Below are 144,179 nucleotides of genomic sequence, written 5' to 3'. Positions count from 1 at the left end.
AGTGGATCATCACCATCTTGTTGTTGCTGTGTACCATGTTCAGGTCCTGCTTGCTTCACTCAGCATCAGTTCATATAAGCCTTTCCAAGGTTTTTTGAAATCCTTCTGCTCATCATTTCTTATAGAACAATAATATTCCATTATATTCATATGCCATAACTTATTAATAACCAGGAAATGGTTATTTAAATTTTATCTTCCTATCCCTAGTAACCGACAAATCCCAAGTGCTTAATAAACGCTTATTGATTAATTGATTGACATATTTGAATTCATATCGGTTATTTGGCATCTGTAACAGAGAATCACGTCTTGTAGAGAGGCTACACTAGAATATTTTTTATAGGCTCTTTCTACATGCTTAAACAAGCCCTTACACTCCTATCACCCGGCGTTACATTCCTAAGCTGCTAAAAAGGCCCCATGGCAAATATCTGTAGAGGAGAAGAATGGTTTTATGGCCCTGGTGTACTGGAGATGTTTGATAAAGATTTTCACAGACCCAGGGAGCCAAGACAAGCTGTGCCATCTCTCCTCAGTTGGCCAATCATTGCTTTAGGGCCAGTGAAAAGTAAGTAGAGGGATAGGGGGACGTGCATTGGAGATGGGCTTTTTGTGTAAGGGTTTGGAAATCTGGATACTCATCTCATTCCCTTAGCATCTCACCAGCAGAACCTGTGGACCCTGGTGACCCGAAGAAGTCTTCAAACACTAATGAAAGGTAGAAACCTAGTCCAAGAAACCCCTAAGAGAAGCAAAGCCTCTGGGTTCTCAGTTCCCCTTCTTCACCTATCCAACCAAAGCATTTATTAAGTACCTACTGTTTTCTAGACACTCTTCTAGACCCTGAGGATATAAAGAGAAAACAATCCCTGTCTTTAAGGACTATGTTCTACTGGGGAGAGCGACATGTACACATATAAAGAAGATCCTCAAAAAATTGGTGAGAAGCTGTAAGTTCTACACATGGATTACCTTCTCCTTTGTGGGTTATTTTGGCAGATTTATCATGACTATCACATTAGAGCTCATTTGCTATGAAATGATGGTAAATAGGTGGAGGGAAGTTTCTTCTTTCCAGCCTTTTTAAGCCCCTCCCACCTAAAGCAACATGTCCATGAATACAGAAGTTTGTTCTGAAGAATTCCAGTGGGAAAGAGATGTAGGCAATTGCACCTACCCAAACTGACTACTCAGAAGTCACTCTAAATGATGTACAGAAAGAATTTATTAGAATTTCGAGAAGCGGACCGTCCTGGCCTGTGGGCCCGAAAGGACAGCAAAGATACCCACAGGAGGAGAGTCATTCACTTGAAGATGCTGACAACTTTTATACATTTCAGACAAAGAACCCCCAAATCCCACCCTTTACGGGCTGTGATTGGTTACATAAACCTTTATCTCTCTACTTGGTCAATGGAATGTAGGGAAGAAGGTGATCTGCAGCTTCGGCCACTTAATTCCTTCTTTGGACAATGGAATGCAGTCCAGATCTCATCTAAAATCACGTGACTGGGGCCTATAGGCCTGATCTACTTTAGTTAACAGTCTCTGATCAATATGTGCTTAATCTGTAAGTTCTTCACCTTTCCAAACACAAGGAACCAAAGAAAGTTCTTGGAGAAGAAAGACAGTTTAGGACCAGGTTGGGAAGGGCTTTTATAAGTTATCAAACTGTGTGTCCTCTTTGACCCAGCAGTGTCTCTACTGGGCGCGTATCCTAAAGAGATCGTAAAGAAGGGAAAAGGACCCACATGTGCAAAAATGTTTGTGGCAGCTCTCTTTGTAGTGGCTACAAACTGAAGCTGAGCTTCATGGGATAGGAATGATTTCACCAGCCAGAGATGGGGTATTCCATTAGTAATTATATCTAAAACAGAGAAGGACAGAATAAATATCAGAGGAAGGAGAAGTCCCATTTGACTAAAGGGAGGAGGGGAGAATAAGCATTTATGTAGAGCCAACTATGGACAGCTAGGTGGTTCAGTTAGTTCAAATCCAGGCTCAGGCAGTAGCTATGTGACTCTCGGTAAACCACTTAATCTCTATTTCCCTTAATCTACTGGCAAAGGAAACGACAGTATCTTTGCCAAGAAGATTCCTTGGACAGTATAATCCATGAGGTCATGAAAAGTCAGACATGATTAAACAATAATATGTGCCAGATCATGTACCAAACTGCTATCTCATTGGATCCTCACAATAACCCTGCAAAGCCCCACTTTACAGTTGAGGAAACTGAGGTAAAGTCAACTATTCCAGGATAACTTTCCTAATGTATAAATTGAGTCACATTATAGAATTATTGACAGAGGCAGAGCTGGGAGAGATGTTGGAGATCACGCATAAATGCCATATGTTGTCACACAGCTGGAAGTACCTGAGGCAGGATTTAAATTCAGGTCTATCTTGACTCTAGTCCGGCCATTCTCTCTATTGTACCACCTAGCTGCATCCAAAGGACAAATTATATAAAGCAAAGCAATACTAAATAAGGTTGGAAAATAGATAATGACAGAGGGCTTTGAATGCCATGGCAAGGAGCTGGCAATAGGCCATCTGCAGGTCTTTGCTGATTTTTGTCTGAGGCAGTCGGGGTTAAGTGATTTGCTGAGTAAGTATCTGAGGTCAAATTTGAACTCAGGTTTTCCTGCCGCCAGTGCTGATGCTCTATCCACCGTACCACTGAGCTGCCTCCATCTTTGATGATTTTTAAAAGACAAATGATGGAAAGACGTGGTTCTGAATCCTGATCTGCCACTCAATTGTCATGTGACCTTGGACAAGGCTTTGAAAGTCTCAACCTATTTGTGCACAAAATTCAGGGATTGGCCTGGATGGCCTCCAATGTCCTTGCCAGCTCTCCCTCTGTCCATAATCCTATTACATGATTAGATTTATCCATTGGGGAAGTTAACTCTGGCATCAGTGAGCGGGATAGAATTGTGAGACTTAGACAAGGTGATATACATAAAATGCTTTGCAAACAGGATATTGGCTATTTTTTTAATTACTGGGTCTATGACATCACCGGGATAGGGAACATTTCCTTCTCCATCATTAGAAATGAATATCTTCTTTGAAACTTAGAATCTTATTAGAAGGGAAGCAATAAACTGGGAAAACATTTTTACATCCAAGGGTTCTGATAAAGGCCTCATTTCTAAAATTATATAGAGAATTGACTCAAATTTATAAGAATCCAAACCATTCTCTAATTGATAAATGGTCAAAAGATATGAACAATTTTCAGATGAAGAAATTGAAACTATTTCTAACTATATGAAAAGGTGCTCCAAATCACTGTTGATCAGAGAAATGTGAATTAAGACAACTCTGAAATACCACTACACACCTGTCAGATTGGCTAGAATGACACGAAAAGACAAGAACGAATGTTGGAGGGGATGTGGGAAAACTGGAACACTGATACATTGTTGGTGGAACTGTGAATGGATCCAACTATTCTGGAGAGCAATTTGGAACTATACTCAAAAAGGTATCAAACTGTGCATACCCTTTGATCCAGCAGTGTTTCTACTGGGCTTATACCCCAAAGAAATACTAAAGAAGGGAAAGGAACCTGTATGTGCCAAAATGTTTGTGGCAGCCCTGTTTGTAGTGGCAAAGAACTGGAAACTGAGTGGCTGCCTATCAGGTAGGGAATGGCTGAATAAGTTAGGGTATATGAAGGTTATGGAATATTATTGTTCTGTAAGAAACAACAAGCAGGATGATTTCAGAAAGGCCTGGGGAGATTGACATGAACTGATGCTGAGGGAAGTGAGCAGAATTAGGAAATCGCTGTCCACGGCAACAACAAGACTATACAATGATCAATTCTGATGGACGTGGCTCTTCAACAATGAGAGGATTCAAACCAGTTCCACTTATTCAGTGATGAAGGCAGCCATCTACACCCAGAGAGAGAACTATGGGAACAGAGTGTGGACCATAACACAGCATTCTCACTCTCTCTGTTATTTGCTCGCATTGTGTTCTCTTTCTCAGTTTTTCTTTTCCTTCCTTCTTGATCCGATTTTTCTTGGGCAACAAGATAACTATAAATATGTAAACATATATTGCATTATGTATATGTAACATGTAACATATGTAACATGTATTGGACTATCTGCCATCTAGGGGAGGGAGTCGGGGGAAGGAGGGGAAAAGTTGCAACAAAAGATTATTCAAGGGTCAATGTTGGAAAAATTACCCATGCATATGCTCTGTAAATAAAAAGCTTTAATAAACATTTTTTTAAAAAGAAAGAAACTTACAATCTTAGTGAGTGGCCAAGTGACTTGGCCAGAGGGAGGCCCTGGACCCAGCTCCTCCTGATTTCAAGGCCAGCCCCACCCCCATGTTTCCTTTCAGAATGACTTATGGTGCAATAGTGGATCTAATCTACTATCCAATAATAATGGATCTAACCTCTTCTTGAGAACCACCAGGGAAGGCAGGCTTCACTCCTCCCCCCTCCCATCCTGAGATATCACCAGTTCACTTGGGTACAGCTTTCCTCCTTAGAAAGTTTTTTTTTTTTCCACTTTTTATTTTCCTGAGGCAATTGGGGATAAGTGACTTGCCCAGGGTACAAGCCACTTCACCACCTAGCTGCCTCCAATATTAATCTTTCAATAAAACCTTTTTTAAAAAGTTAAAAGTTGGGGAGGGGCAGCTAGTTGGTGTAGTGGCATAGAGCACCAGCCCTGAAGTCAGAACTGGAGTTCAAATCTGGCCTCAGACACTTAATACTTCCTGGCTGTGTGACCCTGGGCAAGTCACTTAACCCTAACTGCCTCAGCAAAAAAAAAAAAAAAAAAGAAAAAAGATTAATATTGAACAATATAGGTAAAACTACTTACTAATTATTTACATTGAAATTAATCATCTTGTAAGTAAATCATCTTAAAAATCCATCACAATAATGTCAGTCATACCCTTTTGAATCAAGACAATTAATCCCACTTCTTAGAAAGTTAATCCTGGGTTTCTGGTTCTCCCCCCAAGGGTTTGGGATAAGATGCTGAAGCTAGTTATCATGTCATCCCTCCCCCCCTTTCCTGAGTTTCCTTTTCTCTAGGCTAAACTCCCCAGTTCCACGATCCGTGTCTGGGAGCTAGAAGAGCTGGTTCCTTGTGTACACATCTTGCTGCCACCAGGACAGTCTAGGCCTGCTGGCATTCGGACAGGGACTTGGAACACCCATTATCTTTGCTGGGAGACAGAGCCTTTCAATGCTCCAGCTGGGTAGAGAGGCGGCCCTCCATCCCTTATCTCTGGAAGCAGCTTCCCAGCATCCCGCCACTTAATAGCTACTCCCTCCCAGCTCCCAGAACATTTCATAATTCACTGACAGATGCAGAGAAGCTCTCACAATGACCTGCTCACACACCTAATCCTTCTTCCTGGGCCTTTCTCTCACCCCAGGCCCCAGCAATTAACTGAGCTGCCAGCCAAACCAGAGAACTAATTTCCCCCCCACCCCCAAGGCAGCTGTTTAGAGAACTTTATAGTCTGCATCCAATAGCCAGCCACTTCCCCAGGAAGCTGCTTTTTTCTTTTTTTTTAATTTCTGAGAAGAAAACTTCCAGCTTCATGCTTAAATGACTGCATCCTTGGAGTCGTTCCCCCCCTCCCCATCTATCTCTCTGGAGGGAACAGCAGGTGGAGGAGATGGTTGGTGAGTTTTCAGAGCCCCCCCTCCCCCTTCTACAGAGAACAGGAAAGCAGTTATTACCTTGACCTGGACCGGCAGACAGATGGGCAGAGACTCGGAGAGGCCGCTAGGAGCCCAGCTTCTGCTCCAACCTAACTCCAACAGACCACCTGGTTTTGGATTTGTTTTCCCTTTTTCTGAGAACCCTAGATGTACACTTGAACCCACCCTTCAAGTCTGTGAAGAGCTGTCAAGTGGATGAAAATTAGCCTGGTTCTGGTTGGCTTCAGAGAGTAGAACCAGGGGGAATTGGGGATGAGGAGCGTGGGAGGTAGGAAAATGATTAAATTTAAGTGGGGTATCCCAGAACTGCCTCACAATTGGAGCTGTCCCCAAGTGGAATGGACTGTTTCAGGAGGTAGTGAGTTTCCCATCACTAAAAGTCTTCAAGAAGAAGCTAAGTATTCACTTATTAGTATTCTGCAGAGGCAATTCTCAGTCAAACACAAGCTGGAGTGTATTATAATAATTTCTATTTATATAGTACCTTTAGGATTTCAAAAAAGCTTCAGTCAGCCAACAAGCGTTTATCAAGAACCTGCCAGTGCCAGGCCCTGGATTGGGTGGGGCTTTAAGGGCAACGAATGAAATAATCTCTATTCTAGAGTCAAGTTAACTAGCATTTATGAAAGGCCAGCTGTGGACCAGGGACTGTGCTAAACTCTGGGGATATAAAGAAAAGCTCCTGTCCTCCAGGAGCTCCTGGTCCAAGGAGGGAAACCACATGAGAAGGATGGTGGACAAATAAGGACAGGATGGAGAGGAAATAGTTTTAAAAGGGGAGGTTCTAGCAATAATAGAGATTGGAAAGGCTGCCAGTAAAAGGTGAGACTTTTAGTTGAGACTGAAGGAAGCCAGAAGGTGGGCTGGAGGAAGGAGAGAATGGGAGCTGGACAGAGAAAACTTATGAAATTGGGAAATGGAATGTGGTGAATAAGGAACATCAAGAAAGCCCATGTCACCAGATTGTAGAAAAAGAGGGGAGGGAAAAATAGGGAGTAAAAAGACTGGAAAGTAGGGAGGATCTATGTTCTGAAAGATTAGATGAGGCTTTTATACATTTTAATGGGAAGACTAAGTAAGGATATATAGAATAAAGAAAAGGTAGTTTAGGAGGGAGGGGGAGAACTTGCAGCTGAGGAAAGCAGGAAAAGTTCTTAAAGGAAGAGAGGGATTCTAAGAAGCCAAAGTGAGAAGGGAAAGCATTCTGTGTATGGAGGCTGGGTCAATTCAAGACATGGAGATGGGAGATGGTGTCTCAGATGTGAGGAAGACAAAAGGTCAGTTTGACTAAATCTCATAGTCGAGGAAGAGGAAGAGAAGTATACAATGAGATTGGAAAGGCAGCTTAGGACCAGGTTGGGAAGGGCTTTTATAAGCTAAATAGAAGATTTTACTTTGATCCAAGAGACAAAAGGAAGAAACCACTGGAGTTGTTTGAGTAGAAGAGCCACGTGGTCAACTCTACACCTGAGGAAAATGACTTTGACAGCAACATGTACAATAGATTGGAGTAGGAAGAGACTTGAGACAGGGAGACCAGGTGGAAGGTGATGAAAATCTTAGCCAAAGTGGTAGACATGTAAATAGAGAGAAGGAGTTAGTTATAAAAGTTTTCGTGGAGATACAAATGACAAGATGAAAGAGATGAGGTGAGATTTCTCAAGACAGTTGTGAAAATCGAGTAAGGCTTCATCTACTTCAGAGTTGGAGTAGGCCTGAAGGTCCTTGAGCTACCTATGTCCCCTTCCTGCTATCCTCCCATGACATCATTTTCTCCTTATTTCTATCAAACACGGGCAACTATGTACTTATTGGCCAAGTTCCATTTCTTGGGTAGTTCCCGAGTTTAGAATGTAAGAGCCTCAGCCAATGAGGATGATGGTCAGTGGTGGGAGGGGTATTTGCTTTAGGGACTATTTAAAATGTAAAACCTGTCCCGAAAGGTGGCTCCTCCTTTCAATTGCTTGCTCAACTGGAAGGACACCCGCCCCTGCTTCTCGTACAACAAACTTTTGTTTTGCTCCTAGAGATATCTCCAGCTTTTTATTAAATGGTGACCGTTCACCATTCTGAGCCACACAAAGACTTGGAAACTAAATGGGTGTCTGGTGTGAAGGAAAATAAGGAATCAAGGATTATGTTAAGCTTGGGAACGCAATATACTGAAAAGATACTGGTATTCTTGAAAGAAATAGGGAAATTTAGAAGAATGGAGGGTTAGAGAAAAAATACATATATATGTGTACAGCTACAGAATGTGTATATGTATGTGTGTATATGTATGCATATGAGTGTTTGTGTCTATATATGTACATATATGGATGGATGTATAGGGAGGGAAAGTAGCTGTCATTAAAAAATGGGATAGTCTTATCTGGCTCTTTCCAATTCTGGTATCTGACACCATTTTTTGGACTTAGTAAATGCTTTTTTCATTCATTCATTCATTTTTATTCATTGATTGATTTATTCCTGGAAGAGGGGTTAAATTCTTACTTTAGGGAGCATGCACAGGTAAAATATATAGAAGGAAATAGTGTCCTGAAAGTACAGAGGAGAGAGTAGACCAGAAAAGGGAATGGTCAGGGGGAGCGAGGTGGCACAGTGGTTAGAACACCAGCCCTGAAGTTAGGAGGACCTGAGTTCAAATGAAACCTTAGACATTGGACATTAGCTGTGTGGCCCCAGGCAAATTAAAAATCTGATTGCTTTGCAAATTAAAAAAGATAGCCGATGGTCGATAGTGTTCAAAGTAGCAAATGGATCAAGAAGGTTGGGGACTGAAAAAAACTCATTTCAACAATTAAGAGATCATTCATAATTTTGGAATAAGCAGTTTCAAGTGATTGGTGTCAGAAATATGATTGCAAAAGTTTGAGGATTGAATGAAAAGAAAGGTAACAGAAGCAACAAGAATATGCTTCTTTTTCGAGGAGTCTAGCTGAGAAAATGAGAGATATAGAACAATAACTTGAGGTTATTAAAAAGAGCAGAAAGGGAACATTAATGTATAGAAAACTGATAAAAAATTCATTTGCAAATGAATATTAGGAGTCTATTAGGAGGACTGAACAAAGATCTGCCCCCTCAGATGAATGTACTGAGAAGAATTGTTTGAAGGCAGAGAAATGACCAAGAAAATGATGACTACAATTCATTATGGTCCATTAGCTCACATCTGTGTTCCTGTTCTTAAAGGTTATAAATGACAAAATTGCACTTCGAATCACTACAGATTATAGGAAGATTAAATAAAAACTATTGTATTCATATCTGGCAGAAAGATGGATTTTGGGAGTTTTTACCTTATTAAGTAAAGAGGTTATTGGCTGTCAGAAGAGTTAAGTCATTGGTGGTGATGAAAAAATCAGTTATGAAGTGGAGAGGAAAAGTCACTAGGAAAGTGAACTGACTGAAAGAATATTAACAAAGAGAGAAAATTCTTTGCTGATTGGTTGGCTGAAAAAATGCTGGAGCAAAAGATGGGAAACTCACTAGTAAAGAACTGAGTTCTGCTATTTGAGCTTACCGACCTCAAACCCACTTAATACTTGAAAGGGGAGAAAGCTCTCAAAGGTTACTGTTTCTTCTCTGCCTCCCTTTCTGAGAAGGAGAAATAGAGGAGGGAAATAGAAACTTTATTTCCACTTTGCTGTGAAAAGAGGTTCAGCTAGTTGAGAACTGACTGAACAAAGCAGAATCCTGCTGAGGAAAGAGCTGAGGGAGCTTTTCGGCATCGCTCAGAGTCAACCTGAGAAATATCTCAGTTCTCTGGCTTACGACGGGAACTCTTCCTCACTACAAGAACAACACTTTCTTGACACCCTGTGAAGGATGTCTGTGAATTAAAAGCATTTGTCACTGCTTCTTCAGCTCAAGGAGAGCATATTTCCTTAGCAGGATAGAAGAAGAGCAGATTGTAGACAAGTGATTTTGTTTGGTTCAGATTTTTCCTAAAGATATCAAGAAGATCAACAATGGCAGTCTAAAGTTGTAAGTTAGCCCAAGAGCATGAGTTTCAGTCTTCATGTGTCTCCCCTCTAAGTTTCTATATGTTCACTCTTCCCTATTCTGTGTACATTGGTGGAAAAGGATAACCCGAGTTTTTGCGTGATTATTCCTACGTTTACTTTTTATTAAGTAACTAGAATGTTATGATTAGTCTTTCTTTTGCCTTCCTGTTCAGCAAATATTCTATGGTTAAAGATTAACGGCACTTCTGGGACTCATAAGCAACAAAATGGAGGACTAGACATTTTCTCTGATTCCCCATGACCTCTTACAGCTCTTCCGAACAGAAATCTTATATGACAAAGAGAAAGCATCTTCAGCTGCCTCAATAGTCAAGGGCACCCAAAACCCAAAAGATTTTTAAAAAAACAAATTGACATTCACTGATCTTGAGTGTCCTCAGTACCCTTCCTTCACTCTCACACTACATGAGTGAGGTGCACTGGCAGACCCAAGAATCTGACCCATTTTAATACTTATGTCTTTAATATCTTTAATACTTATCTCCATCTCTTCAATGCCATAGATGGCACAGTGCCAGGCTGTAGATGCTTATTTGGCCCAGCTCCCTGTAACTCGTCAGGAACAAAAGCTTGATGGGAGCCAAAATCCCATAGCATCAGCACTGCAAAGCCCTGAATTATAGGCACAGAGACCGATAGCCTAGTAGAACCAATGCAGCAGCTGCCTGAACTGTCAGTACCAGGTCAGAGAACTAAGGAACAGGAATAAATGCAAAATTAAAAACTGATACCTCACTTGAGTTTGTATTATTTATTTAGAATTGTATCTAATCACTGGAATCAATAATTATAAATCTGATTTAGATTTGATTATGTAGGCTTATGTAATAGAATCTGTAAGAGTTTAACTTCCCTATTCCTGTGGGATGCAGTCTGGACTCAGTCTGTCTCACCCCAGAAGTGGGGGGAAGAAAGGAAGGTGAATCAATTTGGTCATGAGTGTAGCACCTGACTGCACTGGTGTCTGACATGGGATTTTCCAGAAGATGTTGTTCAACTCTGAGTTTTTCTTATTGCCCATGGATTCCAGAGGACCCCTTCTGTGAGTTGATCCAATCAATTCAACTTTTTGTTAGACTAATCAGTTTAATTTAAATTTAATTTAAATTAATTAATTAATTAAATTAATAATAGACTAATTAGTTTAATTTATATCACAGAACCGTTTTTGATACCCTATATAACTTGACACCTTTCCAAAAGTATAGAAGAGTTGCATTGTTATTAAATGTATCCCTGCCTGTTGAGGAGCCTTGATCCCTTTTATTGGCAATTGCTAGACTTGCTAATAAATCAATCATGCTTAATGATCTTTGTGCTTCATGTTTAACATATATTGAATCACTTGTCGATTGGGGGAGGGGAAGGAAAGAATGGAAAAAAAAAAGAACACAGGATTTTGTAGGGATGAATGTCAAAATAATCCATGTGTGTATTTTGAAAGTAAAAGGCTATAATTAAAAAAAGAAATAAAATATATAAAAGATTTAAAAAATTTTGTGCCTCAGTTTCTCTTTATAACAGATTTTTATTGTGACAGGACAGGATAATAGGGGGTGGGGGATGGGGATATGCAGCACTCCACTAAACCTGAGGGAAAGAATATAGCATCTAGCTGGGGTCAATTCTTTCTTTTTCTTAGGAGGAGGAATTGGAAACAATTTATTAGCTGCTCTTTTTCAGTGTCTCCTTCCATTTTTCTTTTTGCTTATATTCAGTAGTTTTTCCTTCATCTATTTTATGTTTTTGTATGTTTATATATATACATATATATATATACTATATATTCAGAATGCTTGTAATCAATGTATATAATTTATCATATATAGTTAGCATAAACAAATGTTTTAGAATACATATCTGTGATTTCTATATGTATGTGTATATATTACATACATTATATATAAGTAAATATGTAATCCATAAGTTAATTTAGACATATATATGAACACAAGCATAATTGTGTCTATAGTATTTGATATACACATATGTGTATGTAAACTCTTTCTATGCACGTATCTCCTCAGATCAAATCAATAGAGAACTACTTAGTATATAAAGCAGCAGAGCTATAGAGCTTTTTTTTTCCCCATATAAACCTTGATCAATTGAATAGTACATAAATTTGATGTATACATTGATGTGACAAATAGCTATGACGGGTTATTATAAAATATCGTGCTTTTTTAAAGACATAGAATCAAACTTAGGTCAGTCTCTTAATTTTTTAAATGAGCAAACTGAAAATCATTATAATTCAAATGAAATTCAAAATTACATCATGCAATCAGGTAGTAAAAGTAACTTACTCTTTTTGCCTCTACTTCCTTTCTTTTCCCTTTCTTTTAAAATGTGTTTATTTATTTTTAACATTCATTTTTCAAAATCCTAAGTTGCAAATTCTCTCCCTCTCACCAGCCCCTCCCCTATTTATTGAGAAGGCAAGCAATGTGATATCAATTATACATGTTAAATCATGCAAAACATATACTTTCATATTAGCTATGTTGTTTTAAAAAATCAAGGAAAAATAAAGTGATAAAAGTACACTTCAGTTCTTTCTCTGGAGTTGGATAGTATTTTTTTTTTTTATTAAGAGTTTTTCAGAATTGTCTTGGCTCATTGTATTGATCAGAGTACCTTAGTCTTTTACAGTATTGTTAGGGGCAGCTAGATGGCGCAGTGGATAGAGCAGCACCCCTGATGTCAGGAGAATCTGAGTTCAAATGTGACCTCAGACACTTAACAATTCCTAATTGTGTGACCCTGGACAAGTCACTTAACCCCAAATGCCTCAGCAAAAACAACAAAAAATCCAATAATGCTAGTGTTTGCAACAATTTCCTAGTTCTTCTAATTTCACTTTATATCGTTTTGCTTTGTATCATTCACTTTGTAGTTCTTCCTAGTTTTTTCTGAAGTCATACTGCTTATTTCTTACAACACAATAGTATTCAATATAATCATATACTGTAACTTATTTAGTTCCCAGTGGATGGGCATCTCCTCAGTTTTCAATTCTTTGCCATTATAAAAAGAACTACGATGAATATTTTTATAGAGATTGATCTTTTCTTCTTTTTTGATCCCTTTTTGGGATATATACCCGGTTGTAGTATTGCTGAATCAAAGAGTATGCACAGTCTTTTAATAGCCCTTTGGGCATAGTTCCAAATTGTTCTCCAGAATAGTTGAACTAATGCACAAATCCACCAGCGGTGCATTAGTGTCCCTATTTTTCCTTCAGTATTTGTCATTTATGATAGGTAGTACCTCAGAATTGTTTTAATTTATGTTTCCCTAATCCCTCAATGACTTTGACATCCCCCAATTGATAAGTGATAAAAGGATAAAAAGATGAACAAGCACTTTTCAGATGAAGAAATTAAAGCCATCTTTAATCATATGAAAAAAACTTCTAAATCCTATTGATTAGAGAAATGCTGATTAAAACAGCTCTGAGCGACTACTTCACACCTCTCAGATTGGCTAAGATGACAGAAAAAGAAAATGATACATATTGAAGAGGATGTTGATCCAGCAATACCACTACTAGGTCTGTATCCCAAAGAAATAATAAAAAAAAAACATGTACAAAAATATTTTTAGCAACTCTTTTTGTGATGGCAAAAATCAAGAAACTGAGTGGATGCCCATCAGATGGGGAATGGCTGAACGAGTGGTATATAAATGTAACGGAATATTATTATTATATAAGAAATGATGAGTGGATGGACTAGAAAGTGAACTCATGTAACCCACAGAAGAATCAATGGGATTTTGTGTGTGTGTGTGAAACAACATGGGAGAGTTCATAAAGACTGGGGAGGAATGCAAGAGGATAGAGAAGAATGTGGAATGTCCTGGGGGTCAAATCAAAAGCTAATAATGAGGGAAGGGTGACCCCTGTGGTCTCAGAAGAAAAAAAAGCTTTCTGGGTAGTGATTGAAGAGGAGAGGGGAGAAATTGAAAAAGAAGGAAAAGGAGAGGCTTAACTTTTGTTAGGGAGAGAGGGGTTCCATTGATGAATGCTCCAGCGGATCAAGAGAGATGGTTTGTAAAGGAAGACAAAGACTTTTGCACTAGGGGGAATTTGGTGCTTGAAAAGTCTACTCATCCAACAGAATCAGCTACATCCAGCGAAAGAACCCTGGGAAATGAGTGTGGGGCCACAACATAGCCTTTGCACTCTTTCCATTGTTGTTTGCTTGCATTCTTACTTTTCTTCCCAGGATATTATTACCTTTCTAAATCCGATTTTTCTTGTGCAACAAGAGAACTGTATAAATATGTACACATATATTGTATCTAAGAGATGCTTTAACATGTTTAACATGCATGAGACTGCCTGCCATCTGGGGAGGGGGTGGGGGGAAGGAAGGGAAAAGTTGGAACAGAAGTGTTTGCAAGGGTCAATATTGAGAAATTACCCATGTATATGTTCTGCCAATAAAAAGCTATAATAATGAAAAAAAAAAAAAAAGAAAAGTCTACTCATCCTACCCTAGAGAAGGTGGGACATGGAACTCCTCCTCTTGAGGACTGGGAGAGTTTGGTCCTAGGGAGGAGAAAAAAAAAGTGATCAAAGAAGGTATAGATCAATATTGGGCTGCATAATCAGGGACTTGATGGGATAGAGCTCCTACCAGAGCAGTGTACACCTGCTGTAATCAGCATTGCTATGGGAGTGAGACAAAAGGGAAAGGGGGAATTTATAGGGTAAATTTTCTAGGACAAATGATAGGATAAATTTTTCTAGGAAGTAATAGAAACAGCCTAAAGGGGAGAGACTGGAATGGATACCTGAAGAGTTTTGATTGCATGAAGAATACAGACAAAAGAGAGAAACTAGATAATTAAAGGAGTCATCAATCACGGAATAGTCTAGACTAGACCAGACTAGACAGAAAGAGAAGATGGATGATGAGAGTAAGAGAACTCCTTTTTGGAAAGAGACAAAAAAAAAATGAAATTTGAAAAACTAATTAACAGAACTACATGAAAGGGAGGAAAGGAAGGGAAAATCTATTTGACTGAGATTTTTTTTTTTAAGTGGCAAGAATTATATAACCAGATAAAAGCAGGAGAAAAAAATGATCTAAGAACCTAAACTTCAAAGGATAAGAGGTAACACATGAGAAATTATTTGGGATGAGGAGAAGAGAGCCAGTGACAATAAGACCATCTTTAAAAGATTAAGGTAAAGTAACTGAAGGAACATTGTACTGGGTTTAGAGCAGAAGAGGAAAAAAATATTAGACATGGGATGAAAATATTAGAGACAGATGGAGAAAAACATAAACTTATCTTTCAGAATTTTAAATGTGAATAAATCTATCTGAAAAATAAAAATAAAAAAGAATGAATTAATGGATAAGAAAACAAAATTTTATTATCTGATGCTTACAAGATGCATAATTTAAAAGAAATACCCAAAGTAAAACTGAGGGAATAGAGAGAAAAATTTACTATGCATCAAGTGAATCTAAAAAAGCAGAAGTTACAATCATACTATGAGACAAAGCAAAACAAACATTCGGAAAATAAAAAGGGATAAATAAGGAAATTATATTATACTAAAAAGAAACTATGGACAATAAATCAATATCAGTAATAACCTTATATATTCCAAATGTCTTAGCACCAGAATTCATAAAGGAAATATTCTTTGAGCTACAAGAAGACATATATAGTACACGATAGTGATAGGCAACGTCCACAAAAACTGACCAGGAATAAGGGCACAGAAATCTTTGCAAACAAAAGTCAGAAGCAATTAATATATCCTTTACAGACCATAATACAATAAAAAAAATAATATTTGGCTTGAGGATAAAAAATAAAAGATAGACTTAATAAAATTCCAAATAACGAGTGGGTCAAAGAAGAAATCATAGGAAGAATAATTATGTTAAAGAAAAGGAAAATAATGAAACAGCAGACCAAAATTCTGGGTTGCTAAAACAGTGTTCAAAGTAAAAATAATATCCTTACAAACATAAATTAATAAAAGAGACCAAAGAGGACCAATGGACTATGTGTTTAAAAAATTAGAAAGTCAACGAATTAACTTAAAACATGTACAAAGGAGGAGATATTAAAAATTAGAATAATAAATAAATTAAAGACAAAATTAAATTAAAAGCTGGTTCTTTGAAAAGACTAATAAAATTGATAAACATTTAGCTAATCTGTTTAAAAAGAAGAGGGCAGAAAATGAGTCAATTAAATAGGTAATGAATAACGTAAAATCACAGCAAAACTAGAATAAAAGTAATAATCAGAATATTATACATAGTCAAATGCTAACAAAACTGGGAGCACAAAAGCAATAGAGGAATACATTCAAAGATACAAAATACCCAAACTATTAGAAGATCAGAGAGAGATCTTAAATAACCCAAATTCAGAAAAAGAAATAAATCTACCTATAAAGGAACTGCTAAAGAAAAAAAATCTTCTGGTGCTAATGGATTCACAGGAGAATTTTATCAAACTTTAAAAAAATATTTAGTGGCCATATTTCACAAGTCATTTTCAAAAACCAAGAAAGAAAGCACCTTATGAGAATTTTTTATAAGACAAATATAGTACTAATGCCTAAACCAGGGAAAGATAAAGCACAGATAGAAAACTATATATTAATATCATTAATGCCCATTGACACAAAAAATTTAAGCAAAATCTTGTGAAACAAAATTCAGCAATTTATCCAAGAAATTATTCATTATGATCAAAGAGGAGCTGTATCAGGGATGCAAAGATAGTTTAACCTGAGGAAAATAGTAAACATAATTAATCATATTAAAAGCAAAACATTCAAAGCCACATAATCATCTCAATAGATACAGAAAAAGCCTTTGACAAAGTACAATTTTTTAATTCTTAAAAATCTTTCAAAGTATAAGTATAGAAGGACCCTTTATAATATCACAAAAAGCATCTAAAACTAAAATCAAGCCTTGTATGCAATTGGGATACATGAGAACCTTTTCCAGTAAATATGGAAATGAAACAAAGATACCTATTCTCCCCATTATTATTTGACATAGTTCTGGAAGTAGGAGCAAAAGCATTAAGACAAATGAAAGGTGTTAAAAGCAAATCGGTAAGTAAAAAAAAGATAAAACTTTTCCTGTTTGCTGATGATATGATCATTTATATGGAAAATTCTAAGGAATCAGCAAAGGTCAATTGATCAATTGATACAATTGACAGTTTCAGCAAAGTTGCAGGCTACAAAATAAATTCTCAAAAATCAACAGCATTTCTTTATAATAAAAGCAAAACAGAAGAAACAATAATAGAGATGAGAATCCTATTTCAAATAATTACAAAATGCCTACAATATATGAGGACTGACCTACCAAAGCACACAAAAGTCTTGTATAGATTATGTTACAAAATGCTATTTAAAGAAATAAAGAACAAAATAGACTTGAAATGGAAAGTGCCATGTGCATCCAGAGAGAGAACTATGGAGACTCAATGTGGATCAAAGTATAGTATTTTCACCTTTTTGTGGTTGTTGATTGTTTGCTCCGTTTTATTTTCTTTCTTGTGTTTTTTTTTTCCCTTTTGATCTGATTTTTTTTTTTGGCACAACATGACAAATATGAAAATAAGTTTAGAAGAATTACATGTTTAATCTATACCAGTTTGTTTACTGTCTTGGGGAAGAGGGAAGTAGAGGAGGGAGGGAAAAAAATTGGAACATAATCTTTTGCAAAGGTGAATGTTGACCCACACTTAACACCATATACCAAGATAAGATCAAAATGGGTCCATGACCTAGGCATAAAGAATGAGATTATGAATAAATTAGAGGAACATAGAATGGTTTATCTCTCAGACTTGTGGAGGAGGAAGAAATTTGTGACCAAAGATGAACTAGAGACCATTACTGATCACAAAATAGAAAATTTTGATTACATCAAATTAAAAAGCCTTTGTACAAACAGAACGAATGCAAACAAGATTAGAAGGGAAGCAACAAACTGGGAAAACATCTTTACAGTTAAAGGTTCTGATAAAGGCCTCATTTCCAAAATATATAGAGAACTGATCCTAATTTATAAGAAACCAAGCCATTCTCCAGTTGATAAATGGTCAAAGGATATGAACAGACAATTTTCAGAGGATGAAACTGAAACTATTACCACTCATATGAAAGAGTGTTCCAAATCACTATTGATCAGAGAAATGCAAATTAAGACAACTCTGAGATACCACTACACACCTGTCAGATTGGCTAAGATGACAGGAAAAAATAATGATGAATGTTGGAGGGGATGCGGGAAAACGGGGACACTGATGCATTGTTGGTGGAGTTGTGAATGAACCCAACCATTCTGGAGAGCAATCTGGAATTATGCCCAAAAAGTTATCAAAATGTGCATACCCTTTGATCCAGCAGTGTTTCTATTGGACTTATACCCCAAAGAGATACTAAAAAAGGGAAAGGGACCTGTATGTGCCAAAATGTTTGTGACAGCCCTGTTTGTAGTGGCTAAAAACTGGAAAATGAATGGATGCCCAGCAATTGGAGAATGGCTGGGTAAATTGTGGTATATGAATGTTATGGAATATTATTGCTCTGTAAGGAATGACCAGCAGGAGGAATACAGAGAAGCTTGGAGAGACCTACATGAACTGATGAAGTGAAATGAGCAGAACCAGGAGATCATTATACACTTTGACAACGATATTGTATGAGGATGTATTCTGATGGAAGTGGATTCTTTGACAAAGAGACCTAACTGAGTTTCAATGGATAAATGATGGACAGAAACAGCTACACCCAAAGAAAGAACACTGGGAAACGAATATGAACTATTTGCATTTTTGATTTTCTTCCTGAGTTATTTTTACCTTCTGAATCCAATTCTCCCTGTGCAACAAGAAAACTGTTTGGTTCTGCAAACATATATTGTATCTAGGATATACTGCAACATATCTAACATATATAGGACTGCTTGCCATCTTGGGGAGGGGGTGGAAGGAAGGAGAGGAAAAATTGAAATATAAGTGAGTGCAAGGGATAATGTTGTAAAAAAATTACCCTGGCATGGATTTTGTCAATATAAAGTTATTATTAAATTAAAAAAAAAAAGAGATAAGTTTTCTGGAAATAAAGAGATGATGATTGCACTATAAAAAAAAAGGTGAATGTTGAAAACTATCTTTGCATGTATTTGGAAAAATAAAATACTATTAAAAATAAATAAATATAAAAATGAAAAAACAAACAAAAGAAATAAAGAACAAAGCTAGAATAATATTTGATACTTGTGGCTAGGCCATACCAATATAATAAAAATGATAATCCTCTCAAAATTGATTTATACTTTTAATGCTATATTCATCAAATTACCAAATGGATACTCTATAGAACTTGCTAAAGTAATAAAATTCATGTGGCATAACAAAAGAGCTAGAACAGAAAGAGAAATTGCTGCAGTAATCATCAAAATCATCTGGCATTGGTTAAAAAATAGTTCAGTGGAACACATTGACAAGAAAGAGTCAGAAACAATAGAATTAAATAGCTTAGTGTAAAGTTGAATCATAAATTACTGAGGGGAAAAAACCTCCTTGTTTGGCAAAAACTACTGGAAAGCATTCTGGTAGGAATTAAGCTTCTATCAATATCTTACTTATACCATATTTCACAATAAATGTATCATAACCTCAATATTAAAGATCATACTACAAAAAAATTAGAAGTAAAACAGATCATATACCTTTCACAGAGATGGGTAGAAGGTATATCTTAACCAAACAAGAGATAGAAACAATTATAGAAGATAAAATGGATAACTTTGATTACAAGAAACTGAAAACTTTCTGTATCGATAAAATTAAAGCACCTGAAATAAGAAGGGAAGTGGTCAAATGGATAAAAATATTTGTATCAAATTTCTCTGACAAGGGTTTAGTATTCAAGATAGAGAAATAATAAGTACATATACATGTATGTATGTGTATGCATAAATACATATATACAGAGAGAGAGTAGCCATTCTTCAATAGATAAATGGTGGAAATGATGAGGTCTAGATTTTGGGGTTCCCAGTAAGGGAACTCAATGATGAGATCTAGGTTTGGGGGTTCCCAGTAAGAGAACTAAATGATGAAATTAGAGTTCCTGGTGGTCAGGGAGTTAAATGATGAAGTTAGTGGCAAGTTCGGGGTTCAGGGAACCAAATGAAGAGGTTTGGCTCCCGTAAATTCCCCTAGGATTTGGCAATGACAAGGAGTTGGGGGAAACCACCTTCTGGCGGCACAGAGGTCCTTCATAAAGGAATTTACGAATCTGAAAAGCTAGACTGGTAAAAAGAAGTTTATTATTGGCAGTGGGAAGTCAGCCTTTGCTAAGCATGAATGAAGGCTGAATTCCTTAATAGCAAATTCCTGGCAGAGAGATATAAAGTTTCTAGCAGAGAAATCCTGACAGAGAGATATAAAGTCTTGTTAGGGAAATAGGTGAGAAAGATAAAGAGAGGGTAATGCTGAAAGAGAATGTCATTTCAGTGGGCAGAGGTCTGCTGCTATGCCAGGAAGAGAAAGAGCCTCCTTGCCATGGCATATTAGGTCCTTTGCAAGGACTGAGCTTAAAATTGACTTTTTTTATTATAGAAACCTTGGCTACAAAGTGGGATTTGCTCTTGATGGGGGGTGGTTTCAGCTTGAGCTGGAATTTGAATAGAATTGAATGAGTATCTCTAGGTTTGATCTTTAATTCAATGGGAAGCTTAATCAGTAGTGAGTGTTATCAATGGGGGTGGTGCCCACCTCTCAGAATAAGAGAATGAAGCTGTTTATCTTGTTTTCCTCAGGCGGGATCTTTTACAGAGGCCAGGATTCAAGGAGAATCTGTCCTTCAGAGTTTTAGAGTTTCGGGGTCCCCCTTCATCAAAAAGATATGAACAAACAATTCTTCAAAGAACTGCAATGTATTCACAACCATATGAAATAAAAATGGAAAAAAAAAAAGCTTTACCTCACATCTTACAAATTGGTAAAAAATGACCACTTCCCCCCCAAAAGGCAATAGTGAATGTTGGAGGAATTGCAGAATAATAGGAACCCTAATATATTGTTAGTGGAGCTGTGAAATGGCACAACCTTTTTGGAAAGCAATTTGGAATTATGCAAATAAAGTGACTAAAATAGCCTCTTGTACTAGAGACTTCATTATTGGGCTAATACCTCATGAAAGACACCAATAGGAAGAGTTTCCATATACACCAAAATAGATGCATGTGATAGAGAAGCATGTAAAGATCTCATACAGAGTGAAGCAGAGCCAATAATAGTATGTGTATGTTGGAGTCCAGCTCCAGTGAATAACTGAGAGTGTGAATGAATACCCAAGGCCAGGCGGAAGATATGCTTTGCAGTCTCTGTTTATTAATCTGAGTGTCAGTGTTTATACACCTTTTAGGTTAATGTTACAAATATTACTAGCTACCTTCAGGTGACATCATTCCAGAGTTAATGCACAATCCATACTCTGACATTTCAATATCTAGCTTAACCATCAATACCAAGATATCAACTCAGAATTATAAATAGCTTAGTTGTGATGCTCCTCAACATCAATAGAATTGTAAGTAATTGTGATGTTTTATCAATACCAAAGTACTTGCTATTTAGTAAATAGCAGAGATGATCATACCGAAGTATTTACTTCAAGTATGTCCCCAATTCATTGTTAAGGGGTAAATAGTATAGCTAAAATACCTTGTTCCTGTTGCATGCATTCGACTAAATTTACTCCGAGTATATCTTTCAAAGATTGTCAGAAGAGATGGTGATCCAATATGGACTTGTCCTTACAGAGAACAGGTCTCAAGCAACACCTTAACCAGATTCCTGCTGCTCATGGACTTACTGGCCCTCTACATCTCCCCCCTTTTTAAAACATCAGAAAGCACAAGGGTCTAAGCCAGTGAGCATAAGAATAACACATGCAAGAGAAACAAAATGCAAATCATAGAAGTCAGATTATTTAGAGAATTTACCTTTTTTTAACCATTCAAACATTTAGTTTATGTGATCAGCATCAATTCCAGGGACATTATTTTTTGCTATGTTTTCTGCCAAGGCAGCTAATTCAGATATATCCTAAGTGAGGTGGGAATTACATATAGCTCCATTTATTCTGTTCCTTATTTGAAGCCATGTCACATTGATAATATCATTATCCCATCTATCGAGTTACATATACATAAGTGAATTTATAATCACAAGTTAGTTGGGATAGAGTTTCCAAATTGTTTACATGATCCCCCAACCATATTAATGATTGTTCAATTAACTTTGGTCCTTGTTTTAATTCATTATCTATATTAATTTGTTCTTTAAGAGCTTATGATACATTTTTTTGCTAATTGATTTGTGAATTAGGCAGTCTAATAGATTCTATTAGGAGCTAAAGCTGAAATAGCAAGTGATGAAATAATTGCTATCGTTGCTAGAACTTCAGCAATGAGAAATCCAACAAGTCTCCTTTTCCTACTTTTGTTTTCTGATTTTTTTTTGATGTTATCTCAAACCTGTTCACCTACTGACCTTTAGCAATGGTGATTAATCTTGATAGACACCATCACATAGAATAGGTATTCAGTAATAAGAACCCTAGGTAGTACATTGGAAGACATTTGAATAGAAGTAAGACATTGGGATAAAACACAATTGTAACATTTTATAATCTATTCTCTTAGTATATTCATGATTTGGATTTCAGTGCCATTCCTTAAAACAGTATCTATAGTTAGGAACATCTGTGGATATTTTTAGACGTGCAGTATAATATATTACTGAAGGGCCTGAAACATTGTAGAATCCCAAATCTGAGATGTAAAAATTTGCAACATCCTAAATCCCAAATACATTGTAACAAGACCCATCCAGACAATGGATAATTTAGGGTCCAATACACCAGTCAGTTCCAGTTCCTCCCCAAATTAATGGGGCCCAAAATCCTCTGGGACCACGTGCAACAGTCCCATCTTTTGAGACTACTTCCTGCCGAGAACAGGTGTAGAGTTTAAGTCACCTGCAGGGGCCCATCTTTTATGAAGGGGGATGGTAAGGAAGAACTGATTGAAGCATCCAATGGTTGATTGAGTTCCTTGAAGCTGGCCAATGCCAAAATGTAGAATGAAAAACAAATCTAACAAGTAGGGGTTAAGATAATCTGAGATAGAAAGACAAGTCCACAAGGACTGCTATAAGATGCCAGCTTTAGTTTTAATGAACAACAAAATAACAGTTAGGTCTTATAGACAATCATGTTAATTATTCTTACATTATTTTGGAAACCTATAAAGATTTTATGTGACACAAACATCTATATGTATCTATAACCAATAAATGGCTAGATCAAATACTCATTCACCAAATTATTTGGGATATAATAATTATATTTTTCAGATTGAAAACAAGAAGATATTATATAATTGAATTTGTGTTGACCATTTGCTCTTATTATAGAAATTTATTATAGGAAGAAAATACAGGGATATGAGAATACCTTCAGAACTGGTTCTTCAGGCCTCAGCCTGGGAGCACACACATGACAAAATAAAGCTTCCTTAATTTAGTTTGATATCCAATTATAATACTTCTACCTTATCAGACTCAGGAACAATTGGGTGGGAAATAAACAGAACTGGGAAACTGAGTCAAAAGGATCTCACTTTGAGCAGAAACTGCCAACTCTTGTCCAGATACAGACCCCAACCTGTTCAGGGTCACATTTCTCTGAGTAGCTTATGATAATAATTTCAAGTGATAGGTTATTGACTTAATGATCAGGCAATCAAATTAAAAAAAATTTTTAAATCAGTTACAGTCCCAAGAGATTTTATCTCTAATAGCAAATTCTACTAATCACAGCTTAGAGGTAGATAAATTATTTTTTTTAAGTTTACCAAAACCTATTCACATAGGAGATTAATTTGTTTTGTATGTGAAAACTGGTGCAAAAGATTAATCATTAAATGAGCTTATAGATTTTTAGTAGCTACTTTCCATGTTATATATATTGCTATATCTCCTAAACAGGCTCATCTCTAAGGGCTGATAACTTTGCTTTTCCAATCTTATTAGCAATCCTTCTGATATTAATCCTTAATATCAATGGAGTAAAAGGAGACTCCAGACAAAATAGAAGTCAAAGAAAGGTTAGCAAAAAGTTGCTTTTTACCTCATTTGTTTTTTCCTTTTCTTTTTTTTTTTCTTTCTTTATTTTTGCTGAGGTAATTGGGGTTAAGTGACTTGCCCAAGGTCACACAGCTAGGAAGTGTCAAGTGTCTGAAACCAGATTTGAATTGAGGTCCTCTTGAATTCAGGGCTGCTGCTCTATCCACTGTGCTACCTAACTGCCCCTGATTTTCCTTTTCTTTTAGAATGGGGTAAATTCTTGGAATTATCCCGAGTGTTTCAGGAATTTTTCTTGCAATCTTAAAATGACTAATTGCCAAACTTCTTAATCATTGCTTTCTGAATTGTAAGAATTTGCTAAGATGTTTTGCTCTCAAAACTTTTTGAGAATCTTTAAAGATGTTATTTTCATTTTAATTAGCTAACTCTTTTTTGTGTGTAGCCCCCAGCTTAGCCAGAGCTGAAGTACACAGAAAAAAGTTAGGCTTTTAAAGAAAATTTCCCAGCATTCTAACTACAACAAAGGGTTTTTTTTGTTGTTGTTGTTTTTTTGTTGTTTTTTTTATGGTTGCCTTTTTAATCTTTCCAGGTCACAAAATCTAGCTCACAGAACAAATATGACACAGACATTCTGTGAAGAAATAGACACAGACACAGACAAAAATGACATGGAAGAAGACTGTTCCAGCTTTGCCGAAAGCCATAAACTTGAAAAATAAAAACGACTATTCAATAATTAACATTGTGCAAACATAAACCATTCTCTTAAACAATAGAAATAATAATTATTAAAGGAATCTCATTTTAACCAGCAGGATGTCCAGGGCTGGGGTTGTTTCCATAAACAGCAAATTTGCTATCTGAAAAAATATTGAGAGGTTCTTGAGCAGTATACAGTGCAGTAATAATTGCATATAAACTCGTTCTGCTGTGTATATTCAAACAGGGTGTTAAAAACATACTTAGTAGTAGGTGGAATATATAAAAAGAGGTTGATTGTTTATTAGTAATATCTGTAAATACTATCTACTACTTACAGCTGATCCTCAGACTTCTTTTTGAATTAAAATCTCTTAAATTTTTTAATAATTTTGTCAATTCATGTGTTTCCACTTTCAAACATAGTTTTATCCAATTAATATCCCTCAACAATTTTTGATGTTCATTTAAAATAACTAAATTATCCCTTCTAGTTTCTATTTTAAAATTGGCCAACAATCAGTGATAAGCTGCATCCAGAACACCCCTTTTCCTGTACTTCTAAAATCTTCATCACCCTGAATTTTAATTATTTTTAAAATTTAATTTAATTTTTATCTTTTCCCCATCTTTTTGTAAGATATTAATAACTGTGCTATCCTCTCCCCCTTTAAAAAAAATATTGTGGTGAGGAGCGGGATAGCAAAGAATATATATTTTCTCAAAAAATCAGAATCTGCTACTCCAGGTAGAACCTTAAACCCTAGTAATGACTGTGAACTGCATCCTAAAAGGAGACCTCGCTTACCAGAAGGAAGAGGACCTGAGTGGTCTCCCGTGGAGAGAGAACATATCCTATGTTATCTGTAATTTGGTGGGGGGGAGGGGAGATAAATTAAGGCTGGCACTTCCCAGGGTAGCTGCATTAAATCTTGAATTGTCAATAAGTAGAATTTAAGGTATTTTATTTGCTTGAGGGGGAAATAAGGGAAAGTGTCCATTGTTTGACTAGTCCACAGCTAGTCCTGGGAATGGTTTCCCCATGTCAAATTACCTTCCCTATCATTCTGAGAGTGATATTCAAAAACCCGATGTCTGCCTTTCCTGCATTTTGGACTTAAAGTCAAAGGTTTATCTGCTGAATTGCAATGAAGTGCAACCTTTTGAGTAATACAATTTTTTTCTTATGTGACCCAATTGTTCATAATTAAAGCATCTATGAGAATGTGAAAAAGTTCGATAGTTAAGTTTCCTGATTCTACTTGAAAATTAGAAGTCCCAATATTCTGACCCTTTTGAATCATGTCTACTAAAGTTATTTTTTGATTTCCCCCCAGCTAATGCTTTTTATTACAATCGGCATAAGCATTTTCAAAGGCAAGTTGTTTCAATAAAATGTAATTGTCTCCCCATGCTGATTGAAGGCTGAATCGCCATCATTAAGCAATTGACAAAGTCATCAAAATAAGCAATTGCCAAAGTCATCAAAAATCTCATTAGGTCCTTGCCTGATTTTTGTAAAGCTGTTTTTCCTGGCATTTTTTACCCACACCACTCTAAGCATTCCTCAAAAAACGCTGCCTTCCGAATCAAATCGTCTCCTCCTTCTAAGGTGGTTTTTGTCACTAATCAAAGCAGTTTAGGAGAATACTTTCAGATAATCTTCTGTCCCTGCTACCTGGTTGATTTTGTCCTATTCCGATTCAATGTCTGTACTATATCATTATCAGCTAGACAAGGATCAATCTTACAAATTTTGTCTTATATTTTATATTTTTATATCTTATATTTTCATTTTTTAATTTATAATTTATATGATACCTAATATCTGGTATCTGATATATTCTATGCCTCATATTTTTTATCCGAGATCTAATCTCTTATAACCTATATTTTAACTTATATTTTATTCCTCATGTCAGCCTGGTGATAAGTTACTTCTAGTGATGAATTATTTTTAGTAATCACCTCTTCCTTACTTTATCTTCCTTTCATGTAAATTGTTTTTACCTCTTACCTTAATTGTTGAGCTCACTAAGAAGATAAGAGGGCACTTTCCTGCCAGGACATCTAAAGGTCCCTGTCTGTTGGGGTGCCATCTTTTGGAATCCAGCTCCAGTAAATAAATAACAGAGAGTATGAATGAATACCCTAAGCCAGGCGGAAGATATACTTTGCAATCTCCATTTATTAGTCTGACTGTCGGTGTTTATATACCTTTCAGGCTAGTGTTACAAATGTTACTAGCTACCTTCAGGTAACATCATATACCTTCCGGGGTTAATTCACAATCCATACTTTGACATTGCAGCATCCTCCTTACCCATCAATATCAAGATATTTATCGACACAGAACTGTAAATAGCCTCGTTTTGATGCTCCTCGACATCACTAGAGTTGTAAATACTTGTGATGTTTTATCAATACCAAAGTTCTTGTTGAAACAGAGCAGTAAATAGCAGAAACGGTCATATTTACCTCGAGCGTGTCCCCAGTTCATTGTTAAGGGGTAAATAGTAGAGCTAAAATGCCTTGTTCCTGTTGCAGTCATTCTTCTAAATTTACCCCAGGATGTCTTTCCAAGATTCTTAGAAGATATAGGCTCATCCTAATAGAGAGCAGGTCTTAAGCAAGATTTGGATCATACGTCTGATGTTCATGGACTTACTGGCCCTCGATGTGTGTGTGTGTAGTAACTAATGTATTGATTGTGTTGTGTTTTTCCTATCTAAAAAATACTATTTGTTATATTCTATGGCTTTCTATGAAGGAGTGCCTGGAGGGAACACTTGAGATAATAATAATGATGTAAAACGTAGAAGATATCGACAACAACTTATTTTAATAATTATACTTTTAGGGGCAGCTAGGTTGCACAGTGGAGAGTGCACCAGCCCTGAAGTCAGGAGGACCTGAGTTCATATGTGACCTCAGACACTTAACACTTCCTAGCTGTGTGACCCTGGGCAAGTCACTTAACCCCAATTGTCTCAGGGGAAAAAAACCCTTTTTGAAAAGGTAATTAAATGTAAATGTGTAAAATATTTTTAAAAATGTATAAAGTAAACACATTAAAAATGGCATTATGGGGACAGATTTTATGTTAGTGAGGTTGGAAGAAAAAGATATTGATTAGAGGTATCCTCTTGTGAGCCTCCTAGAGACAGAAAGAGCCAGGACTAACTCTTGCTTTAGAAGGGAGGTGGGCCCTTCTTCATTTAGATTCACAGAATTTCCAAGTTGGAAGTTAGATCTGGGAATGTCTGGGCTGTGAGGGGCCTGAACGGCCAGAATGTAGAGCTGGACCCTTAGAACGGGAACTGCCAGAGATGGGAGGGGTCTCAGTAAAGGGAATGTCTGAGCCTGAGACATTGAGGCCCTGAGAGGTTCCAAGGAGATAAAACCCCAGTAGTTGTTCAGGAAATAAAGACTCCTGGTCTTCTCCTCCTCCACTTCTTCCTCCATCCAGTGGATGAAATCCCATAATATTAAGGAGCAGGTAATAAAGAAAAGGAAGCGTGGAGATCTTAAAGGGAGTACCAATCAGATCTATGAGCTAGCCAAAGTTTAACCTTACCTCAGGGAAAATATTATGCTTATTCTTCCCTGCACCTCTCCAGCTAATGGTTTAATTCATAGTCATGAAAAATATGAAACATATAACCATATAAAAACATAAGTTATGAAAAAGTTACAATATCTCCCTTGAGTCTCCTTACCCGTTGAGAGGTAGCAGGGTTGGGGGGGGGGCAATTACAGAATAGAGGGAAAAGAGGGTAGTGGGTTCCTAAATCCAAGTAAGGTGTCTCCCAAGGAACCTGCCTGCAGGCCAAGAAACAACCATTAGAACCAAAAATGGAATAAGATCAGAACGGGAGTATGACAAGGCTATATATTGTCATTTCATTTATTAAACTTATGTAGAGTACGACATGTGAAATGCCAGACAGATGGAAAAAACCAGAGCTAAGAGCTAAGAGAGCATCTTTTAGTGAGAAGTTCAAGGAAGAAGCTTCTTATGGACAAGGCTGATGTGGCTGATGTACAGACCAGATTGTTGGGGTTCAAAGGAGACTCAAAGGGCTGGGGTTCCAGGCTGGTGTCACAAGGTATCTCAAAAGACTTTGCAGGCTGAGATCCATCTCTAAATCAAGGGGCAAAGTTATTGTAATTGTAATACCAATTGAAGTGGGCCAAGTTCCAAAAGAATTTAGCAAAGAACCTAGGAGCAAGAAGATACATTTATAGGAAAAAGTTAGAGAGATGGGGAGCTTCATGCCACTGGTATGCTAATTTTATGGCTTACGGGTAGATTTGAGGAGTGGTTTGGTGTGCACCTCATTTAAAAAATTATTACAGCTTTTTATTGACAAAACATATGCATGGGTGATTTTCAACATTGACTCTTGCAAAATCTTCTGTTCCAAATTTTCTGCTCTTCTCCCCCACTCCCTCCCCTAGATGGCAGGCAGTCCCATACATGTTACATATGTTAAAGTATATGTTAAATCCAATATATGTATACATATTTATAGGTATCTTGTTGCACAAGAAAGGAAAAAAACCGAGAACAAAAACAAAATTTAAGCAAACAACAACAGAAAGAGTGAAAATGCTATGTTGTGATCCACACTCAGTTCCCACAGTCCTCTCTCTCTGCATGTAGATGACTCTCTTCATCAGAAGATTATTGGAACTGATCTGAATCATCTTATTGTTGGAAAGAGCCACATTCATCAGAATTAATCATCATATAATCTTGTTGTTGCCTTTGCACCTCGTTATTGTCTCAGAAACTTTGTTATCACTGACCAACAGATCTGACAGCCACCAATGTTTGTAAAACTCTAACACTCCCAAGCCCAGGGGACCTTAGGGTTATCTCTACATTTCCCCTAGAAGCTCCACCCTATCACAATGATAGTAAGCACCAAATGTTGGAGTCCAGTCATGAGAAGAATTCACAATATCCATTCTCCTTGGCAAAAGGCAGATTTATTTAGGGAAGAAATTACAGACAAAATGATGGGATACAATAGACATGAAATGGTAAATATGAAATAAAGTGGGAAAACATATAAAAACAAGTGCCTCAGTGGAACTCATAATTACCCAGTAAAGATGCTAAGTAAAGTGAGTAGAACCAGGAGAACATTGTACACAGCAACAGCAAGATTATGTCATGATCATTTCTGACAGACGTGACTCTTTTCAACCATGAGCTGATTCAGGCTAATTCTAATAGATTTGTGACACAGAGAGCCATCTGCACCCAGAGAGAGATTGTGGGAGTGGATCACAACATAGTATTTTCACTTTTTTATTGTTGTTTGCTTGCATTTTGTTTACTTTCTCATTTTTTCCTTTTTGATCTGATTTTTCTTGTGCAATTGTGGAAATATGTATAAAAGAATTGCACATATTTAACATATTGGATTACTTGCTGTCTAGGGGAGGTTATAGGGAGAAGGGAAGGAAAAAAAATTTGGAACACAAAGTTTTGTAAAGGTGAATATTGAAAATTAACTATGCATGTGTTTTTTTATTAAAGCCTTTTCTTTTCGAAACATATGTATGGGTAAATTTTCATCATTGATCCTTACAAAACCCTATGTTCCAAAATTTCCCCTCCTTCCTTCCAACCCTCCCCCACCATGGCAAGTAATACAATATATGTTAAACATGTTAAAATATATGTTAAATCCAATATATGTATACATATTTATACAATTATCTTGCTGCACAAGAAAAATCAGATCAAAAAGGAAAAAATGAGAAAAAAACAAAATAATGCATTTTTTATGTTGAAATACATTAGATCCAATATGTGTATACATATTTATAAAGTTATCTTGTTGCGCAAGAAAAATCAGGTCAAGAAGGAAGAAAAAGAAAAACTGAGAAGAAATATTTTGAAAATAAAAAAGCTTTAGTAAAAAACAACCCAATTACCCAGTAAAAAGGGAACACCCCATGAGGCTGAGCAGGCTGAATCCTGATGGGAACTTAGCACCCTAAAAGAGCTTTAGTTAGCCAGTGGAGCATTTCGTTAGAATACATGGGAGCCACCTGACAGTGGCTCCTGGAGCTCCAACCCAGAATTGATCTCCTCGTGTGAGAGGATGACACAAGGAGACTGAGAGACAGTTGCTGTTCTCTGACCTCTCTGACTGAGAGGCAGTTGCATTGTCCGACCTCTCTCCTCTTCCCTCTGCCTCCAATTTATCTCATTCCCAGTCCGCAACACCTGTGTCAGCAAAGGCTGGCCTGCAGCTCCTTCAGATGCTCTGATCCACAGCTGGGACGGCTCTCAGAGAACTGACTCGTCCCTTCACAGCATTTAGTTAGCCTAGTTAGGAGAGATGTCACGTGGTATAGGGAAGGAGTAAGGGAAAAGACACCATGAGACAGAATGCCAGTGGTGGACTGACCCAAAAGAGGATAGTAGCAAAGTCATGGTCCACAAGCTGTTTGATGGGGAGAATTTAGCCTCAGGGACTTGACATAACTTGGATTTCTGACTGGATTATCTCCAGAGGTTGGTACTAAAATGATCTCCATTAGCAGGATCTTCTTCCTGCCTGTCCCAGGGAATAATTTTCGTCAGTTCTTCAGTTTCTCTCTGCCCACCAGAGCCACCATTCAGGACCTCATCTAGGCTACATCCAGGGACACGGCTTCAGAGATAGGCAGTGTTTGGAGGAATGTAGGGCTGAGAGTTCTGGAAAGTAAACCGGGGCAATGGAGGAAAATTGGCAATGCGACAGACGCATTCCTGCCTGAAGCAGCCATAACCTCACTGAGAAGTTTCCAGCACAAAGTGGAGCCCGGAAGCTTCAATCCTGGACATGTTACCAAGACGATAGCCCATCCAGGAATAAGTGCAGCAGAGGGCCAGGGTAAAGAGGATAAGAGAGAGTTATTGCTTTTGATGCCGGGTCTGACACCTGGATATCCCACCCAGGAGTTGCCCAGAATGGAAATCTGTTGCTCCCTTTTTCCTCCAGATGTCACATATATTCAGAGGCCTCGGAGGAATTATGGGAAATCCTGTTTGTTGGCAGCTGATTAGGCCTTTGCATAAATATTCCATCTATATGGAGCCTATGACACTACCAGCTGCCAGGTAATTTGTCTCCTTGATCACTTACAGCCCATTCTGCATGATCTATTTGTCCAAAGCAATATATGGTGGCAGGTTTGCTCATATTTTACGCTTATGAACCTACCTGTTTCTTTCTTCCCCGTTCTGGCCACATTTATCTTTGTCTTTATGGCTTCTCCCACACACACTTTGCTACTCCCCCACCCACCCACCCCCCATGTCTACACACGGAACAGTAACTGGCCTTGGGAAAGACTGATGAATAAAGATTACATTAAAACAAGCATTAGGGAAAGATGGAAAGGCAGTAGCAGTGACAGTAAAGAGTGACTAAGAGAAGAATCTCTGTGTGAGGTCCCTGTAGACTGGAGTGGGACCAGAAGGAAAATGGCAATGCAAAAGAGAAGCCATTGAGGTTTTAACTCCTTCCCAGCAAAGCAAGTAACAAGGAGGGAAACAGTCAGTGTTGGAGGGCCCACGGAAAGCACACTAATAGTTTTGCTGTAGCTGTGAATGAGCACAGCTGTTCTAGAGAGCAGTCTGGAATAATGTAAAGAAAGAGATGGTCATAGCCCTCATCCCAGAGATTTCACTGCTAGACATGTATCTCAAGGATGTCATTGGCAGAAAGGAAGGGTCCATAGACACCAGAATATTTATAGCAGTACTTTTCAGAGGAGCAAAAAACCTGAAAACAAAGTAGATGCCCATGGATTGGGCGATGGTTCCTAAAACGATGGTCTGTGACTGTAGTAGGACTTCCTGCACAGTAAGAAACAACGAATATGATGAGCACAGAGAAGCATGGGAAGAATTCCATGATCCGATGCAGAACAGAGTCAGTAGAGCCAAGAAAGCCGGATCTGTAGTGACTGCAACAATGGAAACCGAAGGAATAACCACAAAACAGTGCTTTGGAATTATAATGACTAAGCTTAGCCCCAAAGAGAAAATGTCAGAATATAACTTCTCAGGTTTCAAATTCATAGGGATAGAACATTGCATATACTGCTAGAATTGTTTTGATATGTTCATTTTACTGAATTATATTTCTCCATCTTTTTTTTTAAAAAAAAAAACACAACTTTTTTTTTTTTTTAAATAAAGGATGGCTCTCTGGAAGGAAGACGAGGAATGTGAGGAAATCTATTGATGTAAAAATAAAAGATATTGATGAAAAAAACTAGTTAAAAAAACTGAATCCTAGAGCTCACAGTTATTATTATTATTAGAGCTGGATAAAGCCTTCAATGTCATCTGGTCCAAACCCCTCAAAGGATTACAGAGCTAGCATTGAAGGAAATCTCAAATCCAACTTTTTGATTTTACAGATGAGGAAACTGAGGTCCGGAGAGGTGAGTTTACTTCCTCAGATCACAAAACTAGTAAGTACTAGAGGCTACCTAGGCTCTCTGACTCCAAATTCATTTTGCTTTCCTCAACGTACCATACTATAATGTGGAAGCAATGTTAAGAGTTGAAGGGTAAAAGATAGTGAAGGAGAAGGGGGGGATATGAAAGAGAAAGGGAGATAATCTGGATCAAGATGAAGGAAGTTAACCATAAGGTAAGGAAACAAATCTCAGAAATATCATTGAAATCGAACCAGGTCTAGAATATGGCCCTGGAAGGTTTACCATATTCAGAAGAAATAGGAAAAATAATTGGGGGGAGGCGGTTATTAGTAAGACAGTATATTCATGTGATAAGCCAGAAGGAGGAAGAGGTGAATCACTTTTTGCAGGGTGAATCACTCATGAAAGATTTGAATGAAGAGGCAGAAACAGATGATATTTTCATTGTACCACCTGTACAGAAAAAGGAAATAGCTGAAGAATTAGGAGAAATCGTTTACAAGCTTGGCACAGAACATTACACAGTAATGATGGGTGATTTCAATTATCTGTACATTTGCTGAAGTGCTCTCCCCCTCTTTCTCCCTTTCCCTCTCCATGTCTCTGTCTCTGTCTGTCTCTCCCTCCTTCCTTCTCTTCTTTCCTCTTTTTCTCTGTCCTTCTACCCTTCTCTTTTGCCTCCCTCTCTTCATCATCATCTCTCTTTCTCTCTTACCCTTCCCTCTCTTTTTTCCTCCTTTCCCTTCCTGTTCCCTCTCTCTCTTTCCCCCTCTTTTCCTTTCTTTCACTCTATCTTTGTCTCTCACTACAAAATACAGGGAAGTTAATAATTTCATGGTTTATCTTAGGGATATGTTTGTACTTTAAAGGATCATTTTCATAAGATGTCTATTATCACCTTTATTGTTTGATTTAATTCTGGAAATAATAGATCTAGTGAAGAGACAAGAAAAAGAAATTGAGACAATAAGCATAGGCAAAGAAGAAACAAAATGAGTGTTTTGCAGATGATATGATTGTGTAATTAAAGAACCCTAGAGAAACAACTAAAATTTATTGAAACAATTAACAACTTCAGCAAAGTTGCAGGATATAAAATGAACCAACACAAACCATCAGCCATTCTGTATATTACCAACAACATCCAGCAGGAAGAGCTAGAAAGAGAAATTCCATTTAAAATAACTGCAGACAGTTTAAAATACTTGGGAGTTCACCCGCCAAGACACACACAGAAACTATATGAATACAATTAAAATATTATTTATACAAATAAAGACAAAACTAAATAATCAGGGAAATATTAATTGCCTGTAGGTAGGCTAAACCAGTATCATAAAAATAACAATAGTATTAAATTTAATTTACTTATTTAGGGCAATACCAATCAAACTACCAAAGGATTACTTTATGGAGCTTTACTTTATTACTTTATAGAGCTAGAAAAATAATAATAAAATTCATCTGCAGCAACAAAAGAAATCTCAAGGGAAATAATGAAGGAAAAAGTAGCAAGGAAGAGGGCTTTAAAAGTATCAGATTCAAACTCTATTACAAAGCAGAATCATAAATATTATTTGGAACTCGTTAAGAAAGAGAAACATTGTATATTGAATTACTTGCTGTCTAGCAGAGGAGGGTAGGGGAAGAGAGGGAGAAAAATTTGGAACATAAGGTTTAACAAAGGTGAATGTTGAAAACTATCTTTGCAATGTATTTTGAAAAAATAAAAAGCTATTATTTTTTTAAAGAAGTAATAGATGTTGATCAGTGAAACAGATTAAGTACATGCCATATAGGATAAGAAGCACAATAGCCTAGTATTTTATAAAGCCAAAGATCCTGGCTGTTGAGGTAAAAATTCACAATTCAACAAAAACTGGTGGGGAAATTGCAAAGCTATATAGCAGAAAGTAATAAACAGAACAACATCTCACATTGTAAATCAAGATAAGCACCCGTTGCAGTCATCACTTAGATACAGAAGGTAATACCATAAACAAATGAGTGTATAAATTACTTTTCAGAACTATAGATAGAGAAAGAGAAAATAACCAAACAAGAGAAAGAGAGGATCACAAAAGGCAAAATGAACAATTTTGATTACATAAAGTGTAAAAGTTTTTGCACCAACAAAACAATGCAGCTAACATTAGAAAAGAAACAAGTAAATGGGGAAAAATCTTTGTGACAAACTTCTCTGGTAAAGGTTTCATTTCTAAGTTACTTGGGGAATGGATTAAAATTTATAAAAATTAGGAATTCCCAGTTGATAAATGATTAAAAAATGTGAAGAGGAAATTTTCAGAAAAAATCCAAGCTAAAGTTAATTAATTCATTAAAGTTCATTAATACATAAAAAATTAATATATATCTACTCTTTGACTCAGAGATGGCACTAGTAGGTATATATTTCAAAAAGATCAAAGAATGAGGAAGATGATTCATATGAACAAAAATATTTATAGTTGTTCTTTTTTTTTTTTTTTTTTGTCATGGCAAAGAACTGGAATAAAGAGGCTACCCATCAATTGGGGAATAGCTAAACAAGTTATGGTATATGTTTGCAATGGAATAATAAAATTGTGCTATAAAAATGATGAAAGGGATGGTTTCATAGAAATCTGGAAAGACTTGTATCAACTAATGCAGGGTAAAGTGAACAGAACCAGCAAAACACTTTATACAATAACAACAATTCCAGAAAACTCATGATGGAACCTATAAGCCACCTCATAAAAAAAGAGGTGATAGACTCAGTGTTCAGATTGAGATATACTTTTTTTTAAATAGCCAATGTGAACATTTATTTTGCTTGTTTATGCATATTTTGTTTTTTCTTTTTTTAAAAATGGGAATGGAGGGATGAGGGAGAAAGGAAAATGTCATTAATCCAAAAAGAGTTTTTTTTTTTTTTTAAAGGTCATTTTTCTCCTTGACATTGGTAACTATTTAGAAGAACTAATATTCCGGATCTGAATACTAAAGTAGAAACCAGGCCAGGTGGGGAGGAATGTTGGCAGTATCTCCCTTCCAAACAATTGGAAAGACAAATAGAATCTAATGATGAAGATCGCAGTGGAGGCTACAACTCAGTCTCTTCATCTCTTCAAGGGCAGAGGCTACTATGGTTAGGAGACCTCAGTTCTGGTCTGACCCAAGAGTAGAGAGAGAGACATTGGCCCTAGACACGTCCTATAAACTCCTCCCCTAAGTGGTGATGGCAGTTTCAGAGGCCACCTGAAACCCTATCCTAGGGACCTTTTCTTTTCCCTTCTCCTTGCCACCTTCTTAAATATCCTTGGTAAGAGGTATATCATCTTGGGGCCAAGGTGCTCCTAAAGCCCTAAGGGTTTTCCCACTTTGTCCTGTGCCACAAAATTAGGAACCTATCATGGAAGGGCCAAAATTAGATAATTTCCCTAGAGTCAGGAGACCTGAATTCTAATCACTCTAACTCTACTTCTTTTTTCTTTCCCTTTCTGTCAAAGCAGTCTGCAAGGTTGTAATAGTTACATTTACTTCAATAAATGAGCTTACCTCTGTGGTCATAGCAACTTGATACTAAATATTTTTTAATCCTTGGAATATAAATTTAATCTGACAGTAAGCATTTCACTTTCATGGGTACAAGTATCAATGGTTCGAACCAGGAGTGTGCTGATAAATGTTTAACAACCAGATCTCTTAAAAGAAAATACACACCTGATAAACCTTTTAGTTTCATCTGCAAAACTAGCACTTTCTCCATCACTTTCTTAAGTGAATCCACAAAACAATAAATCAGAACTCGATTCTATAGTATTTGCTGATTTCCAGGGCATAATTGCTCACCCTGAAAATTTAACAATCAGTGCTTTTGAGCTAATATGAGGTAGTACCAGCTATAATTCCTGGTTGTAACTAATAAATAATGTTTCTTCACTTTCATTTGCTGCAAAATTCAGCAATTAGTTTACAATCCATCTAGTTTTAACCTGATACTTAGAGGACTTTTTGGGGAGAGTGGAATTGAGGGATCTCTGGGGGTTTATCTTTAAGACGTCTTTTTTCCCCCTACTCAAAGCTTTTCTCTGTTTGCTGTAAATGATTACAGCACTCCTCCCCCTTTCACTGTAATGCCTCAGAATTTTCATATGCTAAAAATACAGAAACAATTAACCTCAATATCTATCTATGAAGGATAGTTAATAATAATGATAGCTAGCAGTTTTTTATGCAGAATTTTAAGGTTGCAAGGCTCTTGATAAATATTATATTTTTGATACTTATAATAACCTTGGCGGTAAGTGCAATTATTACGCTCATTTTACTGATGAGGAAATAGAGAGAGATGTGGTAGTTAGCCCATGGTCACACAGTTAGTAAGTGGAACTGGATTAAGTCTTCCCACTTTGTAAATCTAATCTACTATCTAGCTGCCCTAGTTAAACTAGAAAGGTTCCAGATGGGTTCCTGGGAGGTGGGGGTGGGGGGGAGGAGGAACATAAATAAGAAGAACAGAAATAATCTCTTGAGAAATATGGTAACATGGGGTCTCTGTCTCTCTGCTAAGGGACAATGTCTGCCTGGGACCCCCACCTTGGTACTAAGAATTCATTTCATGCTTGCCTGTCCTGGGCTCAGACACATTGTGATTGTTTGCTCAAGTGCCCAAATTCCCAGTTATGGCTTTAAGTACAAATGATGGTAATCTTAGGAAGAAAGGACTACTCCCTCTTAGATTTTGAGATATAGATGGAAAGAAATTCTAGGGATAGTCTGACAAATCCCTTAGATTGAAGGAGAGTCTTCAAAGGATTCTGGAAGGCAAACAGGTTCCCTTGTCATGAATTCGACAGATCAAGTCAGCCCAGGAGTAATGGGGAGAATTGGAAAAATGTAAAGGAAAACCATTTTGTGAAGATGAAAAGGAAACAATACAAAGCGATTGTCTAGCATGGTCGATGGAAAATGGGGTCTGGAATCAAGAAGCCCTGAATCAAATCCAGCCTCAGATACTTATCACCTAAAAAAGTCACTCATCCTCTGTCAGCCTCAGTTTCCTCACCTGTAAAATAGGAATAATAATAATAGCACCTACCTCTCAAAGTTATTATGAGGATCAAATAACATATTTGCAAAGTATTTTGCATCCTTAACGTACCATATTGTTATTGTTGAGTCATAAAGCACTATATAAACACTAGCTATTATTATTGATGTTGCTGTTTTTAAAAATTCACTAGCCAACTTAGATTTGTAAAAAACATGGACAAAAGATGGAACCATGGCTAACTCCTATCAATCACCTTACAAAAGGCAGTGATGTTATTATTTCAAAACAGTATGGTCGTCAATGGTAATAATTTTTACATCACTCTTTATAGGCATTTGTGTGGGCCAGTTTGTATACTTAACAAATACCTTATTAAAGTATTAAGGTAAGAAGTGAATGGTCAAGGTATATAATAGGGATTGCAGTTGGCTGTACTATACAGTATATTTCATGTTTCCAGTTAAATCTTTTCTAGTTATTCTCAGAAAGACATTCTTTTTTTTTAATTGGCTTTGAATGTTTTCTTTTTAAATTTTGAGTTCCATAATCTCTCCCTTCTTCATAGCTTCTCCTTCAACTACTCAGAAAGCAAATTATAAGGTAGAAATTATGCTTTGAAACCTTGCAAAAAGTTTCAATATTAATTATATCACAAAAAAGTGAGAAAACTATACTTCATTTTGAGATAGTTAGGTAATGCAGTGGTCAGATCATCAGCCTTAGAGTTAGGAGGATGTGAGTGTACCTATTTTTCCTTTTCCCTTCCAGCATTTATCATTTCTGATATCTGAGCTGGTATCTTACAGCCTTTTTCTAATAAATAGTGATTTAAACCATTTTTCACATGACTATTGATAGCTTCAATTTCTTCTTTTAAAAACTTCCTGTTCATATCCTTTGACCATTTGTCATTGGAGAATGGCTCTTTAAAAAAAAAAATTTAGCTCAATTCACTAAATATTTTTAAAAATGAGGCTTTTATTGGAGAAACTTACTGTAGATCCTCCTGTCTCCATTTCCTTCTTTCTTTCTAATTTTGACTGCATTTGTTTTGTTTATGCAAAAGCTTTTCAATCCCATGTAATCCAAATTATCTATTTTACTTTCAATAATCCCCTTTACCTCTTGTTTGGTCATAAACTCTTTCCTTATGTATAGACCTGAGAAATGCATTTTTCCATGTTCTCCTATTAACTTATGATATCACTCTTTACATCTAAATCATTTACCATTTTGATCTTAAGTTGGTATATGGTGTGAGATGTTGGTGTATGCCTAATTTCTGCCAAACTGCTTTGTAGTTTTCCCAGCAATTTTCAATGTTAAATTTTTATCTCCAAATCTTGATCTTTGGGTTTGTCAAATACTAGATTACTATTGAACGAGATAAGGTGAGATCTTTCAAGACAGTTGTGAAAATCGAGTAAGGCTTCATCTATTTCAAAGTTTGAGTGGGCCTGAAGGACTTTAAGCATTGACATTAAGTCAAGGGCATACTTAAAGGGTCTCCTCCCTGCTATTCTTCTAAGGGCATACTTAAAGTCTCCTCCCTGCTATCCCCTCCCTGTTATCCCCCTAAGGGCATATTTAAAAGTCCCTTCTTGTTATCCTCCCTATTTCAGCCAAATATGGGCAACTATGTACTTATTGGTCAAGTTCAATTTCTTGGATAGTTCCCCTGTTTAGAATGTAAGATCCTCAGCCAATAAGGATGAGGGTCAGTGGTGGGAGGGGAATTTGTGTTAGGGATTAAAAGCATCGACCCTGGCCCCTACGGTGCTTCCTCCCTTAGATTGTCTGCTGGATTGATTGGACTCCCGTTCTGGAGAAGGTATAATAAACTTTGCTTTGCTTCTAGAGATCTATCCAGTCTTTTTTTGTTAAATGGTTTCTGACCCACATACTATGGTCATTTACTAATGTGTATTGTCCACTTAATCTATTCCACTGATCCACTACTCTGTTTCTTAGTACCATATTGCTTTGATAATTACCACTGTCTAATATAATTTGAAACCTGGAACTGCTATTTTGCCTTCCTTCACCTTTTTAAAAAATTATTTCCCTTCATAGTCTAACCTTTTGTTCTACCAGATGAATTTTATTACCATTTTTCTAGCTCTACAAATAGAACTTTGGTGATTTGATAGTCTGGTTGGTATGGCACCGAATAAATAAATTAACTTAGATAGAATTATCATTTTTATCATATTAGTTCAGCCTATCCATGAGCAAAAAATATTTCTCCAATTGTTTAGATCTGTCTTTATTCATGTGAAAAGTGTTTTGTAATTTTGTTCATATAATTCCCGCATATAATATAATTTATCATATTTATCATATAATTCTTGGCAGGTGAAAGACAAATTTTCCAAGAAATTTTTTGTGTTACAGTAACAAAACCAGTTATTGCCAATGATACCAATTCAAACACTAGAACAAGGTAAAGAAGATTTACTTCATTGTGAAAACAAACCATCTGAAGCAGGGTAACTTAAGCTGAAAGCAGTAGATAGTCATAATTATTCTGCTGGAATGTTGGGAAAATGCTACAAAAGTCAGCTGTACTACACCCAAAGAAAGAACACTGGGAAACGAATGTAAACTGCTTGCATTTTTGTTTTTCTTCCCAGGTTATCTTTAACTTCTGAATCCAATTCTTCTTGTGCAACAAGTGAACTGTTCGGTTCTGCACACATATATTGTATCTAGGATACACTGTGACATATTTAACTTGTATAGGACTGCTTGCCATCTGGGGGAGGGGGTGAAGGGAGGGAGAGGAGACGTCAGAACAGAAGTGAGTACAAGGGATAATGTTGTAAAAAAAAAAAAAAAAAAGACTACCCAGGCATGAGCTCTGTCAATAGCAAGTTATAATAAATTTTAAAAAGAGAAAAATGAAAAAGAAGAAAAAAAAAGTCATATGTAGAGTCAACAGCTTTCCTAGTGGCAACTAGATGGTACACTGGAACCTGGAGAATAGAAGTCATAAACTCTAACCAGCTTCAAACAATTACTAGCTGTGTGCCACTTGATCTGCTTCAATTTCCTTACCTGTAAAATTGGGATAATAATAGGACCTATTACCCTTTCTGTGTCTCAGTTCTCCCATCTCTAAATGTAGGATGGGAAAATAGCACCTATTGACTCTATATTTCATTTTCCTCTTCTCTCAAATTTGGGGTTAAGTCCCATCTAGGGTTGTTGTGAAAATCGAATGAGATAACCTTTATAAAGTTTTTTTTTTTTTTTGTTAAGCCTTAAAGCATTATGTAAATGCTAGCTATTAGTATTTTCCAAATTGCCTCACCATTCCCAGAAAGGTCTTATATTGTATTTTTCCCCATATATTTTTAAAAATATTTTTTCAGATTTTTTATAATATCTTTCTATTTTTCAAAATACATGCAAAGATAGTTTTCAACATACATTTTTCTCTTTTCTTCCCCACCTTCTCCTCCCCTAGACAGCAAGTGATCCCGTACAGGATAAACATGTGCAATTCTTCTAAACATATTCCCACATTTATTAGATTGTATATCTTAAAAATCCCTCTGCACTCTTTGTAGGTGACATGATGGTACACAGACAGAATCTCAATGAATCAACTAAAAACCACTAGAAGCGTCAATTATAGCAATCTAGTGTTTGACAAACCCAAAGCCCCTAACTTCTGGGAAAAGAATTCATTATTTGATAAAAACTGCTGGGATAATTGGAAATTAGTATGGCAGAAATTAGGCATGGACCCACACTTAACACCATATACCAAGATAAGATCAAAATGGGTCTATGACCTAGGCATAAAGAACGAGACTATAAATAAATTAGAGGAACATAGAATAGTTTATCTCTCAGACTTGTGGAGGAGAAAGAAATTTGTGACCAAAGATGAACTAGAGACCATTACTGATCACAGAATAGAAAATTTTGATTACATCAAATTAAAAAGCTTTTGTACAAATAAAACTAATGCAAACAAGATTAGAAGGGAAGCAACAAACTGGGAAAACATTTTCACAGTTAAAGGTTCTGATAAAGGCCTCATTTCCAAAATATATAGAGAACTGACTCAAATTTATAAGAAATCAAGCCATTCTCCAATTGATAAATGGTCAAAGGATATGAACAGACAATTTTCAGAGGATGAGATTGAAACTATTACCACTCATATGAAAGAGTGTTCCAAATCATTATTGATCAGAGAAATGCAAATTAAGACAACTCTGAGATACCACTACACACCTGTCAGATTGGCTAAGATGACAGGAAAAAATAATGATGAATGTTGGAGGGGATGCGGGAAAACTGGGACACTAATGCATTGTTGGTGGAGTTGTGAACGAATCCAACCATTCTGGAGAGCAATCTGGAATTATGCCCAAAAAATTATCAAATTGTGCATACCCTTTGATCCAGCAGTGTTTCTATTGGGCTTATATCCCAAAGAAATACTAAAGAAGGGAAAGGGACCTGTATGTGCCAAAATGTTTGTAGCAGCCCTGTTTGTAGTGGCTAGAAACTGGAAAATGAATGGATGCCCATCAATTGGAGAATGGCTGGGTAAATTGTGGTATATGAATGTTATGGAATATTATTGTTCTGTAAGAAATGACCAGCAGGATGAATACAGAGAGGACTGGCGAGACTTACATGAACTGATGCTAAGTGAAATGAGCAGAACCAGGAGATCATTATACACTTCGACAACGATATTGTATGAGGACATATTTTGATGGAAGTGGATTTCTCTGACAAAGAGACCTGAGTTTCAATTGATAAATGACGGACAAAAGCAGCTACACCCAAAGAAAGAACACTGGGAAACGAATGTAAACTATCTGCATTTTTGTTTTTCTTCCCGGATTATTTATACCTTCTGAATCCAATTCTCCCTACGCAACAAGAGAACTGTTCGGTTCTGCAAACATATATTGTATCTAGGATATACTGCAACATATCCAACATATAAAGGACTGCTTGCCATCTAGGGGAGGGGGTGGAAGGAGGGAGGGGGAAAAAAATCGGAACAGAAACGAGTGTCAATATAATGTAATTATTAAATAAAAAATTTAAAAAAAAAATAAAAATAAAAAAAATAAAAAAAATAAAAACCACTAGAAGCAATTCACAATTTTAGCAAAGTTGCAGGATACAAAGTAAGTCCACATAAATCATCAACATTTTTATATATTACCAACAAAGTCCAGTAGCAAGAGATACAAAGAGAAATTCCATTTAAAATAACTGTAGATGATATAAATATTTGGGAGTCTACCTGCCAAGGCAAAGTCAGGAATTTTATGAACACATCTACAAACACTTTCCACACAAATAAAGTCAGATCTAATCTCTTTGAAAAATATCAAGTGCTCATGGGTAGGAGGAGTAAATATAATAAAAACTGATGAGGACAATGCAGCCTCTCCCAGAAGAGCATCTGCATTCCCTGGGAAAGACTCTGTTCTCACACATTATGCACCTTTTGGATGCAAAACCTATATTCCCAGGGAAAGACTCCTTTCCCCCACCTTATCTCAAGTATGTTCCTTTGGGATTAAAACCCAAATTGTTTTGTTTCTGTATAAGAGTAAGCCCTGAGAAAATGTCTTTTGGCAATTCTTTGACATTGTCCACTAAGAGAACATCTTGGTATCTCTCTTAATAAAAGGCTTTTCTTATCACAGCCTTTTGTGTAGCGTTTCTCGCTGAGAACCAGCCCTAACTTGGTGTTCTGGAGAACTAGGAGACCAACCCATTTTCCTGCCATGATCCATACCTCATCAAAAACAACAATGCTACCTAAATTAACCCACTTATTTAGTGCCATACCAATCAAACACCCAAGAAATTACTTATCAGAGCTAGAAAAAAACAATAACAAAATTCAGCTGGAAGAACAAAAGGTTAAGAATTTCAAAGGAATTAATGAAGCAAAATGCAAATGAAGGTGGCTTAGTTACACCAGACCTAAAACTACATTATAAAGCAGCTGTCATCAAAACCATTTGAAACTGGCTAAGAAATAAAGTAGTGGATCAGTGGAATAGGTTAAGTTCACAGGACAAAATAGTCAATAACTACAGCAAAACCCCAAAGACCCAAATTTTCAGGATAAGAACTCACTATTTGACAAAAACTGCTGGGAAAATTGGAAATTAGAATGGCAGAAATTAGGCATTGATCCACACCTAACATCCTTTACCAAAATAAGATCAAAATGGGTTCATGATTTAGACATAAAGAGTAATATTATAAGCAAATTAGAAGAACAAAGGATAGTTTACTTCTCAGATCTATGAAGAAGAAAGGAATTTGTGGCCAAAGAAAAACTTGAGTACATTACTGAATGCAAAATGGATAATTTTGATTATATCAAGTTAAAAAGGGTTTGTACAAATAAAACCAATGCAGATCAAATTAGAAGAGAAGCAATAAACTAGGAAAAAAATTTACATTCAAGGGTTTTGATAAAGGCCCTATTTCTAAAATACATAGAGAATTGATTCAAATTTATAAGAATTCAAGCCATTCTCTAATTGATAAATGGTCAAAGGATGTGAACAGTCAATTTTCAGATGAAAGAATTTCTAGTCATAAGAAAAAGTACTCTAAATCATTATTGATCAGAGAAATGCAAATTAAGACAACTCTGAGATACCACTGCACACCTCTCAGATTGGCTAAAATGATAGGAAATGATAATGAACAATGTTGGAAGAGATATAGGAAAACCGAAATGTTAGAAAACTTAGGTATGATAGATCTTTGCAGAAAATTGAATGGAGACAGAAAGAAGTTTACTTTTTTCTCAGTGGTTTATGGAACTTATACAAAAAGTGACTATGTGTTAGGGCATAAAAACCTCAAATTCAAATTCAGAAAAGCAGAGATAGTAAATGCATTTTTTTCACATCATGATGCAATAAAAATCACATACAATATAAGGCCAGGAGAAAATATACCAAAAAGTAATTGGAAATTAAATAATTTCATCCTAAATAATGAATGGATGAAATATCAAATCATAGATACAATAATTTCATCCAAAAGAATGACAATAATGACACAACATACCACAATTTATGGGATGCAGCCCAAGTGGTAATAAGGGGAAATTTTATATCTCTAGATGCTTACTTGCATAAAATAGAGACAGAAAAAATCAGTGAATTGGGCTTGCAAGTAAAAAAGCTAGGAAAAAAAACAAACAAATTAAAAACCTCCAACTAAATACCAAACTTGAAATTCTAAAAATAAAAGGAAAGATTAATAACATTGAAAGTAAAAAAATCTATTGAATTAATAAATAAAACTAAAAGTTGGTTTTATGGAAAAAAAAACAAAATAGATAAACCTTTAGTTAATTTGATTAGAAAAAGGAAAGAGGAAAATCAAATTGTTAGTCTCAAAAATGAAAAGGGAGAACTTTCCACCAAAGAAGAGAAAATTAGAGCAATAATTAGGAGTTACTTTGCCCAACTTTATGCCAATAAATTTGATAACCTAAGTGAAATGGAGAAATACCTACAAAAATATAAACTGCCCAGATTAACAAAAGAGGAAATACATTACTTAAATAGTCCCATTTTAGAAAAAGATATCGAACAAATTATTAATCAACTTCCTAAACTTTTCCTGGGGAAAAATCCCCAGAACCAGGTGGGATTTTACCAAACATTTAAAGAACAATTAATTCCAATACTATATAAACTATTTGAAAAAATAGGGAACAAAGGACTCCTACTAAATTCCTTTTATGATACAGACATGATACTGATACCTAAACCAGGGAGGACAAAAACAGAGAAAGAAAATTATAAACTAATCTCCCTAATGAATATTGATGCAAAAATCTTAAATAGAATACTAGCCAAGAGATTATAGAACATCATCCCCAGGATAATTCACCATATCCAACAAGGATTTATCTCAGGAATGTAGAGCTGGTTCAATATTAGGAAAACTATTGGCATAATTAGCATAAATCAGCATAATTAGCATTGACTATATCAATAACCAAATTAACAAAAACCATATGATTATCTCAGTAGATGCAGAAAAAGCATTTGATAAAATCCAACATCCATTTCAATTAAAAACACTAGAGAATATAGGAATAAATGGACTTTTCTTTAAAATAGTCAGTAGCATCTATTTAAAACCATCAGCAAGCATCATATGTAATGGGCATAAACTGAAATCATTCCCAATAAGATCAGGAATGAAACAAAGTTGCTTACTATCACCTTATTATTCAATATTATGTTAGAAATGCTAGCTTTGGCAATAAGAGAAGAAAAAGAGATTAAAGAAATTATAGGTAATGAGGAAAACAAATTATCTCTCTTTGCAGATGATATGATGGTATACTTAGAGAATCCCAGAGAATCAACTAAAAAACTATTAGAAATACTCCACTACTTTAGCAAAGTTGCAGGTTACAAAATAAATCCACATAAATCCTCAACATTTTTATGCATCACTAACAAAACCAACAGCAAGAGATACAAAGAGACATTCCATTTAAAATAACTGTCAATAGTATAAAATATTTGAGAATCTATCTGCTAGTCAGGAAAGTCAGGAACTATATGAACAAATGAACAAAAGTACAAAACACTTTCCACACAAATAAAGTCAAATCTAAACAATAGAAAAGCATCAAGTGCTCTTGGATAGGTTGAGTGAATATAATAACGATGACAATACTACCTAAACTAAACTATTTTAGAGCTATAATAATCAAACTCTGAAGAAACTATTTTACTGACTGAGAAAAAAATAACAACAAAATTCATCTGGAAGAACCAAAAGTCAAGAATTTCAAGGGAATTAATGAAAAAAATGAAATGAAAGTGGCCTAGTTGTACCTGATCTAAAACTATATTATAAAGCAATGGTCATCAAAACCATTTGGTACTGGCTAAGAAATAGACTAGTCAATCAGTAGAATAGGTTAAGATCACAGGACAAAATAGTCAATAACTATAGCAATCTAGTGTTTGACAAACCGAAATACTCCAGCTTTTAGGAGAAGAATTCACTATCTGACCAAAACTGCTGGGAAAATTGGAAACTAGTATGGCAGAAACTAGACATTGACCCACACCTAACACTCTATACCAAGATAAGGTTGAAATGGTTCATGATCTAGACATAAAGGATGATGTTATAAACAAATTAGAAGAACATAGAATACTTTATCTCTCAGATCTGTGGAGGAGGAGGTAATTGACCAAAGAAGAACTAGAGATCATTACGGATCACAAAATACATAATTTTGATTATATTAAATTAAAAAGTTTTTGTACAAACAAAACTAATGCAGACAAGATTAGAAGGGAAGCAATAAACTGGGAAAACATTTTTATATTCAAGGTTCTGATAAAGGTCTCATTTCTAAAATATACAGAGAATTGACTCAAATTTATAAGAAATCAAGACATTCAATAAATGATCAAAGGATATGAACAGAAAATTTTCAGATGAAGAAATGTAAACTATTTTTAGTCATATGAAAAGGTGCTCCAAATCACTATTGATCAGAGAAATACAAATTAAGACAACTCTGAGATACCACTATACACATCTCAGATTGGCTAAGATGATAGGAAACGATAATGACCAATGTTGGAGGGGATGTGGGAAAAATGGGACATTGATACATTGTTGGTGGAGTTGTAAACTGATTCAACCATTCTGGAGAGCAATTTGGAACTATGTCCAAAGGGTTATCAAACTGTCCATACCCTTTGATCCATTAGTGTTTCTACTGGGCTTATATCCCAAAGAGATCTTAAAGGAGGGAAAAGGACCCATGTGTGCAAAAATGTTTGTGGCAGCCCTGTTTGTAGTGGCAAGAAACTGGAAACTGAATGGATGCCCATCAGTTGGGGAATGGCTGAATAAATTATGGTATATGAAGGTTATGAAATATTATTGTTTTGTAAGAAACAACCAGCAGGATGATTTCAGAGAGGCCTGGAGAGACTTACATAAATGGATGCTAGGTGAAATAAACAGAACCAGGAGATCATTATCCCAACAGCAAGATTATAAGATGATCAATTCTGATGGATGTGGTTCTCTTCAAAAATGAGATGATTCAAACCAGTTCCAATTGTTCAGTGATGAAGAGAGCCATCTACGCCCAGAAAGAGACTGTGGGAACTGAGTGTAGATCACAACATAGCATTTTCATTCTTTTTGTTGTTGTTTCATTGCATTTTGTTTTCTTTCTCAGTTTTCCTTTTTGATCCAATTTTTCTTGTACAGCAAGATAACTGTATAAATGTGTGTGTATATATAATATATATATATATATATAGGATTGAATATATATATTTTAACATGTATTAGAATACCTGCCATCTAGGGGAAGGGGTGAGGGGAAGGAGGAAAAAATTTGGAACAGAAAATTTTGCAAGGGTCAGTGTTTAAAAATTACCCATGCATGTGTTTTGTAAATAAAAAGCTTTAATAATTTTTTTTAAGTTTTCTGGATTGAGGGTAAGGGAAGGAGAAAAAAAGTTTTATAAAGGTGAATGCTGAAAATTATCAATGCATTGTTTTGAAAATAAAAATCTTTACTAAAAAAAAAAAAGAAAGGAAAAAACATGTATAAATAGTTTTCAATATTCACCCTTGCAAAATCTTATGTTCTAATTTTTTTTCCTCCCTTCCTCCTTCCCCTAGATGGCAAGTAATCCAATATATTTTATTTTATTTTATTTTTTATTTTTTTTTATTATTAAATTTTTTTTAATAATTACATTATATTTACACTCATTTCTGTTCCGATTTTTTTTCCCCTCCCTCCCTCCACCCCCTCCCCTAGATGGCAAGCAGTCCTCTACATGCTGGATATGTTGCAGTATATCCTAGATACAATATATGTTTGCAGAACCGAACAGTTCTCTTGTTGCATAGGGAGAATTGGATTCAGAAGGTATAAATAATCCGGGAAGAGAAACAAAAATGCAGATAGTTCACATTCGTTTCCCAGTGTTCTTTCTTTGGGTGTAGCTGCTTTTGTCCGTCATTTATCAATTGAAACTCAGGTCTCTTTGTCAAAGAAATCCACTTCCATCAAAATATGTCCTCATACAATATCGTTGTCGAAGTGTATAATGATCTCCTGGTTCTGCTCATTTCACTTAGCATCAGTTCATGTAGGTCTCTCCAAGCCTCTCTGTATTCATCCTGCTGGTCATTTCTTACAGAACAATAATATTCCATAACATTCATATACCACAATTTACCCAGCCATTCTCCAATTGATGGGCATCCATTCATTTTCCAGTTTCTAGCCACTACAAACAGGGCTGCTACAAACATTTTGGCACATACAGGTCCCTTTCCCTTCTTTAGTATTTCTTTGGGATATAAGCCCAATAGAAACACTGCTGGATCAAAGGATATGCACATTTTGATAATTTTTTGGGCATAATTCCAGATTGCTCTCCAGAATGGTTGGATTCGTTCACAACTCCACCAACAATGCATTAGTGTCCCAGTTTTCCCGCATCCCCTCCAACATTCATCATTATTTTTCCTGTCATCTTAGCCAATCTGACAGGTGTGTAGTGGTATCTCAGAGTTGTCTTAATTTGCATTTCTCTGATCAATAATGATTTGGAACACTCTTTCATATGAGTGGTAATAGTTTCAATCTCATCCTCTGAAAATTGTCTGTTCATATCCTTTGACCATTTATCAATAATCCAATATATTTTAAATATATTCCCATACTTATCATGCTACACAAGAAAAATCAGATCAAAAAGGAAAAAACTGCAAAGCAACAGCAAAAGAATTGAAAATGCTATGTTGTGATTCACACTCAGTCTCCACGGTCTTTCTCTGGGTGCAGATGGCTCTCTCCATCAATAGAACACCGGAACTGGCTGGGCTGCCTCTTTAAATACAGGTCATTTCTGCAGTGAGGCCTGGGACAGCTGAAAAAGAATCTAATTTGTCTCTTTGGCTAATTGGTCAGCTCTTATATTAATGCTCTCAAATTCATTGCCAAACTTGCCTTAAATTTGCCTTAAGCAAGCATTTAGACAACACTTTCAGGCATATGCTATTTTTCAACTGATACTCACTATAGCCTTAGAAATGATTGCCATTATTAATTCCATTTTACACATAAAGAACCAGAGATTGAAAGAGATTTTTTGCGTGTTTTGTTTTTGTGTGGTAATTGGTAACTTACCCATTTTGGGTCACACAGCTAGTAAGTGCTAAGTCCCTGAGACTAGATTTGAACTCAGGTCCTCTGTACTTCAAGACTAGTTTCTATCCACCATGCCATCTAACTGCCCTCTGACTTGCTTAGGCACTTGAGGAAGAATTTGAACTTAGGGCTTCCTGACTAGTGGTCCAGGACTTTTCTCCACTGAGCTGCTTTTTCTTAGGCAGAGATGAAATTTTACTGGCAAACTGGGAAAACATCTTCACAGTTAAAGGTTCTGATAAAGGCCTCATTTCCAAAATATATAGAGAACTGACTCAAATTTATAAGAAATCAAGCCATTCTCCAATTGATAAATGGTCAAAGGATATGAACAGACAATTTTCAGAGGATGAAATTGAAACTATTACCACTCATATGAAAGAGTGTTCCAAATCATTATTGATCAGAGAAATGCAAATTAAGACAACTCTGAGATACCACTACACACCTGTCAGATTGGCTAAGATGACAGGAAAAATTAATGATGAATGTTGGAGGGGATGCGGGAAAACTGGGACACTGATGCATTGTTGGTGGAGTTGTGAACGAATCCAACCATTCTGGAGAGCAATCTGGAATTATGCCCAAAAAATTATCAAATTGTGCATACCCTTTGATCCAGCAGTGTTTCTATTGGGCTTATATCCCAAAGAGATACTAAAGAAGGGAAAGGGACCTGTATGTGCCAAAATGTTTGTAGCAGCCCTATTTGTAGTGGCTAGAAACTGGAAAATGAATGGATGCCCATCAATTGGAGAATGGCTGGATAAATTGTGGTATATGAATGTTATGGAATATTATTGTTCTGTAAGAAATGACCAGCAGGATGAATACAGAGAGGACTGGCGAGACTTACATGAACTGATGCTAAGTGAAATGAGCAGAACCAGGAGATCATTATACACTTCAACAACAATATTGTATGAGGACATATTTTGATGGAAGTGGATTTCTTTGACAAAGAGACCTGAGTTTCAATTGATAAATGACGGACAGAAGCAGCTACACCCAAAGAAAGAACACTGGGAAACGAATGTGAACTATCTGCATTTTTGTTTTTCTTCCCGGGTTATTTCTACCTTCTGAATCCAATTCCCCCTGTGCAACAAGAGAACTGTTCGGTTCTGCAAACATATATTGTATCTAGGATATACTGCAACATATCCAACATATAAAGGACTGCTTGCCATCTAGGGGAGGGGGTGGAGGGAGGGAGGGGAAAAATCGGAACAGAAATGAGTGCAAGGGATAATGTTGTAAAAAAAAATTACCCTGGCATGGATTCTGTCAATATAAAGTAATTATTAAATAAAAATAAAAATAAATAAATAAATAAATAAAATAAAATTAAAAAAAGAAATTTTACTGGCAATTTCTCATTTTGTCATGGAAAGCATTTCTAATTTGATTTCTTACTTGAGAATTTACAAATTCATTAGGTAAAGTGTATATAGACAGCCAGATCTCAAGACTGGAAAGACTGAGTTCAACAAACACTGAACTGGGTGACCTTAAGCAAATCACTTAACATCTCCTTGTCTCAGTTTCTTCATCAATCAAATGAGAATAATAATAACACTTATCTACCAGATTGTTGTGAGGAGCAAGTGAGATACTTATAAATTGATAGACAATTAAAATCTGCCCAAATCACTGAATTTTGCCTTCTTAAAAATTATTTTACTTGCCTTTTCTGAAGTAAAGTCTCCTTTGTTCAAGGCAATTGAAATAAAAGAAAAAATTAAGAGAACCCCCTGCTAGACAGTTCTTAAATACTAGAGAACACAGCTTCAAAATTCAAACTATAAAACATTGTATCTCTGCCTCTTTCTCTCTCTTCTTCTTCTTCTTCTTCTTCTTCTTCTTCTTCTTCTTCTTCTTCTTCTTCTTCTTCTTCTTCTTCTTCTCTTCTCTTCTCTTCTCTTCTCTTCTCTTCTCTTCTCTTCTCTTCTCTCTCTTCTCTTCTCTTCTCTTCTCTTCTCTTCTCTTCTCTTCTCTTCTCTTTTTCTGCCTCCTCTCCCTAATCACAGTTTTTAAACTGGCCTCATTTCTATTTGTGAATAAATCACTTTTTTTCCAATGATTCTTGCTGAGGGTTCAAGTCCCTGTTCAGGCGCCAAAATGTGGTGATCTTCTTCCCAAATGCAGCCAGGTGATAAAAGTTCAGATCTTTTATTATCTCCAATATAGCCCGGTTAGCTTAGAGGTCTATCTCTCTGCTTGGTTCCAAGAGCTCCCTCCGAATGTCACCACATCCAAAGGTTTTGTCCTTTAGCCTCTGCCTCTGCTCTCTTCAGCCTCCAACCAGCACAGAGATGGAATGAATCTCTTGTCTCCTTCACTTGGGGCTCGGCTAGCTTTCTGGTGAGTCTTTCAGACCAGCTTGGTCTCAGTGTGGGAAGTGCAGGAGCCCAGCCACCAACTACAGTGGTGTGAGATGAAAATGAATCTGGTTGTCCACTGAACTCTCGACTCTCAACACATAGCATATATTTCTGTTTGCTAGAATCAGTCAATCCTAAACGGAACAATAGACTCTTAAATGAAGTTAAACAAGGATACTTAAAAATAATAATTTTTTAAAAACTTTAGCTAAATCATTTTGGTCAAGAATTTACTAGTTTTATTTCTCTTGTGGGTAAGGGACAAATGCCAACTTTTCTAGGGGTGGACACATTTTTATATATTCTTTTTCTATATATTCAATTTTTATGAAGTTATTTTGTTATTCAGTCATTCAGTCATATTCAGATCTCTAGGAACCCAATTAGGATTTTCTTGGCAGAATTATCGGAGTGGTTTGCCATTTGCCTCTTCAGTTCATTTTACAGATGGGAAAACAGAGGCAAACAATCTTCCATGATTCGGTCGGCTAAGGTCACACAGCTAGTAAGTGTCGGAAGTCAGATTTCAGCTCGGGAGGATTAGCCTTCCTGACTTCAGGTCTGGCACTCTATCCATCGTTCCACCCAGCTTCTCCATCAATCTGGATTTAAAGATATATAAAGTCCTAAAGAAGTGCCTTAAAATCAATCTATTTTCCAGTTTATTGTGGAGTGATCTACTAATCAGTTATCTGGTCAGCAGCCTCTCTGAGATGTTACCTGCCCCACAAATGTGGTGTTCCCTACTCAGAAAAAGGTGAGGAAATTTGACCTATCATCTGGACTCCCCTGTGGGGTTAGATACAAGCTTCTTTTGCTATCAGATATATTTGAGGAACTTGGCAGCTTAAACTGTCTATCTAGTCCAAGAGAAGATAGGTGATAGAAAGTTGTTAAAAGGAAGAATTTAATCTGGCTTAATAGAAGCCTGGTAAGGTCACAACTCACTCACTGATCAATAGGATCTGAATCCAGCTCCACTTGTACAGTAAGTCTTTTATACAGAGTACTTACTACAAATCAGTCACTATGCTAAATGTATGTTTTATTAAAGCATTTTATTTTCAAAACATATGCCTGAGCAACAATAATCGTACAAATATGTTTCTATATATCAGAACTAACATATTTTAACATGTATAGCGTTACTTGCCATCTAGGGGAAGAGTGGGGGGGAGGAAGGAAAGGAAAATTTGGAATACAAGGTTTTGCAAGGGTCAGTGTTGAAAAATTATCTGTGCATATTTCTAAATTAATTAATTAATAGATTTTTTTAAAATTATTAAAGCTTTTTATTTTCAAAACATATGCCTGAGCAACATAATCGCACAAATATATTTCTATATATCAGGACTAACATATTTTTTTTCTTTTATTTTTTATTTTTAATTTAAATTTTATTTTATTTAATAATAACTTTGTATTGACAGAATCCATGCCAGGGTAATTTTTTACAACATTATCCCTTGCACTCGCTTATGTTTCGTTTTTTCCCCTCCCTCCCTCCACCCCCCTCCCCTCAAGATGGCAAGCAGTCCTATATATGTTAAATATGTTGCAGTATATCCTAGATACAATACATATTTGCAGAACCGAACAGTTCTCTTGTTGCACAGGGAGAATTGGATTCAGAAGGTAAAAATAACTCGGGAAGAAAATTAAAAATGCAAATAGTTCACATTCGTTTCCCAGTGTTCCTTCTCTGGGTGTAGTTGTCTTTGTCCATCATTTATCCATTGAAACTCAGTTAGGTCTCTTTGTCATAGAAATCCACTTCCATCAGAATACATCCTCATACAATATCGTTGTCGAAGTGTATAATGATCTCCTGGTTCTGCTCATCTCACTTAGCATCAGTCCATGTAGGTCTCTCCAGGCCTCTCTGTATTCATCCTGCTGGTCATTCCTTACAGAGCAATAATATTCCATAACATTCATATACCACAATTTACCAAGCCATTCTCCAATTGATGGGCATCCATTCATTTTCCAAGAACTAACATATTTTAACATGTATAGCGTTACTTGCCATCTAGGGGAAGAGTAGGGAGGGAAGGAAGGGAAAATTTGGAACACAAGGTTTTGCAAGGGTCAATGTTGAAAAATTATCCGTGCATATTTTTAAATTAATTAATTAATAGATTTTTAAAAAATTATTAAAGTTTTTTATTTTCAAAACATATGCCTGAGCAACATAATCTACAAATATGTTTCTATTTTTCAGAACTAACATATTTTAACATGTATAGTGTTACTTGCCATCTAGAGGAAGAGTGGGGAGAGAAGGAAGGGAAAATTGGGAACACAAGGTTTTGCAAGGGTCAATGTTGAAAAATTATCCATTCATATTTTTAAATTAATTAATTGATTTTTTTAATTATTAAAGCTTTTTATTTTCAAAACATATGCATGAGCAACATAATCATACAAATATGTTTCTATATATCAGAACTAACATATTTTAACATGTATAGCGTTACTTGCCATCTAGGGGAAGAGTAGGGAGGGAAGGAAGGGAAAATTTGGAACACAAGGTTTTGCAAGGGTCAATGTTGAAAAATTATCCGTGCATATTTTTAAATTAATTAATTGATCTTTTTAATTATTAAAGCTTTTTATTTTCAAAACATGCATGAGCAACATAATCGTACAAATATGTTTCTACATATCAGAACTAACCTATTTTAACATGTATAGCGTTACTTGCCATCTAGGGGAAGAGTAGGGAGGGAAGGAAGGGAAAATTTGGAACACAAGGTTTTGCAAGGGTCAATGTTGAAAAATTATCTGTGCATATTTTTAAATTAATTAATTGATTGATTTTTTTTTTATTATTAAAGCTTTTTATTTCCAAATCATATGTATATTAAGAGTGTGAGGCTGGATTTGAATGTGGTTTTTCTGACCCCAACTATGTAGTCTTTTAGCTGCTTCTGGACCCCTCCAGTTTCATTTCTCATAACCCTGGGATCTGCTGACATCCAGAATAGCCATTCTCAGACAGGAGAGTATGTTGACCAATTTTGGACACGAATTTTAAAATGACCAGCAAGATCTGGAATTAATGTCGACGTTGACCATTCCCGGTGGGAATTCTTATAAGCTTGTGTTCACACACCCAAGAATAAAGTAGAGAATTATGTTGCTATTAAGAACAGATACTTCCTAACAAACTGGGAAAACATCTTTACAATTAAAAGTTCTGATAAAGGCCTCATTTCCAAAATATATAGAGAACTGACTCAAATTTATAAAAAATCAAGCCATTCTCCAATTGATAAATGGTCAAAGGATATGAACAGACAATTTTCAGATGAAGAAATTGAAACTATTACCACTCACATGAAAGAGTGTTCCAAATCACTATTGATCAGAGAAATGCAAATTAAGACAACTCTGAGATATCACTACACACCTGTCAGATTGGCTAAGATGACAGGAAAAAATAATGATGAATGTTGGAGGGGATGCGGGAAAACGGGACACTGATGCATTGTTGGTGGAGTTGTGAACGAATCCAGCCATTCTGGAGAGCGATCTGGAATTATGCCCAAAAAGTTATCAAACTGTGCATACCCTTTGATCCAGCAGTGTTTCTATTGGGCTTATATCCCAAAGAAATACTAAAGAAGGGAAAGGGACCTGTATGTGCCAAAATGTTTGTAGCAGCCCTGTTTGTAGTGGCTAGAAACTGGAAAATGAATGGATGCCCATCAATTGGAGAATGGCTGGGTAAATTGTGGTATATGAATGTTATGGAATATTATTGCTCTGTAAGGAATGACCAGCAGGATGAATACAGAGAGGCTTGGAGAGACCTACATGGACTGATGCTAAGTGAGATGAGCAGAACCAGGAGATCATTATACACTTCGACAACGATATTGTATGAGGATGTATTCTGATGGAAGTGGATTTCTCTGACAAAGAGACTTAATAATAAGTTTCATTGGAGAAATGATGGACAGAAACAGCTACATCCAAAGAAGGAATACTGGGAAATGAATGTGAACTATTTGCATTTTTGATTTTCTTCCCGAGTTATTTTTACCTTCTGAATCCAATTCTCCCTGTGCAACAAGAGAACTGTTCGGTTCTGCAAATATATATTGTATCTAGGATATACTGCAACATGTTTAGCATATATAGGACTGCTTGCCATCCTGGGGGGGCGGGAGGGGAGGAGGGAGGGAGGGGAAAAAACGAAACATAAGTGATTGCAAGGGATAATGGCGTGTAGAAATTATCCTGGCATGGATTCTGTCAATGCGAAGTTATTATTAAATAAAATAAAATTTATAAAAAAAAAAAAAAAAAAAAAAAAAAAAGAACAGATACTTCCTTAGGACTTTACATATCCTGAAACACAGAACAGACTGAAGGCTGTGGAAACATACCACAAAATAGTGAAAAATATCAAACTTCACTGAGGGAGCTTGGCGTCAGAAATGAGAACCAGGGGGTTTGTTAAATTCCCAGGGCAGCTGGGAGTTATTAGGCTCCCTTCAGAGTTATTGTTGTTCACTCATTTTTAAGTCTTGTCTGACTCGTCATGACGCCATTTGGGTTTTCTTGGCAAAGACAGTGTTGTGGTTTGCCATTTCTTTCCCCAGCCCAACAGAAAACTGAGGTAAACAATGTTAAATGACTAGGTCACTCAGCTAATAAGTATCTGAGGCCAGATTTGAACTCAGAAAGATGAGTTCCTATCCATTGCACCATCTGACTGCCTCCTATTCATAGACTAGGTGTGAGGTAACCTGCCAACAGATTTAAGAAAAGTTTGCCTGTCACTTGGTCTCAATTATGGGGTTCGGTACAATTTCCTGTGGTAGCGGACATACTGGGAGAATTTGGCAGCTAAAAACGGTTTGATTCCAGAGCAGATAGTTGTTAAAGGAAGGATTTAAGCTAGCATAATAGAAACCTTACCTGTTTTTAACACGCAAGGTGCCACTGACACAGGCAAGATTAAACATGCACAAATGCTCCCTTTCTGAGGCTGACAGAAGAGCCTTGGTCTCAGACCGACAATATGAGAGCAACTGGAAATCGCAAAGCTTAAGCAATGATCTTCCGAAACTCTTCTTATAAAAGCTGAAAACTGTCCTTTGCCTCTGGTATGGTCATCCATGGAAATCTTTGGTACAGGAGATCCCTGGCTCGATGCTAATTTCTATGAGTCTTAGGCAGCTGAGAGAAAGAGAAACACCATTAAACTGTTGAAGAAAAAATGATTATCCTAATTCATTTCTCTGTAACTTAGGCTCAGATGTGCCAGAAAGTTCTATTGGAACTTGGAAAACTTGGCAAAATTCTTCATGATTTCCAACCTATTTGCTCCAAGAAGGTTCCAGGTAATATCTATAGCAATCTGGAACAAGCACTTTCCAGAATTGAGCAACCATATTTCTAACTCCTTTTTCTTGGATCTTTCTCCCACATCAGGGCTTCTTAAAGCTTTTCCCCATTTCACTTGAGAAACTTTTACACCACTCCAGCTATATAGATGTATAAAATAAATAGACAAATCAAATATTTACTGATAATAAAACATAATTTTGCCATCCCACATTCAATTACAAGATCCCCATATAGGGTTGCAGCCTATGGTTTAAGAAGCTGGAGCTTAAAGGATCAGTAAGAATACCTGTACATATATATATATATATAGAGAGAGAGAGAGAGAGAGAGAGAGAGAGAGAGAAAGAAAATAGTTGTTGTTCATTCTTTGTTCTCTAAGAGGATCAGTGACATCAGGAAAAGATGTCTTGACTTGCAAGAGAATTGGATTTAAATGAGCAGGGTTCAGCAAAGTCGTCAGCCTCATTTTCTCCTTCACTTCATCAAAACAAGACTAGTCAAGATGAGTGGGGATGGCCCAGCTATATATAAAAGAGGAAACAGTTTGAGTGTCTGTCATTGAAAGGAAGAGGATACTTTCTTTTTAAAATTTTTTAAAATTGTAGTAAGTTTATTTATTTTGAACACACGTTGCTTTATGAGTCATAGTGGGAGAGAAAAATCAGAGCAAAAGAGAAAAACCATGAAAGAAGAAAAAAAAAACCGGAAAAAAAAGAAATGAACACAGCATGTGTTGATTTACATTCGGTCTCCTTAGATCTTTTTTTCTGGATGCAGATGACATTTCTGTCCAAGGTCTATTGGACCGCTTTGATTCACTGAACCGCTGAGAAGATCCGAGTTTTTTCTAGTTGATCACGGCGCAATCTTGCTGTTAGTGTGTACACTGTATTCCCGGTTCTGCTTGTTTTGCTCAGCATCAGTTCATATAAATCTTTCCAGGCCTTTGTATAATCAGCTTGTTCATCGTTTTTTATACCACAGCTTGTTCAGCCATTCCCCAATTGATGGGCGTAGGAGTGGAATGCTTTCCAAGGGGAAGATTCTAATCCCATCTTATCAGCAGGAGAGACAGGAAACGTCCCTTCGATGGGGATGGAGAAAGGAGAACTACAGAGAAGTACCTTGGGGTGGGAAATGAAGAGATGACTGACGGGAGACTGGACAAAAATAATTCCGAATTTAAACAGAGAAATTACAAAGGGGCTTAAGATGTGTTTCCACAGAGGGACAAATTTGGGGCAAATCTACCCTCAGAGGGTCGGCGGCCTTTAAGTGTAGGGCTCGAAGCAGAAGAGGAAGTTGGGCTGAGTGGCTGCGGCAGCCGGGCTCGGCGCTGTCCGCCTAGAATTTGAGTCCCGCGTTGTGGGATGCGGTTCGGGAGCTCTGGATTCCAGCAGCAGAAGGACTGGCACTAGGGAGAGGAGGTGGGAGGGGCGGCGAGAAGGGGCCAAGAGGCAGATTTTAGGCCGGTTGTCTGGGCCCCGAAAAACTTCTTAACGAGGAGAACTAGCCCGGAGTTCCAAGAGAGCATCTACACCTCGGAAACCAACGAGAGGGGCAAAGCAGGGAGTGAATTCACGGCTCCCCTGCCCGGGAGGGATGCAAAGGGGGCGGGGTGACCACCTGTCGGGATATCCCCGGGGCTGGATGCCCTGGGCTCCGTGCCCGGAGTAGAAGAAGCGGTCTAAGGTGCCCGCGGCCCGTGGCCCTGGGCCGAGGGGCGGGGCTGGAGGGGATGGGGGCGGGGTGCCACTCAGCCCGCCCGGCCCCGCCAGACACCGCCCCCTGGGCGGGGCCTCCGGCCCACCCCTCCTGTTGTTGGATTTCCCTCGCGCCTCTGCTGCTGCCGCCCGAACATGGCTGCGCGGGTGTGCAGCATCTCTGCGAGCGCGCTCCGCCGTCTGCCCCTGCGGAGGGGCCCCGGCCCCGGCCACCGCGCCGGAGCTGCACCTGGGGCCGGGCCGAGGTGAGCGCGGAATCGGGGCTTGCTGCGGCCCGGCCCGAGGGGCCGTGCATGGGGTCCCCGCTGACTCAGGAGGTGCCTGGGCTGGGATGGGGAGAACGGGAAGCGGGGAGGGGGAGGGGCGGAAGCCACCCCTAGGATGGAAGGAAGGTGTGGGGCAGAAGGGCTGAATTTGGCGGCGTGGATCGCGCTGGTGATGGGAGAGCGGGGTCCACAATGGGAAGATGGGGAGGGGGAGGGGCAGGGCCCAAAGGAATGGGGAGCCGTGGGTGGGAGAATGGTCAGTGCCCACAATGGGAAGATAGAGGGAGGGGCAGGACCCTTAGGAATGGCTCGAAGGCTAGGTTTGGTGTGGGAGGTGGGTTTGTGTCCTCTCGAAGAGGATGGTTGGGGGGACCGGGGGCGGGAGGGGCAGGATCCGGAGGAATGGGGTGAGGGAAAAGGTTGGGGTGCTAGGAGGATCTGTGCCCACAATGGGGAGAGAGGGAAATCCACCTCAGGACGAAGGAGAAAGGGAAATGGGGGGAGGAAGGAAAGAAAGAGATTGGACTCAGCTCATTGAGGGGAAGAAAGAGAAGGTTTAAGATGAGGGGGAAGGACCGTGCCCACAATAGGGTGGGGGAGGGGCAGGCGCTGCCCTGTGGAAGAGGTAAGGGCCTGGGATGGGGGAGGGTCGGAATGGAGAGAAGGGGGAGTAGGGAGGGGGTGTCGCCGGATTGGGGACAAGGGAGGGGGAGGGCCGAGACCTCTGGAGATGGGGGAAGGGCAATTCTCGGGCTGGGTTGGGGGGAGGGGCCGTACTGGATCCGTCCCTGGGTGGGAGGTGAGCAGTACTTGGGCGAAGCTGGCGCGGTTTATGCCCAGAACCCCCCTGAAAAGGAGGGGAGGTGGAGTGGGAAGGGAGGGCTCTCCTACTAGGCCGGAGGCCAATCGGCAGGAGGGAGAAGGTGTCCTATTGTGCTGCTCTCCAGAGGGGCATTGTTGGGTGATTCAAAGCTAAGAAAGGGTCCTTGCCTGTGTGCCTCCGTTGAGGGGGTGGGGGAGGAGCAGGGTGAGACTTGAAGGCTGGTGAATGAATGCTGCTGGTTCTTTGTGCACACACAGTGCCTTGCAGCAGGCAGAAAGTGGACCCTGCAGTGAATCCTCTGTCCCAGGAAGCACCTCGCTTTCCCATGTGTTAGAGGAAAAGGGTGGGGGGGATCACTGGGTCACCTGAGCCTCCCACTTGGAGAGATGGCCCATAGATAGGAGCCCCAAAGACTTCTCAGCCAAAGGTCACACGATCTGATCCTTGAGCCGAAGGAGACAAAATGGAATCCTCAACTAGAAGGGTCTTTATCTAGTTCAAACCCCCCCCCCCATTTTTCAGATGGAAAAACTGAAGCCTAGGAGAAATGACTTTGCTCAGAGTTGCACAGGTGGGGAACAGCAGCAGGCACTGGATTCATGTTCTTTGACCCTAAATTCAGTTCTCACCTTTGGTCCACGAAAGGTTACTTACTAAGTATATGAGGGGGCCGGTAGAGAAGGGATCTGGTGTAGGCGAGAGAGCAAGCTACCTCCATTTTTGATTAGGAGGCCTGCATCCACCATGCAGCTGGTGCCCCCAAAGTCCTTTCCTTCCCTTCTCTGGGTATTGTTTCTCCCTCTGTAAAAATGAGCAGCTCCATTCAATTTGGTCCAGCTCTAATTCCCAATCATCTCCCTTTGTCCTTTTTTCCTCAGTGAAGGACTAGTCCAGGTGTTCTTAACTCAAGATTAAGATTTCAGGGATTTGGGAATTTGAACAAGGGGGAAAATCCACCTTTATTTTCACTAATTTCTAACCTTTTTGTAACTGTATTTAAAAATCCTAAGAAAGGGTCTCTGGCCTAATCTACCCCCACCCACAATTTCACTGAGGAGAAAACTGAAGCTGGGACTTGCCCAAAGTCATTTAGTTTCAGAACTAGAATTCAGAGTTCCGTCTATCCCCTGCGCCTATTTTCCCTTGAGAAGAGAAGACTGGGGGGCACATGAGAACTGAGCTCTCCCAGGATTCCAAGAGCTGTCTTTGTCCTGGAGAGACCCACTTTAACTACTAGAGGACAGAATCGGGAACAATGAGTAGAAGTTGATTTGAGCTCCTTGTTCCAGTCATTAGAGCTACCCTAAAGCAGAGTGCCCAGCCTCAGGAGGTGGTGATCTCCCTGTCTATAGAGGTTTTCAAGCAGAGGCAGGATAAGCACCTGTTAGAATGGGGATTCCTTTCCGGTATGAGTTGGGTTCCATGTTCCTCCTTCCCTCCCTTCCCCTTTGTGGGATTCATGTCCATTCTCACTGTATCACACACTAGAACTCAGGTACCAGCACTCGTCTCATCTGCTACTTTGTTTTTCAAAGTATGTATCTTTCCTCTCTAAATAGATTGCAAGACTGTATCTTAGCCCGCCATACTCTAGGCACTCAGTAAGTGTTTCTGTGGCTTGGAGGCGGGTCAAAAGCTTTGATGGAAGCACAAGTCAAGTTTTAGTATCCCATGATCATTCAGAGGATTAGACTATTGCACTAGCTTTCCAAGTGCCCTCCACTCTCTCCCCTCTCGAATTTCTCTCTCCAGTTGCCAAATTGTAAGCAAAAGTGTGACCCCCTTCACTACTCTAGAAACGTCAGTGGCTCCCCATTGTCCTAGGATAAAATAGAATTCATTTATTTGGTGTTAAAAGGCCTTCACCATTTGGCTTCAGCCAGAATAATTCCCTATCCCTCCCCTATGCACACAGTCCAGCCAGACTTGCTTACTTACTTAACCTCCATTTCTTGCCTATGTGCCTCAGCAAGGTTGGTCCCTAGATCTAGAATATTTTAAACAGAATTTTAAAAGTTCCTTGGTCTATTTAAGTCTCACCTCATGGGCCACTTTCAAGAGGCCTTTCTTGATTCCTCCAGTTTTGAAAAGCTGTGGATATGTATTTTGTCTACAGCATCACATGTGTCACCCACTGGATTCTTTGAAGATAGAGACTGTCTTAATTTTATATTTTTTATCTTCAGTGCTTTAGTACAGAGCAGGTAGGTACCTAGTCCAGTCCCATTCTGTTTTAGAGGAAGAAACAGACTCAAAAAAGAAATAATTTTTGCTAAAGTTCTGTAGGAACCAAATGAACTAAACACATTTATTAAATGTTTACCATGTGCTAAGGTCTAGGAATGCAAATACAAGCAAAAAAAAAAAAAAAAAAAAAAAAAAGATAGTCCCGGGGCAGCTAGTTGGTGCAGTGGATAGAGCATCAGCCCTAAAGTCAGGAAGACCTGAGTTCAAATCTGGTCTCAGACACTTAACACTTTCTAGCTGTGAGACCCTGGGCAAGTCACTTAACTCCAATTGCCTCAGCAAAAAAGGAAAAGAAAAAAAAAAAAAAAGAAAGAAAGAAAGCTAGTCCCCGGCCTCAAGGAGCTTACATTCTACTGGGGAAGGCAACATTAAAAGGAAGCTGCAAGGCATAGGGAAAGGAGGGAGGAATAAAGGAGTATGTGGGGAGTATGGTGGGAAATGAAAAGATGGCTGGGCTGAGCAGCCTACTTAAAGGGAGCATCTAGGAGTTTTCTTAATCAGAGGGGACACAGGGTATTTTTGAGGTGCCACTTTCAGGGTTGATGTGCTCATTTCAGATGGAAAACTCCAGGATATGATGAAAAAATCTTTAGAGTCCAGCCTGGTGGTCTTGTTTAGCCCTTTTGAGGAGTTTTTTTTAAATAAGCATTTATTAAGCACCTACTATATGTCATAAAACATAAATGTTTGGAACATTTGTTCCAAACAACCCTGTGAAGTAGATGCTATTATAATCTCAGTTTTATAATTGAAGAAACTGAGGCAGGCAGCAGTTAAGTGACTTGCCTAGGATCACACAGTAAGTGTGAGTAAGTAAGAGGTTGGATTTGAACTCAGAGGGTTTGGGATCTATCAGTCTTGGCCAATTATTCGCATTGTTCAGAATCTTTGCCCGACAGCCCTCTCGAAGCTTGCAGGATATGGATCAGTGGGAATGGGGAAAATTAATGGAAGTAATGTTATCTTCCAAATAAGTTAAACTAGAAAGACCCTGAGAACAACAGGGTTTTCCTCTTGTCTTTGTAATCTCAGCGTATGACACATTTTTTTTTCTTTTTAGTCTCCTTGTATATGAAACTGAAGTCTACCTATACATGTTAACACCTTGTCAATTTCTAGATTTAGAAAGTTTTATGGGGCTCTGACACTAAATGACTTGCCCAAGCTCACACAGTCACACCTAGCATGTGGCACAGGTGTTTGACAAATACCCACTGTGAGTAAAATTAGAGTATTACATGCACAGAAATACTGAGGCTCCAAGGTTGGCTTGGTGAGGAGAGCATAGGATTTGGAATCAGGAATCCTGACTGTTGCCTCTGTCACACTAGGCAACTGAATTGAATTGATAGCATCATAGCTTTAGAGGTATCTCTTGCTTGCTGTGTGACCCTGGATAAGTCATCTTACCTGCCTCGGTTTCCTCAGATGCCATGGGAGAAGAGCAACAAGTAGGCCAGCTTGGGGTGGTAGAGTGCATAGAGGGGAGTAAAACATAATAAGGTTGAAAAATAAAATTATGAAGGACTTTGAAAGTCAGGTAGAGGAATGTATTTCATCCTAGAGATAATAGGGAGTTATTGAGGTTTATTGAGTAAGAGGAATGACCCAGTTAGATCTGTACATCAGGAAAACCGCTTTGGAGATTTCGTGGAGCGTAGATAGGAACAGGAAAAGAAATTCAATTGAGAAGCCATTGTCATAGTCCCGGCAAGAAGTGACAAGAGTCTGGATCAGGGTGGTAACTGTATGAGTAGAGAGAAGGTGGTAAGACACATTTAACAGGAGCAGTACATATGCTAGAAGCTACATGCTACGAGAAGGAGAGATTAAGATCATAGAATTTAGGTCTGGAAGACCCTTAGCAATCATCCAGGTCAACCACTCATTATTCAGAAAAAGAAATCTGACTCCAGAGAGGAGTAAGTAGTAGAGTAAGTTTTGAACTCAGCACTGGTTCTGAATTCTTGGTCTATTCTCTACCCCAGATTGTTGCCCAAATTATCCGCTTTAGCAAAAGGGTCTAATAGATTCTAGGACTAAAAGAGGCTTATAGGAATCATATGCAAAATTTTATTTTATTTTGAATGAACAACCATTTATTTTATCTCCCTTCTGCCTCCCTTGCCTTGAAAAAAGAAAAAAAATACCAAAAAAATTTTATAGTGACTATACACAGCCAAGTAAAAGAGATGTTTACAACAGCCATTTCCAAAAAAGTATCTTGTTATGTGTCTTGGGAACATCGCCTCTCCGAGAGGAGGTGGGGTGCAAGCTTCGTGATTGGTTTTCTAGAACCAGGCTTGGTCCTTGCATAGATCAGATTTCTTTGTCTTTACCTTGTTGTCATTGTGTAACTCATTCTCCTGGTTCTGCTAACTTCACTTTGGATCAGTTCATATAAGTCATCTCAAGTTTCCCTGAAGCCATTCCTTTCCTCATTTTTGCTTTTGAGGCAATGGTGTTAAGCTTGTAGTGTCAAGTGTCCGAGGCTGGATTTGAAGTCGGTCCTCCTGATTTGGGGGCTGGTTCTCTATTCACTATGCCATCTAGCTGCCCCCTTTCATCATTTTTTCCATGATTTCTATACTATGATTTGCTTGGTCTTTCCCCAATTGATGGGGATCGTTTTAATTTCCAAGTCACAAAAAAAAAATCATTTTTGTCCATAGGGTCCCTTTTTCTTTGATTTCTTTGCATTCTGGACTCCCTAATGATATTCACTGGACCACAATTGAGGTGGACTTTTAGGGATCCATTTCCTACATATTACTGAAGAGGAAACTGAAATGAAGAGAGAGCATGTTGTCCAAGGTCACGTAGATTGTATGAAGCAAAACCCAGACCCAGATTTGAACCTGAAATCTAATGTTCTTAACTGCTACGTCCCACTGCCTTTGACCTTAGGTTGAGGATACAAAATGAGGGAATCTCAGCTGGGTCTTGAAAAATTGACTCCAAATCCTCCAGGAGAGGCCATTCTGAGCAGTGGAAATGCTGTGAGCAAACGGAAGGGTAAAAAAGAGATTTAGAGATCACATGGGTCTGCTCGAGGGGAAAGGGAATAGAAGTCAGAGAAAAGATCGGGAAGGACCAGATGGTGAGGAACTTTAAAAGCCAAGCTAAAGTGTTTTGATTTTATTTCATAAGCAATGGGGAGCCATTGAAGATTTAGGAGAGATAAGATGAAAGTCATTTTTCAGAAAGAAAAACATCCTTATATAGAATGAATTGGAGATCAAAGAGACTATAGGGAAAAGTCAGGTAGGAATCTTCTGAGAGAGGTCGGAGAAGATCACCAAGGGTCTGGATCAGTACTGTGACTTTGGGGACAAAGAGAAATCTAATCATCGCACTTCCAAGCTGCTTACTTGGACATGGCATCTTGGAAAGTGTGTCCCATCCATAATATGGTGTCGGGATAGCCCAGGAATGGAGAGACCAAGTTTTGAAAGTTAATTCATTCTTGTGTGTTACCTTGGGGAATTAATTTATAGAAAAATGAAAGCTGGGAATGAACAAATCTATATATTAGGTGTCTACTGCATACAGGGAACTGTACTTTATGCATAAGATTCTTGTATAGAAATAGAATGCTGGATTTGGGTTCATATTCTGCCTTTGACCGGTCACTTGAAAACTCCTAGCTTTAGTCTTCTTCCTTAAAATGGGGATAATAATGAGGGAGTTGCGAGGGATAAGTAGGATGATTTGTGAACTTTAAGATGCTGCATATATGCCTGTTGTTATTAGTGTATGGAATATAAGATTTTTTTACAGATGGAGAAACTGAGTCATAAAAAATAAGTGCTCTTATATAAAGTGGGTTGACTGCCTGCTTTGGGGAAGGATAATGAAAGTGAAATAATAGGTTATTTCTACTGTGTGCTCCAAGGTCGCCTTAAAACCTAGTTATTTCTAGACTTGATTTACCATTGGATCAGATCTTCAAGATAATATTGTGAATAAAAGTTGTCCAAGAGTTTAAGTTTCGTGACTTGTCCAGGGTCTCAGAGCTTTGGTAACAGGACTGCCTCAAGTCTTCTGTAAAGAGCTTCAGGCCAGACCTAAGAATAGTGGTACTGAGTTATCACAGCCTTCACCTCACAGAGGTTCAGAGACTTGTAGACTAGAAGGCAGCTAAGTGGCTCGGTGAATATTTTTCTGGGCCTAGAGTCGGGAATATGAGAGTTCAAATTGAGTCTCAGAGAAAAAAAAAATCTGTGTGATCCTGGTCAAGTCACTTAAACTTGGTTTGCCTCAGTTTCTTCAATTGCAAAGTAGGGATCATAATAGTACCTTCCTCCCAAAGTTATCCTGATGGTTAAAGAGGATAATGTTTATAAAGTGTTTAGCACATAGTAGGTACTTAATAAATGCTTATTTTCTTCCCTGGAAAGAGAATATGGCTTTGGGCTTGAACTGTTGGGCTGTTTATCTTGGGTATTACCATTGTTAATAAATGACTAGAGTCTGAAGTCCAAGAACAAAGGTCTTGCCTGAGTGTAAACAGGACGGGATTCTAAAGTCATCCCCATCACCACCTCCTCTCTTGGGTGGCAAACATTCTGAATAGGAAGGAAAAGCAAAATATGTTACCAGCACCCCGTGATCCCGCCTCCAATCAAAGGTCATGGTGACTGGCCATGCAGAGCAGCCCCTCACAAGGCTCTGACCCCAGGACAGTGTGGTCCAGGCCCTGGAAGGCAGTGGGGCATTGTGGGGCAAGAGCTAGGCTGGACAGCAGGGTTGGGCTTTAGTCTGCTGCTTGCCTCAGCAACTTATCCCCTGTCTGAGGGAATATTCTCTCTTTAAAAAAAAGACAGTCCCTCCTAACCCTGACATCCCCTGTTCTAAGGCCCCTCCCAGCCCTGACATCCCCTGTTCTAAGGCCCCTCCCAGCCCTGATATCCCCTGTTCTAAGGCCCCTCCTACCCTGACATCCCCTGTTCTAAGGCCCCTCCCAGCCCTGACATCCCCTGTTCTAAGGCCCCTCCCAGCCCTGATATCCCCTGTCCTAAGGCCCCTCCCAGCCCTGACATCCCCTGTTCTAAGGCCCCTCCCAGCCCTGACATCCCCTGTTCTAAGGCCCCTCCCAGCCCTGACATCCCCTGTTCTAAGGCCCTTCCCACCCTGACATCCCCTGTTCTAAGGCCCCTCCCACCCTGATATCCCCTGTTCTAAGGCCCCTCCCAGCCCTGACATCCCCTGTTCTAAGGCCCCTCCCAGCCCTGACATCCCCTGTTCTAAGGCCCCTCCCAGTCCTGACATCCCCTGTTCTAAGGCCCCTCCCAGCCCTGACATCCCCTGTTCTAAGGCCCCTCCCAGCCCTGACATCCCCTGTTCTCAGGCCCTTTCCTGTCTGAGTCCTGCTCTTCATAGTATTCTGTACTGATTTTAATAGTGGCTCTAAAGCAGGAATTCTTAACCTAAGGTCCATAAACATTTTTAGGAAATACTTTGTTGAGCACCCTCCATATATACCTGGGTTTCCTTTGTAAACCTATATCTACTTTTAAAAATACAAAGATGTAGGGGACCTTCTAGATTAAGAAGCTAATAGATTGTTAGATTTAGTGTCAGGAATCCCGGAGACCAAGTCAGGCTTTAGGCACCTACAAGCTGTTTGACTATGGACTGCCTTAGTTTCCTCATCTGTAAATTGGGAGTAATAATAGCTCTTACCTTCCCAGGGATGTTGAGAAGCCTAAATAAAATCATATACTTAAAAGAGCTGTAAAAAGCTTTAAAAATGGTAGGTAGTAAAAGCCTATTTCTGAGAAGGACTCTTTCACTGTTCCCTGCATAGAGGGAATTCTGTAGCCCCTGCATAGAGAATACCACTTGACTCTTAGTGGCAGGCTGTTGGGTATTCTGAACAGTGCCAGACATTGGGCTAAGTATTGGGGGGGAGGAAACCCCCCACAGAAGACAGTTTGTGCTCTCGAGCATCTATGGGAGAGACAATATCCAAAAAAAGCTACATAAAAGACAGAATATTATATGTAAAATATATTAGCGATAACCACATTTTTCCAAATGTAAAGATAGTTTTCAACATTGACTTTGCTAAGATTTTGAGTTCAAATTTTTCTCCTTTCCTGGCTCCCCATAAAGCCATCATATTAAACCCGTTTCCATATTAATCATGTTGTGAAAGAAGAATCAGAGCAAAAGGGAAAAATCGGGAGAAAGAAAAACAAAAGTGAAACTAGATCCATGTAGATGTGGACGGCATTTTCCATGACTCTTGTGGAGTCATCTCAGATCATTGTATTGCTTAGAAAGGCTAACTGATCATCATAAAATCTTGCTGTTACCATGTACAGTGATCTCCTGGTTCTGCTCATTTCACTCAGCATCAGTTCATGTAAATCTTCAGGCTTTTCCGAAATCGGCCTGCTCGTCATTTCTTATGGAACACTGGTATTCCCGTACGTTCGCATACCGCGGCTGATGGGCATCTCCTCGATTTCCAAATTGCCGCCGTCAAAAGAACGGCGAGAGAGCTTTTTGTACCTTTGGTCCTTCTCGGTGGGCGAGGTTTGTGGCAGGCCGACCATCCAGAAATCAGAAGTGATGGTAGCAAGGTCAAAGGAGAGAAGGCATATGTGAAAGTTGTTGGTGATCTTGGCGAGAGAGCGGATATTATTTTAAGGCTCAAGTGAAATAGTATATTAAGAGCAGTGGAAATGTGAAAGCGCTATATTATAGTAGTTAATATTGTTGAGGCTGAAAGGGGTTTTAAAGGTCATATTGTTTAACCCTTTCATTTTGCAGATGGAGAAACTGAGGCCCAGAAAGGGAAGTGACCTACAGCTACTAAGTGTTGGTGTCCCACAGAACTCTAAAGTAGGCCTTTTTTTTGCCCATTTTTGTATTTCACTTGAGGATCATATTAGATCTGTTGGATTCAATGATGATCTCTTTGTTAAGGATTCCCAGACCTACTTAGCCTAACCTCTCTGTTGAGCTCCTGACTCTAATTCCCAAGTCTCTCTCCATACTTAGTGACTATAGGTTACTTTCTTTTCTGGGCCTCAGTTTCCCTACCCACAAATGAAAGAGTTAAACAATATGGCTTTTAAAGCCCCTTCCAGCTCCAAGAATATTAACTACCATAAAATACTATTTCATCTGGGCCTTAAAATACTCCTGTGAGTTATACCCATTTTATAGATAAAGAAACTGAGTCTGTAAGGAATTAAGTGACTTGTCTAGTGTCATACAGCTAGGATATTTTTGAGGCAGAATTCAGCATCATATCTTCTTATCTCCAAATCCAGGATTCTTTTTATTATACTGCCTGGTTGACTCTAGCAAGAATAATTAGTTAAAATAGAACTAGAAGGGTCTTGAGACCCTTCAAGCTGAGAAATTTGTATTTATTTTCTCTCAGCATGGTGTTTTGGAAAGAATGTTAAAATTGGAGGCAGAACATCCAGGTTTGACCTCCAGCTTGACTACTTTAACAAAGATTCAGCAAACAGTTAAGCACCTACTATGTGCTAGGTTTTGGAAAGATAGTCAAAAAAAGAACTAGTTAGTAGCTTTGTGTTTCCCTTCTCTGGGCTTCCTGTTCTAAGTGAACTTTCTAAGGTTTCCTCCATTTATATAGTTCTCCCAGTTTGCTAAGCTCTTTGTCCATCACTTCATTGGAGCCCCTGACATCTGGGCAGAAAACCAAGGCTTAGAAGGGTTTAAGCATTGGAACATTTGAACCCAAGCTTTCCAGACACATGTGACACTTCCTCTGTGACCCCATTCTGTGAATTTTCATCAATTTCTAGACCATGGGGAGCCATTGGGAGTCAGTCAACAATCACGTAAGAGCACCTACCATGTGCCAGGCACTAGTGCTGGAGAGACTTAGAAAGGATTGGCCCAGCCCTCAAAGAGCTCACTGACCAATGGGGAAGGTAGTAGACCAACCAGTTTTTTGATAGGATGTTTGATGAGAATAGCAATAGGGTTCTGGGACAGTGAAAGCTGCCACCGTAACAATGGTTTGGGAGTGGTGGTGGAAGTATGAAGGAAGGTTTAGTATTGGCTAGTGGTGCCAGTGGGGAGAACTGGAAGGTGGCTACACTCCCAACTACAAAGGACTTGGATAACAAAAGCGAACATCTTCTAGAGCAAGTGATCAGATTAAAGTTTAAGCTGTTAGAATTTTTTTTTTCCTTTTTGATAAGGGAATGGGCGTTAAGTGTCCGAAACAGGATTTGAACTCTGGTCTTCCTGACTCTAGGGCCAGCCCTCTACCTACTTTGCCATATGGCTAACCCTGCTGGGATCTTTTCAGAATAGATATGATGTGGTTTCTTAATGGAGGCTTAATGGAGGTGAGGACAAGGGAGAGAATCTGGAACTCAAAAGTAAAAAAAAAATTTTTTAAATGTAACTGGGGGGAATATTAAATAAATGATTAAAAATAAGTTTAAAAAAAGAATAAATTTTAGACATGGTCAACCTATATTGGATTGCTTGCTGTTTAGGAGAAGGAGATGGGGGGGTGAAGAGGGAGAAAAATTTGGAACACAAGGTTTTGTAAAGGTGAATATTGAAAACTATCTTTGTATATGGAAAAATAAAATGCTATTGATTTAAAAAAATAGAATAGATATGAGGAGTTAATAAAACCCAGCAAGGGATTTTAGCTTTCCTCTCCAAGGTACTGAAGGATTAGAGCTAGATCAGGAGAATTCATTCTCTTGCAAACATTTCTTATTAGAAATAATAGTCAGCATATATATTATTATTACTAATATATAACAAGGCTTCTTAAACTTTCGTAATTCCTTTTCATCCAAGAAACTTTTACGTGACCCAAGGTATATAGGTATATAAAATTGGTATACAAATTAAACATTTACTCATAATAAATCTTAAATTTGCAATCCCATATAGAGTCGTGACCCATAGTTTAAGAAGTTTATGTGTGTGTGTGTGTGTGTGTGTGTGTGTGTGTGTGTTTGTGTGTGTGTGTGTGTGTGTGTGTGTGTGTGTGTGTGTTGGTAATATACTGACTATAATTCTAATAATATAATTCATATATTTACGTGTATCTAGACTTATATAGTTGTATGACTATATATGCATATATGTATGTGTGTCTGTGTATTGGGCAACCACTATCTCACTGGTCTTTGCAACCATCCTATAAGGCAACTCTAATTCTATAAGGTATTTGTAAGAAATACCCGTCCCTATTTCCTTACGAAAGACTTCAGCCCAGAAGGGTAAATTGAGTTGCCCGTGATCACACAGCTGGCAAGAGTTAGAGGCAGGACTTAAACTCCTGTCTCCTCTGAGTCCTTTCTAACAAACCATGCAACCTTTCTTGGGATATCACAGGGATAAGAACTGGCTCTCGATTATCTGTAAGGATCAGAGGTGTCAAACCCCAGGAAGCAGCAGATTAAAATGGAATTAGGAAGTTTAGTAAAATAAATAGAAATACACTGCAACATAAATAATTGGTGATTTTTGAAGTTCAGATGCAGATCTGTTTCTATTTGTGATTGACACGACAGGTCCAGGGGACTTTGGGAGGAGGAAACCCTTCGTCAGTGTAGGTCTCCACCATCTCTTCAGCTTCCGGGCTTAGACAATTTCATGGTTTTCTCAGAGATTAAGTGATTGGCTCAGGGTTTAACAACATTATCGTGGGAGATATTATAGCTCATATCACCTGCCTCAGATGGTCTGCACATGTCTGAAGCTAGCCTTGAACCCAGATGTTCCTGATTGCAGCTGGCTAGCTTTCTGCCCTGCCACTGCCCACTATTCCTGGTACTGAGCTAAGGAAGAACTGGGTTTGGTTTAAAAAAAAAAAAAAAGATGAGATAACAATCCTTGAGTGCCCTAGAGCCTTATTATCTGACTGAAAGTGATATCAGAGCAGATAGGTCTCAGCAAGGAGAAATCCAGAGTCCACTGAGCCATGTTCAATTTGAGCATTTGTCAGGATCTGATAGAATGTCAGCTCCTCGAAGGCAGGGACTGTTTCATTTGGGTTTTGTTCCTAGAGTTTAGCACCTCCTCAGCTGGCATATAGTAGATATTTAATAAATGCTTGTTGGTCAATTGATTGACTTCTGGGTGAAAAAGTTTGGCAGGTATTGATCCTAGTGCTCAGTGAGAGAGATTCAGGTAAGCTACAGAGATCTGGGAGTCATCTGCCTAAAGAATACTTCTATGTAATTGAATTAATGGAGGTAGTTGATAGCTCAATAGATAGAGCACTGCACCTATAATCTGGAACAACTGAATTCAAGACTAGTCTTAGACACTTACTGGCTATGTGACCCTGGGCAAGTCACTCAACCTGTTTGCCTCAGTTCCTCATCTATAAAAAGAAAAGGAAATGGCCAACCACTTCTGGATCTTTGCCAAGAAAACTCCAAATGGGGTCACGAAGAGCCGGACACAACTGATGCTCGAACGACAATGCTTGGTACAGCATTCAATACGGATGTTTATTGATTGATTAAACATTTATTAATTGATCGATTTGGTCAATGAGTAAACATTTACTAAACACCTGCTACGTGCCAAGAAAATCACAAATGGGGTCACGAAAAGTTGGAATGAAAAATGGCAAAAATGGCCAGCTGCCCTTTATCGATTGATGACCAGCTGCTGTAGATGTGTGAGGTCAGAAGCCAGCTTTGGGAGTTGAGGAATGAATGGGGAATAAGGAAGTGAAGCAGAGGGAGGAAGGACGATAGAACTTTCTTTGGTGTTTAGCAGGGAGTAGATAGGGGAGACTTTGAATGGAGAGGATCAAGGGAATTTTTTTAAGTGTTTTGGATTTCTGAGAATGTAAGAAGCAAGACAAGAACCAGTAGAAAAGGACAGATTGAAGATGATAGAAGGAAGATGGGAAGAGAATATGAAAATGATGGGGGCAGGCTCCTGAAGGAGACTGGAAAGTGATAAGGCTGAGGGCAGAGGGACTGTTATGACTTATATTTCACAAAACAAACATAATTTAACCTATAAAAATGTGGTAGTAACATCCTACTGCAAGAACATTTTTCAGGTTTTTTATAATGAATACAAGTGTGTCTCACACATAACAGCTATGTTCTTGAAATAGAATGATGTTAAATTAATTACAGAACCCTTTTGTAAATTCACATGTATTATTATAACAGAAAAGCTGCTTACTAATCTTATCTGCTCTAAGTTTAGATTTTCACTGTTACTTTTAAGAAAATGAGCTGTAATATGAATCTTTTTAAAAATAAGGAAACAAAACATTAAATATATATGTATCAATGTGTAATATATGTAACAGAGAGAAATGTGTGAATATATTCAACTGGGTCAAAACATTTTAGATTGTCTTTTAAATAATGTGCTATTGCGGGGACAATGAGGTAGCACAGTGGATAGAACACCAGTCCTGAAATGAGTAGTTCAAGTCTGTTCTCAGACACTTAGCACTTTCTGGCTGTGTGACTCTGGGTAAGTCACTTAACCCCAATTGCCTCAGCAAAAGAAAAATAAAAATCATAATAATATTACTTGTATTAGGAGAAATTTCCACCTCAACTAATGATATGGTGTATTTTATAACAACAATGTAACAAAGCACCAAGAAGCTGGTAAAAAGAGACAGATTAAAGATGATGAAGGGAAGGGAGAAAGAGAAGAAAATGAGAAAAATGGGAATGAAGAGCAGCTCCTTAAGGAGAAGGAAGTTAATGTGGTCAAGAATCCAAGAGAACCGCCATATCTTAGGAGGCTGGAGAAAAGGAAATGGGGATTGGTGAATGTGGAAGAGTTTTGAAGGGAAGATGAAGCTGCTTGAGTTCACCTCATACGTCTGTCTCTAGGGAGTAGGAACCGATATTGAGCTGTCAACAGTGAGGTTGGAGTTGGAGGATTGGGGCAACGGCTGAGGGAGTTGAGTGTGATAGGGAGATCATCATGAACTCATAGACTGAGGGCTGGAAGAGGCCTTAGATGTATGTGGTCTTCTGGTCCTCACCCTCATTTTACTGAGGAAGAAACAAGGATAGAGTAGCACAGTGACTTGCCCAGGATGATAATAACTAGATCTAACTAGACAGGGATTCACATCCTAGGTCTTTCTGTCTCCATGGCCAACACGTATACATCATATTAGATGAACAAATAAAGCATTTGCTAGTCAGACAGTCAGTCACTGCCTTCGGGAGCTACGTTCTAGCGGCAACTGGAAGTCAGTCAGAAAAGACCCCGTGACCCTGGTGATAAGACCTGTCTTCAAAACCTGAGTCTGTAGCAGGTGTAGAAGCAGTTTCTGAGCTGCCTCCCCACAGGGGCGACTTCCCAGGATGATGGTCACCAGGACCAGGCTGGAAGCCCAGCTGTTCCCAAGGCTCTTGAGCTCCATTTCCTGGACTCTCTTCATCAGGGTTTGAGAGGCATTGGTAGTCAAGGGGATGATGGGAGTAGTTTGGCTGGATACAATTGATAGATTAGTAATCCATGGATAAAAGGAGACTCACATAGGTTGAGGGCCCCCTAAGTCATCAATTCTTAGATCTGTCCAGGTCTCAACTGCCAGGTTTTATAACTTCCTCTCTTAATTATCTCCTATTTCTCTTCTCTCCTCTGTGCTTTGTCTCTCCTATTAGATTGTAAGCTCTTTGAGGGTAGGAATGATTTTTTTACCCCTTTTTTGTAGCTCCAGCCCTTGGCACAGTGCCTGACAGATTGACTTGCAATGTTCATTGGCTTGGGATGGGCGAGCGGGGTGGAAATTGAGAAGGCAGAGGTTAAGGATTGTCAGGATGTGTGACGAATTCAAGAATGGTTAAGTGAAGAGAGTGTTGGCTTTATAGTCAGAAGACTTGGATTCAAATCCTCAAACAAATCATTTTCTTCCTTTAACCATCTCACTTTTCTCGTTTGTAAAATGAGGGGGATTAATGTAGATGGCCTGTTAAGAACTATTTTTAGAACTATGATCTTATGATATTTATGATCTTACAAATTTACCTGTGGGTAAGTCCCTCTCCCTTTCTGGACCTCAGTTTCTTCATCTGTAAATGAGGACTTTGAATTCAACAACCCTGAATTCCCTTCCACCTCGATTTCCATGGTAGATTGGGGGAGAGAGGAAAAGATGAGGCTTCCTCTACCCATCCCACCTGCCAGCCATAACTCTTTGACCTCTCTGCTTTCTCAGGGCCTACTCAAAAGATAGTGAAAGCAGCTGGTTCCGTTCCCTCTTTGTTCACAAAGTGGATCCCCGGAAGGATGCCCATTCCACCCTCCTATCAAAGAAGGAGACCAGCAATCTGTACAAGATTCAATGTGAGTATATTCCCCTCTTCTCCCTTCTTTCCAAATCTTTTCCCTTCTCTTTATTTTCTCTCCCTGTTGAAGCTTACTAGGTTCCTTTTCCAGGGACTAGGCTGAACCTTTGGGCTTGACTTAGACATAAGAGTAAACAAGATATTATTTTATTATGTCTTTTATGTTGCTCAAGAAGCAGCTCAGCATATTGACTCCTGGCCCTTCAGTCAAGAAGAGTTGGGGTTCAAATCCAGCCTGTCTTATATTGAATGTGTGACCCTGTTCAAGTCACTTCCAGACAGCTATCTAGGACTGTGATTTGTCAATCGGTAAAAGTGGAGTAATAAAATTAATATATCTTGACCAATCATCCCTTGATAAATAATGATGATGTGTGGATCTTCTCCTAAAGCCTTCCTTGGCTTCAACTTGGCTTGGTAATGGCCCTAGGTTTTATTTTTTTATTTTAATAATATTTTATTTTTCCAAAAATATACAAAGATCGTTTTCAACATTCACCTTCGCAAAAACTTGCATTTCTAATTTTTCTCCTTCTCTTCCCTCCTCGTCCCTCCCCAAGACAGCAAACAATCCAATATAGGTTAAATATGTGTAGTTCTTCCAAACATTTCCATATTCATCATGCTGTGAAAAAAAAAAAAAAACAGATCAAAAAGGGGAAAAAATGAGAAGAAGGGAGAAAAAACCCAAGCAAACAACTTAAAAGGTGAAAATACTATACTTTGATTCACAATTTGGTCTCCATAGTTTTCTCTCTAGATGTGGATGACATTTTCCATCCCAAGTTTATTGGAATTGCCTTGAATCCCTGTGATGACTGCATTAGCCCCCTGGATACCTCAGAATCAGCCGGGATCAAGATAAGCAAAAAGTCCTTAGTTTTTATTCTTGGTCTTTAGGGGTAGAAGTGAATTGGATGGACGCAGGATCTCCATGACCTTCCTTCTCTTCCTCTACTGCCAAAGTGACTCTGGCTAGTCTTACTCCACCCCCTAGTCCCTCCTACAATTCTCTGTATACACCAATTATTGAGCCAGCATAGAATAGTGGGAAGGGCCATTTTCCAAGCACATGCTTATAGAGTATTGTCCAATTGGTAATTAGCCTTAAGTGCCCAAACCGACCTCGGTGCAACGACTCAAGAGTTTCAGCCCTTTACAAATCCCCTCATTGTTGAAAAGAGCCGTGTCCATCACAGTTGATCATCACAATCTTCTTGTTACTCTATATAATGTTTTCTTGGTTCTGCTCACTTCACTTAGTATCAGTTCATGTAAATTATTCAAGATTTTTCTGAAATTGCAACCCTGACTTTTAGCCATAGGTTAAGTGTTGCTAAATCTTACCAGTCAATCAACTAGAAAGCATTTGTTAAGCTCCTACTATGTGCCAGGCACTATACCAGTGCAAAAAAAAGGTTTTGGGATAGGCTCAGTATCTACTTTGTGTTAGACTCTGTGTTAATTGCAAACTACAGTTCCTTAGGAGCCCATGGTTTTGGAGGAGACAACATGCAGACACCTGTATAGAGACCAGTTCTCGCAGATTAAATAGGGAATATTGCACCAAGGGAAAGCACTAGAGTTTTAGAAGGGTTGGAACAGGATTCCTGTAGAAGGCAGACATTTTGAAGGAAGCCAGGGGAGCCAGTGTGGAGATGAGGAAAATCATTCCAGCTATGGGGACATTCCCAGAGTTGAGAACTGGAGAGTGTTATCATGGAACAGGCAGCCAGGAGGCCAGTGACCCATGGGTTTAAGAATATATTTCTGGGAGGAAGATGTAAAAGCCTGGAAAAAGAGGAGGGAGCCAACGTTATAAAGGCTTTGAATGCCAAATAGGGTCTTTTGTATTTGCTCCTGGGGATGATAGAGAATCACTGAACTTTATTGGAAGGGTTAGGGAGCAGGATGAATGGATTTTTTGAATGAATTGATTTAAAAAAAAAAAAAAAACATTTTTAAAGCACTTACTATGTACCTAGTTAGTAGAAATACAAATATAAAAAGGAAGACATCTCTGCCCTCAAGGAGCTTATATTCTAAATAAGGGGAAACTACGCATTAAAGTCTGGCCCATAGGCAGGTAGAATCAAAGGCCTGGAAGCACTGAGGTACATAAGTTGTCCCAAGAGCAGAGCTAGGGGATAGTAGGGTATTAAGGAAGAGGTGGTAGTCTTTCATCTCATCCAAAGGCCTGGAGTTGTTGACTTTCATCTCCAGAAAGTTCAATGAGCAACCAACCATTGAAGATGTGACGAGGGATGGCCCAGGCTGAGAGTACCCCTTGTAGGCCAGGCCAGGTTTGCAGAGCCCAAAATGAGACAGTCATGGGATTAAGATTTAGATCTGGAAAGGACTGGAGGAGTCATTGAGCTCTTCCTTGTGTTACAGAGGAGAAACCCGAAGCCCAGAGATGAGCTAGATTACATAGCTGGTAAATGTCTTAGATGATTTTTGACCCCAGGTCTTCCTACTTCCCAAGCTCAGAACCCTATCTGCTCGCTATGCCCAGGCCATCCCTGCCCTCAGAGAGCTTATATTCCTTCCGTAATCTATATTGCCCATCACTGGTTACAGATCAGACTCCATAAACCATCCTCCCCCTACGTTGTTGGGTATATAAAAGTCCTTATTTTCATCACTGCTTGTCTCTCCATTGATCTTTGGAATATCATGCTGTTCTGAGGTTCCAGAACGCGTGTCCTCCATGGTCGCTGCTGCTGAGCGTAACTGGAAGAATATCAGTGTTAGGAAGGACTTTCATGTCAGGGATGAGAATGGGCCCGTGGGGGCTTGGAGGGCAGGGAACTAGAATCTGCAGACACGTAAGAGTGCCTACTGTGTACCAGGCACTGTACTTAAATTCTGGGAAAACAAATAAGAAAAAGGACAGTTCCTGTCCTCGAGGAGCTTAGAGTGTAATAGAGGAAGACAACACACAAAGTGAGGGGAGGGGCTACTGGGTGCCCCACATGTAGGCTGAAGGGGTTCTGTGGAGCTAAAAGCAAGCAGAACTACTGATGGAAAATGGAGAATTGTTTATTAGCGACATGCCCGCCTGTAGCAAGTGCTTAATAAGTGCTTGCTGTTTGCCTTGTTATTTATTACCCAAAAGGAAATTAAGTGGCACTAGATCATAAAATGTGGGAGCTGGAAGGGTGGAATGGGGGATCCAAGAACTTTGGGGTGCAGCTCACTCCCTCCTGGTTTGAGGGTGGGCAGACTGACTGATTCAGTGGGGGTGGGCCTCTTTGAGCTGAGCAGGGAAGGCTGCCACTGGTCCTAAGACAAGAGCCTGGAACTCTTAATAGTCCAGGGGAGGCCCCCCCCAGCTTGCTGCGTCCTCCCTTCCAGACCCATGTTCTCCCACCTAACTTTAAGAGTCACATTCACTGCCAAGAGCACAGTGAGCCTTTAAGGAAGGTGAGGTGGGGAGGGGAATATTCATTTGTTTGTTTTTATAAACTGAAAATAGTTCAGCATTTGTGACTTCATGAGTTTTGGAGTTTGGGTTTTTTTTTGGGGGGGGGGGTGGAGAAGGGTAAGGCAGTTGGGGTTAAGTGACTGGCCCAGGGTCCCACAGCCAGGAAATGTTAAATGTCTGAAACCATATTTGAACTCAGGTCCTTCTGACTCCAGGGCCGGCTCTCTATCCACTGCGCCACCTAGCTGCCCCCAGTTTTTAAAGTTCTGTTGAAGCTTCTGACCTCAGTAGCATTTATTATGTGTTTGGTGATGGACATATAAGAACAAAAGAGATAGTCCCTGCTCTCAGAAAGTTCACATTTTCACAAGAGAAGAATTGCAACATTAATTAATCAACAAACTTTTATTAAACGCCTTCTGTGTGCAAGATACTTTGATAAGCACTGAGGTTACAAATAAAGGCAAGAATAATCCATCCCCTTAATCACAATATAATGGGAGCAACGAGGTCTCTCAATGATAGGGTACCAGGTCAGGAATCAGGAAAACCTGACCTTTGCTAGCTGTGTGATCTGAGCGACCTCAGTTTCCTCATCTGTAAAATGGAATGCAATGCAGGAATAGCACTCACCTCCCAAGTTGTTGTAAGGATGCTGTCTTGGGGAGGGTGAGCAGAGTTTTAGCCACTGTGTCCGTTTTTACAGAAGCAGTTTCTTGTACTTTTTCTTCACTTCCCCTCCATATCCTTTCCTTTTTTAATAATAATAATAAATGCACATTTATATGGGACTTTAAGCTTTGCTGAGCCCTTATATTTGTTCGTTATCTCATTTGATCCTTCATAACAAAAATCATTTTCATGATCCTAGCCAGCAGTTATTTTTATGATGCTCTGAAGGTTATAAAGTTTTACATGTTATCTCAATTGATTTGATTTTTAATATTTATTCAGATATTTTGGTGAATGGTTGTTTAGTTTATATATTTTTAGAGAGGAAGATAAAAACCAGAAATTCCTAGTTTTGATTAAGGCTTAGCAAATGTTGCCTTAGGCAAATCACTTTGCACCTATCTGTGCTCTCTCTCTCTACATTTGCTATAGCTAGATGGCCTCTCGGGGTCCTGGAAGTTCTACTAATACCAAATAATGATGATAGCTAGCTTTTATATAACACCTACTATGTGCTACGCTATTTGCAAATTTATCTCATTTGTTCTTCACAAATACCTTGACAAGTAAGTGCTATCTTACACTGTTTTTCACACTCAAGGAAACAGAAGCACATGACATTGCTATAACGCTCTAGGGTTTGCAAACTACGTCCCATACATCATCTCTTTTGATGGTAATCCTCGAAGTAAACAATATCCAATCTTTTTATTCCCATTTTACAGATGAGGAAACTGAGACATAGCCAAGAAGTGTCAGGGATGGGATTTTTACCTGGCTTTTCTTGGACTGACTCCATTCTTGCCTCCAAATTTTGGGCTAGTTCTTCTCTCCCCTTTCCTTAAGTCACTCTCCCCCTCCTCCCTGCTCAGTCTATTCATCTAAGTCAAAGAATAACAGATTCTTCTCTGATTGACTTATTGCAGTTCACAATGTGAAACCTGAGTGCCTGGATACCTACAACAGCCTAACGTGAGTCTTCTTCCCTCCTTTTGTTCTTTGGGCTCTGACATAGACCAGGGTGCCCGGCCCGCCATCATGGCTGCTACGCCCACTTCCGGGGCTGATCCTTGTCCATAGCTTCCTTTTTCTACCATATTGTTTTAATCCAGTCAATCAAGGTTTATAAATTCCCTCCTGTGTGCCTGGCCCTGCCTGGGGAGTTGGGGATACAAAGGCAAAAAATCTAAGCAATCCCTGCCCTCAAAGGGTTTACATCCCATTGAGATGAAACTTGCATCTTCCTAAATGAAGACAAAACATATATGAAGAAATTTAAATTATAATTGGGTGGGAGAGGTTCATCCTCGTGTAGATGCACTAGAGCTGAGTCTTAGAGACTCTAGGGAACTTTCCAGCTATGAGCGCAGCCTGTGAACAGGTCCGGAGAGCAGAAATGGGATATTGTATATGAGTACAGGTAGGAGGTCTGTTAAGGGGGAGTAGAATATATTATCAGCCTAGTTAGGGAGGGAGAAAGAACGGAAGAAATAAAAGGTGGAAGAGAAGGGGAAGAGAGCAGGGGATCGGAGGGAGTAGAAAGAGAGCGAGAAAGGGAGAGACAGAAAAGGAAAGGGAAGGGGAGAGGAGAGGAGGGAAAGAGAAAAGAAGATAGGAGAGGAAAGGGGAGATAGAATTCCAAATACCCAAAAAAAGTATAAATCTTCCCCCCAAAATCCCACGTTTCACTTTCTAGAAAACTAAATCTCAGAGAGGTGATAACCTAATCTAAATGTCTGTACAGAGAGAGAAAGGCTCTTCATCTTCATCTTCTTTTTGCTTTTTCAGGGAAGCAGTGCTCCCCAAGCTTCATCTGGACCCGGACTACCCTTGTGCACTGGTGGGGAACTGGAACACCTGGTATGGGGAGCAGGACCAGGCCGGTGAGACCTCAGCTTCTGCCTGGAGGATCATGACTAGGGCCTAGCTTCTCCCCTTTCTTTCCTCCAGAACCCATTCTAACCTTCCCTCTGGTGACCCCTGCTTTTCACTCCCTGACTGCTCACTGAACCTACCCCTGTCATAGTGAACCAGGTGCCACTCTCCACTCTGACCCTTCTCAAAAGTTCCCAGTGACCCCAAACCTTGCCCTCGTTTCCATCCATCTTGCAGCTGAATTTTCTTCCGCGTGTTATCTTCCCCAGTTAGAGTGTAGGTAAGCTATACAAGGTGAGGGACTTTCCTTTTCTATTTGTCTCCCCAATACCTAGCACAATGACTGGCCCATGATAAGCCTTTATTTGACAAATGCTTTTCATTCATCCGCCCATCATCCTCCTTTTAGACATAGCGGGACTGAGGCTCACAAGAAGCGTGGAGTTTTAAAGTTTTATATGGCCATTTCCAGTGATGTCTGGCTCTTTGTGACCCCATTTTGGGGAGTTTTCTGGGTAAAGACACTGGAATGCTTTGCCATTTCCTTTTTCAGCCCATTTTTACAGATGAGGAAACTGAGGTAAACAGGATTATTAGGTGACTTGCCCAAGGTCACAGAGCTAATAAGTGTCTGAGGCTAGATTTGAACTCATGCAGATGAGTCCCCCAGCCCTGGGATATGGCATCACTTAGCTGTCCGTTTTCATGTTACAAGGAATCTCAGAGGCCATCTGGCCCACCCTGTAATGTTACATAAGAGAAAACTGAAGTCCCAAGGGTAAAGCTACTTGCCCTCTTACTAGACCCAGAAATAGTAGACTTGGGATTTGCGCTGGGTGGTTGTGGGATTTGTCAGGGGGGTCACTTTAGAATCCCATGCCCCTCTAGAAATGGGCGCAGAGAGGTCAGAGAAGGTATAAAGCTCCCAAATTGGCTGCCCTTGGAACACGGGCCCTTTTCTTCTCTCCCTTCTAAAATGTGGGAGACGTATTTTCGTATGGACACCGATAAGCTGAACTCTACACCAGATGGCAGTCGGGATGGGGAACGGATCCCATGCAGTAGGAGAATATGCTGCAGGAACTCGGAGCTCCTAGCGCGGAGAAGAGGAGACTCAGGGGAGACATGATCACTGGCTTCTGTTATTATAAGGGCTATTATGGGAAAAGAAATTAGCTGTGTTGGGCTTGGCCCTGGAGGGAAGAACTGATAGCAGGGAAAGTGCAAAGGAGCCAGTTTTGGTTTGATGTCAGGAAAACTTGGAGAGCCATCTTCAGTGGTGTGGGAGGCGGCAGGCGTCCCCTTAAGGGAAGAAAGCAAAGACTTGCAGGGAAATTTATCCTGATTTAGTCTCTGTTCAAGAGGCACATTTACTGGAGAACTTCCCAGGGGAGAAATATGGGTTCTCATGCTTCTTCTGACACCTACTGGTGTGTGATCGGGCAGGTTATTTAACCCCTCGGTATTCTAGACTAGACATGTCACACTCGGAGATAAGGGACCATTCAACGCTGCGTAAGGATTCTTGCTGGCTACACATTAAGTTAGAAAGCTGTACACCAACATTTTATCTCTGTTGTGTTGTATTTTTAATGACAGCTGGGTGGTGCAGTGGATGGAGCACCAGAGCTGAAATTAGGAAGACCTGAGTGCAAATTCAGCCTCAAATGCTTACTGGCTACATGACTCTGGGAGCTTATCCTGTTTGCCTCCATTTCCTCATCTATAAAATGAACTGGAGAAGGAAATGGCAAATCACTTCCAGTATCTCTGCCAAGAAAACCCCAGTGGGGTCATGAAGCGCCAGACAGGACCAAAAGATTGAATAAATTTTATTTTTATTTATTTTGTTAAATATTTCCCACTTACATTTCAAATCTTATTCTTGTGTTTCATACTTCTTCCATGATCAAAAGATAAAGTGTCTGTCTCAATGGTGGAGAGAGTTTTTTTTCATGTGGGAGTTTCCCATACCAATGAAATCATGAGTCTACCCCCACTTCTGTTTATTTATGCACACGTTGATAAGTCCCTTAACAGAGTCCCTTCAAGATCCTTGAGGATAGGGATTGTTTTATTTTTGTCCTAATTCTAGGTCTAGGATCCTATGATTTATATTTTTAAATACAAAAAACCTTCCCAAAGTGGAAAATGGGCTGGCGCATATTTATTGTTCAGTCAGTCGTTTCTGATTCTTTATGATCCCATTTGGAGTTTTCTTGGCAAAGCTACTGGAACATTTGTCATTTTCTTTTCCAGCTCGTTTTATAGATGAGGAACTCGGGCAAAACTGGGTTAAATAACTTGCCCAGGTTCATATACCTGGCAAGTCTCTAAGGTTAGGTTTGAGCTTTGGAAGATGAATCTTTCCGACTCCTGACTTGGCTCTGTATCCACTGCACCACCTATCTGTCTGCCTGTGTCACCTGGCTTACCAAGATAAACCTTACTGGCACATGATAGAATATTAATAAATATCTGCCAATTTATTGATGTTTTAAAGGAAATTCTTGTTCATGTCTGGGTTGGCCCACATGACCTGAGAGGTCACTTCCAACACTGAGTCTCGGTGATTTCCTTCTCTCCAGGGATTTCATAGAATCAGTTGAAAGGGACCCACTAAGGCTTTTTACACTGGAATAATGAATCCCCTCCTATAGCGTCTCTGAAAAATGGTAATCCAGTCCTTGTCCTGACCTTATTTTTTAAAGTTTGACTTTTGCTACCTAAATAAAGGGCTTTGCAATGTTCCCTAATCTGTTTTATCTTGCCAGAGTGATTCTGTGTCCCAGACTGCCGAGATCATTTTGAATCTCGATTCTGTCATTGAATTAGCTGTTCTGCCAACTTTGTGTCATCTAGAGATTAAGTAAGAATCTCTTTTGTGTCTTTATTCACAGAATTAAGAAGTTTGAAGGGACCTAGAAGGCATCTAACCTAATCCATCCTCCACAAATAATCCTTTCTGTAATATTCCCAACAAGGTCATTCAGCCTTTCCTTGAAAGCCTCCAGTGAGGAGGGAGAAGCTATTTCTCCATGAAGCTAGCTCCTTTTTTTGGACAGTTCCACTTGTTAGAAAGCTGAAATCTGCCTTTCTGTAACTCTGATCGGATGAATGAATGAAAATGCATTTATTAAGTGCTTGTTATGTGTTAAGGCCTGTGCTAAGGGCTTAGAAATCAATTAATGAATAAGTATTAAGTATTAGTTACCAACTGTGTGGCAGACACTGTTCTGATTATTGGGGATACAGATTCAAAGGATGAAATAATCCCTGCTTGCAAAAAGCTTGCATTCTAGTGGTGTGTTTATGTGTGTGTGTGTGTGCACACTCAACATAAAAACAAATGTTCTATATGTTTATACATGACATGTATTCTATAAAAATATATAATTTTATAAGAGAATCAGGAAGGAGGAATACAAGAATAAAAGTAAAGATAGTCCCTGCCCTTAAGGAACTTGCATTCTAATGGGGGAGAGAGCACACATAGGAGAAGTGATGGCCAAATAGGACAGTGTTTTGTTTAGGAAAGTTAAAGAAGTGATGAGTGGAGAAGATTAACCTAGTCTTATAAAAACAGTGACAGAGATGATTTGGGTTTTTCCCAGAACGAGGGTAGGAGAGTTCAGGAGACATACTTACAGTGTGGTGGTTAATGAGATTAAACATGAAATGAAAAGTGGTTGGAGTCAGACCCTGAATATAGTGGGCAATTGAGGCACCCAACAATTAGCTCATTCTCCAAGATGAGCGATCCAGGCAGGAAAGAGTTAAGTTCTTCAGAGCTTGGATTCTGGATTAGTCTGCATATCAGCTGGTAAAATGGCTAGGGAATCAATTGTTTTTCTAGTTCTGCCCACTGGGGCTGAGTAGCACGAATCTAATCCCTTTCACCATAATTTGAGTGACATTTGAAGGGCAGCCTTATTGTGACTATCATCATGGGGACTGATTCCCTAGTCAAAGGAAGGAGAACTCATGAAGGTTCGGGAAAGTTGGGAGGCCGTGGGGTTGGAGATCTGGGAGGGATGGTCTGATGGGTTAAGGGAGCAGTATTTATGGTTGACACCCTTTTTGACTTCCGTCTCCTCACAGTACATTTGTGGCGATTCTCAGGAGGTTACCCTGCCCTCATGGACTGCATGAACAAACTCAAAGGCAACAAGGTAATCTATCAGCCAATAAGCATTTATCATGCACTATGTGCCGGGGAATGTACCAAGTGCTGTATTTGAAAGAAACAAAACCAAACCAAAACAAAGTAAAGGAGCATGAGTAGCTCATGAGTTTTATAACAAATAAATAATTACCTTAAAAACGAAGTATGATGTAGAGCTGGCATTGGAAGCATCAAGGACATGGGTTTGAGGTTTGAGTCCTGCCTCAGATATGTATAGATTGTATAATCATAGGCTAGTCCCTAACAGTGTTCCAGGCCACTCCCAAGTTGCAGACAGCTGGCAATTTGAACTAGTGGAAGAAAATTTTTCCCCTGGGAGTTCCCCAAATTGATGAAAATTAAAAGAGATTATACATTTAATAATTACCTAAGGGGCACGTGTCATGAGACCAGAAAGCTGGTCTCAGAGCCTCTAACTTAATTATTGTAGGCAAGTTGCTTCTCTTTTCCTTCTATGTTTGTAGGTTTTGTTGCTACTACTGTTTTTATATTTTTGTGTCTGTTCTAATCCTCCTTTTTTCTCCTTTTGCTGCATCATTTTATACTCATACTCCTACTTTGAGGTGTTTCTTTTTAAAAATCAATTTAACTATGACATCTTTTTATTAAATAACAGCTCCTAGTTTTATTAAACTAATAAAAATTTTGTTTTTAATTTTTTCATCTCTTATTTTCAGGATTTTTCTTTTGGAGTTCTTTAATTGGGTTTATTTACTTTGCTGGGTTTCTAGTTATTTTTGTTTGCATGCCCAATTTGTTGATTCATTCTTTCTCTTTTTTACTGTTGAAAGTGTTTAGAGATATAAACTTTCCCCTAAGGACTTCTTTGGCTGCATCCCCCAAATTTTGGTATGTTGTCTTATTGTTGTGCTTATCTTTAATGAAATTATTGATTGTTTCTGTGATTTGTTCGTTGGCCCATCCATTCTTTAGTAGGATTGAATTATGTGATTAATTAATTTTTAACTGTTTCATCAATTGCCCTTTATTGAAAATAATTTTTATTGCATTGTGATTTGCCCTTTGTGGAATAAAAATTTTAATTATAGTCAAAGATTCATTTAATATTTCCACTTTTTTGGCTTGTTTATGTAGATTTTTATCCCCTAAGACACGGTCAATTTATATGAAAGAGAAATAAGTATACTCCTTTCTATTTCCATTCAGTAATCTACAAAGGTCGATTTTATCTAACTTTTCTAAATTTTTATTTAGCTCCCCTTCTTTTTTGTTTAGATTTGGAGTAGGTTAGAGAGGGAAAAAAGGAGTAAAGAATTTTATTCTGTATTTCTCCCTGTACTTCATTTAACATTTCTTTTAAGCATTTAGATGCTATATAATTTGATGCATATATGTTTAATATTGATCTTAATTGTCTACGGTACCTTTCAGAAAATTGTAGTTTCCTTGTTTATCTCTTTCATTTCATAAATCTACTGCTGTTGTTTTGTCTAAAATTGTGATCACAATCCCTTTTTAAAATTTCAGGAGAAACATAATAGATTTTGCTCTAGATACCTATTTTAAGTTCTGCCTATCTTTCTGTTTCAACTGTTTCTTATAACAGCATAGTTAGAGATTCTTCTTTCTAATCCATTTTGCTGTTCTCTTCAGTTTTATAGGTAAGTTCATCCCGTTCAAAGTTTTGATTGCTAATTGTATGTATCCTTCCATCCTATTCTCTTTTATCTTTCCTTCTTTTTGTTTCCCATCCTGTCTTTAAGCATTTATTTTGCTTAAGACTAAACTCTCCCTTAATCTACCCCTTCTCAACCGTAACCCTAATCCTTCTCCCCTTTCTTTCCTGTTAACTGTTAAGTGAAATGTATCTCTGTACCAAACTGTGTGTATTTCGTCCTCTTTGACTGGTTCATATAAGAGTGAGTGTGAAATATTACCCAGTCATCCCTATTCCTTTTTTATTTGTATAGACTTTTACTTGTGTACTCTAATTGAGATAATTTTTCTCTTTTCCCTTACCTCCAAATTTCATTTATTCTTCTTCCTCTTCTATTCTTCTTTTAAGATCATCAAAACATAATAATCAATCTCAGGGCTTCTGTCTAATTAGAATCCCTCTATAACTCCTAAAGATGATAGAATTCTAAGGGGGATACATATATCATTTCTCCATGTTAGGAGGTAAATAGTTTTCCCTTGTTTTGTTTCTTGTGATTGCCTACTTGCATTTACTTTTTTATACATCTTTTGAGTTCTGTGTTTATATTTCCAAGTGTTTACTCAATTTTGTTACTTTCATCAGGTAGGCTTAGAAATCCTCTATTTCCTTAAAAGTTCATTTCCTTCCCCACATCTCCATAAGATTATATTCAGTTTTGTTGAATAAATTATTTTGGATTGCAAGCCTGTATCCTATGCCTTTGGAGATAGCATATTGCAAACTATTTCCTTATGGTGGTGGCTGCTTAGTCTTGTGTGATACTGTGTCTCCTCGATACTTGAATTCTTTCTAGATATTGCTAGTATTTTTTTATTTGACTTAAAAGCTCTGGGATTTTGGCTTTGATATTTCTGGGAGTTTTCATTTGGGAGTTTCTTTTAGGCGGTGATTGATGGATTCTTTTTTAGTTCTACTTTACCTTCTGGCTTTAGGAGATCAGGGAAATTTTGTTTTATGATTTCTTGAAATAGGATAGTCTAATCATAGCTTTCAGGTAATATAGTAATTCTTAAATTCTCTCTCCTCAATCTGTTTTCCAGATCAGTTTTTTTCTATGAGGTACTTATATTGTGTTTTCTTTTATTTTTCCCAGTATTTTTCTTTATTCTAATATTTTGTGTTGTCATATCAATCAGTAAGCATTTATGTATTACATTAAGCCTATATTTTGTGCCTACAGTCCCAGGCATTGTGCCAGATGCTAGTCTTTAGTTTCTGATTGGTCAGTACTAATTTTCAGAGATTTTTTTCCCCCCTTTGGTTGGGTTTTGTACCTTTTGTATTAAGCTGTTAATTCTCTTTCAAATATTTCTTTTGTAATTTTATTTGATTTTAAAAGTAATGTTTAATTCTTTTAAAAACTTTTGTTTCATTTTTTCCCAGGAATTCTTAATAAATTTGTGTCCAAGCCATGGTTTTTTTTTTTTTTTTTTGAGATTTTGCTTATATATATTTTGATTCATTTTCTCCTTTGGATTTGTGTCTTGAGCATCCTTTCACGATAAAAACTTTTTATGTAGAATTCTTTTTTTGTTTACTCATTCTTCCAGCCTTCTTCCTGACTTCAGAGTTGATATTGAGGCTAAACCTTCTTCATCTATGGGATGGATGTCTCAGTTGAGCTTGTGTCCTCTTGAGTACTTCTGCTGCTTGCTTGGGATATTTGCTTGTTGTCTCTTAATGAGAGCTCAGGCTGAGGACCCAAAGCTGCTCCCTAGATTCCTGATCCAGGTCAAAAATCTAATCAGTGCCTTTCTTGTCAGTGAGCTCTGCAAGTCTCTGAGCTGGGTTTGAGACAATGCTCCTGTTGTCCTGCTCCTGGCTGGAAGTTCCAGTAGACTATTGCTAGGCTCAGCCACTATCAACAATGCACAAAAGCTCTTAGTGGTCCAAGTGGCTGAAATGCAGGCTCTTCTTTGGTCTGGAAGTCCCAAGTTCATTTTTCTTCTGCCGGAGAATGGAGCTGAGACCGTGCTTCATTCTTAAGATCAGAGGAATACAGTTAGTGTTTGTTTTTGATCCCTTCCTAGCTCAGTACGTAGTCTAGGGCTTGCAACTGCTTTTCTTTCTGGAATTCTTTCCTCCCCCTCTCCAGCCACAAGTTCCGTCCTAAGTTCTCCTTTTATTTCTGATCTAGAACTGGGTAGTGATCAATAAAGCTTCCACAGGATACTTGTTCCTGCATCTTGTACAAGTCACGATTCCTTATGTGGTTCTGGGATTTATCCTTGCCTTGTTGCCTTGTTGTCGGTCATTTTTAGTCCCTGTACTCCAGAATACTCCCCTCTGGGCTCCTGACCGGACCCTATCCTCAATGTCTTTAGACCTTTCTGTCTGCCTTCCTATGTCAATCTAAGCTGGAAAAATGACTCACTGTGCTGTTGTTTTGTTCATTACAATCTAGTGCATTTTTTAGACCTTTATGGAGAAGAGAGGGAGGCAGGAGTGGAGGGGAGCTTGATCTTTCTTCCTAATACTCAGCCATCTTGGCTCCACCTTTTGAGTCTTGCAATATTTCTTAGTATTCGTTATCTTTGTTGCACAACAATAATCCATTATGTTGACCAATGACATTTTCAATCATTATCCATCCAATCGTAGATTGTTTCAGATTTGTTTTTTTTCCCTCTGCCTTACGGATAAGGTGCTCCCATATAAAAAAGGATTTTTCCCCTTTTGTTATTGTTAGCAACTGATATTCTATAGCAATTTGATATCTGTGGATCACTTTATTACCCCCTAACAATCCTGTGAGCCATATGCCATTTTTCCAGATGAGGGACCTGTAATTGAGGGAGATTAACTTGTTCAAGGTCACATAACTACTGAGTGTCTCAGTTAGGATCTATACTGAGGTCTTCCTGACTCTAAACTCAAGGCTATTGAAGTGACTGAGTCACTCAAACCCAGGTCTTGTGACTTCAAGCCCAATCTTAATATCTACTTACCTCTAAATTCTTCCTATAAGATAGATAGTTTATCAGTCTCTGTTTTACAGCTGAGGAAACTGAGGCTGAGGGAATTTTAAGTGATAATCATAGTTACCAATTTTATAATGTTTTAAGGTTTACAGAGTTGTATATGTATAATATATTTGTGTATATGTAATTTGATTCTACAACAATCTTGGGAGGCAGGTGCTATTATTATTATTCCCATTTTATAAGATTAAATTTCCCTCATGAGGAAACTAAGGTAGACAGAGATCAAATGACTTAGCCAGGATCATTCAGTTAGGCTAGTTAGTGGCCGGGGCAAAACTTAAGCTCCAAATCCAGCATTCTATTCCTCAGCTGCTTCCACCCTTCCTCCCTGAGTTATGTGACTTTTCCCTCTTTGACATTTCTATTAGCAACCCAAGATGTTCTGTGCCCCATCATTCATTCATTCATTTGTTAAGTTATTATTTATATAATACCTACTATGCACAAGGCATTGGGGTACTGGGTTCCGTACCTCCACTAGACACTTAGATAGTGTTCTAAGCTAAATCTAAGCCTTCCTCTGGTCTCCCTGTTACACCATGGCTAGGCTAGGTTCCTTTCTGGGGTTACCAGGGGCTATCCTACTACGTGCCTCCACAGGAGTACCTGGAATTCCGGAAGGAGAGGAGTAAGATGCTGCTGTCCAGGAGAAACCAGCTGCTTTTGGAATTCAGTTTCTGGAACGAGCCCCAGCCTCGGGAGGGCCCCAACATCTACGAACTAAGGACTTACAAGCTGAAGGTAATTCCGGCCTTCCTTCCTGCCCCTCTCCTTTTCCCTTCTCAGAGCCAGGTTGCAGACCATGGGGATCGAAGGGCCGCGTGTCTCAGCATGTGACCCCCACGGTCTCTCTCGGCCCACCCAAGCCCCATTCCTGTGGCCCATTCAGCTAATCCAACGCCTCACGTGCTCGTCAGACACTTGCTCTGTGTACGGAATTAGGGAAAGGATTGAGGTGCAGAGAAAACATAGCCCTTCTAATAGGATAATCATAATTCTGTGAGGATCACAGTCTTCCAAATCTATTGTCTCCCGCTTCTGAAAAGAGTAAGGAATAAAACCTTATTTTTTAAGCGCTTGAGGCTGCCGTCCCCCATTTTCCAGATAGAGAACACTGAAGCTCATAAATGTGAAATGATTTGCATCTACACTCGGCAGCCCAGGAAAGCTCATTAGCAAAGTATTATGTGAGATCAGAGAAGGGAAAATCATCTCTGACGGGAGAAATCAGGCGAGGCTTTCTAGAAGAAGTGACCTTGGAAATATGCATAGAATTTATGAGATGAAGAAGAATAGTCATTTTGTGCTGAAATAAGATCCAGGATTAAGGTGAACTGAGGCCTTGGGGATGGAGAGATAATGTCCCTTTTCGGTGACTCTGATTAGCCTCGGAGCTGAAGTTAATACTAGAAGGCCAGTGTCTGTATTACTAATCCCTTATGTTTCCTTTCAGCCAGGGACCATGATTGAGTGGGGAAACAACTGGTGAGTAAGAGCGCATGGCCTGGAAGGAGCATGGGGGTGGGAGAGATCATTTTTAGTCTCACCAAACCTTCTTGTAATTAAAAAAAAAATGAATAATGTATTGCTATCTTAGTTTTACATCCCTTCATTTTCCAATCTTTCCTTCCAATATATATCCTTCCCAGATGAAGAGAAAGGAAAAAAATTGAGCAAAATGAATGCCCAGCCTGACGTAGTATGTCGCGATCTATGCCCATTGTCCATCACCTCTACGGTGATGGGTGGGAGGTGCATTCTCCTATCTCTTCCTCAAGGTCAAGCAATCATTTTTGTTTACCCAGAATCATTTCACCATCTCCTTGTAGTCATTTTTCAGGTTGTTTTCCTGCTCCTACTCATTTCTCTATGTTTCAGATCATAGAAGTCCTCCTGTACTTCTCTGAAGCTTTCCTGTTCATCATTTCTTACAACCCAGTCCTGTTCCCTCACCTTCCTCTGCCATAAGTTGTTTAGCCATCCCTGGTTTATCGTTTTCAGCTTTGTTTTCTATTCTTTGGTACCTCAAAAAAAGAAGAAAAGTCCATCTGCTTATTTTGCCATTTATGATTTATTTATGGCAACCTTTCATTTGGTCATCAACGTCTATGAGGCATGTGATTTCTGTGTCAAAGGATATGTACGTTCCATTAACTTTTCTTAGCATATTCCCATTTGTTTTCCAAAGCTGGACCAAGTTACAGCTCCGCCAACGGCGTATGAATGTTCCTGTCTTTCCAACGTTGGCTCTTCCCATCTTTGCCAGTTTGCTGGCTGTGATCACCAAGGCTTCTCTTACCCAGTCAGAATGCCTTGGTTCTCTTTCTCCTTTTTGTCCCTCCTCTTGCAGATCAGGGCTCAGATGGGAGAGCTGAAAGGTTAATCTAGTGGTCTGCAAGGCAACAGGAGCATTCTCCCTCTCTCTTTCCCTCATCCAACCTTCTTTGAGCTTACAAATATTATTTCAGTTGATACCACAATCCTGGGAGGTACGTGCTATTATGATCTCTGTTTTACAGAGAAGGAAACTGAGGCAGGCAGACATTAAATGACTTGCCCAGGATCAGACAGTCCAGCATCCTATCCATTGGACCAGATAGTTGCCTCTTATCTCATTTGAGCCAATTGTTTGACATCAACTCCATTCTCTCTTTTACTCTAAAGCTTAGAATAAAAATGACTTGTAGAGGCACTAAGTGGGGCAGTGGTTAGAGCGTCAGCCCTGAAGTCAGGAGGACCTGAGTTCAGATCTGGCCTCAAACACTTAACATTTCTTGGCTTGTGACCCTGGGCAAATCACTTAACCTCAATTGCCTCAACAAAAAACAGAAAAAAAACGAAAGCAGTGACTTGTGCACACACACAGCTAGGAGAGTTTGGCCTTCAGATTCAAAACGATGTGTCCTGATTTTGAGACTGATATCTTTTACCCAACACCATGAGTTCAAAACTATATTGAACCAGAACTCCAAGACAGGTCAGCCACTAAGCTATAGGCTCTTCCTAACTTCCTTTCTGCCCTCCTCCAGGGCTCGAGCCATCAAGTACCGTCAGGAAAACCAAGAAGCCGTGGGGGGCTTCTTTTCCCAGATTGGAGAGCTCTATGTGGTCCACCATCTCTGGGGTAGGTTGGTCTTTCTCTCTTTTCTTATCTCATAGGTCAGAGACAACTGGGTGTGAGCAATCTATTTTGCCTTTCCCTATTTTCTGAAATACAGCCCCCTTGACAGAGTAAGGCAAAAGAGGAAGAAAAATCTTGGGAATTTAGAAAAGGAAAATAAGAGTATCCTTCCCTTGGCCTTGTAGGTGATAGACTGAGGCCTGGAGTGTCCTCTCTTGCATGTGGATATGAGCCATGGTGGATGTTGGGAGTAAATCAGTAAAAATATCAGCCCATATCTCGGCAACACATTTTAGATCAGAGTTCTAGATTTTTTTTAATATCATGGACCCTTCTACCACTTTGGCTTTTTAGTGACACTATGAATCCCTCCCCAGAAAAATGTTTGTGAATGGTTGAAGGAAATAATAATTTTTACCTTATGGTGAGTGAAAATAGAGATATAATTATTTTTTTGCAGACCCCTTGAAATTTATCCACAGAGTCCTTTATGGACTCCTGTTCTAGAGCAAGAGACATGTGAATCCCACCTTATTCTTCCCTGCTCAGGCCATATCTGGAGTCCTGTGTTCAATTTAAGGTGTCACCTTTTAGGAAAGACATTGGGGGAAGGGCGAAGATGTTCAGGGTGCTGGAAACTAGATCCTGTGAGGACTGATGAAAAGAACTGTGGGTGTGGATCATTGGATAAGCTGTCAGTCTTTGATGTGCATGTGTATCTGCATTTATTTCTTCCTTTTTTTCCGCCTTGTTCGTGGTGATGGCTGACTGGGTAGGGATAGATTCTGAAATGAAGGTGATAGAAAAACCAAAGAGATCTGTATATATTTAGAATTAAAAAGACTGAGAAAGAACCGGCCATGTTTAGCCCAGAAAAGATCAGGCTTAGCGGGGATTTGGTTGCTGTCTTCTTTCTTTTTCCCCGGACTTAGCCAACCCCAATAAAATGAGCATTTGTATTTACATATAAAAAGTATTACAGAAAAAAGAGGATTATAGATGAAGCTGTCTTCAAGTATTTGCAGTGGGCTGTCATGTGAAAGAGGGATTAGTTTGTTCTCCTTGGCCCCAGAGGGCCGAATCAGAAGCGATGTGAGATACAGAGATTTAAGGCTGGATGTCAGAAAACCCCATTCCCTGTGACAGCCGCCCCAAGGTAGGATGAGCCGCTTCCAGAGGCGGCGGGCCGGCTCCTCCTTTCTGGAGATCTTTAAGCAGGAGCTGCCCGACGCGCCATTTGTCAAAGCTATTGTTGGCGGAGCTAATTTTTCAGTTGGGGCTTAGAGTTGGATGTCTTTTGAGAGCCCTTTCAACTCAGAAATTCCATGACTAGACTTAGCCCTCCTCCATTTAGAATCTTATGATCAGACAAATCCCTCCCGCCCACAATACCAACTCCATTCCTGTGATTACATCATCCTAAATGTTCCCTTTCGGTCCTTGTGATAACTCAGAAATTCTGCGGATTTTAATTTCAGTCTCACAGACATTGAAACCGAAAGGTTGGGGGACTCTTCCCTGAGCCAGGGGCAGACCCTGGATTTTGATCCATGTTCCGTGGGTTCCAAGGCCTGTGCACCTTCCGTTATCCCACCATCCTCGTTAGATGACCTACACATAGACTTAGATTTCATGATCTAAAATCAATTTTAATAGGTGGCCACGAGCCTATTAAATAGGGTCAGCCTGTGGTATGTTCTGGCCAGTATTTTGTCCCACCCCAATGCTAACTTTTCAAGTTGTTGGTGTTCCATTTTCATTCCTACCTTAGAGGTAGGAATCACTGAATCTGAGACATGGAAGGGACCTCCGGGCCCCACCTCATCCTTTAACCCGTACATCAAGGGGTTAACTTGATGTTTCTCCTACATCAAAGGATTTCTCACCATAATCTACCCAATTCATGGTCTTCCAGCCTCTGCTTGATGACGTCCCAGAAAGGAAGTCAGCCCTTTCCATTTTGGGGGAACTCTTACGAGGGATGAGGGGGAAGCCTAAAGTGGGCACTTTGGACCTTTCTCCTATTGCTACTAGACCTTCCTTCGAGGGACAAATAGAGCAGGGCTGATCCCTCTTCTGGGAGATGACACCTTTTAAACACTTAAAGAGAACTATCGTTCTCTGTCTCCACCCTCTCTCACCCAAATCTTCTTTCCTTCAGACAAAGAGTGTTTTCTCTTTGATCTGAAAGCTCTGAAAGCCTGGCCCTTCTTGGGGATGAATAGTCGGTCAACATTTATTAAGCACCAACTGTAGTCAGAGGACCTTAGTTCCTCATCAGTAAGGTGGTTCCAAAACAGTTGTGTATCTAGGGATCCTACAGATATTCCCAAGCTGGGGAAGAGATAGAAGTCCCACCTGACCTTGAAATCCCCATTTAACAAACACATCACGTTTCTTCCTCCTCTAGCCTATAAAGATCTGCAGTCCCGAGAGGAAACTCGAAATGCAGCCTGGAGGAAGCGGGGCTGGGACGAGAATGTATATTACACAGGTAAGGCGCTTGGCGGCCGTCCTGCCCTTCGTTGTCTCCATCCTCAGGAGCAGGGCTGCTGTTAATCGATCAAGAAGGATTTATGAAATGCCGATTAGTTCCCGGGTTCCACGCTGGGTATCAAGATACCGGGACAAAAATTTCTTCTGTCCCCCAGAGCCTTCCATTCTATTGGGGGACAAGAGGGCTAAGTGAGAGGCAGTATGATGCAGCAGAGAGGGCCGAGTTTGGAGTCAGGACCTGACGTTCCATTCAGGCTTTTGTCTAGCTATGTGAGCTTGTATGAGTCAGTCTGGGGATCGCAGTATTTTTCTTTTTTATCTTTTTTTTGCAAGGCAATTGGGGTTAAGTGACTTGCCCAGGATCACACAGCTAGTGAGTATTAAGGGTCTGAGGCCAGATTCGAACTCTGGTTCTCCTGACTCCAGGGCCAGAGCTCTAAGGATCTCAGTTTCCTACCCGTAAAGGGAAAGAATTGGGCTCGAAGGCTCTTCCCATCCTTGATTCTGTGAGCCTAAGATTTATGACGTTTCATATTTGTGTGTGTGTGTGTGTGTGTGTGTGTGTGTGTGTGTGTGTGTGTGTGCTCTCTTTCCTCCCCACCTACCCCTGTAAAATATAAATGCTTTGAGGGCAGGACAGATTCATTTTTAGTTTTGTATCCCTAGCACAGTGCTTAGCAAACAGTAGGCATTTAAGAAATGCTTGTTACTTTCTTGATTCTCACCAGCAGGAAGGCCTTAGCTTGAACACATCGGTGAGAGTTTGAGAATAACTGCTCTTGTGTCTTTGAGCTCTCCTATAATAATTATTGGCAATCCAGGCAAATGTGCCAGAGCCCCATTCATTCATTCACTCGTTCATTCAGCAGATATTTTCAAAACCCCTCCACTGTCTGAGACCTGGGCTAATGTATCTGTAGACACTTACGTGGATTTCTCCATTGAGTAAAGGGGCCGCCTCTCAGCCCTCTCCTTCCTCCCTTTTCTTCTCCATTATGTGTCGGAAGGACGGTGGAGAATATCTGTATGATGAGTTATAATTTGTAGCGTTTCTCCCCACAGGCTTCCCCCAAAGGGAGGCTATATAAATCTTGTCCCCATTTTACAAGCAAGGGGATAGTCTCAGAGAGATGAGACAATTTTTCATAGACATACAGGGAAAAGGAGAGCAGGGCAGGAGCCCAAGATCGGGCTGTGGCTGTTTCCGTCAGTCCGTGCTATTTCCTGCTCTCCTAGAGCCAATTGTGACCCTCGACCTAGCCTGCAAACCGGTTTTACGTTTAATGTACATTAATGATTTCACACTCGTATGCTAAATGTACATGCAATAATTTACATTTAATCTAGAACCAATTTTATGTGACAGCATACAAGAATAGTCGGCAGGTCAGGTTCGGCCCACCGGAGGGAGTTTGCCCCGGGCCGAGGTATATGGCTGGAGGTGTCACTGTGACCTGGTGAATAGAGAGGTAGCCTCCAATCAGGAAGGAGCCGCTTTGCCATTTATTGACTGTCTGGCTCCGGGTAAATCGTTAACCCTCTCAACACTCTGGCCAGCTCTCTGTGGGGCAATTGTTGATCTCAGGGGGAGAAGGAGTTTGCTCGTTGGGAGGTCCCAAGATTGATGAAATACAAAAGGGCCCTGGAAGGATGTATCCCAGCAGTTACGTAGGAGACAGAGCTGCCAAAAGAATAGACTCTGAGAAATGGATGATGGGAAAGCAGAGAGAGCTGTTTACGAAGCCGAGGATTCCTGGGGACAGCCCTGGGTCCGGCCGGAGAAAGGAGGAGGGCCTCCATCGTGTTGGGTGGACCCTTGGGGATGAGCGTATGGGAGGCCCTGGACTGCCGGTATCCGGGACGGGCTGCCTCATTGAAGGGAACGCAGTATCAGAGATCCAGTGGCATCTTGGTGAGATAATGGATGTAAAGGGCTTGGAATCACTGTAGAAAAGTCCCTGTTTATGAGGGGAGAGGTCCTCTGCACAGCCCCAGTGACCTTAATCCTTTCTTTCCACAGTCCCCCTGGTACGGAACATGGAGTCTCGTATCATGATTCCCCTGAAGATCTCACCCCTCCAGTGAGCCTGCGGACTCCTTCCTCATTCCCGGAAGGAGCTGTTAGCCAGAAGAGCCCCTCCCCAGACACTCTCCTTCCCCCCCAACAAGCTCCTCACCACCTCATATCCCCCTTCCCCTGCTCTCCCCACCCAATCCTCCAAGATTTTATGCTTCCTTCCTTCTCCGGGGTCTGACAGACTCCTCAGGGAGGGAGGTCAGGCTGGGCTAGCTACAATAGACTAAGACCTATCTGCTTCTGACCCCACCCACCTTCTCCCCTTCCTGTTCTTTGGTTTCAGGCAGCTAGGTGACTCAGTGAATGGAGGTTGGGGCTTGAAATCAGGAAGACCAGAGCTTAAATCATGTTTAACTAGCTGGGTATTTCCCTTCATCTCTCTGGACCTCAGTTTCCTCATCTGTAAAATGGGGCTAATAATACCTACCTCACAGGGTTGTTGTGAGGAGCAAACAAGATAACGTACGTAAATGGCTTCGCAAACCTTAAAACTAGCTATCATTCCTCTCAGATTCTCCTCGTTCTGCCAGTTCTCGGCTTCTGGTTTCCTTTTCCCAAGACCCCTCCTCTCTGGCTGCCCCGGTCCCCTTCCACGAAAACATCCCAGATGCAATTGTATTGACATGTGAGGCGGCGTTGGTGTTTCGAGGCAAGGTCTGAGGCCAGCCTGTACCACTTCTTCCAGGCCTAGCTCAGCTTCTGGCTTCCCTGATGCCCCTGAGCCACGTCCCTCTCTTTGCGTCTTAGCGCAGGCTCTTTAAGGGATCCGGAGTCAGGGAGAGGGCTGACACAGGTCAAGACTGTTGGGATGGGGGCTGTAAAAACAGCTCCCTGCCTGAGTCCGAGGGCCCGATATAAGCAGTCTTGTATTTGTGCTGTTCCTGGCTTCATGTTCCCTTCTCCATGTCTCTGGGTAGGGGTTTTAGGTATTATTGCACCTGGCAGGTGCAGAGATTTCTTTTTTCTTGAATAGAGCGCTGGGCTGTGTTCTCCCTTCCCTACTGGCTCTGGAATGGGGGCTTTGGCCATCACCTTCACTCTCTCTCTCCTCCCTCCTGTATTCCTTCTTAGTCTCCTTCCTTCCATCAGTATCTTTGCCACCATGTGGGGATCATAGCAATACCTGGGAGGAGCGGGGTTGGGTCTCTTCGGGTCCCTGTACCCTACACATTACACCAGGACCCATTCCCCTCTGGGCGGCCTGTACTGAAAGTCACTGACTGACCTAATTAAATATTGAATAGAAATGGTGTTTGCTCTTCTTCACTTGCCAGGAATCTTCCCCCAGCTGCCCCAAGATTCCAGAGATAGGAGAGATTGGAGCTGGTGAAGGGGAGGAACTAAGCAGCTCGGAAAATGAGGTTGGAACCAAAGGGGCAAAACGGGTTGGAGTTTTTCAGTGAGAAACGTGGGAACACCGTGGGAGTTAGCCTATTTCTCCCAAAGGATCATAGAGTCTGGGGGAGGGAAGCCCAGGGAGAACTCTTCCCAAAGGGTGATTATCACCTGGATGGATTACCTTGTTCTAGAGGTTCTAGAGGGCCTAGAGGGCAGGACCAGGGGGAAGGGGAGATTCAAAGATGTCGGGTAAAACTTCTTCCTTACAATTAGTCTTGAGCTCAGTGTCAAAGTCAAGAACTAAAGATGACTTGTTGGGTATCACAATTTGAGAGTCAGAAGGATCTCAACGGCCATCTAGTCAGTCAGTAGCGGAAAAGGAATCCACATTATAACATACCTGGTCTCTGCTGGATGGGAAACCAGTCGTCTCTCCCGGCAGTCCATTCTAGCGGAACTCTCAATGTCAGGAAATCTGTCCTGGGGTCAAATCTAAACTGGTTTCCCCGCAAAGTACTCCCCTTTTCTTCAGCTCTTCCTAGTTGCAGAAGGGCGGTCTGATTTAAATACAGAGGCAGTTAGGTGGCAAAGTGGTAGCACTTGGAGTCAGGAGGACCTGAATTCTAATCCTGCCTTTGATGTTAGCGAAGTGACTGGGTAGATTACATGCCTCAGTTTCCCTCATATGTAAAGTGAGGATAATAGTAGTACTCATTTCACAACGTTTTTGTAAGATCAAATGAGATAGCATGTAAAATGTTTTACAAACCTGAAAATACTATGTAAACTCCAGCTGTTTTTACCTATGGAAGGACATGGACATGAGTCACCTTGAATTAATGAGATCACAATTGTATTTTATTTTCTTTGTCTTTTTACGAAGAGAAGTGTGACAGGATTTTGTGGAAATCAATTCATTTACTTTTTAGCTAAATTCTACTTAAAGGAACTGACTCGTTTGAGTTTTAACTTAGCAATAAGGAACAGAAAAATTGATCCAATGAGTACAGCTCCTGTTGAAAATAAGCTCAAGAGTGAGAGGGAAGGAGAGTTAAAGATGGTGGAGGAGGCAGAGGTAGAGGATCTGCCTGGAGAGAGGCAGAGAAAACATCTAGCACCCACATACCTATTTAATCCTGCAAAAAAATCATGAAATTTATTCCAGTTTGAATAATGATCAAGACAATCACTATATTTCAAGTAATCACAAATGAAAATACCCAGATTTTTTAGAACCAGCAGGAAAAATGACGATGAAGAAACTCCACTGATTATGTCCTCAAAGACATCCCAAAAGAAAATTCCTAGTAATAATATCATAGCCAGAATTGAAAGTTCCTATAACAAATATACAGCGGGCATTCAGAAAGAGTAACAGAGAACCAAAATCAGGATCATACAAGCATCTATTAAAGATCAAAAGAGAGCGTGGAATTCAGCATCCAAAAGTGGAGAGATAGTGGTGGATAACCAAGAATAATCTACCCTGCAAAGTGTAAGTTTATTGGCGCAATTAATCGGACCTTATTTACTAACAGTAATGGAGGAAAACAAACAAGTCCCCCTTTAGAATGAAAATGTCTTCAAAGGGCATTGAAGGAGTTGAATAAGAAAAACAGGAACTTGAGGTTGGATTAGTTTGGTGTTGATGGTTTTAAGAGGAAAAAATAAGGGAGAATGAATATGTTTGTGTAGAAAGGAGGGAAAAGGGAGATCTCATCAGGATGGATGAGAAGACAAGTAGTTGTAAACATGGAGGAATGGTTGGGAAAACATCAGGTGAAGCTCTTGTGAGAATCCTACCAAAAAAAAGAGTTAAACGAGCTCCCGATTTTGTATGGAAATAAATCAAACAGCAAAGAAAGTAGGATGATCAGAGAGGGGTAAGAGGGGAGATAAGACCTGTGAGGATGTAGCCACCAGCAAAGCAAACCTCTGGGTTCCGAAGGGGAGAAGAAAAGAACTGGAATCTACGGTGTGTTGGTCAGTTAGGAAAATGTCTCAACAAATAGGAATGTGATGGAATATGACTCTTCTCTAAGAATGATGAAAGAGAAGTAGGGACCGATGCGAATCAAGCAAAACAAAGTCTATGTTTACAAAAACATTGCGATAAAACGGGATTCGGAAAGACCTAAGAGGGAAACGGTGGCCAGTGATGTCTCCGGGACCTCGGAGGAATCCCGGACTCTCTCTTTAGAAAGATGATAGACTCTCGGGTCGCAGAAAGTGTATGAATGTAGCTACGTAAAGATATATTTGACTGCCTGTTGTGTTTTTTCTTTTTTAAAAAAGCAGCTAGAGGGTATTTAGCATCGATCGGTGTTCAAATGCGGCTTGTTTATTGCATGACCTTGAGCAAATCTCTTAGTCTCCGACTGCCTCAGTGGCTGCTCCTGTAAAATGGGGATCATCAGAACAGCTACTTTTGAGGCTCAGATGCGATATCTGTAAAGCACATTGCAGGCAAGTGCTAAATGGGGGTAGGAAAACGAACAGTAACCAACCAGGATTGGGGAAATCCATGAAAGAAGAGGAGTCCCAGGCGAGGAGACCGGTTCTGAAAAGAACATGAAATGGATTGTAGGCTTTTTAAGTCTATGTATCGGAGATGCATCATTTCATGCACAATCTTTTTTGTGTTTTAATATGTTTATGGAAATGCTAACTATGATGATGTTTTGGTCTTTAAGTTCCAAATAAAAATAAAATGGAAGAGCTCTGTATTTCACATCACAACACCTGGGTCCAAAGCCCGGTTAGGTCACTTCCTTGTCTCTGTACCTGATCTAGTCACCTGACCTGGGCGGCCTTGGGCTCCGTATCTGTCACGCGTGGGGGGTGACTGACTTCCCAGCATCCCAGACGGGTCTCTGAGAGTTATAGGTGAGAAGCCCGAAGACTCGGGGGTCGCTCCGCGGAAACCCCCTCCGCCACCGCCGCGCTGTCCGATAAACAGCAACAGACGAAGACTGCCTTGCCGGAAATCAGGGATTCTCAGGGATGGAAGTGAGACAAAATACCTTCCACCTCTCAGAATCCCTATTTTCTTTCAAGGCGCGGCTCCGGCTCCGAGGCCCGCTCCGGCGGCGGTTGGTCAATAAAGGCGGAATGTTGGAATCGTCGCCTGAGCCTCTTCTTTTTATGTGTGTTTCACTGAGGTTACTGAGTGCCTTGCTCCTATTCACACGTTATGGCAGAGCCGGGATTTGAACCCGGGACTTTGCTGTCCGAGAAGCCTAAGGTCTTTCCGCTAAGCCACGCTGCCCCCGAGCAGACAAAGGACTTTGGGCACAAGGGTCGGAATAACAGGCGCTCAGACGCCTGAACTGAGCGCTTGGAGTCGCTAGGGGGTAGCAGAGAGTCCCGGCGCGCGCCGCTCCTCCCGCCTGGGCCTCTGGTATACGAGGGGGCGTGGCTTGGGCTCTCTAGCCACCGGAAACGGAAAACTCGCCGGCTCTCGTTTGGTGTGTGGTGGCGGCGGCGGCAGAGGCGGGCTTGCTTCTTCCGCTGTGTTCGCCTCCGGGCTTGTGGACATCGAGGTCCTGTTTTTATTTGCCCCACGGACGACCACGCGAGCTCCAGCGGCCTCTCCGAGCGCCAGCCCGAGCCCCGGGCCGGCTCTCAGGTACGTGCCCCTCCCCCACGCGGCCGAGCCCCTCCTCAGGGCTGGGCCCCTATGACCCTCAATAGAGCTCATTCCTCCTAGGCCCCTGTTCTCCGCCAAGTCTCTCCCCAGGGCTCCATTCTCCCAAGGGGGCCCCTTCCCGCTCCCGCCCTCGCCCTCGGTTCCTCCCGGCGACCCCCAGCTTTCCAACTGAATCCTGCTCTCCTGCTAGGTCGCCATCCTATCACTGACCCCTTCCCCCACCGGCTCCCTTGTCCGCTCCTCTACCCCCCGCTGTCTCACAGTTGAGCCTCTACTGCACCCCTAAACTTCCAGCCGAGCCCCTTCCCTTGGGCCTTCCCCCATCTGCCTCCAACTGAACGCTTCTCTCCCTGAAGCTTTCCCCGCCCTTTCCTACTAGACCCCCCTCAATCCCCTTCAATGCCCCTTGCCTGCAGCCTTCACCGCTCCAGACGCCTTTAAGCTCTTTGCCCCCAGCCCTTCGGATTGAGCCCTTGTTACCCCCCTCCCACCACTTTTTTCCCCCTCTCCCCCTTCATCAGTTTGAGGGATGGAGCTCCTTCCCCAAACTTCGCCTCCCTCCCCCATCCTCCATCTGTCGGACTGAGCCCTTCCTCGGGGGTTCTCCTCTTGCCTCCCCCCTGGTATTGAAAGTCCTTCCCTCCCAGGCCCCCAACCCTAGCTGGCTTACAGTACTGTCGTATCCAACAAACTGGACTGACCCGCAGGACCTTGTTCCTTCAACCACACATTTATGTGTCCCCCCTGGGCCCCTCCCATGTCCCTGACTGCCCAGGTGGTCCTGGTGCTTGAAATGAATGAATGAAAACCCTTATTAAGCCCTGGCTCTGAGCCCGCCATGGGAATGCTTTCCATCCTCACCTCTGCTCCTGCTTGGAGCTCCAGGCTCCCTTCAGGGTGTAGCTGGGATCCTTCTGAGAGGGGCTGGTTTCCATGTGTTGCTGTCTCCTGCTGAGCCTTGCACTGGGCATTTCCCCATAGGGCCAATTATCCAGGAAAGTCCTTGTTCCTCCATTACACCCAGGGACTGCTTTGCATTTCCTTTATACCCATTTCTCATGATCTAGTTAACTGTAGGTAGGGGACATTCCCTCAGCCTCAGTTTCTCCCTGTAAAAATGATTTGGGGGTGGGGGAGGAAGGGACTAAGTGATCTATAAGATCCCATTTAGTTTTAAAACTAGTCTGTGTCCTCTTGCTTTCAAACAAACTGTGTTTTCTAGACTCGAGAACAGAAACCATCTCGACTTTTGTCTTTGTCTTCTCTGAATCTGGCACAATGACTCTTGGAGACCAAGTCGTCTTTTTTGGTGACCACTTAATAGTCTTTTTTTTTTTTTTAATTTTCCAAATCCATGTAAAGATAGTTTTCAACATTCATCTTTGCAAAGCCTTATGTTCCAAATTTTTCTCCCTCTCCTTTTCCCCTACTCCCTCCCATAGACAGCATGTAATCCAATGTAAGTTAAGCATCTGCAATTCTTCCAAACATAATTCCATATTTGTCGTGCTGCATAAGAAAATCGGATCAAAACGGAAAAAACACGAGAAAGAAAAAATAAGCAGATAAAAACAATAACAAAAAAAGGTGAAGATAATTGTGTTTTTATCCACATTCAGTCTCCATAGTTTTTTCTCTGGATGTGGATGGCTCTTTCTATTATAACTCTATTAGAATTGCCTTGAATCACTTTATTGTTGAAAAGAGCCAAGTCCATCACAGTCTATCATGACATAATTTTGTTGCTATATGTAATGTTCTCTTAGTTCTACTCACTTCACTCAGCATCAGTTCATGTAAGTGTTCCCAAGGCTCTCTGAAATCATACTGCTCATCATTTCTTATAGAACAATAATATTCCATTACATTCATAGACCATAACTTATTCAGCCATTCTTCAATGGATGGACCATTGTACTACATACATTTTTGTACCTGTGGGTTCTTTTCCCTTTTTTTATGATCTCAGCATTTATTTTTGTAAGACTTTTGTGCTCCAAATTTTTCTTCCTCCCTCCCTTACCTCCCCCAAATAGCAAATAATCTGACATAGGTTAAATATGTGCAGTTCTTTTAAACATATTTCCATATTTGTCATGTGCAAGAAAAATCAGACCAAAAGGGAAAGAACCATGAGAAACAACAAAAAGTGAAAATGCTTTGATCCATATCCACTCTCCATAGTTCTCTCACTGTATGCTGAAGCATTTTCTATCCCAGTTCTTCCCCATTCCACCCCCACCTCCAATTAAAATCGCCTTGAATCTTTGGTGACCTTTTTAGAGCCCAGCTTCTTAAACTGATTCACAATCCCATGTGGAATCTTGGAACTGAATGTGAGGGCTATGAAATTAGGATTTATTATCAGTAAATGTTCAATTTGTATGCCTTGATATACCTGTATATCTAGGGTGATGTAAAAATTTCTCTGGCAAAAAGGGGTTGTGAGTGGAAAAAGTTAAGGAACCCTGGGTAGAGTGTCTAAATAGTATTTGCCACATGGGTTTAGCTCTAGAGCAGGAGTGGACTTTGAAGCCTATTTAGTATATAACCCTGCCATTTTACAGACCTGAGTCCTAGATAGGAGGCAGCCCAAGACTGACCAGACCAGGAGCATTTGTTTGGTGGGGAGGCTCCCTGCTAAGGGAGACAAAACAAGAGGCGGCTTTACTTTCAGTGCTCTTGGAGAGACACACTATGTAGGCAAGCATAGACATGATCACCGGAGCTGATGGAGAGAGTACAGTTAAAAGGGAATGCTTTTCTTATGAGATGGAACATCTCGGGGGAAGCCAGGCATTTTGGATCATGGACATGAGAAGGTGAATCCTTGGGGGGGGTGGGGGTTACAACTTATGCAGAGGCATGAGAATGGCCAAACAAGCCCAGATTTGAGGAGTAGCTTTTTAGCTGATGTGACTAGAATGTAGTGCTCCAGAGAGGGGCTAATATGAAATACCATTGGAAAAGTGGGCTGCTGCTAGGTTGTGAAAGTCTTTGAATGCCAAGCTAAGGCTTATTTTGTCCTAGACTGTAGGACCCTGAAGCTTCTTGAGCAGAGACTTGTGCTTTAAAAAGATTATTTTGATACCTATATGAAAATGGATTGGATTAAAATCCTGGAGGCCAGATAGAAAGCTATTTGAAATAATCCAGGTGAAAAGTAAAAGGGTCTGAATTAATAGTAATAATAGCTGACATTCAAAGGGCTCTTTACATACGTGGACTCATTTGAGAATGGAGAATGATAAGAGGAGAGGAGTTAAAATCAGATTGGCAGCTTATTAAATTTGGGGAGTAAGGACAAAAGGGAAGACTGGAGGGTGGCCAGATGTAGAGAATGCTTTAAATTCTGCCCACTTTCCATATATTGTCTCTCTTGATCCTTGCAGCAGTCCTGGAAGGAAGGTACAGATGAGGAAATAGATTAAGTTGGATGCTAGTACAAGTCTTCCCGATTCCAGGTCCAGGACTCTTGTCACTCACTGCATCCCATAGAAATGGCAGAGCCTGGGCTGACCTTAGCCCTCCACCTGCAAATGCAGTGCTCTTCCCACTGTGTCACACTGGCCCTTTGTATAGCTCTAGCTTAGTAGGGTTTGAGGATTTGAGGGCCTCTTCCCCAGAGGGGATGCATTTCTGGTCTCCCAGGCTCACTAGTTTTCCTTTTCCTCCTTATCCACACCAGAATTGCATGGAAGCACAAGAGAAAGAGGTATGTTATGACTTTCACTAGAGCAGATTTTTGGGGGTCGTGGACCTCTTTGGGAGCCCTTCTTAAGAGAATAATTTTAAATGTAAAAAGAGCAGTATGGTAGTGGGACCCATCATCCCTGCTACAAAAGAAACCAGTTATATTTAAATGCAGTGATCCAAACAAGTTCCCATACCCTAAGTTAAGAATTCCTGCTCCTAAATGTAATCACCCATTTCCCAGGTGTACTTTGGGATGTTAAGTGGCATAAAGGGGGACCCAAGACTTTTTACCTGCTGGGATCTTGCCTAGTTGGGGAATTTGTATGGCCTGTCTTTAAAGTTTTCCCCATTGATACAAAGAAACCCAAAGCTCAACTACTTAGTAGCTATGTAGTCTGGGCAAGTCACTTTTGTAATCTGGGGTCAGAATAGCTGTCTGTAAAGTGAGAGCCTTGTCTCCTAAAATCCTTACAGCTCTTTCACTTTCTAGTACTCTCTAATCTGGGTTTCAGTGTTCTCATCTGTAAAATGATGGGGTTGGGTTGGATGATAGCTCTAAGGTTCCTTCTCTATCTAACATCATATGATTCTCTGATTCCATGAAGAAGTCAGCCATGTCCACAGAATCGAACAAAAAGCGGAAACCCAAAGTGATCCGAAGTGATGGAGCCCCATCTGAAGGGAAACGGAATCGGAGTGAGCTGGACTTGGTAAGAGCTGGAACCTGATCTCCCCCTCCCCCCCCAGGCAGGTGTGCCCTCCCCCAAAGTGTTCTTGGTCTGCCTATATTTCAGGTTCATCATCTTTGGATTGGGAAACCTGCAAGGATGGAATAGCCTTGGGTTCATTCCTTGAGATAGCCCTACTGCCTTTTAAAAGTGGCAATACTGGCTAAAGGAAGTATGCCAAGCCGAGCTTTCGTCTTCCTTCTTGGAAAGAAGAAGACTTACTTTCTGACTTGTCCTTTGTCTTAACAGTGGCATTCTTCCTCAAGACATGCAGCCAAACCAGCACCGTGGGTCTAGAAGGTCATTTAAAAATGCCCTGGCCTAAAATTCTTGTCATTGGCACACTTCCCCTCCCCCAGGCCTGTTGTCTTATGTATCTCTATCCCATTCGTTTTACCCACACTGACCCTGGATGAATACTCCACCTGTTGTTAGAGCAAAACGATAAAGCAGACTTATTCAACAGAAGGAATACATCTTGACAATGGAGATAGGACAGTTCTGTCCTAGTGGTGTCATTCCTTGCAGCTCTAAGCAAATGGTCTTTTCTCTGGGACCACTGAATATTTCAGTTAGTTGAGAGTACAGAGCTTTTCGTTCATGTTGTTGCCATTTTTGTGGTGTTCTTTTAGTATTTCATTTGGGATCTGTTCACAATGAAATCTGCCTTGGAATTTCTCATATTGTCGTTATTGTACGGTGATTTTTAAGAGCACATGTCCTAGTTTTTTCAGCCCTTCCCCAGCCTTTGGGTATCCACTTTGTTTCTGGTTCTTTGGTTTCACGGTAAGTGCTTTGATAGGATTTGGTCCCATAGATTCTCAGATCTTTAGCAGAAAGGGCCTTCAGAGACCATTTAGTCTAATACTCTCACTTTGCAGATGAGGAAATTGAGGCCCAGGGAGGTAAGGGACTTGTCCAGAGTCACATGTAGGCTCATAGACCTAAAAAGTTACCCAGCTCCCTCATTTTACAGAACACAAAATGGGCCTGGGGAGGCATAGTGATTTGCTTATAGCCCCAGAAGTAGTTATATGATGAGGTGGAACTTGAACCCAGGACCTGTTGCATCCACGCTACGTTGCCTCCTCATGTACTGGATGCTCTATGTATCTTGTTATCAGATCTGTAGAACAAATCTGAAAAATCACACCACCACCCCCCAGCACACCATAAAGTACAGCACCCCAGCCTACTGGCCTGAGATAAATTGGAAAGAGATTCCTTTCTCAGTGCAAAAAATGGGAAAAAGCTAATAGAAAAGACAGGAAACAAGTTCCCCCCTGCAGTGTTAGTTCTGGTTTTCTCACATCCCAGTTGGATATTTGTCTGCTTTTCTGACGACCCCAAGAACTGGAAGGCTGACTGTACGTCGTGTGTCGCTGCATGTAAGACGCTGATGAGAACGTGCTTCTCTCTCCCTTTTTGTGTAACTAAAACGGCTGTTGGAAGGAATGCCTAAAACATTGAAGGGCTCCTCTTTCTTCCCCTGCAGGACATGAAGTACTATAGTGAGGAGGCCGAGGTGGACATTCGAGACCCCAACAAGGACTATGACCTCTACAGGTTCACCTGCCATGAACTCCAGCGACTCATGGCTGAAATCCAAGAGCTCAAGAGCAGAGGCAGCAGGGATAGTGTAAGAAACCAGAGCTGGTTCTGCCACCCCTGTGCTCTCCAGGTTCCAAAGGGCCTCCCGAGCTCTCCCGTAATAATCTAGATCCCTCCCATGATAATCTTTGTACTGACTGAGCTGATACATGTGTGGATGTAGCATAACTCCTCACAACATCCCTTGGTGCACAGGTCAGGAACCGCTGGGCTGAGCTATTCTGTCTTTGTACTTCATATTCTTGGGGATCTTTCTTCTACTCTTAATCTTTCTGATTTTAGGCAGAGATTAGAAACTGAGGTTTTACATACCTGTGAATTTTCTTATAGTATGGAATCTTTTTCTTTTGTCAGTATCCAATTAATATTTACTCTGATTGAGGAAAGGAAAAAGGATTTCGGCACCTGAGTAAATATTTAAAGGGTAAAAGCTCCTCTTTTATGTGAAGTGCCGGGCTGGCAGTAGAGCACGAAGACAAAACCCAGTCTCTGCCCTAGTGGTACTCCTCTGCCTGGGGGGGTATGCTGTATATACAGATGAGTAAATATCAAGTAAGGACCAGGTAATTTCCAGGGGAGGGAAGGGGATATAAGGAGCTGGAAGCTGTAGGAAAGGCTTCATGGAGGAGGCTGTACTTGAGCCAGGCTGTGAGGGAAGCCAAGGATTCTGAAAAATGTGATCCAAGAATGGCGGTGGTTTGCACAAAGGTCTGGAGCCAGATGACAGTTTATGGATGGGAGTTAGCTGGGACCCAGTGTGGAACAGTGAGAAATCGATCCAGAAAGCTAAGCTGAGACCAGAAGCTGTCCAGAGGCATCAGGGGAACCATGGGGTAGAGGAGTGGGATATGTCACATTGACAGCTGTGCTGGGTGCAAAGAGGTCCAACAAGCTGACAAGGTGGTGGCTGGGGGAGGAGGGAAAAGTCCGAGAAATGGGGGTGGATAGAGGAGATGAGGGAGAGGCATTTCAAGGGCAAGAATCTCAGGATGGTGGTGCCTTTTAGGACTTTTCTCCCTATTGCTTCAGCAGTGATGGGGACATTGATAGTAAGTCTGTTTGGACATATAGTGTAGGAAAGAGAGGTTTGTGGGGTGTCCAGTAGAAAACATTTTGATATATAGATAGCCAGCAATAGCTGGACAGAGGCAGTAGGAGACCCAGGTCAGAGAGTTGAGGAATGAATACAATTAGGGCATGTGGTAGAGATGGTGGCTTGACAGAAGGGACCAAGGAGGATCATAGAGTGCTGTCACAATGCTAGGAGAAGAGGGGGTATTTCGGAGGAGAGGGTAGCCCAAGTTAAATCCAGCAGAGAGTTCCAGGGATTCTCCCAGGGAATTGATACTGAGGGCAAGATGAAGCCTAACTCAAGATGAAGGACAGTGGAGGTTTCTTGGGGTAGTATAGACTTGAGCAGGGCATTGGAAAGAATCATTAGACATAAGAAAGTGATGCCAGTGGGAGAGTGGTGGAGGAGGAAATCGAGATTGTAGTAGAGAACTGAGCTTTGTGGAGAAGGGCTGTCCCGGCATGGGACATAAGGCAGGGAGGAGAGAGAAGCAGGGGTTTGAGATGTATCTTAAGAAAGGAGGAAATTCAGGCAAAATCTCTCTCTTTTCAATAAAAGGAGATGCCCTCTGTTGAGAGGGGGGTGTTGGGTATTCAAAAAAAAAAAAAAAAAGGTTGGGACCGCTACAAAAGGGAGTGGGATAGAGCCCTTTGGGAAGCCCAGTTGTACCTGGATGCAGTTTAAGCAGCAACTTGAGAGAGGATAGGTCATGGGGTGCTCCATGGCTGAGGGCTAGAACGGGAAGGTGAGGAAAGAGGTCCCAATGTTAAATGTTGGTAGGTCAAGGGTGAAGGTTAGCATGCAGTGGAGAGCAGGAAAGTGAGGTCAGAGTGGAGATGATGGCCCAGGAGAACTGGAGAGGCTGGACCAACTATAGGTTACTTGAAAGACAAAGAAGAGCTTTAGAAGGAGTGAGAAGACCGAGACTACAGAGGGCAGTATCAAGATTCACCATGCTGGGGGTCTCATGGTGAATATGATTGGGACATGTCCTGGCCATCCCTGTGACTGGCTAAGGTTGAAAAAAGCCGCAGGTCACAGGAGTTAAGCGGTTGAACTAGGAGACCAGGGTCTTTGAGGGACGAGTGGCTCATCGGTGTATTACTGACATCTCAAGTAAGACAAGTATTGGGTCTGGTGAGAGACACTCTCTCCTAATATTTTAGGAAGCTTTGTGATCCCTGGAGGCTGGTAGAATCAAACAACCACAGCCTGGCCAGGATGATTCAGGTAGATGGACAAGGTGACAGCAGGGGGCAGGTGGGGAGCTTTCATTGTGACTGACCTTGAATCCCAGGGATTAGGGGAGCAGAGAGGGCACATTGTTCCCCACAGGTCCCAGTTGGATGGAGCCTTTGCTGATGGAGGCAGTTGTTGATGGGTGGGGACCAGAGATTATCCAGTCCAATTCCTTCATCTTTTACAAACAAGAAGGATAAGATGAAGTAATTTACACGGCACCTGGGTATTGAGTATCAGCTCTGGCCTTGAAACTCCTGTGTACCATAACACTTCTGGGTCTGCAAGACTTGAACTGAGCCGAACACACAGCACCAACTAATTAGTTCTTAAATTACATCCCCAAATGACCAAGGATGAAGCTCCCTCAGCAGATACGATGCTAATTCCAGGCCCTGGTCAGGCAACCGGACCCATGTCTGAAATCCTTTAGGTTTTGGTGATTTTACTTGCCAGATCACACACAGAGCCCCTTGGTCACTTAGCAATACGGGCCATTGACCTCCATTGTTGAAATTTAATCAGTATCTGAGGAACTCCTTGGACTCCGGAGTCCTGGCAGCTGAAGGTGTACCTGAGGATGGAGCAGTGGCACAGGACAATGGCACGGCTACCTGTTTGCTGATATTCGTACACTTGGGACTCACCACGATTGAGTCTGAGCTCCAGAGATGGAGTTGCACTATTTTAATTTAAATGTGCAGTGTTATTAGCGAAACACAAGCAACTTAAAAACTTGTGTAGTCACCTAATTATTTATTTACCATCTGTTGTTTAAAAAAAATTGATGTCCAAGCCCAGGATCCAACAAGTACACGAGAACTGTTGTGGATTTGAAATCTTTCCTTATTGTTTTTGGTTGGCCGTGATTTTTTTTCCAAGTTGTGTCTGTTCTTCCTTGGAATGGATCACATGTCTGTGATTGATTCTGCAAGATGGTGAAAAGTGTGAGAAGGGCCGGGCCAGAGGTGACGGCTGCCTTTTCCTGCATGGGTTTGTCCCCAGGCGTCCGAAATAGAAGAAAGGAGGATCCAGAGCTGTGTTCACTTTATGACCCTGAAGAAACTGAACCGACTGGCTCACATCAGACTGAAGAAGGGGCGAGATCAGACTCATGAGGTAGGTCTGGGTGGATGGATGGAGAGAGTAGGGAATTTTGAAGTACCACTTGTTACCCCATCCCCATCTCCCTTGTCTCTTCTCCGATGATTGTCTCACCTCCTCCTTACAGGCTAAGCAGAAAGTGGATGCCTATCACCTCCAGCTCCAGAACCTGCTGTATGAGGTGATGCACCTGCAGAAAGAGATCACCAAGTGCCTCGAATTTAAGTGAGTACGGGAGCAGGCGGCACATTGGACAGTGGCCTGGGAAAGACCCAGATGGAAGCCTCATAGTTTGGGGAAAAAAGGCCTTAGAGGCCAAGTCATTCATTAAGTCGTGTCAGCTGATGACTTGGAGCTGGGAACACATAACAATAAAAAACTCCAAACCCAAACTGGGATTTTTTTTCCTAGCAGGGTCCCCGATGATACAAACTAGATTTTCAAAATGCATAGCAATAACTCCCTTTGAAGTCACACTATCCCTTTCTGCTACTCCATGTTGATTTTTTGCTCCCAGAATTCCACAGTTCATGTGGTAACGAGTTATACTTTTGAGAATTGACCTGGTTTTTACATACACAGTTGTCGCACTGCCGCCCTTATGTGTGTGTGCTACACAATTGTCCCATATGTGCTTTTCTAGACTGGACATACTTAGACACTTTCCACGTTTTTCATAAGACATAGTCTCTGAACTTTCTTATTAATACAACCTAAAGTGGGTATGCCTGAAGGATGCTGTTCTAGTAATTAAATTTGTGATCAGCCCAGACTCTGTGCTATTACTAAGTCAAACTGCCTCCATTCTAGATTTCTACAATTTAAAAAATTTAAAGGAAGGAATATCCTTTTATCTCTGCTAGATTTCATCTGGCTGGAACTCAATGTTCCAGCCTTCCGAGATGATTTTTGTCATTTATTGAATTAGCTATAAGTGCTTCTAGCTTTTTGTCATCTGAAGATTAAATGTTCTTTCTGGGCCCTTTCTTACAGAATCAGAATTTCAGAGTAGAAAGGAATCTTTAACTTTAATCCATTACCAGAAATAAAACAATATTCTTGATTCAAATGAAGCAGGAAGGAATTGGGGAGAGAAGGAAATAAGGCAATCCATGCTTCTTTTTAGGTAGCTCTTATTTAAAAACAATTTTTTAAATTTTTATTCTGAACTTAGCAAACACAAAATAAAATGGACATTGATATATACATAGGACAGAATATGAAAATATGACACCCCGCCCTCCTCCCCATACATAATAAGAGCAGCTGATAGCTTTCAAAACTGTCCTGCACATCTGGGCTTTCTCTTTTTTTCCTCTCCACTTAAAAACATATGCCTCTAGGGCCCTCTTTTCTTTCTTTTTGAGTATCTCTCTTAAGGGAAAAAAAAAATCTTTCTCCCAAGCATGAATCGTCCTCTTTGCCCTTTCTGCCTGCTGCTCCTGATTTGGGCTTTTGGACCGAGCAGACCAAAGTTGTCATCTTTTGACAGCTCTCCAGCTATGTAGCTGTCCTGTCCTGAAACTTCTGTAGGCCAAATGACCATTATTAGTTCCTTCAGTCTGTCCTCCTGTGGCCTGGAATCAAGGCCCTTCAGGATCCTCATTTCTCCTTTTGGGAAGCTCTCCAATGGATCACTGTCTCTTCTAAAATGGGGACTTCTAGAATTGAACATACTCATCCTGATAAGGTCTGACCTGACTGGAGTACAGCAGAACCCTTATCTCTGACACTTTAGCTCTTTAATTCATTCTGTGATTGGATTAGGTTTCTTGACTGTCAGATTATGTTGTAGGGTCAGAAGGGGAAAGAAAGCATTTACGGAGCATGTGCTCTGTGCTAGTCAGTGCTAAGCATCTTTTCCAAATATTTGCCTATAAAGGTAGAAGCCATTATCTTTGCTATACTATTGAGGAAACTGAGGTAGCAAAGCAAGTGAGCATCTGAGGAGTCTTTGAATTCGGGCCTTCTTGACTCCATTTGGTTTGCTGTTAAATAAAGTCCTCTTCTCTCCCCCCAGATAATTTTTAGACAGATTTCTATTTTCCAGCAGCACCTCATCTTGTTCTTTGAAGTTGATTTTTTTTAATCCATATGTAAGAATTTACTTTTTTTTAATCTTTGTTACATTTTGTCTCATTTGATTCAGTCCTGTCACAACTGATGAGTTCTCAATTGGATCCTGCCATGCTCGTTATAACTCCATGGCTTGAGTCCTCTCCTGCTTTAAGTATCCTTCTTTTTGTTTTTCTCCACATCATTGATAAAAACATTGTAATGAATGAGAGGCTTCTGGAAGCCTCTGCCCACCTTGATACCAGGCCCATCCATTTACTCCTTAGTACAGCTGTTCAGCCACTTCTGAATCCATCTATGTCTCTTGTCTTTTCCACAGAAATAGCACAAGAGATTGTGTCAAAGGCTTGACTACAATCTACGTAAACTCTGTTCTTCTCATTTTCTTTATCTGCCTACTTAGTGACCCTATCATGAAGGAAATAAGGTTCAGCTGGCAGGAGCTGTGGTTGTTGTTGATCCTTGTGAGCTCCACTTTCTGCCCTCAGCTCTCCTCAATTGTTGCTTTAATATTTTCTAGGGATTTGCCAGGGATCAAAGCCCGGCTCCCTATTGTTTTTGCAAACCCATTCTTTTTCTTTTCCTGGAGAATTGGGTCAGCTCTCGTCTCTCACTGGTCCTTTGTACCTGTTCTGCTTTGAGATGTCAGATTATTATCACCAGAAGTGGGTCAGCAATCCCCTTTGTCAGGGTGTTTCTGTCTCTGATGCTGTTCATAGCTTCATTGGGATATGGCATGAATGACAGGAACTTTTCAGGCCAGAACTTTCTAGAACTGCCTGTTCATGTTATAAAAGAGACAGCCACAGCCTGGACACATGAAGTCACCTCAGACCTCTCCAAACTGAGCCCCTTGCCTTCTGCCTCACAGCTCTGGGCCACGTGGCTCACACTTACTGTGGGTAGCAGGGGGGCAGTTCTCTTATTGTCTTAACTTGTCTTGAGTTTTCCCCCTCTTCTCTTGGGCAAAGAAAAGAGAAGTGAGTTGAAAATTAGAGCAGTCATTTTTCTGTTTTCCTCAGTTATCACCCCAATCACCTCATTCTGTGGTCCTGGCCCTTCTTTAATCCTTTTTCCCACAGCAAAGCAAAAAATAAGTTTTTTTCCTAAGCATGCTTACCTTTTATTGTTTGCTTTGGCTTGTTCTCAGCATTAATATTATAGATAGTTTTTTGACTACATGTCATTTTTGGTTACTTGTCCTTTGCTTCCATTTTCTTTACCTGATTTTTAAAATCAAGGTGATTGGTGAGTTGGTCTTTCAAACAAACTTTTTTTTTAAACCTCATCAGAATTATTTCTTTGTTTTTAGAATACCCAACTAGATGGTTTTCCGTCCCTCTGGGTTGCTTTTTCCTGTAAGTTAAGGCCACAAACATTTATTAATTACCTACTATATGCCAGGCACTGGGCCACCCTGGAAAAATTTAGGACATGGGATCCTACTTATCCTTCCTTTGAACACTTTGATAATTTCTGTCCTATAGCATAGAGTACATGTCAAACTCTTCCAGGCTTTCTCCTCTATTACAAACTGGAAAAGTTATAGGTCATTCTTCCTTTTTCCTTCCCAACTGTAATTGTCATTTCTACTAAAGTAATAAGTTCCCCTTATTGATGTCAATCAGATGTGGAATAGAATTGCCCCTTGGTTAGTCCTTCTGTCTTTGAAAAGGTGACATGACTAAGTGCTCTGCTTTTGTCCCAGAGGGCACTTAACACTGATAGATCTATCACAAGTGCTCTGCCATTGTTCTCTCATTCCTTTGCCCCATGAATGACATATGGGTTGATGGGTGATCTCTGTGGCCCTCTAAACAGTTTCCTAGATCAGCTGGCTCTGACATCATCTTTTTAATAATTTGTTTTTTCTTAATTGCACAAAGACAATTTTTTGCATTCATTTTTCCAAATTTTTTCCTTTACCTCATCCTAATTTGACAGTAACCGATTTGATATAGATTATATATGTGAAATCATGCAAAACTTAATTCCATATTAGTCACGTTGTGAAAGAAGATACAGACATCCCCACCTCCCACCCATCCCTCCAAAAAGGAAATGAAGAATTAGATGCTTTTTTTCCAGGATAAGTTCTATGGATCGTATTTCTGGGATTAGCTAAGTCATTCACACTTACGCATTGTACAGTGTTACTGTTAGTGTCTACAATGTTCTGGTTCTGCTTGCTTCATTTTGTATCAGAACATGTAAGTTTTTCCAGGTTTTTCTGAGAGCATTCTGCTTGTCATTTCTCATATCATCACACTATTTCATCACAAGCATATGCCACAACTTGTTCAGCCATTCACCACTTGGTGAACATCTCAATTTTCAATTCTTTGACACCACTAAAAGAGCAGTTATAAATATTTTTGTACATATAGATACTTTTATGGCATATGGAGGTTATGGAATATTTTTGTTCTATAAAAAACGATGAGCAAGCAAAAGATTTACATGAACTTATGCTGAGCGAAACAAGCAGAACGAGGAGTACGTTGTACACAATAACATTAAGAATGTGCGATGGTCAACTGTGAAAGAGTTGGTTCTTCTCAGTGGTTCAGTGATCCAAAGAAATCCCAATTGACTTTGGATCTAGATGCCATCTGCATCCAGGAAAAGAACTAAGGAGACTGCATGTAAATCAACACATGCTGTGGTCACTTCTTTTTTGTGTTTTTTTTTTTTTTGTTTGTTTGTTTGCTGTAGTTTCTTCCTTTTGCTTTGATCTTTCTCTCCCAACATGATTCATAAAGCAATGTGAATTAAAAATAAATAAGTTTTTTAAAAAGAACCACCAAAAAACATATACTTTTTCCTTTTTCTTTGTTCTCTCTGGGATATAGACTTCACGGTGGTATTGTTAGGTCAAAGGGTCCAGTTTTATGGCTCTTTGAACTTAGTTCCAAATTTCTCTCCAGAATGGTCGGACCAGTTCATTTCTCTGCATCTGTATCTGTATGTGCATCTGCACAGTTGGACCAGGCTCTCTAAGGTCATCATTTCTTTTGGGATCACTGACTTCTATGAGCTGCTGGGCATCAACATGTCTATTTAGAGTGCATGGTAACTATTCTCTCTCTGGCAGGATTTGTGTGTTTGATTTTCTTCCTTCTCCTATTTTAGTTTTGAATTAAGAGTTACGAGACTTCAGGTAAATATCTGATAGTCTCTTGTACGTTCTTCCATCCCTGTTATGGTCATGAAATGGGAAACTCAGTCTCAGATACCATCTTAGTTCCCTGTTCACTTCCCAAATGATTTTTCTCCTAGACTCTGCCTTTTTTCAGGGGGCAGCAAGAAAAACATCATTCTTGCCTCTTATGGGCTTCAGTTTCCTGCCTGACATGTAATCTTTGGCAGAGCACTTTTGAGATTACTCCCAGCAGTATAATTTGTGAATATGTAAATCATCAGAAACAGGTAGTCATCAGTTGGCAGGTCTGTCTTATCTTGAAGTCATTCCCTCCAGAAATAACCATCTTTATGTGTCTTTCTCTGACTTGTACTGAATTCTCCTTTTTTCCCAAAAGCATTTTTCCTCCTTTCTTTTTGTCTTTTTAAAATTGTGAAGTTTTGTTGATAGGTTTTTGTTTGCATATTCCATTTGTTTCTGGATAAACCATCTTTCTCCTCTTCCAATGAGCCCTCAGTTATAACAAAGAAACACAGTTAATCAAAAGTAACTTACATAAAATTACCACAAAGTGGCAAAGAGAAGCAGCCAATGTATTCATAGACTCCTCTCTTCTTCCTTGAAAAGGTGGTTTGTTTCCTGATCTCTTTTCTGAGCTATCCCTTTTCCTGGTAGAATTTTTAAGCCATCAATACAAAGGGCAGATGACCTAAGTCCAAGGGCAGAAACCTGGGGAACTTCCTGCAGGCAGATCTCTCACCTAAGTGAATCAGAGGGAAACAGTCACCTGTCAGCCAGGAAAGCTGCAGCCGGGCCTTAGGACTGAAGCTTGTGACTCTGGTGGGTCCAGGATTTGGTTTTCCCAGAAGCTAAAGTTTGAATCTTTGCTTCAATTTAAAGGTCAAAGCATGAAGAAATAGAGCTGGTAAGTATGGAAGAGTTTTACCGGGAGGCTCCTCCCGAGATCAGCAAATCTGAGATCACCATGGGGGACCCTCACCAGCAGACCCTTGCTCGCCTTGACTGGGAGCTGGAGCAGCGGAAAAGGTAAACTTGATTTTGTCGTGGGCAGCGACGTGCCCTGTCGCCAAGGGGTGGGCTGCTTTATGTTACTCTCTCAGAGGTACAAAGCTAATTTAACTTAAGGCCATGCACTGTCGTCAGAGACCCGCCGCCTAGTCTCGGGCTTCCCTGCTTATGCCTCTGTTTTGGGGGGTCCCTTTGTGAGAAGGTGTGCCTTCCAGGGCAGAGGGAGCTGGTGTCTTGGCCTTTAGTCACGCTGCCTTGTGGAGTGAGGGCCGCCCATCAGAGTCGGGCCTTCTGCTTTACTGGAGGAGGCCCCAGGTGCTTCAGACTGCTGGACCAGGACAGGGCGGTCTCAGGATTGAATCTCCCCTCCAGTACTTACTCATTGTGTGGCTTCTTTCTGGACACACGGGTGTGCTTGGGAGGAGGCACCTTGTCCCTTTGGGCCTTCATTTTCTCCATGGCACCAATGTAAAATGTTGAGGATCCAGTGAGATCATGGGGGGAAGCCGTTCTGCACACCTAACAGTGCCACAGAAGTCAGCTGCCCTGTCGTCCTGCCTCCTGGCACAGAATGAAATTGTAGCTGGGGACCCATGCCCGGTAACAGTGGGCACGATGACCAGGCCGGTCAGGGGAACTGTCCCTGAACACAGTCTTTCTTCTAGATTAAGTGTGAAGTTGTCGTAACTTCCTCCTTTAGGTTGGCAGAAAAGTACAAAGAATGTCTTGCCAACAAAGAGAAGATCCTGAAGGAGATTGAAGTCAAGAAGGAATACCTGAGCAGCCTTCAGCCTCGGCTTAATAGCATCATGCAGGTGAGTTCTCCCAGATCTGCCCTTGGGCCCGGGCAAGCTGCGCCTGGGCTTCTTCCCCAGGAGGACTTTGGGGCCAGGCCTGTAGCCTTCGCGTTGCTTTGGCTCATCTGCCCGATGATTCTGGGAGCTTCCCCTCTGAAGCACCATGAGCACCTTGTGCAGTGAGGTGGCCTGCAAGGGTTTGGAAGCATTCGCTGACGCCATCAAACAAGGGAATGTGAGCATCGTATGCACACATTAGGGTCATGATTAGGAGTGAGATTGGGAGTGATTCTGCCACTTTTTCATACTGTCAATTTATGTATTTATGTGGGGGGAACAGTCAGTGAGTGTCTACTGTGTGCTGGGGATACAGAGGGAGGCAAAAGACAGTCCTGATCCTCGAGGAGTTCTGGCCATCCAGGGGACGTCAGTTAGACAGACAGAGACAAGCAAGCTGCAGGCAGGAAAATAGGGCTTGGAAAAGGCTTCCTTTAAAGTGTAGGATTTTAGTGGCCGCAGAAACAGGAGCCTTGTTGGGAAGGACCATTGGTTAAAGCCGATGGTAGCGGCCCCTCTGCTGGTTCTGAGACTGTCTGGCGAGCTTTTGAACCTTCAAAGACAACTTGCAGGGCTGAGTGCTCGTTGTGAGGCTGGGGCCGAGCAGGAACAAGATGGAGTGAGTGGCGTTAATCATGGGGGAGGAGTGTGGGTGAAGGACTTTGCATCCAATGGAGTCAAGGGCCGCCATGGCCCCCCTGCTGCCTGGGCATGATCCTTGTCAAGGATGGTTGAGTGTAAGAACTAGTCCCTGCCAGTGATGGCTGCTCAATGCTCCGGGCACAGGATGCAAGCTGCAGGCCAAATCTTCGGGAGCAAGAGATGGTTATGGGCCTCCAGAAGCTGTTGGTGACAGTGAGGTGGCCCCCGAGAGATCATTGGTGAGGTGGGTGCCTGGGCACCAGTCGGTAACTGAGAGATTATGCTGGCACAGCCATGGACCAGGCCTGACGCCTTCTTCCACAGCCTCTGGAGGGGCTCACGTAGCCCACACATGGGGCCCCTGGTCCGGTTACAAAGGCCGTGACTAGAGGTAGAGGCGTTCTCGGGGCCCAAGCCACAAAACAGGGAACCCTTGTAGTCCAGGGTAGCCTGGGAGCTACGGCCGACACAGCCCGAGGCAGAGAAGCATGGATGGGTGATAGAACTTCCCGGGGTGGCAGAGGCTGCGGTAGGGGCCGGTCATTGGAGGGGTTTGGACTGTGCTCAGGGGAAGGTCCAGCATCATAGTGTCAGCTCCCAGCTGCGGGCAGCGAGGGGCGTGCCTGATAGTCCCAGAGGGATGCTCCTGCTTAGACCCTCCCCTCCCCTGTGCCCCAGTTACGGGATTCTGGAAACCCAGAGTGTGGGACCTTAGGATCAAAGTAGCAGCTGGTCTCCCTGACCCGCACCTCACTAAGGCCCAGCCGGGCCGTCCCTTTCAGGATCCCAGGGGGAGGCTGCCCAATGGGGCCCAGTGGAGCAACTTTTGTGAAGTTACAAAGGCAAATTCAGCCCCAACTTGTATTCGGTGCTTGTGGTGTTCTCCGCACTGTATTCGTGCTGGGGGTGTGAAGGACGGCAAATCCACAGTCCCCGGCCTATCCTTGGGGAATGAGGGGGTCTCCCACAAACCACTCTGCCCATGTGATATTTACGGGGGAAATGCCAGGTCAGCTTAGGGGGCAGGTGCCAGTGGGGAGGGGGAGGAGCCTGCAGAAGGGGAGATGGATTCATGATTTTGGGAGCCCGAGGCAGGTGAGCTGCCTTGGGTCTGTGCTGGAGGCCTTTGAGCAGAGACTGGGCCAGTCTGAGAAAGGAAAGGATTCCTGCTTGGAGATTCTGTGAGTCTGACTGTTCAAGACGGGACCACCGTGACCCAGATGGACACGGGTGCTGGGGCCGTGGGGAGGGGACACAGGATTTGGTCAGCACCTCCCTGGCACACGATCCTATCCAGCCCCTGCCTGAGGGCTGCTGGTCCATCTAGTTTTCTGGTCTCCATGAGGAGAAAGCTGTCGGGGCAGCTCCCTGCCTGCCCTTTGGGAGAGCTCCCTGTTGGGAGATTGTTGTCTGACATTGAGCCAAAGCACGTCCCTAGGCTGGCTGCCTGAGGCCTTCTGTGCCCCTTTGACCTTGCCAGGCCCTTCCGGTCTGGGCTGTGTGGCAGGGGGAGGGGGGCTCAGCTGGGTCTGCCAGGCCCCCCTTTCCCACAAGGGCATCCTATTCTGGTTTGACATTTTGTCATTCGGAGGCAGCGGGCACGGATAAGATTACAGAGGATGCAGCTGCAGTGGCGGGAGGGCGGGGTTCTCATGGCCCCATCAAATCCACCCAATCATGTTTCTCCTTCTGTCTGGACCAGGCCTTGCTTAGCTGAGCCTCCCTCCTGAGGGACAGGTTGGTTGGGAGGGGCCCGCGGTCTTTGGGGACGCCCCGGTCACGTCTTGTCTCTCTCGGCCAGGCCTCGCTCCCCGTGCAGGAGTACCTCTTTATGCCGTTCGACCAGGCCCACAAGCAGTATGAGACCGCCCGGCACCTCCCCCCGCCCCTTTACGTGCTCTTTGTGCAGGCCAGTGCTTACGGCCAGGCCTGTGGTGAGTATCTGGAAGTGGCCGGGCTCGGTCGGGGACCCCGCGGCCTTGCCGAATTCCTCAGCTCCCTGCAGAAAGGGCGGCCTCTGGGGGCCCTCGGGGGCGCTCCCCTCAGGGTGGGGTGGTGTTAGCCCTTCCCTCCCAGTGCAGAGGCTCCTTGGCTGTCCCAGGGCTGAGCCAGGCTGGAGAAAACTGATGAAACAGCAGCATTTGAGACGCTCCTGCCTTTGAGGCTGGCAAGGTTAGCGCGGGCAGGCGGGACTGCGTCCCTGGGCTCCCGAGGAGCGCCCTCGCTTCTCCTCGCTGCCCTGGACAGCGCCGGCTTTCTTGGCACCTAGGCGTGTCCTGGGAATGCCCCCGAGGCTGCTGGGAGGTCTGGCCAGTGCCTGCCCTTGCCCTGCCCGCTGTGCCCCACACCCCACAGAGGGCACCTCTCTCCCCTCTGACCGGGGGCACCAGCGCATTACTGCTCTTTTCTTGAGTCTTCTCTCCTTTCTGTCCCTTTTTTTCCTTCCTCTCCTCTGTCCTGTTTGCTACACTAGCTTACATGAAACCTTCCTCCCAGCCCCCTAGGCAGGGTGAGTATTTTTCTTTTCTTGTGTTTTTCAAAACAAGCCTGCCCTCCCCCCACCCCCCAATCCATTTTCCTGCAAGAACCCCCAGGAGTGGACTTGCCCAGTGGGGAGCCAAGGACATTTGTCCACTACCTGCAAGGTTACTGCTGTTAAGCAGTCGTGGGCCGGCCCTGCCTTGTGGCTGGCACCCAGGACGGTTTCTTGGTCCGCTGAGACTGCGCTAGAGGCCACGAGATGGGGGAGCCAGAGTTCTGGGCCGGGGCGCGCTGCCTCGCATTTGCCAGCCTGACCTCACACCCTAGGGGAGGATGGCATAGGGTCTAGAAGCAGGGGGAGGAGGGAGGGGCTGGCCAGCCTCATGCTGCTGCTGGGGAGAGGCATCCACCTGCCGCCATCAGGAGCCGCTCTCGTGGGGGGGGGAGGCCGAAAACCCAGACTGGCAGCCCTGCCCACCCGCCCCTAGCAGCCATCTTTCTGCCACCATTAGTCCTTCGGTTCCGCGGGCCTCCGGGAGCGCTTGGGCCATCTGCAGTGTTGTTTTTTTCAAACTGTCTTCAGATAAGAAGCTGTCGGTGGCCATAGAGGGCAGCGTGGAGGAAGCCAAGGCTCTGTACAAGCCGCCCGAGGATTCTCAAGGTACAGCGGGTTTTGTCCTTCCCATCCCCCCAGTCTGAAATCCTCTCCCCACCCCCGTCCTGGGGAGTCCATGTAGCTGGAGCCCGGACGTCTGCGCTCGCAGAGGGGGCAGGGGCCGCATCGGCCCTTAAGGAGCCATCGAGGCAGCCCCGGCTTCTCCCTTGTCTCTTTGGATGCAGATGATGAGAGCGACTCGGACGCCGAGGAGGAGCAGAGCACAGTAAGAGCCGGCCTCCGGGGCTGGGCCTGGGGACACCCCCACCCCCACCCCCCCAGAGAAGGGGGGAGTGAGGGAAAGCTGAGGCAGTGGCAGTGAAAAGGGGATTTCCGCCCTCTTGTCCCCAGAAACGTCGACGCCCCACTCTGGGTGTTCAGCTGGACGACAAGCGGAAGGAGATGCTCAAGAGACACCCGCTGTCAGTCATGCTCGACCTCAAGTGCAAAGGTGAGACCGGCAGGAGGTCCCCGGACGAGGACGCGTGCAGGGCAGCGGCCTGAGGTCACACGCAGCTGGGAAGAGGCGCGGCCTCGGTTCACCTCCTGGTCTCCCGACGCCGCTCCGTGCTGCCTCCGAGGTCTGGGGGTTGGCGGCGCGGGGAGCACAGAGCTGCTTCCAGCACCTCGGAAGGCGGGCACTTCGTCCTCCGCCCTGCCCGCCGGGGGGTTGTCGACGAGATCCCAGACCGGCCCGAGCACGCTCCCCGTGGGGCTCCCGCCTCGGCCTTGGGAGCCGCGGCTAAGGCCGCCCCTGTGACCCCCTCCTCTTGCAGATGACAGCGTGCTCCATCTGACTTTTTACTACCTCATGAACCTGAACATCATGACCGTGAAGGCCAGAGTGAGCACGGCCACGGAGATCGTCACCCCAGTCAGCGCGGGGTGAGTGCTCCCCGAACTCCAGCTGTTGGGAGGATGTCGCAGGGATAGGGGGAAAGTGTGGGCCCAGCCATTCGTGCCGAAGCCCAGACCGCACTGGACAGGAGGGAAGAGCCTCCTGAGCAGGGCCGGGGCCTTGCTGGCGTCAGCCTGTCTCATGGCTGAGCTCCAAGCACTGGGTCTGTCTCTGACCTCATGCCATCCGAACCAGCGCGGCCCCTGCCCGCTCCCCCCGTCCCCTGTTCTCTCCCCAGCAGGCAGGCAGGGCGCTCCTTTTCCCCAAAAGGAAGGGGAAGTGCTTCTGGGGCCCGGGGCCCCGGATTCCACCAAGGGTCTGCCTTCAGAAGCTCCCAGGCCAGGAGGCGAGATGCGCCCTGGGCACAGGCCCGGAGCCACTGCTGGCACACCCTCACCCTCCCCCTTTCCCCCCTTCCTAGTGACCTGCTGTCTCCTGACATGATCCTGAGTTGCCTGTACCCTGGGGATCACGGCAAGAAGACCCCCAACCCAGCCAACCAGTACCAGTTTGATAAAGTCGGGTGAGTCAGCCCGGCCTGTCCCTCTACCCACCCTCTCTCTCGGGTCCACAGAGCCTGAGCCTCCAGGGGAAGGAAGCCAGACAAGGGACGAAGGCACCGGCCTGGCGGGAGGGGGGATCCCAGACACTCGGCAAGCTGCAGCCCGGCGTTTCACTTGGAGGGTCCTCAGCCTTTGGTCTGGGGGAGGGGGTTGTCTGTGGGAGGACAGAGCAGAGAGCAGGGGTCACCAGTCACCCAGGAACAGTGGAGACGGTAAAGAGCCAGACCCTTACAAGAGGGGGCTCTGAACAGTTGTAAACAAGCAGAGTCCCCCCCAACTCAGCCCTGGGACCAGAAGAGAATTGAGGGAGTGATTGGGCAGGGCAAGGGACTTATCCAGGGTCACACGGCTTGTGGCTTCTTGGAAGGATCTGAACCCAGGCCTTCCTGCCTCCACACTGCCGGCCGCCTCCGGGTTCAGGGCTGAGGTCGGAGCCCACATTTTGGAAGGGGCCCCAGGGGGCCGGCAGCGCGGGAGCCAGGACTCGGCTATGAGAACAGCAGCACCCGCGTGCACACATGTCCACAGGCACGGGAGCAGCCGAGTGGCCGGGGCTGGCACCAGGGCAGGGTCAGAGTGCTCACAAGGGACTCGACCCCTCGGGCCAGGGTGAAGGAAAGGCGCGGGGGCATCAGCCGGAGCCTCAAGGTTGGGGGGGGGGGAGATTCCTGCAGATCCTCCCACCTTTGACAGATGAAGGACCTGAAACCTCTGGAAGTGAAGTTGCTGGCCCAGGATCACGCAGTAGTTAGGGGTCGTGACAGCGGGGAGGGGAAGCGTGGCCCTGAGAGGAGGCCCCAACTTTGACAGAAATGACCTGTATCTTTACTGCAGCATCTTGACCCTGAGTGACTACGTGCTGGAACTGGGGCACCCCTATTTGTGGGTGCAGAAGCTTGGGGGCCTGCACTTCCCCAAGGAGCAGCCACAGGTAGGGATATGGGCCGGGCTTAGCCCCAGGGCCCCGTGTCCCCGCAGGCTGGCCCCCTTCGCAGCACGGCCGGGGACTCTGAGTGGAAAGGGGATCTGGGGCCCCTGCGCTTCCAGCTCTTCCACGGCGGCCTCAAGTGGGAGAATTGGATCTGTCCCTCAGAGGAAAAGCGGGCCTCTTGTGGCTGAATGTTCCATTCATTTGGGCATTCCTTGGCCTTTATGAAATGCCCGTGTGCCACGTCGCCCTCAAAGCTCTCCCCGGGCACCTCCTGCTGGGAGCTCCGAGGTCGAGCCTCAGGCAGGGCCTTGTCCTCCGGCCTGCTCTGGGCGTCGGATACTGGCGCTGCTGGAGGCCCCGGCCCCGGGTGAGGAACGGGCACTGACGTGGGCACGTCCCTCCTCAGCACACGGTGACCGCGGACAACTCGCTGAGCGCCAGCCACATGGAGACCACCATGAAGCTGCTGAGGACGCGGCTGCAGGCCCGCCTGGCTCTCACCAAGCAATACGCCTCCTTGGGTAGGTCTGACGGCAGACGGACTTTGGGCAGCTCCTCACTAGGGGGCACCAGAAGGGCTGAGCTGCAGACGGGCGCGGGGAGGGAGCCGGCGGCATCGGGAGGGAGGCTGCCCCCTGCTTGGGTCAGGGATGCGCTGATGCGTTCTCGGGGAAGCCCGGGGGCCGGTCGCTGTCGCAGAAACTTGGGGCTGAGCCCAGGCTCAGGGTGGGGTCCCGCCTCCCCTGGCTTCAGGCCTGCGGGAACCGCGTCTGCACGTCCCCCATGGGTCCGAGGCTCAGGAGTCTCAGGGGCCAAAGCCCCTCGCTGGTTCGGTCGTTGTGGACCTTAACCCGGGCACTGCCTCTGAGGGGCCCAGGGAGCCGCAGGGCGGGGTTTGCTGATTTTTCTACAGTGGAGCCACGTCAGGTGCCCTGAACATCAAACACAGAATGATGGCGGGACCGCCGAGCTCCTGCCCACGCGCCTGGAGCCTCCCTCCGGCTCAGCCCGGCCACCAGGTCCTCTTGTCACAGCCCTTCCCCTCTCTTTTTTCTTCAAGAGCACGGCATTGTGCCAGTCAGCAGTGAGTGCCAGAGCCTTTTCCCGGCAAAAATCGTGTCCCGCCTCGTGAAGTGGGTGGCGATCGCCTATGAGGATTATGTGGTATGTACTGGGATGGGGGCGGGGGCTCCTCCCTCAAGTGCAGCTTGGAGACACACATGGGCGCACGCACACGCTCACACACCCACACACACACTCACTCGCGCACCTGATGAGTGACCACCTTTCTCTCTTCCCCACTTCTGCCGCAGGACCTGCCTTACACCCGGGACATTGTGGAAGCGGGGCTGGCGGAGGATACACACCTGTATTACCTGGCACTCATTGAGAGAGGAACAGGTAGGGCCACCTGCGCATTGGTCCTTACAGCCCAGCCCTGGCGCCTGGCAGGTTCAGGCTCTCGAGGGCGCGCTGGGTGATTGCCCTTAGCTGGTGGCCGGAGCTCCTCTGGAGATTGGCCTCCCTGGGCAGACACAGGCTCCTGCTGCCCGCCCGGCATCACACAGCTAGGGGTTAGCCCAGCCACAGAGGGTGAGCACTGCCACTGGCCAGCGCATCGTCACCTGATTTGTTTTCTGTCCTTTCAGCCAAGCTTCAGGTGGCCGTGGTGCTGAACCCCGGCTACTCTTCCATCCCCCCCATTTTCCGACTTTGTCTGAACTGGAAAGGAGAGAAGACCAGCAGCAACGACGACAACATCCGGGTAAGGGACCTGCCTCCCTGGGGCCCTCCAGCTGTGCCCAGCTCACCCCTGGGAGTGCCACCTTTGCTGCACCCCCTCAGTGCCCAGCGTTTCAGAGAGGTCTCTCAGCCCCCTGACTGTGGGCAAGTCTGGGTGGGGGGAAGGCCCACCTGCGTCTCTCTCACTACTGGATGGGAAAAAAGGGAGGACTCTGGCCATGGTCCCCGTGTACCCAAATGCCCACGTTGGGGCAGGAATGAGGGGACGCTGGGTTTCCTGGGTCAAGGCTGGGCCCCAAGGTGGAGGCTCATCAGTGACAGGCATCTGTGTCTGCCACAGGCCATGGAGAGCGAGGTCAGTGTGTGTTACCGGGAGCTTTATGGGCCCAAGCCTGGTCACCAGCTCCTGACCAATCAGCTGCAGCGTCTGTGCGTCGTGCTGGATGTTTACCTGGAGACCGAGAGCCATGACACCAGCGTGGAAGGGCCTAAGGAGTTTCCCCAGGAGAAAATGTGTCTCCGACTGGTCAGGTGAGCTGACTGGCTTTGGGGGATGGGCCTGGTGGGAATAGCCAAGAGGCCACCCTGCAGAGAGGAGGCCAGAGACCAGAACAGGAGCAAGGACGTGCCTCTGCCCGGCATCCGAGGGCCTGCAGCCCCCTCTCCTCGTCCCCACCTCAGTCTCATAGGGAGCATCTCCCCTGGCCTGTGGCCTCTGCCCCTGGACAGCCAACCCTGGGCACGGAGCTCGAAGGGCACGTGGCCCTGCCGTTGTTCATCTTCGGGGGTGATGAACACCCCCCAGGGCACGGTCTTTTTTCCTAGAGTGGATTTCTAGTCCTTGGAGATGGATTGTCAATAGTTTCTCCATCTCTTTTCCGTGGAAACAAAAAAGCTTTAGAGCCTGTTTCCATCCACTCCTCGCTTCCTGGACACTGCTGCCCCTTCCTGAGTTCTCAGACAGAAAAGCCTCAGCCTCTTGTCTGACATCTTTGAAAAGGGCCCATTGCGGTCTGCTGAGTCCCATCCCCTCCCCCCCTCCCAGGCAGGTTTCCTTTGCTCCCCGTCGCTCTCCTCTGAGCCCTTCGTGCGCTGCTCTTCCTGCCGCACTCCCTTCCTGTCTCCACAACCCGAGCTCTTGCCCGGCACGTTTACTTTTCCCATTCTCCAAGGATTCCTAAATGGCCCCTTTTAGCGGGTCCTGTCACCCAGCTTGAGCATTTGTGACAAGGGAGATGCGAAGGGATTTTCTCATTAGTGAATTGGGGGCAGAGAGGGCCTGCAGCCCCCAGAGCCTCCTTGTTGTTGACAATCAGAATTGGAGCTGGGGCCCTGCGAGGGGCCGGCACAGAGCTGAGTCAGGAGACTTGGCTCTGGTCCAGATCCTGGTTCTGGTTCTGTCCCGACTGGTCCTGTGGCAGATCACCCAATTTCTCTTGCCTTTATTTTCCACAATTCTAAAGTGAGAAAATGGCACCGGCTGCCTCTAAGGATTTCTCTGGCCCTGACTTTCCATAATTCTGGGACAGTCAAAGGATGCAGAGAGTCTCCCTCCTCCTCCTTTCCCCTCACCTCCCATCCCATTCAGTAACAGTGAAGAGGCCTGGCAGGCTCACCGAGGCAGGCTTCTGTCTTCCTGGGAAGAGACCCGTTGGTCAGCTCTGTGCGCAGGGCCCTCGGCCTCCCTAATATCTTAACCTTGCACATTAAACGCCAGGGACCGTGCCCGCTTGCCGAGAGCCAGCCTTGGCTCCCCCCGCTCCATGCCCGGGGCCTGCTCTCTGTCCCCCACGGCACCGCCAGCAGAGCTCGCCGGAACAGGGGCGGGAGGGGTTGACGAAGTGCCGCTGGTAGAGCTCTCCAAGCAAGAACTTGCCTCTTTCTGCAGGGGTCCCAGCCGGATGAAGCCATTCAAGTACAACTATCCGCAGGGATTCTTCAGCCATCGTTGACCATCAGGCTGCCGTGCGTCTCTGTCCATCACCAGACAAGCTTCCAGCAGGGTTCCAGACAAACCAGCAGTGGGTGGGCATGAGGCTCCCGCACCATGGGTGTGGCTTGTGTGCTTCTCCAGGTCTTCTAAAGCCAATTTTGTATTTTTGATGTATTAAATATGTCTGTGGGTAAAGTGAGCTCTGTCCTCCGCAGGTTTGTGGGACGTGTCCTGTCCTTGGCAGTGGGAGGGCCACACGGGAGGCCCTTGGCCTGCTTCCGGTCTCACCGAGCTGGGGGTTGCGATGCCTTGTCTCGGGGGTCAGGGCTTCCGCTGTCTCGTCCACCCATAAGTCCATGTGTGTGGTTTATAAAACACTGCTTGGCGTCTCCCTCAGGGACTCAGATCCTCCCACGTCACCATCTCCCCTTCCCCGCTGTCAGTCTTCCACGATCAGACACGCCTTTCTGTCTTTGTTGTGATTTGATTAGGGTGGGACTTTAGTCTCTTCCCTTCTAAAGGTGATGAGTGCTGCAGGAGAGGGCCCCCTTTTTGCAGGGCAGTCTCTGTCTCGTGCTCCTATTTGCTCCAGGCCCCCACACTTGAGCCGTGGCCGGCATCCCTCGCCCGAGCCGCCGGCATCCCCTCGTGGCCTCGCTGCTGCGTGTGCTGAATAAGATGAAAAGGAAGTCTAAAAATAGTGTCCTAATGGAACCTGCACTGCAGCCCTGACTTCTATTCTTGGCTGGGAGACAGGCCCTGACTCAGCCACAGGAGCATCCTCAGCACCCTGGGGCGGGCAGGGCCTTAGGAGGCCTCCTCGACCAGTGTGCCCACGTCAGGAGAGCAGGGAGGGAAACGGGGCCGGGGACCGGTCAGATGTTCGAGTCTGACCTAGAAGGAACCTCGGAGGAAATCTCTTTCAACCTTTCCTTCTTATTGCTGGGGAAACTTGCCTGGGTCACTAAGGTGTAGCAGGAGCACCTTTCGCACCCAGGTCTTCAGACTCCAACCCAGTGCGCCTTCCCCCCCCTCTGTGCATGTATGTGGAGAGGGAGCTCCCAGAGGGGAGGGACACAGCGGCTCTGGGAAAGGGCACAGGAGAGGCTGAGCCTGGCGCGCTCCAGGGGAGTAACGGGCAGAAGTCCTGGCTCCGGGGCCTAGGGAGCGTCCCTTGACCCTGATACAAGTTTCTCCCCGGCCTTCTGGTCTCCCAGCTAAGTCCCAGCCCTTTCCCAAAGATAGAGGAAAAAACTTTCTCAACTCAAGGCTGCCCTCAGAAGACTTTGTCTCGATAGCGTTGGTCCCACACTATTTCTCGGCTCTTTATGAAGGAGGACCACGGCCTGATTGGAGCACTTTGTATTTCGATATTGCCCCTTACGTCAATATCTTGTGTCTCCTCAAAATCTTTGTGTCTCCTCAGTGGAGATTTCCTCGTGACAAAGAAAAGCCGTCAAGCACGTCCAGGCCGAAGGAATAAGTAGCCATGGCCTCCCACCTTTCTGCCGAGAAGGGGGTGTTGCATCCGTTCTCCAGGCCCGAGAGTGGGCGCTCCATTTACTCTGACTTAGCTTTGTCTCTTCATTAGGGCAGTTATTGGGTATGTATTGCTCCTAGTTCTGCTTTTTTCATTCTGCCTCACACTGATCTTGTGCTTCTGAATTCTTGTTAATTGGTGTTTCTTCTAGCGCAATGATATTCCATTATGTTTACACAAGAGTCGGTGCAGCCTTTCCCATTTAAGGCTCGCAAAATCACTTGCTAAGGCAGCCGCAGCCAATGACGTGAGCGCTAGCTACAACAACCTGCCACTTGCTCAAGTTCTATGAGTTGATAATTTTGTGTGGCCTGCGAATAATGTTACCAATATGGCCCTTGGCAGAAAAAAGGTTCCCAGCCTGTGATACAGAGTAGAGGCCTGGGTGCTTTGTGGCCTTGGACAGGTAAGAACCCCCCACACCACACCCGGCCAGTGCTCCAGCCCGCACTTGGAGCCATCCCATGAGGAAGCTGGCCATCAGGGTTCTGGGACGCTGCTGCCTGAAATCTCAACTTCCTTACTGGCAAATGGGGTGCCAGTCTTGACTCTGGTGAGATAATGTTGTATAAAGTACCCAGCAAACTTTAGAGTGTTGTAAAAATGGAGGCTGTCATCCATCCTTTGAGGTCTCGGCATCTCCCCGAGAGAGGGAGTCGAGGGGTTTGGGGTCATTTATTCTCATTTTGTGGCTGAAGAAACTGAGGAGGAGAGAGGGGCAGAGCAGCTTTTCTCCTTTGCAACGTGCTTCCTCCTTTTCCTCTTTCCTTGGGCAATTGTTGCCCTCCAGGAACCCCTAGTAAGCAAGAGAAGACTTGGGGGATTTGGTTCTCAAATACTGAGCGTCTCGTGTAAGAGGGATTCGACCTGAATGTGCTCCTCGGAGACAGAATCGGGTACAGCGAGTCTGAAGTGGAGAGATGGCCCGAGTTCCCTTGCCCACAGCAGGCCGCTCCTCCAGGGAGGTATCCAGGCAGAGATGCCATGTCTGCTTGTGAGGGAGGCCACAGGGGAGAAGCTTGGATCTGGGCGGGACAGGGAGGCCCTTCTAGCTCCCTGATTCTTTTTTTTTTTTTTAAATTATAACTTTTTATTGCCAGAACCCATGCCAGGGTAATTTTTTACAGCATTACCCCTTGCACTTACTTCTGTTCCGACTTTTCTACTCCCTTCCTCTGTGGTGATCTTGTTCCCAAATGCAGCCAGGTGATAAAAGTTCAGGTCTTTTATTATCTCCAATATAGCCCGGTTAGCTTAGAGGCCTATCTCTCTCCTTGGTTCTAAGAGCTCTTGCAGTTTTGTCCTTTGCTTCTCCTCCAGAGCCAGCACCAAGTTGAATCTGCCTTGCCTCGGAGAGAGGGCTTCTGGCGTAATTCTGCTGAAATCTCCCAAAGTTCTCTGTGTCTGTACCAGAGTGCTTCTCTCCAATCCAGCTGAACTCTCTTTCGCCACCAGCCAGCCAAGTGGAAAATATTCTCGAATAGATCTCTCTTCATTGGCCTTATATCTTCTGAGAGAATGGGATTATGGGTTTTCTCCCATAGTGCTCTCTGGCCCTAAGAGCTTTAAGGGAGGTGTGAATTCACAAAGTTACAAAGTTTACTTTGTGAATCTGGCGTACTTGTGAACTCCAATGAGTAAAGTTATAAACACAAGCATTGTACTAATTAGTTCTACTTAGTACCTTGTTTCAGGTTCTGGCCCAAAACATCTTCTTGTAAGATCAGATCAACTCTAATTAGTTAGCAGTTTGTAAAGAGTCCAACATCCCTCCACCCCCTCCCCCAGATGGCAAGCAGTCCTTTACATGTTAAATAGGTTACAGTATATCCTAGATACAATATACGTGTGCAGAACCGAACATTTCTCTTGTTGCACAGGGAGAATTGGATTCAGAAAGTAGAAATAACCCGGGAAGAAAAACAAAAATGCAAGCAGTTTATATTCATTTCCCAGTGTTCTTTCTTTGGGTGTAGCTGCTTCTGTCCATCCTTGATCAATTGAAACTGAGTCAGGTCTTCTCTTTGTCAAAGAGATCCACTTCCATCAGAATACATCCTCAAACAGTATCGTTGTTGAGGTATATAATGATCTCCTGGTTCTGCTCATTTCACTCAGCATCAGTTCATGTAAGTCTCGCCAGTCCTCTCTGATTCATCTTGCTGGTCATTTCTTACAGAACAATAATATTCCATAACGTTCATATACCACAATTTACCCAGCCATTCTCTAATTGATGGGCATCCATTCATTTTCCAGTTTCTAGCGGCTCCCTGATTCTTAACGCGAGGCTCGTGAAGGAACATCAGACTAAGAACCGAGCACTTGAGTAGGCCAAAGAACCCGTGCTCATGGAAGACTTCTGAGTTGGGCTTGGATGGGGAGGGAGGCTGTCATCAGTCAAGGCTATTTAGCCTCCCCCAAACAAGGCTGTGGCCTGAGGTCCCTGGCTCCCGGGGTAATGGGAATAACATTGTAGAACTCCCGGGACAGATCAGAGCTCCCTTCTGCAAACCCAACCACTGGACGGGAAGAGAGGGCAGCCCCAGGAGTCCTTCGAGATCCTTGTAACTCTTCATCTAAATTTCACTCTGATCGAGCAATCCCCGATTTGGAAACCAACAGGATCATAGATGTTTTGGGGCTGGAGTCCTTAACAGCAGGACTTTTTTTCTGGATCCCAGATCATAAGCAACTCCTTATCCAATGCCGTTCCTAGGCACTGTTCTCACAACAATTGTACTGGGTAGATACCGTGTTGTACCTATTTGACGGGAGAAGAAACTGAGGCTTAAAGTGGTTCTAGATTTGAAACTGGGAAGGATCTCAGATGTCCTCTAGGAGAGACTTTAAGTGAGTTACCCAAGACGGCCTGACAAGGACGTGGCCAATTCAGGATCTGAACTCGGGTTCTCTGACTCCAAAATCCTTTCACTGGGCTACACTGGGATCACCGGAGTAGGAATCGCAGAATCACACGATGTGAGATTTGGAAGGAACCTGAGAGGCAGATCTAGTCCTGAACAAAAGTCCTTCCACAGTATCTCTGACCCGTGCCTCCAGCCTCTGCTGCAAGACCTCACGTGAGAGAACTGATGAACTCTGACTGCAAACTTTTCTCACTTTGTTTTCCTCCCTTTTTTTTTTTTTTTTTTGAAATGTAGCCGATAAGGAAATGTTCTGCACGATTTCTTGCGTGTAGTTGATATGTTGCTCAGTGGGAGAAAGAACTCAAAATTTAAAAAGAAAAGAATGCTAAAATAAATAACAAAATTAAGCTAGAAAGATAAAACTCTGAGGTGAGATGGGGCCCTCTGCCTCCTAAGCAGCCCGTTCCAGCTGCGGACAGGTTTAAGTGGTGGGAGATTTTTTTCCCAAGAGCAAACCTGATTTTCCCCTGACAACTTCTACCCACTTATTTCTGCTTCTCCCCTCTGGGACCAACCAAGTCTAATCTTTCTTCCGTATGACATCTTTTCAAATACTTGAAGACAGTTCTCTTATCCTCCTTAATTATCAAATTGGATTTCAAAGTCCGTTCTCTATACTCCCAGCCCCTGCAGGGCTCTCTCTCCACCATTGAGTCATTACTGGGCCTCTTTAGGCGCCCAGGAGGGCTGCCTTGACATACGGCCAAGTGACAGTGAGCTCGGGGGAGCAGCACGCGGCCTCCCTCCCACGCTCCTGGAAACGGTTCCACCGTCCTCGGCGCGGATCGATTCCTATTACTTACAGGCAAGAATGGCAGCCTTTGTCTGCTGCAAGAGCCGAGTTCCCTCCTCCAGCCTGGGCAGCATGATCCCTTCCTCCACTAATCCAAGTTCGGACTCTCCGATGCCAGGATGACTCCAGAGTTAGGAGCCCAAGTGCCTGGGAAGATGGAAACGTTGACGTTTGGGAAAGGGGGAAAATGAGGAACTCGGTTTGGGGCATGTGGGGGAGGCAGAGATCCAGCAGGCCTCTGGGGACCCACGGCTCCATCCTGTCCAGGGGAGCAATTGTTTTTAATTACTTGGGAGCCATTTTTAGAGAGATGGTCATGGAATCCTTGGGACCCAGGAGTGTGGAATGGGAAGAAGGTCTCTGGGGATGGCTGCAGTCATGCTACCAGAGGGGATGAACGTTGCTGGAAGCCCAGAAGCCATTAAACGTTCCATGCTTTGCCTTCCTAGACAATGGATCCCAGAGCATAAGCAACTCCTTATCCAATGCCGTTGGTGAGAGGTGAGAAGCTTCCAGGTGAGAGGTCGGAAGGTCTGAGTTTGAATCCCACCGATGTGGTCAGAAAACAGTCCATAAATGCTCTGGATCAGTTTCCTCTTTGGAGCAAGTTGGATTAAATCAGAGGTTCTCAACGTGAGATCCGGGGATCCCTGAGGGTCTCTGAGACCCTTTTAGTGAATTGTTTATCATCATAAGTTTTAATTTTAATTTCTATTATGGCAAATACTGATAAGAATTTAAGCCCAGGATGGGAACAGGCAAGACAATTCTTAAGGGACTCTGAAATGAAAATATTGGAGAACTTCAGGCCTACATCTAGGGGAGGGGGTGGGGGGAAGGAAGGAAAAAGTTGGAACAGAAGTGTTTGCAAGGATCGATGTTGAAAAATTACCCGTGCCTATATTCTGTCAATAAAAAGCAATAATAATAAAGAAATTTAAAAATAAAATAAAAGTGAACACACAAAAAGATTAAAAAAAGAAAGAAAAGAAACTTCAGACCCAAATGATCCCTAAGATTCCAAATTTTAGAGTCTTCAGGTGAAAAGGATCATCTGGTTCAAACAAAACTCCCTGTACAAACCAGCCAATAAAATGGCCCCCTTTTACGTGGAGACTGAGTGGAGGGCCACTCACCAGCACACGTATCATCTCCTCACACTTTTGATAGAGCTCTATGAGGCCGGATGTATCTGGTCCAGAATTTTCTTCCTACAAGGAAGGGAAGTTTTAAAAAAAATAAGCATTTGTTAAACACTTACTAGGTGCCAGACATTGTACTAAGCACTTTACAAGTAGCATTTCCTTTGAGCTTCACAATAGCTCTGGGAGGGAGGTGCTATTATTGTACCCATTTCACAGATGAGGAAACTGGGGCAGCAGGAGGTGAGCCCCTTACTCAGGGCCACAGCGCTACTGAATGGGGTTGGATTTGAACTCGTCTTCCTGACTCCAGGCCCACTCTGCCATCTAGCATTGGCTCTTGCACATACTTCCTAGGAAGGGAAAGGTGGCCAGATCACGGGGTCCTAAGAACTCCCCTGTGCTCACAGAAATGGGCTTGGAGCTAGAAGGGACCTGGGCAGTGGCTTAGCCCGGCCCCCTTGGAGGTGAGAAAATGGAATCTCAAGGAGGGCAGTGAGTGCGAGTCTTACAGCATTTATCAAGGCCTTTGAATGTACTGGACACCGGGTTAGAGACACTGATACCAAAAGGGACAGTCCCTGCCCTCAAGAAGCTCGGGTTCTATATGGGGAAGACAACAGAGGGAGGAGGAGCGGGAGGAGATGGGCGGGTGGGACCGCGGGAGGTGGCAGAGGGTGGGATGTCCCAGGAGGATGCAATGCCACGGTGGGGCGTGATCTGGGCCCAATGAGGGGACAGCCCACAGGAGCCTTTTCTGCTGCTGCTTGGGAGCCGAAGCCTCTATCTGGGGATAATAGAGGGATATTAATAGTTCCTTTCTAGTGGAAAGTTCTCCAGACTTGAGTGTGGGTTGGAGTTCCCATTGATGGTCACTCCCTACATAACCTTGGAGGTCACTTCTCACCTCTTCAACCTCATCTTCATCTTCTGTAAAAATTAAGAAATTGGCTGATACATATTCTAAGGCCTTTTCCAGCCCTGACATCCCCTGTTCTAAGCCCCCTCCCAGCCCTGACATCCCCTGTTCTAAGGCCCCTCCCAGCCCTGACATCCCCTGTTCTAAGCTCCCTTCCAGCTCTGACATCCCCTATTCTAAGCTTCCTCCTAGCTCTGACATTGTGTTCTCCTTTGAAGGTGAGATCCCTTTCATTCTTTCCTTGGCTTTCCTTTATCCCTCCGTCCCTCCTCCATTTGTCACTCCTCCCTTCCCTTCATCAGTCCCTTCCTCCATCCATCCCCTGCTTCCTCCCTTCCTTCCTCAGCCGCCCCTCCGTCCGTGCAGGTGAGCTCTCGGGGCTCTCGGGGCTCTCGGGGCTCTCGGGCTCTCGGGGCTCTCGGGGCTCTCGGGGCTCTCGGGGCTCTCGGGGCTCTTGGGCTCTCGGGGCTCTCGGGGCTCTCGGGGCTCTCGGGGCTCTCGGGCTCTCGGGGCTCTCGGGGCTCTCGGGGCTCTCGGGGCTCTCGGGGCTCTCGGGCTCTCGGGGCTCTCGGGGCTCTCGGGGCTCTCGGGGCTCTCGGGGCCTGCTGTATTCTCCTTGGCGGTCGAGCCCCTCTCACCCCCAGCCTCCTCCTTGTATGTCCCATCACGTGCTCGTAGCTCGGCCGGCGGAGCTGACTCAGTCCAAGTCTGAAATGAGATCTCTCCTGACCCCCCCCCTTCCCTCCCCAGTTACTTTGTATCTAACTTGTGACTGTTTTGTGTTTGTTTACAAAGCGCGCATAAACCACAAGGAAAGGGCTGTTTCATTTTGTGTCTTTTTGCCCCTCCCCCCCAGCCCAGTGTTTTGTGCACAATTGAAACTTATTAATTAAATACTTGTTCAATTGGATTCCTTAGAGATGACCCCCGAGGCCGCTAGGTGGCGCCATGGTGCAATGTTGAACCTTCCTGAGTCCCTTTGGTCTGAGATACTTACTGGTCAGGCAACATTTCACTCTGTGCCTCAGTTTTCTCATCTGTCAAATAGGCTGAAGAACAAAATGGCAAAACACTCCAGTATCTTTGCCAAGAAAATCCAAAAGGAGCCGCGGGAAGTTGAACAAGAGGATGACCCAGTACAATGTCCCCTGCCCCCCCCCCCTTTTTTTGCTGAGGTAATTGGGGTTAAGTAACTTGCCCAGGGTCACACAGCCAGGAAGTATTAAGTGTTTGACATATTTGAACCCAGGTCCTCTTGACTAAAGGGCTGACGCTCTATCCACTGCACCACCTTGCTGCCCCCCCCTTTTTAAACAGAAGTCAAAGCTGTTTTTTCAAAGCTTAGAGACGGTGACATGGCCAAAGTGGAGGAAGCTGGGACTCCAGCCCAGCTCCCAGGACAATGTTTCCCAAGCCCCATGTTGTCCCGTGGTACGTTGAAAAGAGCATTGACTTTACAGACAAAGGCCCTGGGCTCAAACCCTGCTTCGGGTGATCCCTCTCTGGGTTTCGGTTTCCCCCGCAGGATGAGGGGGATTAGACTGCCTGGCCTCCGCGGTCCCTCCAGAGCTGTCATTTCTCCGGCAGGATTACAGAGAGAGAGACGCCACTTGTCCCTAATCCACAAGAAGATCCCTGAAGAGAGGATGGCACTCTCCCCGCCAAGCCTTTTCCTCTCCGGTTTCTGAGCGTGTGGAAATCTCCTTCCTCAATATAAGTGTCGTTGAGTGGGACCGAAGGTGCCTCGGTGAAGGCCGGATCAGCAATGGTCCTCGTCCCGTTTCTTTTTCCAGCCTGAAACGTATGAACCCGACAGTCCCGCAGTGACCAGGGTTAACCGGATAAAATTCTCACAGGGCATATCCCAGGGACAGCTGGGTGGCTCAGTGGCTGGTGCCCCAGGCCTGGGATCAGGAAGTTTCCTTTTCCTGAATTCAAATCTGGCCTCAGACATTGACTAGCCGTATTGACCCTAGGCACTTCACTCTGTTGCCTCAGTTTCCCCATTTGTAAAATGACAAACCCTTCCACTATCTTTGCCAAGAAAACCCCAAAATGGGGTCAAGAAGAGTGAAATGGATTGATGCCGGTTCCAATGATCTTGTGATGAAGAGAGCCATTTACACCCAGAGAGAGGACTATGGGAACTGAGTGTGGATCACAACATAACATTCTCACTCTTTCTGTTGTTCGCTTGCATTTTGTTTTCTTTCTCATTTTCTTTCCTTTTTAATCTGCTTTTTCTTGTGCAGTAAGAGAATTGTACAAATATGTTTACACATATTGGTTTTAACATATATTTTAACATGTATAACATGGATTGCTTGCCATTTAAGGGAGGGAGTGGGGGGAAGGAGGGGGTCTGAAATACAAGGCTAGGCAAGGGTCAGTGTTGACAAATTACCCGTGCAAATGCTTTGAAAATAAAAAGCTTTTATTAAATTAAAAAAAAGAAGAGTGAAATGAATAACAATAAGAAATTTCCCAAGGGATTTAGTACTCCTGAAAAAAGAGCTTGTTTCCGGTAGCTTCCTTCCAACAAGGACTCTCTAGAACTGGAGTTTGGATCCTCCGAGTTCAGCCTTGTCTGGGAAACCAACAGCTCCGGCTCAAGGAGTGCTCACAGTGACCACACTGAAAAGCACCTTAGACCCATCCAATCCAACAAATGGGGATAATCGGGGAATGATCCCTTTCTCTTTTTAATTTTTAATAATAGCTTTTTATACATACAAAGATAGTTTTCTTTTTTTTAATAACTTTTTATTGACAGAACCCATGCCAGGGTAATTTTTTACAACATTCTCCCTTGCGCTCACTTCTGTTCCGATTTTTCCCCTCCCTCCCTCCACCCTCTCCCCCAGATGGCAAGCAGTCCTTTACATGTTGAATAGGTTACAGTATCAAAGATAGTTTTCAACGTTCCCCCTTGCAAAACCTTGTGTTCCAAATTTTTCTCCTTCCCTTCCTCTCTCCTCCCTCCCCTAGACAGCGAGTAATACATGTTAAACACGTGCCATTCTTCTAAACAGATTTCCACATTTACCACGCTACACGAGAAAAATCAGCTCAAAAGGGAAAAAATGAGAGAGAAAAAAGCAACCAAATGACAGCAAAAAAAAAGGTGGAAATCCTATGTTGTGACCCACACTCAGTCCCCATAGTTCTCTCTCTGGCTGTAGACGGCTCTCTCCATCCCAAGTCTGTTAGAATTGGCTTGAATCCCCTCATCGTTGAAAAGAACCAAGTGCATCCTGGTTGATCATCGCATAATCTTCTTGTTGCCAATGTTCTCACAGTTCTGCTCACTTCCCTCGGCATCAGTTCTCTAGGCCTTTCTGAAATCCTCCTGCTGGTCGTTTCTTACAGAACAATCATATTCCATAACATTCATATCCCATAACTTATTCAGCCATTCTCCAACTGATGGGCAGCCACTCACTTTCCAGTTCCTTGCCAGTACAGAAAGAACTGCCACAAACATTTCCCCTCTTTTCTGATCTCTTTGGGATACAGACCCAGTAGAGACACTGCTGGGTCAAAGGGAATGCACAGTTTGATAGCCCTTGGGGCATAATTCCAAACTGCTCTCCAGAATGGAGATCAGTTCGCAACTCCACCAACAATGTATCAGTGTCCCAATTTTCCCAGATCTCCTCCTATATTTATCATTGTGGTTTCCTCTCGTTTTTAGCCAATCTGAGAGGTGTGTGGTGGTTCCTCAGAGTTGGGGAATGACCTTTCAAATCTGCTCTGCTTTATCTCTGCTTCTACTGTTCTGCCTGGTCTTTATGCTCTGTCCACTTGACTATGTGCCTCTTTTTAGCTCCTCAGCCAGAGAACCTCATAGGAAACTACATGGAATTTCATGTGGGAAGGATCTGAGAGTCATAGAAAAGCTAAATTGCACATCGCTCAATGGGGTGACTGAAGAGTAAGGCAAAGAATGGGTGGCAAGTCACAGCTCGTTATGAACAGAGAAGTGTCCAGAGTTCTATCCAGATGGTCACCTGAGGTAGATTTTACCAGAGAAGGGAATAAAGATGGCTCAGTGACATACAAGAAGGAAGAGAGATGATGTGTATGGTCCAAGGGTATCTGCCCAATGCCGGGAAAACTTGAGAAGTGAGTCCAGCCGGTTGAGCACAATCTTTGCTGCTAATTTGTGGAAGGATGTGAATGTTATAGTCGAATTGTGGTCTGACTTCCTGGACAGTCAGTCGGCAAGCATTTATTAGTCACCTTTTTGCTAGACATCACACTAAGCCCTGGGAATACAAAGAAATCCAAAAGCCAGGCCATCCCCTGGAAGAGCTCACCATCTAATGAGGAAACACAAGATGTGAACAATTATGTGCAAACATACTATAAATGGGAAATAATTAACAAAAGGAAAACACTAGAATTAAGGGGGTTGGGAAAGGACAGAAAACCCACATTAGTGATATCCCAAACCCCTTTGAGGGTTGTGAGAGTGAAAAGACTGTCTGGATTTAGAATGAGAAGAACTGGGTTTTAATCCTTGTTCTCCCCTTTCTTGCCATGTGGTTGGTGAGAGGGGTGAGCTCCCTGACTTCCCAAAGGGATTCAAGCAGAAGCTTAATGATTACTTGTTATGTATGTAACCCTTGTCCTTTCAAAGCCCATGGATATGAAACTATCTCCTTATGGGTGGAAATGAATGCCCCGCTCTGCATGAGACTTGGGGTTGGAGCAAGAGAGCTCCGACTTCCTTCCGTCCTCTTCGGGACTCTTCAAGAGTAATCTTTTTCAGACTCTTCAAGCAGTGAGTTGCTTCAAGAGAGAAAATGGAAGATGTCAACCCTACTTCATGTTGCTGAAGGAAAAGAAAGTCTCCATCCATTTTTCCCAGCTATATTCAATAAAGACTTCAAGGAGTTTTCCCTTGGATGAGATCCAGGACTTTCTCTCTTGGTTGAGTCAAGTTATCTTGCTCCCAAAGGGAGAGATCCTTTATTCAGGATTGTAGAGGCCTACGACTAGTCTCCTATGTGTACTTTCTCTGATTTTTGTTTTGCTGCTGATGTGGGCACACATGAGGATTTTTTTATTTTTGCTATTGCTCTTCATGTTCATGGTGGAACTAATATTTTGTGGGAAAGGGGTACTCCCATATAAAACTTGAGGTCTTCCTTCCCCCAATAATAATGACACTGATCATTTTATCACAAGTTAGATTGAACTTGCTCATGTCCCCGAGATGAATAATATTTAAAGGAGGAGGAGGATATACTTCCAGCCCAGGAGTCCGTCTCTCTGAAGAGATATGAGCAGGTCGGTGACCTCTGACCCTAGCCTCTTGTTTCCCCTCCTGATGGAAATGAAAGTGTCCCTTGGAGAAGGGGAAAAAAAGGCCAGAGATTGGATGTTCCGATAAGGTTTCCATTTTGTATGGATTGGACTCAGCCCCCTCCGAGCTCTTCCAGCTCTCGGATTCTGTGATTCTAAGACTCTAAATACCTCTATTTTCTTATCTACACAACAGAGGTGATCACACACGCCATTCCTATTTCTGATTGTGTGAAAATGGTTTTGTGCAGCCTTTTCATATCATTATCTTTTTTTTTTTCTTTTGTGAGCCAGTGGGGGTAATTTGCCCAGAGTCACACAGCTAGGAAGTGTTAAATGTCTGAGGTCAAATTTGAACTCAGATCCTCCTGATTCCAAGGCCAGTGCTCTATCCACTATAGCGCCATCTAGCTGCCCCTGGAGGTCTACAGCACCCGGTGTTGCTAGACGTCTCCATCCAAGTATGAACCAGGTCCGACCCTGCTCCTTCCGAGACCAAACAAGATCGGACCTATTTAGGGAACTGCAGCCAGGGATGACCTTAAAGGCTTTAAGAAATGCCTTCTAGTAGCACATTAAATCCATAAACATATCAAGGCTCTAACTTCAGTTGCAGAACCATCGGAACTAGGGGTAAACAGCTTTTGTAAGCAAACGTATTCAAACTCTGGGACAGTCTTATTCCTTGACTGTACTCAGAGTGTTATTATTTCAAGACTGTTCCAAACGGACAAATAACTAATATAAACCAAAAAGTAAGAAGGGCACTGGGGCAAAGATGGTCCGAGTTCACATCCACTGGAAAGAAAATTCCCTCTATTTTACCTGAAATGTTTGTGTATTTCTCAGGACCATCACTTTCCTTCCATTTTTCAGAAATCTTTGATTCTGTTTGCTTGGGGCCCAATAGCCCCTCGGCCATGTTCCAAATCATCACAATGGGACAAGCCCAAGGAGAGTGGGTCGGGACTACAAGCCCGGCCAAGGTTGCCAAGATGCTCGAACTCAAGAGTTCTGAGCCGCAGGTGCTGGGATTCGGGAGCTCAGGAGTTCTAAGCTAAGTTATGGATGGCAGCAATCATCTGTCCGCTCTAGGCCTGGCACTAATAGAGCGAGCTCCAGGGACTGGAGAGCCATCAGGCTGCTCAC

The 144,179-nt window shown here is 42.2% G+C and overlaps 2 protein-coding genes across 4 annotated transcripts; both read left to right on the top strand.

Moving 5' to 3' along the window:
- Window positions 1–59,943: 59,943 nt before the first annotated feature.
- On the top strand, window positions 59,944–100,259 carry NIPSNAP1 (nipsnap homolog 1). The gene is made up of 10 exons (XM_051973076.1): window positions 59,944–60,089; window positions 76,364–76,491; window positions 81,519–81,564; window positions 82,381–82,475; window positions 86,569–86,639; window positions 91,919–92,059; window positions 92,772–92,803; window positions 94,348–94,442; window positions 96,850–96,933; window positions 98,956–100,259. The coding sequence occupies exons 1-10, from the start codon at window positions 59,980–59,982 to the stop codon at window positions 99,018–99,020; spliced, it is 867 nt and encodes a 288-aa protein (XP_051829036.1). The 5' UTR covers window positions 59,944–59,979; the 3' UTR covers window positions 99,021–100,259.
- Window positions 100,260–103,810: 3,551 nt separating this feature from the next.
- THOC5 (THO complex subunit 5) lies at window positions 103,811–130,595 on the top strand. Of its 3 annotated transcripts, XM_051973073.1 has the most exons (22): window positions 103,811–103,978; window positions 107,688–107,714; window positions 108,301–108,405; window positions 109,919–110,062; window positions 113,351–113,464; window positions 113,577–113,674; window positions 119,568–119,714; window positions 120,397–120,511; window positions 122,994–123,126; window positions 123,666–123,701; window positions 124,257–124,334; window positions 124,514–124,554; window positions 124,680–124,779; window positions 125,105–125,213; window positions 125,648–125,749; window positions 126,624–126,720; window positions 127,127–127,241; window positions 127,781–127,884; window positions 128,034–128,121; window positions 128,370–128,485; window positions 128,804–128,994; window positions 130,352–130,595. In XM_051973073.1, the coding sequence occupies exons 2-22, from the start codon at window positions 107,694–107,696 to the stop codon at window positions 130,413–130,415; spliced, it is 2,118 nt and encodes a 705-aa protein (XP_051829033.1). In that variant the 5' UTR covers window positions 103,811–103,978; window positions 107,688–107,693; the 3' UTR covers window positions 130,416–130,595. The 3 variants fall into 3 exon arrangements, with proteins under 3 accessions (XP_051829033.1, XP_051829034.1, XP_051829035.1); XM_051973074.1 differs by lacking the exon at window positions 107,688–107,714; XM_051973075.1 differs by lacking the exon at window positions 123,666–123,701.
- The last annotated feature ends 13,584 nt before the right edge of the window (window positions 130,596–144,179 follow it).

The sequence above is a fragment of the Antechinus flavipes genome, chromosome 1 (genome assembly GCF_016432865.1).
Source record: "Antechinus flavipes isolate AdamAnt ecotype Samford, QLD, Australia chromosome 1, AdamAnt_v2, whole genome shotgun sequence".
In the NCBI taxonomy this organism is placed as follows: Eukaryota; Metazoa; Chordata; class Mammalia; order Dasyuromorphia; family Dasyuridae; genus Antechinus; species Antechinus flavipes.
Note: the sequence above shows the minus strand (reverse complement) of the source record. Positions and strands in the feature narration are given on the sequence as shown.

Coding starts and splice junctions, on each gene's coding strand:
- NIPSNAP1 (XM_051973076.1), top strand. CDS start 59,980: ATGGCTGCGCGGGTGTGCAGCATCTCTGCGAGCGCGCTCCGCCGTCTG. Junction 60,090..76,363: donor GCACCTGGGGCCGGGCCGAG/GTGAGCGCGGAA, acceptor CTGCTTTCTCAG/GGCCTACTCAAAAGATAGTG. Junction 92,804..94,347: donor ATTGAGTGGGGAAACAACTG/GTGAGTAAGAGC, acceptor GCCCTCCTCCAG/GGCTCGAGCCATCAAGTACC.
- THOC5 (XM_051973073.1), top strand. CDS start 107,694: ATGGAAGCACAAGAGAAAGAG. Junction 108,406..109,918: donor ATCGGAGTGAGCTGGACTTG/GTAAGAGCTGGA, acceptor CTTCCCCTGCAG/GACATGAAGTACTATAGTGA. Junction 128,486..128,803: donor GCAACGACGACAACATCCGG/GTAAGGGACCTG, acceptor TGTCTGCCACAG/GCCATGGAGAGCGAGGTCAG.